At 37.0% G+C, this 142,953-nt stretch overlaps 9 protein-coding genes and 2 long non-coding RNA genes across 20 annotated transcripts; 6 read left to right on the forward strand and 5 right to left on the reverse strand.

Annotated features, from left to right (window-relative positions):
- Positions 1-5,980: 5,980 nt before the first annotated feature.
- LOC149709275 (uncharacterized) lies at positions 5,981-8,669 on the reverse strand. The gene is made up of 9 exons (XM_089863987.1): positions 8,646-8,669; positions 8,493-8,579; positions 8,354-8,430; positions 8,207-8,273; positions 7,970-8,131; positions 7,747-7,915; positions 7,278-7,498; positions 6,780-7,096; positions 5,981-6,242 (listed from the first exon to the last, which is right to left on the reverse strand). Exons 1-9 carry the CDS (start codon positions 8,667-8,669, stop codon positions 5,981-5,983), a joined length of 1,386 nt encoding a protein of 461 aa, XP_089720113.1.
- Positions 8,670-11,389: 2,720 nt separating this feature from the next.
- Positions 11,390-46,498, forward strand: Ptp10D (Protein tyrosine phosphatase 10D). Of its 4 annotated transcripts, none has more exons than XM_089864629.1 (25): positions 11,390-11,577; positions 13,285-13,538; positions 26,613-26,862; positions 30,106-30,387; positions 35,600-35,884; positions 36,274-36,549; positions 36,618-36,718; positions 37,033-37,462; positions 37,530-37,673; positions 37,759-37,884; positions 37,947-38,089; positions 38,320-38,461; positions 38,547-38,825; positions 39,245-39,526; positions 39,588-39,715; positions 39,772-39,864; positions 39,944-40,010; positions 40,211-40,621; positions 41,218-41,395; positions 42,900-43,176; positions 43,724-43,981; positions 44,050-44,198; positions 44,294-44,429; positions 44,790-44,895; positions 45,935-46,498. In XM_089864629.1, the coding sequence occupies exons 2-25, from the start codon at positions 13,470-13,472 to the stop codon at positions 45,964-45,966; spliced, it is 4,644 nt and encodes a 1,547-aa protein (XP_089720755.1). In that variant the 5' UTR covers positions 11,390-11,577; positions 13,285-13,469; the 3' UTR covers positions 45,967-46,498. The 4 variants fall into 4 exon arrangements, with proteins under 4 accessions (XP_089720755.1, XP_089720758.1, XP_089720757.1 ...); XM_089864632.1 differs by having other exon boundaries at positions 42,924-43,176; XM_089864631.1 differs by lacking the exon at positions 45,935-46,498 and adding an exon at positions 45,008-45,463.
- Positions 46,499-49,125: 2,627 nt separating this feature from the next.
- Positions 49,126-70,666, forward strand: Trpm (transient receptor potential cation channel, subfamily M). Its single transcript, XM_089864628.1, has 25 exons — positions 49,126-49,255; positions 49,331-49,416; positions 50,061-50,244; positions 50,449-50,662; positions 50,857-50,984; positions 52,383-52,554; positions 52,640-52,823; positions 53,509-53,632; positions 55,529-55,601; positions 55,668-55,768; positions 55,861-55,995; positions 56,883-56,933; positions 57,112-57,243; positions 57,346-57,596; positions 59,887-60,115; positions 60,179-60,403; positions 61,658-61,795; positions 61,860-62,090; positions 62,916-63,044; positions 63,110-63,358; positions 64,569-64,743; positions 65,067-65,193; positions 65,257-65,447; positions 68,304-68,981; positions 69,746-70,666. The coding sequence occupies exons 1-25, from the start codon at positions 49,220-49,222 to the stop codon at positions 70,351-70,353; spliced, it is 4,851 nt and encodes a 1,616-aa protein (XP_089720754.1). The 5' UTR covers positions 49,126-49,219; the 3' UTR covers positions 70,354-70,666.
- A 448-nt stretch (positions 70,667-71,114) lies between these two features.
- LOC149709278 (uncharacterized) lies at positions 71,115-73,304 on the forward strand. Of its 2 annotated transcripts, XM_089864635.1 has the most exons (5): positions 71,122-71,566; positions 71,871-71,941; positions 72,439-72,540; positions 72,614-72,718; positions 73,188-73,304. In XM_089864635.1, exons 1-5 carry the CDS (start codon positions 71,404-71,406, stop codon positions 73,257-73,259), a joined length of 513 nt encoding a protein of 170 aa, XP_089720761.1. In that variant the 5' UTR covers positions 71,122-71,403; the 3' UTR covers positions 73,260-73,304. The 2 variants fall into 2 exon arrangements, with proteins under 2 accessions (XP_089720760.1, XP_089720761.1); XM_089864634.1 differs by lacking the exon at positions 73,188-73,304 and having other exon boundaries at positions 71,115-71,566; positions 72,614-73,179.
- Positions 73,305-73,677: 373 nt separating this feature from the next.
- On the reverse strand, positions 73,678-77,348 carry LOC149709279 (uncharacterized). Its single transcript, XM_089864633.1, has 6 exons — positions 76,789-77,348; positions 76,357-76,476; positions 75,949-76,069; positions 75,362-75,438; positions 74,743-74,865; positions 73,678-73,897 (listed from the first exon to the last, which is right to left on the reverse strand). Exons 1-6 carry the CDS (start codon positions 76,846-76,848, stop codon positions 73,844-73,846), a joined length of 555 nt encoding a protein of 184 aa, XP_089720759.1. The 5' UTR covers positions 76,849-77,348; the 3' UTR covers positions 73,678-73,843.
- A 5,071-nt stretch (positions 77,349-82,419) lies between these two features.
- LOC149709280 (uncharacterized) lies at positions 82,420-89,621 on the reverse strand. 4 transcript variants are annotated; one of them, XM_089864640.1, is made up of 8 exons: positions 89,395-89,621; positions 85,101-89,292; positions 84,917-85,039; positions 83,825-84,848; positions 83,558-83,743; positions 83,416-83,504; positions 83,130-83,349; positions 82,420-83,056 (listed from the first exon to the last, which is right to left on the reverse strand). In XM_089864640.1, exons 7-8 carry the CDS (start codon positions 83,308-83,310, stop codon positions 82,929-82,931), a joined length of 309 nt encoding a protein of 102 aa, XP_089720766.1. In that variant the 5' UTR covers positions 83,311-83,349; positions 83,416-83,504; positions 83,558-83,743; positions 83,825-84,848; positions 84,917-85,039; positions 85,101-89,292; positions 89,395-89,621; the 3' UTR covers positions 82,420-82,928. The 4 variants fall into 3 exon arrangements, with proteins under 4 accessions (XP_089720765.1, XP_089720766.1, XP_089720768.1 ...); XM_089864639.1 differs by having other exon boundaries at positions 83,558-83,903; positions 84,671-84,848; XM_089864641.1 differs by having other exon boundaries at positions 83,416-83,494; positions 83,558-84,848.
- Positions 89,622-94,844: 5,223 nt separating this feature from the next.
- Positions 94,845-98,184, forward strand: LOC149709281 (uncharacterized). Its single transcript, XM_089864636.1, has 3 exons — positions 94,845-95,391; positions 95,451-95,614; positions 95,699-98,184. The coding sequence occupies exons 1-3, from the start codon at positions 95,163-95,165 to the stop codon at positions 98,033-98,035; spliced, it is 2,730 nt and encodes a 909-aa protein (XP_089720762.1). The 5' UTR covers positions 94,845-95,162; the 3' UTR covers positions 98,036-98,184.
- Positions 98,103-100,129, reverse strand: LOC149709282 (uncharacterized). 2 transcript variants are annotated; one of them, XM_089864638.1, is made up of 4 exons: positions 99,526-100,129; positions 98,978-99,449; positions 98,416-98,907; positions 98,103-98,376 (listed from the first exon to the last, which is right to left on the reverse strand). In XM_089864638.1, the coding sequence occupies exons 1-4, from the start codon at positions 99,813-99,815 to the stop codon at positions 98,176-98,178; spliced, it is 1,455 nt and encodes a 484-aa protein (XP_089720764.1). In that variant the 5' UTR covers positions 99,816-100,129; the 3' UTR covers positions 98,103-98,175. The 2 variants fall into 2 exon arrangements, with proteins under 2 accessions (XP_089720764.1, XP_089720763.1); XM_089864637.1 differs by having other exon boundaries at positions 98,103-98,907.
- Positions 100,130-121,643: 21,514 nt separating this feature from the next.
- Positions 121,644-122,747, forward strand: LOC149709283 (uncharacterized). The gene is made up of 3 exons (XR_016381331.1): positions 121,644-122,203; positions 122,293-122,398; positions 122,674-122,747. It is a non-coding gene; the product is annotated as an uncharacterized LOC149709283 (long non-coding RNA).
- LOC149709284 (uncharacterized) lies at positions 122,435-124,229 on the reverse strand. Of its 2 annotated transcripts, XR_016381333.1 has the most exons (4): positions 123,625-124,229; positions 123,407-123,564; positions 123,212-123,317; positions 122,435-122,747 (listed from the first exon to the last, which is right to left on the reverse strand). It is a non-coding gene; the product is annotated as an uncharacterized LOC149709284 (long non-coding RNA). The 2 variants fall into 2 exon arrangements; XR_016381332.1 differs by lacking the exon at positions 122,435-122,747 and having other exon boundaries at positions 122,990-123,317; positions 123,625-124,228.
- A 10,113-nt stretch (positions 124,230-134,342) lies between these two features.
- On the forward strand, positions 134,343-135,497 carry LOC149709285 (uncharacterized). Its single transcript, XM_089863482.1, has 2 exons — positions 134,343-134,519; positions 134,928-135,497. The coding sequence occupies exon 2, from the start codon at positions 134,940-134,942 to the stop codon at positions 135,429-135,431; it is 492 nt and encodes a 163-aa protein (XP_089719608.1). The 5' UTR covers positions 134,343-134,519; positions 134,928-134,939; the 3' UTR covers positions 135,432-135,497.
- The last annotated feature ends 7,456 nt before the right edge of the window (positions 135,498-142,953 follow it).

Below are 142,953 nucleotides of genomic sequence, written 5' to 3' on the forward strand. Positions count from 1 at the left end.
TTACGAGTATACTCACGGAAACGACACCCACGTTTAGGTTTGTTACGTTTGAAAACCTTTCGTAATAATCATTACAGTTTCATAATTGAAGAACAGAAAAGGGCTGAATTTATAATTGAAAAAGATAACACTTACTTGTATTTAATAAATTGAGTGTCGGATGTTTTAACGTATGGGAAAACATCCTCAGCCATTATACCTATTTGTTAAATCAAGAGCATCAGGAGTTCATAATAACCCCAAATGTCTGATGTTATTATGAACTCCTGAGAGCATTAATATAACACTTGCAAACCTATGAATACCCGGCCTTGGGGCTAACCAGTAAGAATTTGGTTGTACACTGATTGCGTACTTATTGAGTTCAGCGTGAATACAAATTACACTGATTACTTAATTATTGAGTGCCACATGAGTAAAATTTACACGGGTTACGTAGTCATTGATCACAACAAGCATTCAAATTCTTTGATTCCAAATGATTACGTATATAGATTACAAATTATTCCGATGTGTACGAAATGATTACGGTGACAATGATTGTGTTGTGTCGAACCATGAACGTGAAGACACTTGGAGGTTACACATTTGTTTATATGAAGTGATTACACAATGATTATGGATGATTTCGTGATTAGGCGTGATTACAAGAGATAATACGTTTGAATACGAAGGGTTACGGATAAAATCATTAGGGATAACTATCACACTGGCCGCTATATGCTTGCCCGTATGTCGAGCGATAACTGAGAGTAATGGGTAAGGAACTGTACACTACAACCATAAGAAAATATATTTTTTTTTCTCCGTTTATTGTGTCGAGCTAGGACCAAATAAAAGGTCATACAGCTCCGAAAAGTTGGGACGACACATATTTAGAAAATACCGCGAGGGATTTTCTATTTATACTCAATCCAGATTGGTAATGTTAATCTCTATGGAGTCTTAAGGTGCGTTTTCAGTGGCGCGTGTTGAGGGTAAAAATGGAGCGGATGCGAGAAAAAATTAAAAATTCTCGCACCCGCTCCGCGAGCAACCGTTTTCATTAAAATGATAATTTTTTTTGTGGTTGCGAGTGAAAGTCGCGAGCAAGGAAAAAATCGCTACCTGCTCCGATCAGATTCAATTAGATATTCTCGCTAAGCGTTTTTCGTTCTCGCTTAATGTTTGTGATGTCATATTTTTCGAAGCCAATCGGAGCGTCGAAAACTTTGGCTCGTGTTTTAGTGCAGCCCGAGACTTAATAGTCAACGTTTTAAAAGTGAATATAACAAGACGCCCAAGGGCTCGAAATAGTAGCCACATCGTACCCTAATTAACAGGCGTACATAAAATTTAAGTAAATAGCCCCTCGATGCGCTACTTTTAACTGTGCAAAAATGATTACCCGTAATCCTTACTTCAATAAATTTATTTATGTTATAATTGTAATAGTGCGACACAAAGAGAAATATTGAGTGAGTAGCCCCTCGACACGCTACCTTTAACATTGCTAAAATTATTACCCGTAAGACCATTCCAAAAACAACAATTAACGCTAAAATGATTACACACAAGTAACGCTTAATAGAAGAACACAAAGTTTTAGTGATTACCTCCTCGATGATCGAGTTTTCTTTAATAGTGCTAAAATGATTACGTACTTAACGCTCGATTAATACACGTACAGAAAGTTTTAGTTTACAACATAGACTTATGCCGACGGATAATTTTCGCCTCTTATAAATTTCTAACATGAACTTAAGGCCAGAAGCGTTTGAAAGAGAAAGAATTCGGTAAAACACATAATAATTTTAATATCCCGATGCCTTAAGACCCTTCTAAAAATAACATCAGTAAATACTTGCTTTTGCTTTCAAAATTTCCCTCGATTTCTTTGAATGTTGAAATAGGGGAGCGGTTTAAGCTTGAAATCGTATTGACGACGGGTGAGAGGAATTTTAAAGGGAGAGTATATGGCTTAACCTTACTATGATAATTCCCTTCCTTTTAAGTAGACGAATAAAAAATATCACCTTGACCACAATTCTCTCCCTTTCAATGACGAACGAAATATTTTATACTGCCAAAGGCGCTACTGTGACACCCCTACTACTGCTACAGCAACAACAGGGCAGGTCAAACTAAGAGCCTCATCGTAGATATGTGGCTAAAAATGGGTAAAAAATTTTTAATAAACAAAAATTTAAAACGAACTCGAGCTCGGAATAAAAGAGTTTTAGATGAAAAGAAAGAAAAATTGATAGGTAGATTTAGTTAGAGAAAGACATTTACTGAAAAATTAGGCTTAACGATCTCTCTATGCACGTTTATCGCGCACATGAAAACGATTGACAAAAAAGTACCGCTACCGCAAGCAATACCGAGAAAAAGAAAATTTCTTGTCGAGAAAAAAAAATCGCGCGGTCCGCATCTCGCTGAAAAATACCCTCAACACGCGCCTAATTTAATGGACTTCTGACATTACGATTTCGGATTGAGTACAGCACGAGGGTATAGCACCAGGGAACGTAATCGGAAATAGAGCCGTATTCTTATTTTTGAACGTTTTCAGATAGAGTTTCCCATGAAAATGTTTCTAACCCTGCGTTCTTACCTTTTATTATTCCTATTATTATGAAAGAAATTATATTTCGCCTTGAAACTCGGTTCATCGTAGAGTTTCGATACTTTTAGCAACTGGATTTTAAGTAGATTTGTCCGAGAAACTTGCGTAAGCTTAATAAAACCATTGCTTTGAGAGTACAATTTTTTCGAGTCCTTTTTTGAGTTACTGTTTCAGGCAAGTAACTATTGCAATAATAGCGAAATGAGCATTTTGTGTTTTGGTTAGAGCGAAAATTGTGTTGGAGAAACGAAAGGCGAAATATGTGAAAAGGCTTTCTTCAAAACAAGTCACGTAATAAAATTTACGTATTAGCTAGGTGTGGTTGAGGTGGGAAGGGCGTGTTAGTTTCGTATGTGCGAATTTAGTACAGTATTCATGTTTTCTAACTCGCTAACTTAATATTCGAGATGGCCCAACGTTTGGTGTACATTAAGTTCTTACCACATCTAGATAAAAAGGTCTTTTCGCCTATCCAGCCTCCACAGACAATCCACAAACATACACACTCACATATCATAATCGTAAAGCCAGTATGTCTTTCACAACGTAGATAAAAACCTATAACAAATACACATTGAAGGGTCAGGAGATATTTTCAACGACAACTATAAATAAATAGCCGCAACCCATCATTTACACATAGTGCCCTTTCCGTATGAAAATGAATCTCTCATTTTAGCTACCTTGCCCGTATTCCCCATCCTCCTTAGCTAACCCCAAAAACCGGAGTAAGGAGAAAATATTTTAATCCGTTTCGATACGGCCGTCCGTCAAATGAGCCGTAAACTAAAGGGTTGCCGCAATCTAACCGGGTGAATACTTTGATGATGCCGATCTTATTTCTTTCCCAATACTTTGAAGAGCCTAAAGAGGATCTTTTCTTAACTATAGGTCCAGACCAACTTGTTTCACGTCCATCCGAAGTCGGAAAAGTGCTGTTAACTCATAACCATAGCGGTAATGTATTTCCTCTCGCAATTCTTTCACATTACGAGCTCCAACGTGGTAGCGGATCTTGTCTTAATCTCTTTCTATCCACGCTTGTCTTTCGTGTACCCGGGGTTAACTCACAAACACACACACATACAATCCATCAGCGTAATACCTAGGTGTGATTATATAACCACACCTAGCTAATTAAACACAAATGTTGATATAATATCGACTGTAAGTATATTTTGCAATAATATATAAATAGGCCTTGCGTGTTTTCCTAAATGAGAAAGTATTGAATTTCTGAAAATATCTTTCAGTAGAAAATGTATAAATTATATTATATATATATATATATATATAGTTAATTAAGATACGAAGAAAGCTTTCTCTCTCTGAGAGTCGTTGTTAAGGTCCATCCACACAACAGATCTTACGCATGCCTCGCACTTAACTAGGATAGTACAATTATTTCGAGTCCTTTTATTAGTTGCTTTTCACGCAAGTATTTAACGCAATTATATCGAAATGAGCATTGTGCGTTTTGGTCAAGGCGAAAACTGTGTTGTCGGAATTGAATGGCGAAAACTGTGTTGTCGGAATTGAATGGCGAAATATATGAAAAGGGTTTCTTCAAAATAATCCTTAACGTTATAATAATACAGAGTATAAATATAATACGCATTAATACCCAAATAAGCCTTGCGTGTTTTGCTTAATTAGAAAGTATTGAAGTTCTGGAAATAGCTTTCAGTAGAAAATTTATGAACTATATTATGTATATATATAATTAACTAAAATATGAAGAAGGCTGTCTATCTCACTGGGAGTCGTTGTTAAGGTCCATCAACACTGCAGATATTTCGCACGCCTCCCACGCCTTGTCCGATCGCTAAATTGTCACGTTTCGCTCGTATCTCGTTCACGCAGGAAGTTTACTTTCCATTGTAACGAGCGCGAGCGCCATGCCGGTTTGTTTCAACCAATGGGATGTACCGGAACTTCGCGTTTTTTGAGTTGCAGCGTAATTCATCTCCATACACGCCTTTTTTATCGCTACCAGGCCTTTTTGTAAGGGGAGCCTCTTAGAACTTGCCCACTAGGCCGGAGCTAAAACTAGCATTTGCTAAATTTAGCGGGCCAGTCATGAGTCAACTCCAACCCTCGGCTATGGAAGAATCTAGTGCCATCTGTTTAAAGGAACTGTCCGGCCCCCCTCTGTTTTTAGCCCACCCGTTATGAGGAAGATCGTCGTTTGTCCCACTGTCCGAACAGCCCCTTTAAACAAAAGAACAGCCGTGCCTTGCTTGAATTTACAGACAATTACGAAACGCTATAGATATATATTTTATACAGTAAACCGATCCACACTTTTTTTCCATGAAATAAAAAAATGGAAACATCTGGCTTGTCCCCTATCTATCGATTTCCACACACTAACACACAAGAAAGAGGTGAAATGCATTGCTAAAATTAATGTTTATTTAGAAGCATGAAAATATTGATTACATTATTAAATTAAGTTTGTGAAATGATGTTAAATTTGAACACCAGGCTATTTTTATTACTTGGGTAAGCGTGAAATATATTTAAAATAGACCCAACCAACAAATCTTTGGAACTTTTATAGGCTAACGGCTCAGATCTCGCTCTCCGGTTTTGTGGCGAGAAAGAGATAACCTGATTGGCTTGATTTTGCCATGCGCAGAACCTGTTTTACCCCAAATGTCAGACTCTAATCCAATAAGAAAAATAAGAGATATATTTTCGTTGCCCAAAGACAGATCATGATGGTACTACAGTCAACTTTGTTAGTCACGTGATCCTATCCCTTAGATGGAGACGAGACCAAGCCAACTTGTTTATTTGTTTGTTGGGTCTATTGGAACTATCTACAAAAACTAAATTCATAAAAACCAACACACAGGGGTGTGGCTGCCATTACTGCTTCTAGCGGTGCTTCAAGGTGAAGGCATTAAAGGCGCCCTATCTGGACATTGTTGTTACTTTATTCTCCGCCATTTTAAAAAGGGCATGTTCAATCGCAATTTATATTTTGAGTTTTTAAGTTTGAATTTATTTCCTATAAATTTAAACTAGTATTTAGTTCCAGGCTTTATTATGTCGTTTTGGGTCGATTAGCAGCAGTCTTTTAAAATGATTTCCCGAAAAGTAATAAAATAATGCTGTCGGGCAACGCCGAATGCCTTTGCAACTAGCATGAATGACTCCCGGCTTTGTCTATCCGGACATTGTTGTCGTTCTATTCTTCACCATTTTATAAGGGCGTGTTTCAACTGCAGAATTCATTTATTTTGATTTTTTAAATTTTCTTTCACTCCGTTTATATTTAAAGAGATCATTTATGAGAAAACCGTTAAAGAAAATTTGTTAAAACTGGATTTACAATAGCTGGTTCTTTTTAGACTTTTGATGACATTATATGAACATTCTTGATCGTCGTTGTATTTTCGTGACTCCCTTAAACTGGCCAATGATGTACGCTACGAAAATTTCCAAGACGAAAACGGCAATGCAAAACAGATATCCGATAAATAGAATGTGAAAAAAGAAAGAAAGCGAAGTCAGGTTTAGTGAGAAATCTTCCTTTTGAGGTTTTCGCCAAGTTTCGAAATCCACAGATGCGTGAATGAGATGGTACAAGTACGCGAAAGGCTGGGTTTCGAAGAGTACTATCATTCTGAAAATCAAGTGTGCGTTAATATTGGGAAAAGCTTGTAATGTAAAAATGGTAAGTTCTCGGAATAATTGCAATTCAATTTGTTGCGGCGTAATCCAGCTTGTTGGTTAAAGTAACTGTCGCGTAATTGACATAGATATGCTAAACATGTGGCAGGAAATTAGAGTTTTACCAAAATGGCAGCCGTGCAGTAAAGCGTACAAGGTACCAAGGCTTAACAAATCTTAATTAAATAGGTAGTCCCATCATTATCAGCAAGGGCTATTTGTAACAACTGCCCCATTTTTGTTTTTCGTCAAACAGAGAACTACGCCTTTTATGTCACGTGATGCTATACGTGACCTTGAGTTACATCTCAGACTGTAACAGCCTAACAGGTTCTGGCGGGCTAAAAACTGACTCGCTTTCCACTCCTATAATACAGATTCCATGCTCGCTTTAAGAGGCACTTGGTTATATAGCGGTCCGAGTTTCAACTCTCAAAAATTGGTAAACAGAATAAAAAGGGTTTTTTCGTTCGCTGATATGTTGACTTACGATAAACCGTAGCTTTCCTGGAACAATGGGTAACTCTCCTGAAAAGATTTGTTGACGAGGTAAGCAGTGTATTCCTGACCACTGGGTTTCGAAAAATACACTCCGCGACAAAGTTCCTTTATTTGGCATCTTTCTTCAGCATTCTCCGCCAACAATCTGCCGATGCTCCACAAAAAGGTTTGTTTATCGAAAATGAAAGATTTCGTTCCATCGCAAATTTCCATAAAATACTCGAAATCAACATAGTCGAGGATATTTCCGTAACTCGACCCATCCAATTTACTCATCCAGTTTTTTATTTTATCGTCTTCTAAAGCCTAGTACCGAAAAATCAAAGGTTTAAGTTAATTAGACGGAGAAAAATTGATAGAAAATTGAGCGGAAGACCGAAGCATTTCCAAGTTATTTTTTGATATCTCTTTTGTCCACACGGATCAAGATATTATTTGAACTTTGAACTGTAGGAGTCCAACACCTAATAAAGTCTTTAAATTTCACCTTTTTCTTCAAGTAATTGTCACACATTGAACCTTCCAATATTCGGGGTTGAATCGATCTTTCATCAATTAAGTCATAGACGGAATCGATATAAGAATAACTCTCAGCCGTCAGATCTGATTGCATGTACGACGTCATGAAGATGACAATAATGACAGAACCCAAGAGCCAAAACAAACAAATGATGCGATCCAAAACTCGATTCCTAATTAGTGGATAAGCTGCAATGGAGAAATGTAACACTTAATGGTGCTTTTGCCTCATTTTAAAAGCCCTCTTCGATGTGAAAAGAGGGATAGGCAACCTTCAGTATCGAGACATACAAGGGTGTTGACCCATAGCAGTCTCCGTTGACCCTAAACGCCTAGAGCGCAGACACCGATAAGGAAAAATTAAGGCAGGGTTTTACCCCATGTCTTTCCCTCTTAGTTACATCGAAGAGGCTTATTGATGCCATTCAAATACTCACGTTCAGCGAAAAATACGGAAACAGTGTCCCATATATGAATGACAAAACGATAGGTCAGTGACAGTAGACACTGTCGGTTCAGAGTTAACCGTAATTCCCCGTAAATAACAGGACTCATCGTCAAAATGAAAGCCACTGTCAACAGAGCCGCCAATATGAGGTGTTTCACCTAATTATAAACTTGATTATTAAAAATGATTTTTGGGGTGCACTTGCAACTTGCCGTGGAATCCATTTGCAGAAAATCGAGATTGTTCGTGACGTATTTACGAGGTGCACTCGACATGACGATTGTTTCCGTCACTCCAGCCAAACCAGACGATGCCCAAAATGTTTCTTTCTCAAATAGACTTAGTTGCCATGGTATCGCCACGAAATGAAGATGCTGAAGAGAAATCAAATGTAAGGGAATGTTAGTTAGAATCAGACTTATCTGGGCTACGTTTCTTGGCAAACGTACATTATATTTTTGTGGGTCTTTGTATATTTCAAGAACGGTATCTAAATTGATTAAATCCAATTGAAAGCTTCGAGATGTGAAAAATGATGAATTTAATTAATGTCTGACGTTATAAAAGAAATAAGTCGATGATACGTTATAACTTACTGGACATTGTGCATTCTCTCTGAGTACTGCAGTATGCCGTTAATCTCCAATTGCAAAACGTCTACTAAGGTGAGTTCCTGTAATTAATGGGCGCATTCACTAAAATCTATCATTTACTCATCTTTACGAATATACTCACGGAAACAACGCCTATATTTAGGTTTGTTACGTTTGAAAACCTTTCGTGATAATCATTACAGTTTCGTAATTGAAGAACAGAAAAGAGCTGAATTTATTTCAATAAAGATAACACTTACTTGTATTTAATAAATTGAGTGTCGGGTATTTTAACGTATGGGAAGATGTCATCAGCCATGATACCTATTTGTTAAATCAAGGATAACACCTGAGAACCCATGAATACCCAGCCAGTAAGAATTTGACAGTACACCGATTAAGTAATCATTGAGTACTGCATGAATGAAACTATTACTCTGATTACGTAATTATTGAATACAAATTAACATGAATTGAAATTATTACACTGATTAAAAAGTATTTCCATGATTTGAGTGATGAGTACGAAATGATTACGGTATGGTTTCGATGATGAGTACAAACAAGAATTTATTTACTATAAGAATGCCTAAGTAGCGAGATTTTACGCTTCTACTCTTACGCGTAAAATCTCTTCTTAATAGGTGGCATTAGAAACGTTCAATGGAAGAAAATGCTGTTTACATGGCTTAAATGGAGAGTTTCATACTTATAGGGAGCTATATATTATTTACATTTTATACTATAACCTATTTCTGCTTTTGAAAACTCACAAATTTATCTTTCGTTTGAAAGAGAAGCCAAGATTGACATAATTTGATCGCGATTCTGACGGTTGAATGCATTTAATGAGGGCTTTTTAACAAGCAATCCAAGAGCATGGCTGCCAAACACAATGTGCTTACCTCTCATTATTATTATTAATAAAATTATAATTCGCCTTGAATCGCGATTCATCGAGGATTTTTCAAACTGAAAATAAACGGGGATTCTAATCTAATCTAAGCTTGGTCTAGGAAGGGATGTCCACACTAAGTCAACTCGCGACTTATTTACAGGGATTAATAAAACCTTCGCTGGGAGAATACAATTTTTTCCAATCCATTTATGAGATACTTATGGACAGAAATATCTATCGCATTAATATCGAAACGAGCATTGTGTGTTTTGGTCAACGCGAAAATTTTGTTTGTTTTGGTCAACGCGAAAATATTGTGTGTTTGTAAACTATTGGCAACATACTTGAAAAGGCTCTCTTTAAAATTATACACTAACGTTAAAATAATACAGAGAATAAATATCCAGGGCGATGACATCAAATAAGCCTTTCTCGTTTAGCTAAATGAGAAAGTATTGAATTTCTGGATGTAGCCTTCAGTACATAATATCTTAACAATCTTTATTTATTAATTTTTTTTTTTTTTCATTTTATGAAGCATACTAGCCAGCCAGAAGTTAGAACTTAACACCAACGACAAAGACAACAAAAAACTTCCTTGGTCAAACTAATATCAATAATATTGTTAGCCAAATCTACCTTTGGTGGGACTAAAAACTCCAGAATTTAAAAATTCGAAACTACACTGGCGCCATCTCTTACGATAATATTTTTATTTAGTTTTGGCTTCTCAGGACAAATATGCGCCATTTTTGTTCTGGGTTTTTCTACAATCAGTGAAACCCATTTACCCTTGTTGAAACCAAAATTTTTAAAATTAACTTCTCAAAAGTTGAACGTAAACGCATTTTCATAGATGTCACTACCGCTTCCTAGGAAACAAGTGAAAAAAAGCTTCAAAATCAAAAGTTTTCCTAAAAATTCCACAGTTGTTGAAACATAAGGTAAATCAAGGAGAGAAAACTAAAACCTGCTATGCCTGCAGCGATGTATTTTTAATATGCCTCCCCCGTAGAGTGAGAGCTGTACTCCGAGTTAATGTATCTTGGCACTATTGGCAAAGGTTCAAAGAAGCGTCTATCTTTCTTTTATTACTCTCAGGTGAATCTGGCGTATGTTTTCTACCACAGCAGCTACGTGCAACCGAGAGGGTTGCCACTATGAATTCACTTGTGTTATGTATGGATTAACGGTTTTAGTCAGTTTTTTTATCAAGTTTAAATCCATTAAGAAATTTGTTTCGCATATACTTTAACACATTATTTAAAGGACAGCAATTTTTAAATCAATTTAATATTAATAGAAAACATCAAAAATAAACAATTTTTATTTTTATATAGAAAACCACGACACCAAGCATGGACTCAGAAGAAGCCAGCCGATTCGCACTGCCTCTAGCGGTGCTTCTTGGCACCAGAGAGATAACCTAAGATGGTCGCCTTCCCTCCTGCTTCTTTACTTCTCTGCAGGAATTAATGGGATAAACCTATGCTCCTATGGACCATTTAGGAAATTACATACATAGAAACCAATTGGGGTATTCTCCATCTCGCCAAGAAGCACCTCGCTATGGGCAGTGCGGGATGGCAATTTTCCCGCGTAGAGTGAACTCGGGCTCCGTCTGGCGTTGCTTCTTGACACTAGGGAGAATACTCTAATGGCGGCCTAGCCCCTGTATGTTAGTTTCTCTGTACGTAACTAATGGAATTGTTTATTATCAAAAACATTTACTTTAGGCTTAACAGGTCAACTTTTAATAGGGACTTGGCAGTACTACCTCATGCAACCTCAGGCTACCTTCCACTAGTGCTAAAAAACATACCAGGAGGAGGGGCTTATGTAGCTTTCATTCTGTTAAAAAACATACCATAATGGCGCTGGGGGCGGAGTTAAGCCAGAATTGCCAAGTCCCTATTCCGATAGATTTAACGGAAGTTCTGGTTAAAGATTGTGATGTTATTTCATCAATCTAAATCAAGCATTTTATACTAAAACTAATATAAAAATGGTTGTCTAGCAATTTCATTCTCCCTTTAAATTATACCGAAGTCTTATCACGAAAAAGAGTAAATATCCCCTCGATTGGAACGGGAAAAATAGGCGGGACTTAGTAGAGACCGCGGTCTGGCTTCATGCACCGCTCCATGTTCCCCCTCCTCTCGTTTTCAAAGTTTACCTCGACGCGGGAAGGGAAGGTACGCGAGTTTTGTTGTGTCGGAAAACACTCGCGTAGAAGTTGTGTAAATTGTTTATTTCTGCTGAAAGAAACCGTGGATTTCTAGTGATTTTGTGATAATTAATTGTGGAACTGCATTTGACTTCAATAATGGTAATTTGGATTTACTTTATTAAAGTCTACAACTTTTACAAGCTTTTTTGGAAATAAATCAAGCTCTGATTTTGACACGTGAAACCCGCCTGCTTTTATAAGAACAGGTTTTTTGTACGGCCCGAATGTTAAGGTATTTGGTGTGGAAAAGTTTCTTTTGAAATTGTATATTATGGGAGTGTATGGATAATGGGTCACTTTAAAAGAGCTCAGAGAGGGGTCAGTTTTGTGATTCATTCGTAGTTTTCGCAGGATATGGGGTCTTCCATGTGGTCTTCTAAGAAATTTTACCGAGTCTTTGACTTTGAGTATTATAGCAAGTGATTTTCTGGTTTAAATATATTAAGCTTAAGTGTGAAAAAATGTGCTTGACATGAGGTCTATTTTGTGGGCCTTTAAGTTTGAAGTCTTCGAAATGTTAATTTTCTGTTTTAACTATAATAACACTCGTTAAGTATAGTGAGTTTAATGTAGATGCTGGACATAAGCCTTTCAGTCTGGAATTGTTTCAAGTCCTTAATGTTGACCGAAAGATGTTGGCAAATCTTAATTCTTACTCTTAACTCGGGTAAATACATTAAATTAGGCTTAGGAGTAGTAAAAGTGCAAGACACGAGTTCTACAATGAAGGTTTCGTTTTGAAGTTTTTAATTGTTGCCAATAGTTATTTGTGGCTTTAACTCTATTGTATTTAAAATTCACCTAATTATGGAAAAAATAGCGATAATTGTTTTAATCACCTTTATAAAAAGCGTGTCTTGGCATCATTTGCTATATATTCCATTTAAAAAACGTAAAAAATAAATATAAGAATACTTCAAAATTTAAAAAAAGCTTAAAAACGAAACTGGAATTTCCACATATCTGTTATCTTTCACTGCGTAAATTTAAAATTTGAGGAAACATAAAAATAGTTCAAAAGCCTTTTGGAATTAAATTACAGTAACATTTATTTTAACGATGACAGTACAGTTGAGTTTATGACGAGGGGCTAATCACTCTAAAAATTCCCTGTGAGGGATAGTGTGCGGACGAGTGTAGTCAGTCATTTGTGACTCCAATTCAAACGCTATCTACAACAGACTGAAAAGCTTGTAGTTCTGTTTGATTCAGATCATTCAGTTCTAAATATGAGATGTTCTCACAAATTATTAGCTACCCTGACGAACGGTTAAAGTTAAGAAATTTGTCAAGCTCTTTTAGTGCACACTATAGATAGTTTTCACACATGGAGGATTCATACCATTTACACCAGGAAGCCGGGCTATCTGGAGGACAAAAGCAGACGAGTTTTTGTCCTCCAGATAGCCCGGCCTCCTCGTGTAAATGGTATGAATCCTCCATGTGTGAAAACTATCTATTAATACAGATTACACGTTATGCGTAGCATGCAACTCGAACACCCGGTTAGAAGTTAGGTAGGGCTTCAACTATACCAGTCCTCTTGTTTGAAGCCATATCTAGCGTCTTTGTTGACAACATGCTCTTGCAAAAACAAGGTGCTCAAACACCAGACTCATTTTACCCCCAACTTTTGTAAAAGATCTATTAAGCTTAGTATCCACCCCCTCTCTATTGTATGAACTTTGCTCATTTAGAACATTAGAATTGTAATAAATACATCACTATTGCTTGCTTATCAAACAGTAAGGCGAATCTCAACGTCAATTGCTTAAATTAATTGCCTTTGCTTCGAATTTTTTTCAGATAAATCGTTAAAACCTTTGGATTATTAGTTCCACGGTTGTGTTTGTTGAATTGGAGTGTTTGTGAAAATGACTCATTTCGCCCATTCTTGACGATGTTTTAAATGTCTTCCTTTGATCCAAATTTGTCACGGTCACCTTTAATTCGTCACTTGGAATATTTGCTCGGTGACGCGTCGAGTGACCATGGATCTTCGATTCTACACTTTAATTTCGTTTGCTACGGCCTTCGTCTTCTTCGCGCACCTGTTCAAGGTAAGCCACGCTACTTTTTCTTTTAAATTTCTTAAGACTGGTCCATGTACTCGGTTTATGTTGGGTTTTTACCTGGGTTCGATTTAAATATTAGTTCAGAGTAGGAACCCAGTGGAGACTGTGTAGGGGGAGTATATATTTTTTTAATTTTGTATCGTCGTGCCGTTTCCAACAACGATCACGTGACGTGTAACATGTCCAAACGGATTGCGCTCTAGGATGCGCGTGGTAAATGTCGGTAAGTTTTTAAAATGGGTGTTAAAAGTCAGGCATTTTATACAATGTGTGTTAAATGTCAGGAATTTTTTCAAAAGACAGGGAATTTTAAAACGGGGATGAAATTTCAGGGAATTTTTTAAATAGTTGTGAAATGTCTGGGAATTTTTTAAATTGGTGTGAAATGTCAGGGAATTTTTTAAATGGGTGTGAAATGTCAGGGAATTTTTTTAAATGGGTGTGAAATGTCAGGGAATTTTTTTAAATGGGTGTGAAATGTCAGGGCGGAATTATTTTAAATGGGTGTGAAATGTCAGGGCGGCATTATTTTAAATGGGTGTGAAATGTCAGGGCGGAATTATTTTAAATGGGTGTGAAATGTCAGGGCGGAATTATTTTAAATGAGTGTGAAATGTCAGGGCGGAATTATTTTAAATGAGTGTGAAATGTCAGGGCGGCATTATTTTAAATGGGTGTGAAATGTCACGGCACTATTTTAAATGGGTGTGAAATGTCAGGGCGGCATTATTTTAAATGGGTGTGAAATGTCACGGCACTATTTTAAATGGGTGTGAAATGTCAGGGCGGCATTATTTTAAATGGGTGTGAAATGTCAGGGCGGCATTATTTTAAATGGGTGTGAAATGTCAGGGCGGCATTATTTTAAATGGGTGTGAAATGTCATGGCGGCATTATTTTAAATGGGTGTGAAATGTCAGAACGGCATTATTTTAAATGGGTGTGAAATGTCAGGGCACTATTTTAAATGGGTGTGAAATGTCAGGGCACTATTTTAAATGGGTGTGAAATGTCAGGGCAATATTTTGAATGGGTGTGAAATGTCAGGGCACTATTTTAAATGGGTGTGAAATGTCAGGGAATTTTTTAAATGGGTGTGAAATGTCAGGGAATTTTTTAAATGGGTGTGAAATGTCAGGGAATTTTTTAAATGGGTGTGAAATGTCAGGGAATTTTTTAAATGGGTGTGAAATGTCAGGTAAAAAAATGGCTTCTGTAATTTTCTTATAATGTACTAGCATGAACTGGAATATTTATAAGTTCATGAAACTAGTCATTTTAAACCAGTGAAATCACTTTAGAATATGAGGGGAAATCCTGCTAAATTCGATGAATTTTAAATTGAAAAATATGTGGCCATATTTTGGCGTGAAAAACGCTGGCTGGCCCCAAATTGCGACTTTCTAAAAAAGGGGCGAGTTTAAAACAATGCCTTTTGTAATTTTCTCACTTTCTAATCGGAGCGTGAACTCGCTGACTTGGCTGGAATATTATACAGTTAGAATTTTTATAACATAGACCTCGAAATAGTTCCTCGTTTCAAACTGCATGACTTTGCGTGACAGACTTGTCGACTGCGACGCTTTGTTTAGTGTTAGAGCAATTCAACCACGGTTCTCGTCTTCCTCTTCCGATTCTTGTTTCCGTCCGCGTACCGTTAGATTAACCGAGGCTTAACCGCTCTCAAACATCCTTTTCCTTTTTCCGACGGATGTTGTTTTAGAGCGACTTTATCGTAACTTAGCGCTGTTACAACCTTTTGTCTTAACTTAAACTTCTTCGTTATATAGTAAGTAACAACATTGTATCGCACAAAGTGAAATCATAAGCGTATAATCCTGTTTAAGTATCCATCATTAGGTCTCCTGCCCCTTTTCACACCAACCTCTATAATGGAAACATTACTACAAGGGAAAGTGTCATGCTTACTGTTTTAATGTTAATTATATGGTATTAGGACAAATTAAAACCTCGTAATATCTCTTAAAACGCAGCCTAATTAGCAGGCGACACGTCTCGTGACTCGCAAAGGCTTAGCGCATTATCACACGCGAACATACTGTTTAATTCTGTAACTTGGTAGCGTTCCCATTTTCACGCGAAATCCCTATTATACGGTAATTGGAATCATTGTGTCCCCATATCTTCCATGCTAACTTTTGTGGGCGGGGCTTGATTGATCTCCGTTACGCGTCATAATTCTGACGTCTTTCTAACAGTGAATTCATTATTTTCGTCATCTGCTTATATTCCTAGCACATGGGCAATAAAGACACAACCCCATGTGACTGCGACGTAGCAACGCCAATATCAGGAGAGAGATAATGTTCAACCTGCATCGAGATAATTTATTAGATACGGAAAATTTATCATACAAAATTATTAGTTAGGCTCCTCCCTCAAAGCCCGCCTAGATACGCTGAGAAAATGGAAACACAATTATTTCTATTATCTTATCAATTCCTGCTATCATGGAAAAAATCTTCCTTAACCAATTTAACATTACTGCAAGAAATATCATACTTAAGTTTATAACGTTACTTAGCGGAGATAGTCTGAAGATTAAGCCTATAGTATTTCAGTTTTACACTCCTGATGGATTTACTCTTGTGGAAATACGCCCACGGAGTCAGGTTTCATTTCCCACTGTCAGTAACTAGCCCAGCTTAAAGTACCATAGTATTTGAGAACCTTGGTTTGTCCCTAAGAAATGACTTCTTCATTTGAACTTTCAACCTAATTTAGGGGAAAAACTAAGAAGCTGAAAGACGTTTTACACCAGACTGTCTCGAGAAGACAGTTCTTCCTCTAGCAAAACGAAGGAAACCCCGAGTTGAACTATTTATAGCTCGTCGTTTTAAAACTTTCCCCTTCGCAGTAAGCCATTAAGTTGTTCAAGAATAGATAACGGCTTTCCTCTGTTAAAAGAGATCATTTTTGAAGAACTCCAATTTTCTGCTGATGACCGAGAATTCTATCGTTCATTCGAAGGATAGGTTTTTCTTGTTAAAATGTTTGTGTTTAATAGTTAGCAAACTCCAACGCGCAATTAAGAAGAAGACTGAAGATCAGTCATGTTTTTATGATTTTTGTTTTGAACAGAGTTTATGTTTTAGGGCCAGAGCCAAAATAAATGCAAACACTGCATTTCGGGGTTGATTTACTTTTTTGATGAGCTGTGAGTGGCGTAATGGCATTGCTTCGGTACAGGTAGTTGTACCAAAGGTTAATACATAACAGAAACCGAGCTAGTGCTAAAGTGGTTGAAGGCATAAATTGTTAATTCGGCTATTGACTCGAGACATATGGAGCGTTGAATATTTTTTCTTCTTGGTTATGATAGAATTTTCATAAGCAATTTTTCTCCTCGTGTACCGTTGTGACGTAAATATTTTATCATAGTGTTGGGGGACAAGTGAATCACCCTTACTTTCTATGTATATTTGAGATAGTAGTTTGTTTGTATGTCGCTCGTAGAACCCCTTGTACCACCCTTTTTGTAACACCCTGTATCATAAGTTTATAAGATGTGTTTCATAAGTTTCTTATACTTCGTAATGCTAGAGACTAACTGAGAGCTAGTTCGAAAACGACAAGAAAGAATTGTCTAAACTCGGTTTTGCAGTCCATCTTCCTATTTAGTCTGTCATAAGCCTCTGACAGCGCCTCACCAGGCATGGCTTTACCCTGAATCTATGACCTACCTATTCACTTCATGACAAGCTCCAGTTTGTAACCAGTGACAAACTTATGGAACATACCTTATGAACTTATATATGCTGAATAGATTAACGAATTTTCAAAAAAGTCAAATTCGCAATCGAAAAAAAACCTATCTCATCATTTCATTGTCCCTTTGTGGGAAATCAAAGCTGGTATGTTTAAACATTTTTGGCGAAGTGACCCGTGATGGGCGCGTCTAAATTTAGGGGCAATCACCGGAAAGAGGAAATAGGCTGACACTTCCGCGAAGGAGTAAAAGAAGCAAAGCGATGAACCGGTCGTTAAGGCCTACACTACATCAGGGAAAACGGCCCACATACGGCTTCCCATTCAAATGGCATCTGTTAAACTCTTAGGCCTAAAACAATAAGCAACTAATCCCGTTCTAACTTTTTTCTTTCATCGCTAAAATATTAACCCGAGTTCGGCGAACTGTGACGAAAATGCTTAAGAAAAGATCTATACTGTGATGTTTATTTACGTAATGCGAAACTATTAGTATTTAAATACGGGTTTATGGAAGGTGTTTGTTTGTTTGTTTGTTTAGTGAGCAGTGTTATTTAATAACAACAAAGACAATTGGTAGTTACCTGACCAAACAGTGTGCCAGAGTCTGTCGTTGAAATCTACTTTATTTTTCTACGATTTGGTTTTTTCTTTTGTATTAAGTTAGTTTGTGGGCATCTATTAGAATAGTTTTAGTAATTCTTTTTTCAATCTGTACAGTATGGGAGGGGCTATGTCTTGTTTAAGGCGCAATATTGCCCAATTACGTGCGTGAAAGGGTAAATGACCATACGTGAGAAAAGTAGATCCCATCCATAAGAGCGTATGCTCATGTAGTAATTCTTTATTCAATGTGGATGAACAGTATGGGAGGGACTATGTTTTGCTAAAGGCGGCGGCGCAATATTGCCCAATTACGTGCGTGAAAGGGTAAATGACCATGCGCGAGAAAAGTAGATCCCATCCATAGGAGCGTATTCTCATGATTTTGTTTCACGTTTTGTCAAAGCTATTGATTAGATCAGGTATTCGAGCAAAGTATTGAATTTTATTTTCTCTTAATTCTTCGGTCGACCAGTCAGCGCAATACTTTAATATTTCGTTACATTTTTAATATAAATTCAAAATACAAAAATTGCCATTTCGGTTTTTGAGACATAGATCCTGGAATACGGCAGTTTGCGTTTTTGAAAATTATAAAAGATTTTGTAGAGCGACATCTGGTGCTGGTAAATGTTATTCGGTTTTTTCACGGGCTTGCATATGACTAGAATTCATACGCCATTATTCTCCTAATGCGCTTACAAGTGCTGACATACATTTGCGAGTGCAATTCAACTGATATCTGCAACAGACAGAAAAGCTTGTAGTATTCTGTTCGATTCAGGTCCAAACTCGAGATGCTATCTAGAGTCACAAATTACTGGCAGCCCTGAAACGCTGTTAAGTTAACAAACGGGGGGGGGGGGACTATTTCTCTAGCCCCATTTGTGTACACTATTTTTACCACGTTGCAGTAAATATTATTTTCATAGGGTCAATGATTGATTATGAATCACATGATTGTCGCCCTTGCAGTTATTTCAATTAGCCTTTGATGTAGCGAAATCATTGAACTTGGAATATTTTACCATAAGGTGTAATTGAACCATTCCCACTCCTACCTTAAAAATCGTAGGTTTATAATCCAACGAAGCGTCGAATTACCTGCACCGACGCCTACAAATGGATATTAAATAGCTCTAGTTTTATTGAACTTAAAAAATAAAGCTCAATGCTCAGTCGGAAAAGTTAAAAGCTAAGTTATATTTGTAGGCAATTTATCATTGTGTTATTTCAAACCCACCTTCATCTAGTTGCGCTTTTTCCGACTGTTGCTTTGTTATTAATCTTTGCGGATTTGGCGAAAAATCCGGATCTGCCCACGGTCAGATATTTAGTTTCATCATAAATCTATTCATTTTGGTGGCCAAGCCTGGTTTCGTACTGTTCATCCATAAAAATAACTATCAGGGCATTTAAAATTAATGGGTAAGAATTTATTTTAAAGTATGCACTGAAAGAATAGGGCCAAGTTAAAAAACGTTTTTATTCGAAGGAGCGAAGCACATAAATTAACTAGTAGCAGAGGTACCAGAAGTTGCCCGTCAGCCCGTCGGGTCATTTTAATTAGTTTTCGGCTCAACATTTATAAAAATGGCGGCAAATAGAACTCCAAAAGCCATCCATAAAGCCCGGCTATGGGATATAGGAAACCTGTGTACTAAATATTAAAGAAAAAATTTGTCTAAATGCACCGACGCTATTACATAAAGAATGTTAATTTACAATTTTCAATTGTCGCCATTTTTCAAGATGGTGGCGCATTGGAAAAATCTCTCTTAGTGCGTGCATACTACTTAAGCGTAATGTACCAAAATTTCAGCCTTCTAAGTTAAGCGGTTTTTTGCTGGGCGTTGATTACTAGTCGGTCAGTGAGTCGGTCTGCCAATCAGGACGTGGACTGGTAACTATGAAGTCCCATCTAGCGTCTTTGGATCAGGCCCGGCCCGGACTGGATCCGTCTTAATCCTATATCAAGCAGACGATACTTTGGCTCCCGCTTTGAAAATAGCCGATTGTTAAATCGCGCGAATTAAAGAAAAACTCTAGACCAAGGCTTAACGTGTATTTAACTTAAAACGCTAGCACCCGTTGTATTAGCCACAACCAACGTTTCTACTAATTATAAATTCACTTTCGAACACCAAAAAATAAGCATGACACTTTCCTCAAGACATAATTTACGAAAAAATGCTTAAATTATCGAAGTGCGTTGTTAAGGAAGATCGTAATCAATAATTCAAAGTTAATGTCAATTTTACGCTGTTTTATTTGGCAATTAACAAAATCTAAAATAAATATTTCTTTAAATTTTCCTTTACATTTATGAGTAGGAACTTGTTTTTGGAATCGTTCTCGAATTTTCCCCGCATATTTCCTTGATTTAATCGAATCGAGAGCACCACACCCGACTCCCACTTTACTTTTGAAGAAAGTTTACTTTCGAATGACCCTGGTTACGTAGCAGCAGCATACCTGTCTTTATTGGGAGAGAGAAATTTTTTTCAACGCCATACTAGTACCCATTTTCACCGTCGAATTTCTTAGTCTCTAACTCTACCTCTACATAAATCTTGGAGAAAGGTTAGATGGGGTAGAAATACGTGTAACCAGAAGGGGATAAAACTTTAGTTATGTAACATGATTCTTCCCAGGCTCACCCTTTTTGTTTGATCTCCTGTTTATCAAACTTAAAGGAAAGCGCGGCTCCATGATCACCCCTAGCATTCTGGCTAATTTTCTGGACACGAATTTTACCTTGCCAAAGGCAGGAACCAATCAGACCTGATGTACTAGTTCCCATTGGTTCCTGCCTTTGGCTTAAGTAGCCTTTAGCAAGCTTAGCCACTGTGTAGCAGAAAAGCCATCTATAAGGGGCATCAACGGAGCCGCGCTTTCCTTTAAAATGGGCATCACACCGTGGGGTCAATATCTATTACTGTTCGGAACTAAATCTTCAGAAATCAACCCACAAAGCTCGTCTTGACGTGGAACAAAAATCCACAAGCGCATGCGCCTTGGCAAATAATTGAGCGCTAATAGAGTTAAGGATGAGCTACGAACTATTTATCGCGTATGTGGTTCGGTTTTAGTAACCCTGCTCCAAATGTAAAATGATGTTGGGAAGAATCACGTTAACATTACACCGCTTTGTGGCACACTTCTCTCAAAGAGAAGTATTATATACTTCTGATGTGACGTATCCTCTGTAACCCCATCCTTGGAACGGCATTTAAGTCCTCCCAGCATCCTCAGCGTTTTGGTAGGGTCGTACAGACTATCCCTTTTGTGTCTTAATAAAACCAAGCTAATTCACGAGAACTAGCTTCTATTTTTAAATCCCCTGCCAAAATACAAAGGCAGGGGCTTGCGCAAGGTACACTGAGAGACTTTCATTGCCGTGGCTGACCCACTAACTTACTACTCCATCTCACCTCTTTTCTCCAAGCATATTCATACTCCTATCATTTATTTAAGTAATGAGGTTCAATAACGGCCTACTTTAAACTTGCCTGGGTAGTTTAGTTTAGAGAATGAAGGGTTATGAGGTAATTTGCTCGGGTCTGGTGTTGAAATTTCCCTTACTATTGGCAGAGTGGCAGACGTATCTATGTTTGCATTCCATACTTAATTGTTCTTCGTTTTATTTCTAATAGACGCGTTTCAAAAAGGTATCACAGTATCGTCTGCTAGACATGGGGTTAATACGGAACACTGATGGGTATGTGGACAACAAAGACGTTACTAGTCCACCAAAGTCCATTTGTTTGAAGCCGTACCTAGCGTCTTTGTTTGCCACATTCCTTATGTTCTGTCTTAAAGGAGCTGTAAAGCGGGCAGCGGCGGGTGGCTAAAAACTATTTACATACGTCATAGGCACGTGACTGAGGAAAGGCGTGGTTCAAAGAAACTTAATTCATTTTATTTCGAAAATTGCCACTTGGGGGAATTGGCGCTGCAATCTCGTGAAAATCAAGGATTTGATGTCCAGTCCCACTCCAAGTGGACTGTTTGTATTTTGGCATCACGTGGTGCCCATGGCGTATTTCAAATAATTTTTTTACCCACCCGACGATGTTCTTTTAAGTTTTAACACTCCCTTTAAGACAACAATGTGCTCAAACACCAGACTTAATACACGTATTACCCGCGACTTCTGAAAGGGTCTATTATGTAATAAATAACCCACGCTTCGCTTCTCTAGATTTTAAAAGTACTAATAGAAGCATTCCAGGAAACTAAACAAAAACCTTCGCTACACTGACAACTTCCGAGAAAAAGACATGGGCTTTTACTATACTTTTCTTTTTATTGTCTATTAAGTTGGCAAAGGAAAGCGGGTGCTTCCGACGAGCGACAAAAATAATCTGCCTTTAAATTGCGGCTTCACAAATTTTTATTTTGCATAAAATAACTCTGACATTTCTAAGGAACCGGGCCAACAGGAAATCAACAAGAAAAGAATTAAAAACCGACAACGAAAGACACGCCAATATCGAGATGGACTGATACACTAATATTAGATTAAATGAACGCTCTGGTATGCCGCAACGACTTAAACAATGGTGCTATAACATAAGTAATATAGTTTTTAGAAGTATGGCACTTCAAATTGGAGTAATTCTATAGCTAGAATTTGTTTTTTTTTAATCGAAAGAGCGTATAAAATAATTAATATATTAATTGGAACCATGTGTCTATTTACAATATTAAACATGATACAAGAAATTACGTTTTACTAATGAACACTACGCGTTAGGCTTTCCTTCGAAGTAGTGGGAAGTACCCCTATTGGACGCCTAGTGACACCTGACGGATTCGTCCAATAGACCTTTTCGACGTAAAAATGGATATAGGCAACCTTCAGTTTCGGGACGTACAAGGGGGTTGATACATTGGCATCCGTCTCTGCCCACTCTCATGATACAAAAAGACTACAGCGCATGCGCAAAGAAGCGAGATGGAAGGCAAAAGTTTTACCCCCGTGTCTTTCCCTCTTAGTTACAACGAAATGGTCTATAGTGGTGGTCCCCAGTGCTTTGCGGGAAAGCCTAGCGCGTAGTATCCATTACGTAAACTTAATTGCTCATATCGTATTTAATATTTTAGATAAAACATGGTTCTAATTAATATATCTATTATTTTATACGCTTTTTCGATTAAAAAAGGAACAAATTCTGGCACGGTGTATCGCTTTAAAGCAAAGGCTTGCAGGTTTATTTTGGTAGCTGAACAAAGTGCGCCCCTATTGATCAGGGCGGCTCCCTGGTGTGGAGCTAAGCAGTGAAAATGTGACTTTGATACATACGAATAATACAGAAAAATGTAAATGAAATTAAACACACTTGAAATTAAATAGAAAATGAAACGGCATACAAATGAATTTAAATACAAATGCAATTAGAAACAGATGTTGTGGAGGCGCATAACACGGCTTATATGGCGCCTCTAGCAAGTTGGCTAACCTTCTACACACCATTTTTACCTTGCCAAAGGTTGGTTGGAACCAATCGGAACTCGTACTGTTCAATCGACCGTTACGTACTGTTTTTACGATTCGATATCTGGAAAAGCCGGAAACTAAATTATAGTAATTTTATTTAAGTTCGAGATATATTCGATATCTCCTCCCATTAGTAACAGTTATTGACAACTGAACTTCACAGTACTACGAAGGAACGTCATTGACATTATTATTGGAAATATTCGTTACACTCCAGTGAAACGACAATAATAATACCTCCCGCGTATAACACTTGTTTTTGTGTTTGATATTTTTTCACGTAACCCCATTTATTTCGTATTCTGAAGGATTCCGGTATTTTAGTAGAATCGGAAGTAAGTTGAGACTAGAAGTGCTGAACTAACCAAATTCTTCACTTGGCGAAAGTGAATATTCTTGATAACACACTGCTGGCGGTTTTTGAATTTTCTCTCCAAAACGTGAGACGCTCGTGGCGGTAGATGGTCGAACTAGATTCAAGCACCCGCGTCCGTGTTCCGCGCCTTCAGGTTGAGGGGAAGGGGGTAGGAAATGTTTTTGGAACTCGACCAATTTTTTCTCTCTAGTGTGTAGGCGCGATGGAAGCGGCATAAAATCCTCAAATTTTTTCACTAGTACCAGGATCTACTACCAATGCTAGAGCTCTTTACTTCTAGTCTCATCTTACTTCTAATATAATTGGTTTTTTTGTCTTCGTAACTCTATGGGTTCTTACATGGAAGTGATGTAGTAGCTTGCTTCTAAGGATATTTACAAAATAGAACATCAATTTTATAAAATTTCACTTTACGGAAGTTTTATTGTTAAATTTTGTAGCATATTATGAGTAATTTAATTATAAAAGTATTTTAGAAATTTGGATTAACGGATGACAGACAGTTACACGCAATTTTACGAAATAGAACATCAATTTCATTATATTTCAGTTTGCGAAAATTTTATTGCTTATTATGAGTAATTTAATTCTAAAATTATCTTTGAGTTTTGAATTAACGGATGATAGGCAGTTACACGCAAATTTACAAAAAAGAACATCGATTTCATTTTATTTTACTTTTGCGAAAACTTTATGGCTTATTATGAGTAAATTAATTCTAAAATTATCATCGTTGAGTACTGTTTTAACTGATGATTGGCAGTTACATGCAAAAGAGTTGTAATTGTTCTTTTTCTATATTTTCCTATATTTTAAGTCCTTCCTATGTTCTCCTATAATTTCATGATAATTCGTATATTCTTCAATAATTTCCACTAGGTATGGTTTTTATATCTAGCGATACTCAAAATTGAAAACGAAAAAATATAAATATAAAATAATAATTAATAGTTAATTGTCATAACCGCCGTCATTTTTCAAGATGGCGGCGGAATGGAAAAAAATCTACGTAAGAGTACTAAAAGTCCTTGCAAAATTTAAGAATTCTAGGTAAGCGGTTTGGGCTCAACATTGATTATCAGTCAGTCAGAACTTAATAATATGTTATTTATGGTCCAGCTAATATTGTCATATTATCTTACAAATAATTTTCAACATCAAGTAATTTTTATTGATAATTATGGTTTAACGGTCACCAAATAACAATAACTAAATTCTGTAATCATTTTGTACTCGAATAATTCATTTTGACACTAATTCCATGTTTATTACACCCATTGAAGCCGAACCATATATTTAAATAATAATAATAATTATACATATCGAAATTTACTTATTATTTCCTAGCCGTGACATTACTCTAGCTGTCATTAACATACTCACTGTCCATGTCACCTGGGTCACGATTTTAATTTCGAGAGCGTTGACTCGTTCAAAAATTATACACCCAGAAATTATTCCGCATTAACCTATTGTGATAATTGTAGGCGCTAGCAACGTGCCCTACTTATTTCCGGTCCAGATTATGCAACAATAGAGAATTCGGGGTACCGCGAAACCGCGACAGGCAAAATGTCTATGAGCTTTTGGGTGGTTTCGGAAAAAAATTCAATTGTACTGTACTTTCCCTGGCGGCTGGCGTAATGCTAATCGAATCGTTCATCAAATTTAAATTTCAATTGTAGCTCTCCGTTATGTTCAGTCTGTTACCGTTGGGTGTGACTTATATTTTTGACTGTTCGTAATTTTTAACGAACAATGTGATAGATCTTCGACGCTATTGTTAAATATGAAATTGATTTTGGAATTTTTAATACAATATGCCTTGCTATTTATAATATTATGGGGTAATATAGTTGGGTTCGAAAAAAAAACGTGGGTTTTCATTAGGTTTTTTCTGGGTTTTCTTAGATTCTTTCTGGGTTTTATTAGGGTTTTTTCTAGGTTTTTTTCTGGGTTTTATTAGGGTTTTTTCTAGGTTTTTTTCTGGGTTTTATTAGGTTTTTTTCTGGGTTTTATTAGGGTTTTTTCTAGGTTTTTTTCTGGGTTTTATTAGGTTTTTTTCTGGTTTTTTAGGGGTTTTTTCTGGGGTTTTTTTCTGGGGTTTTTTAGGGTTTTTCTGGGGTTTTTCAATGTTTTTTTCTGGGTGTTTTCTAGGTTCTTTTTTAGGTTTTTCTAGGATTTAATTTTCTATCCTGGATTTTAATTAGCATTCAAGAGTCACTGATTAATTAAAAAACCAAAAACGTTTCATAAAAAATAATAAATATTATTGAATAATAATTTTGAATTTGAAACAATAAAAAACTTTAACCATTTTTTAAAACGAAAATATTCTAGCACTTAAATTAAAAATTGAAGATTTTAGTGATGGATTTTATAAAGTGGGTTTTTTATGATATTTAAAAACGCAGTAAAACCAGTGGGGTTTTTTGGAGGATGGTTTTTTTCGAACTCTGTAATATAGTTAGTTCCTATTGTTAAAGAAATCAGAGTTGTGTAATTTATTATTTCCTTGTGACAATAACATAATTAACAAAACTTCAACTCCCCAAACATATCCCATTAATTTTATCTTATATAAATTCTGAAAGTGTACTTGGTAATTAGCCTAAGGCACATTCTTGATTTTAAAAACCGCCTAAGGGAACTGTAGCCAATTAATGACCGTAACATCACGTAAGGCTTTCAGCGCGTTTTCATTGGTGCTCTTCCTATGGTGTCTGTTTGGTTGATTACAACACTAGTTATTTTTATCTTAAATTTACTCTAGCATTTTCATAAATTGCGTTTCGCTACCACACCTACAGCTGTATTTAATTTTAACGAAATACCTTAACTCTTGCAGGTTAGTTCCGGATCCGACATCGAGCTGCATCTTCCAGAGGAATTACTTCGAAGTCCCGATGGCGAATTCCGATTGGACTACACCCCCACTCAAGGACAACCCGCACCCAACTTTACTTTCCGTTCATTCGAAGCGGCTGAAGGCATAATTATATCCGAAGCCCTTGCTGGAACAGAGTACACTTTTCAACTGTACTATTCCAACGATACAAGGCGAAACCTTTTAGCATGGAGAGGTCCTGTTATTACAGGTAAGATTCAAAGGTGGCCAGTATGGTGCTGATTTGAGAGGACCAGTAATAGTGGTTGTTAAGAAAAACATGAGATCACGGTGCGCATTAGCTACAACACCATTGAGCATAGTCAGATATTTGACACATTTTCAGATAAGTCAATTTTTGGTGAATTTAACCAAAAGCTCATGGATTATAACAAATAAGTGTACTTCTTTCCGTGTCTGCCATGTTAAATGAGAAGCAAACGACCCAACTCACAACCCTTACGCGAACCATCCAATCAGAGAAATGCTTTGTTGAGGTCGGACTCGCAGGGTGGGAAATGATTTTTTTAAACTGGACATTACGCAGCCACCCCCCTGGCCTGGAATAAATAAACTGGTCCATGACCATTGACCAGGGCACGTCGTCTGCTAAACTAAAGAAGTGGAGAATTAAAAGTATTTGATTTTATGTCTGGACTTTCGTTACCCTTGAGTTTTCTTAGTGGTCCCGTGGACCACTGAGCACCCCCGTCCAATTTAATTTTTAAACTGGTCATTTGCCCTGTGCCACCGCCTTATTTCCCACGCTGGGTCAGAGGTTTCTAGAAAATAGTACTCTATGGTGTCGATCTAAACATTTATTCTTGGTACTATATCGGCTACTTGATTCTATTAACGCGTGTACCCTGTGCTACGGTCGTGAAGGGGGTCGATGCTATTCTGAGAGGTTAAGGGGGATTCTCATAATACGAGGCACGAGGAAGCTTCAATGAAGGATACTTTTTGTTTTAATCTATGAGCTTTTGATAAAATGAAGAAAATTCGTTTTTGGCACCGAAAACAAATATTAGACAGATGACGTTACATTTCCAGAAACTAAGCAATATCTATCCCTGCTATTTAGTTAAAATATCGCGATAAATGAAATCTTAGTGGGCTATCAAAATAAAAAGCCGACCTTGATTGTAAGTGGGCGAGTTAATAAGCGTAACAATAGAGCTCTATACTAACAATCAGGTATAGACTAACCTTAAATCTTTAACTGGAATTTGCGATGTGTGATTATGGTGTTTAAAGGTTACTATGGCTGGTGATTGACAAATGAGCGAGCTCTTCGATATCCATCTGGAATGCTTCGAAGCTTTTCAAGCTTCGTTGGTAGAGCGCTGCTTCTTGTAAGAATAATCTAATACCAAGTAAAATCCTCCTCTTGTACACCTGTATGTTCTTAAGTATCTCGCTGTTGTACAGAGTTGGGCACTCCTCCTTAGATAGATTTTTTTCCTATCAAACTATCATAGATGGCGAAACTATCAATTCTTCTGGCTATATTTTAGAGTGGAACTCCTTCTTAGATAGATTTTTATCCTCTCAAACCATCATAGATGGCGGAACTATCAACTCTTCTGACTATATTTTAGACTGACATTGCTGGTTAGATAGATATTTTTCCTCTCAAACTATCATAGATAGCGAAACTATCAACTCTTCTGACTATATTTTAGACTGACACTGCTGGTTAGATAGATATTTTTCCTCTCAAACTATCATATTTGGCGAAACTATCAATTCTTCTAGCTATATTTTAGACGGGCATTATTTGTTAGATAGATTTTTTTCCGCTCAACAAATCATAGATGGTGAAACTATCAAATCTTCCTTCAATATGTTAGATTGGCTCTCATTGTTAGATAGATTTTTTGCCTATCAAATCAAATTGAAATCTTTAGGAACGACTAAATTAATCGATCATTTAATCTCCGGACTTTAAATTTGATTGTTTTCGATCAAACTGATTTGGTCTCTACCTAATTTTACTCTGTTTAATCGATTCCTGATATTTCCTGATTTTGTAGAATTTCGAATATTTTCATATATTCATATAATTTCCAAAATCTCATTTCTCAAGTTTGACTTTTAACTGTCTATAGTTAGCTACTATCCAAACTTTTTCAAATTATTCGCCCTCGATTTAATCTAAACCATCTACTATAAACGGTTAACTAATAATAATTAAAGGCAAAAATTGCAATTAATAACTGTGGGTAATAAAAATCAGAAACTCTACACTTTAATTTATCTACTTCTACGTTTGGATGATTTCGTGGAATCGTTCTTCCTCCTCGAGTAGTCGTTCACATCAGTGACAGCACGGAGCTTCTATATACAAGAAGCTCCGTCTTCACAGTTTGAACTGTTGAACCATCGTTTATTTTATTTTTATTTATTTGTTTGAGAGGGTTATAACGACCACCAAATACAGAATCTTCTTATAGAATAAACCTACACTTGCTAACGTTCAAATATATTAAAAACTTCGATATCATTCAAAAAACGACTTATCTTTCCAGAAATTTTCATAACTATCAAAATTGCCTATCAAAGATTAGCTCATAATTCTTTTAAAATGAAATCAGAAAACAGATGTCGCCAAATAAAATCACTCAAAAAATCAATATATTTCTCAAGGAATAATGCCTATCATTTTTTATGATTTCTAAAAGATGGGGTTAGTAGCCAGATCACGTTGAGAATCGATATTTTTCTCTAGACGATTTCAACGACTCAATGAATCATATCAACTTCGAGTGCACTTTTTAAGCTATCAAACTCAATCGATCATTATAATTCAAATTTTTCTCGAAAATAACTATCAAAATTGATACTTTGATTGGGGCAGATTTAGTTTTCTATCGTATCAAGTGGTAAAACTATCAAATGATATGATAGTGCCCATCTATGCTGTTGTATGGCCTATCATACTTCAGGTCTATGACCATGGCTTAAATTCTAAAGAGGTCCAGTAAAATAGTAATTTTTGAGAACATGCGCAGTGAGCTTAGAGGGATACTTTAATTTCATTACTTTGTGACCTTGATATACCAGAATAAAGGCAGATTCTTCTAAAGATACGTATTTCCATGTGCCTAGCTTTAAACAGTGCTGAAATTCAATTTCGAATGACTTTGATGTACTGGAAACTTATCTCCCTTTGCTTGTGACGCACTTTTTGTATCAACAAAGACCCAGTTTTCCAATCTGTTACCCGGTTTATAAGGAATACATACAACTAATTGGAAACGTTACGCCTCCATATTCCCCATACTAATTTCTATGGCGGTTTTGTGATTCTGAACTGGGCGTTGATTATCAGACAGTCAGTCAGGACTTTTACTTATGTAGATATATATTAGGTTATAAGTGCCAAAATTAGTAATTGTTTTACTAAGGTAAAATTACCGATGATAAATATTTGTCTTCCATTTCTTTTCAGAGCCAGATCCGCCTTCAAACTTGTCGATTACAATACATTCGGGAAAGAAAGCTGACATCTATTGGGCGCCACCGTTAACAGGTGGTGTGTCCGGCTTTCGTTTGTCCATCGTCCCTCTCTCGCCGCAAGATGACTCCTCCGTTCGTAATATGCACCTTAAACTGGATTCGACACCCTTCACTGTTAACGACTTGCTTCCTGGCGCCACCTACGAAGTCAACCTTTATTCCGTTTATAAAGATGTCGAGTCTTCCGTATTCATATCTTCCAATTTTACAACGAGTAAGTCAAAATTATTTTGAACTAGTATAATTCTTGGAGGAGACAGGTGAGGTGGAGTAGTAATCTCTATACCTACAAAGTAGCCTCTGTACCCCCATCTATGGAACGGAAAAGAAGTCCTTCCAGCATCCTCGGTGGTGTTTTGGTAGGGTCGTACGATATGAAAACGTTGACAATGCCCTCTGTGTGTTAAAATAGAAGCTAACTCATGAAGACTAGCTTCAGTTTTCAAATTGCGCTACGCTGTAGCACTTATCATTCTTCTAGCATAGGTAGGGGCATGCGCGAGGTACTCTGGGAGACTTTCATTGCTGCACATGACCCACTAACATTGCTACTCCCATCTCATCTCTCTCCTCGAAGTTTCACATTAATAAAACTGGCGCTAACATATGAAGAAAAATAATCTTTAAGCCTAATTTTTGTTATTTTGAAATTCCGTCTGTGCTAAAAATTATGTCACTTGCCTTTTAAGTAGTCAAAGGAATTTGATGTTTTCAAAGAAATATAACACTCAAAATTCTTGGTTCAGTAATAATTAAGTCCAACAATTAATAAATTAATGAAGCAAATACAATCGAAACGTTTTTATCAATCCAAAATGACATTAAGATATAATAACGGTATTTGTATCGTGCATATCCTGAACGAATTCACTGAACCATTTGATAATTTTGTCACTTAACGAAAGATTAGTCTGATTCCGTAACTTCATAAGATATGTTTCCTAAGTCTGACACTAGTTACTGAGAACTAGCTAGTCGCGGTGTTGTAACGTAAATGAAACATGATAGATTATTTTCAATCGACGCCAGGTGAGATGCTATCGAACCGACTTAATATGGAGGTGCAAAACCTTGCAGTCCATTTTTTCGTCGTTTTCGAACTTGTCAAAGTTCAAAAATGCAACTCCAATTACCTTTTTATCCCAAAGGACACCCCAAACTAGTTACGTTTTTTTTACATACTAAAAGTCAGAGCTAACATCCCCAAGTCAACCTTATCATAAAACCCATTTGGTGAGAGCTTCTTCACAACTCTCCGATAAGTCACATTCTTAGAACTTCCCAGATGCTGCTCTAATGGCATAAAAGCCCTGGAGGTCAGAGGTCATGAGAGCATCCACCCTAGTCAGGATAACAAAATAGAAGATTGGAGATTGTGGAGGAACGCAGCTTTTAGCAGCTATACGACAAATTCAGTAGCAGGCCGTTACAAACTAGCTCTCAAAACATAAAATAGACCATTTCGGCGTAACTAAGAGGGAAAGACACTGGGGTAAAACTTTGCCTTCCGTCTTGCTTTTCGGCACCTGCGCTGTACGCGTTTTGTATCATGAGAGTGCTCGGAGACGGCTATGTATGTCCCAATACTGAGGTTTTCCTACATCGAAAAGGTATATTAAGGTGTCACACTTACAGAATATCTCTTATAAACTTATGGTGGTACATAGTTAATCGACAATAACACCTATTCTGAGGTGATTTTTTTTCGCAACATAACTGTACCGAAATCCACTAAAATATTTTCCTGGTTTTCGTAAACTCTACTATTTTTTATGTTGAGTATTTCCTGGTTATTCGCTTGTACATTTGTAACGAGAGTCGCTATTAACGTTCGACCGTATTTTGGAGTTTATTGCCATGTACTTTCCCCGGTGTTACTTCCGCGCAGATGAACCGAATACACCGGTGACACGAATATTATTCATATAGTTCATTAACATTTCTACATTCCATAGTGGTACCCTATGAATATTGAATAATTATTTTTATATTTATGGCTATATTATAAACATCTATAAAATATTCTCAACTTCTCAAGGGAGAATGAAATGACTAGATAAGATTACCATTTTTACCTCTTCGAGTGAAGATGACGTCACGGAGAGGTATTACACTGGACGTGTCTGTGTGTCTGTCACCTCGATCGCAGTAGGAAAATCGGAGCAAACGCGTTCGTAGAAAACAATGTTAGCTTCTACTCCATTATCATCGTTAGGGTTAAGATTTGCGCGGCGATCGGCTAGGGTTACGAGAAACGTCTAGCCTTCCAATGGCAGGGCTTCCACCAAAGGTTAACGCAATTGCGGGATTTCTTATCAAATCGTTAACTGTGAATCAATCGCCTTATATACCCTAAATTTCCAAAAAAAAAATAAAATTTGAAGAGGCATACGCGAGAATTCAAAGGTAAACAATAGCTATATTTGAAATGATTTTCGGAATAACGTTTCTTAAAACGACTTCACTGATATTAAGGTAAATTACTGACGATAAAAATAATTAATATCAATTAAACTTTATTTAATTATTTAAGAAAAATGTCTCGGCTCGGAGAGGTTTATTTTTGGTTTCCCAACTTGTTTAAATTGAGTTAGAGGGGTGAAATAACATTGAAAATAAAATCATTAACAAAACTTAACATTAACAAAAGTTTACGTCCTAAGCCTAAATGTTTCCATAAAAAATGTATTAGAGAACTTTAACCAATTAATGACCGTGACTCACGTGACTCACGTGACGCTTTAGCTATTGCTAATTGGTTGGATTTCTTTGTGGCATTTTCTGTAAAAAATATATATGCTTTGTTCTTAAAAAATGCACATTGGGTTTAGCAGTTAGCACATTAACTTTTGAAACTTAAAGGAAATTTACAACATAGTTTCAAATTGACAGGTTAATTTTGAATATAAATTTTCATATTTTTTTCTATAAATAACTGTTTATTTAATGAAAGTTCTAAGACAATTTATTTATCAAAATTTAAACTCTCATTTAAACAAAAATAAACCTATTTGCTAAAATTTTATTTTCCGAACACTTAAATTTGCATATTTTATATTTATCTCGTTTAGCATAACGGATAAATTTTCCTCATGATGGTGTGTCTATATTGAAATTCTTCATTTACTTAACACGAAAAATAAGGTCAGGTCGATCCACACATAATTTTCGGAATCTCAATATTACGAGTGAAAAAAAATCTATCGCATCTTTAGAAAAGATAATGATTCTTTATTTTTTAACGCAAGAATGATTTGATGAAAATATTTTGGAACATTTCGGTTTCTTTATATAGATATATTAAAGATAAAAATATAAAATATAAAATATGAAAATCTGTAAAATAAATTCGCCCCAGATTTTAAAAAATAATGCTTTCGCACGTACCTACCCGTAATCACCGTCCATTATTATTTAAAGTGAGCGTAGAAAATTAGTTTAAATTTCAAAATACCGACTAGACACTTTTTCCGAATTTCAATTTGAGATTTTTTTAGTTTGGTGAACAATGCTCTCGAAAAAAACCGAAATAGGAAAACTGTGAGTAATCAAAAACTTGCTCCGATTTCCTTAACGGATTGAAATCGGTTAATCGATTAAAGAACTATTTTGAAAATCGGAATACATTAAAAGAACTATATATTCAAGAATCATGTTGAATACAGATTTATTTATTAAGTCAATGCATTAACAAGTTTCGTAACCGATTAAAGCATCCGATAAATTAACAGCGTTTTGTAATCTATTAGTGCTTATCGAGTAATTGTTAATCGGTTAATTTCATTGTGGAAGAATCGAAGTGTACGAGAACCTATTGGATACCTGTTTATTTAAGTGGATTCATTAATTAGTTTCGTAATCGATTAAAGCCTCCGATCAATTAAAAGCGTTTTGTAATCTATTAGTGCTTATCGATCAATTTTTAATCGGTTAATTTCATTGTGGAAGAATCACAGTGTACGGGAACCTATTGGATACCGGTTTATTAATTTTAGTGGATGCATTAACTAGTTTCGTAACCGATTATTTATTCTTAATCGATTGACAGTCTTTCATAATCGATTAATACATTTCGATCAGCTGTTAATCATATTTTTACTGCGGAAGAATCATAATGAACGAGAAACCCCTTCAATATGAGTTTAGTAACTCGGTAACCGATTAATGATTCTTAACTAACATTCGTAATATGCATCTCGATCAGTTGTTGTAACTACAGCAGAAACCAAATTGTACAAATGAGAAGTCCATTGAAGTATTTTTTTTAAACACTAACTGAATGTATCGACTAATATTTTAATCTATTAATTTATCTTGATCTTGGTTACGCACTGAGTAACGTTAAATTTTGAAAGCAAAGCGGACATGCTGAAAGTCAGAAATCGCAATTTAAATACTTTTAGTCAAGGTGTAAAAACATTGAAAACAAATTTAACACCGAGTGCTCTGAAAATCGTTCTTAGTTCAATAACGAGGAATGTGATGAGCTTACTGAATTGAAACGATCGAACTTGGTTTTTTAATAAAAAGTTAACATTCAATAAATTTGGTATTAAATAACTGAACCGTGAATATAAATTAGAAACCTCTTAAGACTAATCGGAACGATAATTATAAAGGACAAAATATGTTAGGTAATTAAAGTTAATGTTAACATTTATATTTCTAATTGAAATTCTGTTATTGCTGTAATATATTTTGTGAAAGTAAGTGTTTTCGATGAAGTTACTTTGAACAAAAGAAAACTTTCATTTACCGTCGTCCCAAACAGACAATAAATTTAATGATCATTGCTGAATTTTGTAGAAAACGCCCGGTGGAACTTTTACTTTTAACAAATAGAATAACTAAGCTATTTGTACTTACTTTTGAAATAAAATAATAGTCGTACGTCAAAGCGGACAATGCTTAAAAGTGCTTCCCTGGGTTTGAGCACAAGTAACGTTTTAACAAAAAGTGTGACTTTCTTTTTGGTTTTAATGTTAAATTTCTAAGGGAAGGTTTGTTCCCACGTTAATAGTTTGCTGGGTATGTTCCGTGAAACTCTAAAACCATATCACTCTTTGGAATTTGTTTATTATCTCTACCTCACTTGGTTTTGGCATAAAACAAGTTGAGTCAGAGGCACATTTGATTGAGTGTCATACTTATTGTTGTTACTTCTGCTGTGAGATATAAAGCTAGTCACGCGTGAATTCATTAAGATTATAGTTATGTTGTTTTTCAACTGTAGTTTTTAATGAAAATATTAATTCTTCATAAGCTGTAGAAATTAATTATTAAATAATTTTTTAACAAGGAAATTTCCGGTCAAGTTTTCAGCACATTTTTATTGATTTTGCTTAAATATTAATTCTTAATTGATCTGTACCAAAAAAAATTCGAAATGCAATTAAAATTTGTTGATTTGAATTTACTCATTTCAGAACCGAACACTCCCGGAAGATTTATCGTTTGGTTTCGTAACGAGACAACGTTGCTTGTATTATGGCAACCGCCTTATCCTTCTGGAATATTTGACCAGTACAAAGTTAGCATAACGCCTCAAGATGCGGTCAAGTCCATCCTATTCGTTGATAAAGATGGGGAACCTCCGGGACCAGCTCAAGCCGCCTTCTACGGATTACTTCCAGGCCGCGCTTACAACATATCCGTCCAAACTGTTAGCCAGAAACAAATTAGCACACCGACAGAAGCTCAATATCGAACTGGTAAGGAACATATTTGGACTGTATATTAACATAATCGCTCGGTTTTTTACGAAAAAGCATGTGAAACAAGCAATATTTCAAATTGAAGTCATCTACAATATTAAAGAAACTATGAACAATCAGATTTTCATACAAAACGCACAACTTAATCCTATCGACGAAGTTGACAACACAGGGCTACGAAATTCTATTGAACCGCTAGTACCACCTGAGAGATTCGTCCAATAAGGTTTCATAGCTCTCTTCGCGGACTGGCCCATCACTCAAAGTCCTATAAGAAAACTTAATTGCCCATGACTTCTTTAATATTGTAGATAGATTCACGGTTCCAATATTACTTAAAAAGTTCTTTCGTTTAACTTTTGTAATAATATTACCTTCTTCATCAGTGCCTTTACCGCCAACAAATGTTACTTTCGATAAGAACACGGTCACCGCAGACTCTTTCGATGTTCGATGGGATCCTCCTAAAATTCCATCAGAGTTCGATAGATATCAGGCTACAATCAACGTCGGCCATAATGTCCGTCAAACTATTGCTCATGATGAGGAGAGAGTAGCCAATTTCGAAATCGATTTGAAACCCGGAAGGACTTACGAAGTTATTGTAAAGACAGTCAGTGGAAATGTTGCCAGCTGGCCTGTTACAACTAATGTCACAACTCGTACGAAAATCTTTATAATTTTGTTTGACCTAAAACAAAGGTTGAAAGGTTCATTTTACCTCCTACAGGTCCTTTACCAATATTAAATTTAACATCAACTTCAACGGTTGCCGGTGAAATATTCCTGCAGTGGGCAGTTGACAATGAAAGTTCGCAAGACTCTTTTAGTGTAAGTATTGTTTGGGTTTGTGTTGAAGGCGTTAAAAATTTAAGGTCGTGATGACTTTCTCAAAGTCATTCCAATGAACCACGAAAGTATAAAGCTCAACATAAAATTACTTAAATGCCAACCTTTATTGCAAAATTTCGTTCTTTTTAATTCCTTCCAATTTCAACAGAAAAAACACCTCAATCCTTTATCGTGTGGCTTGAAAGTAGTAGATCTTGTTTAGAAAGTTTGCCATCACGACCTTGAAACTATATGTTTAATTGAATTTTCTCCCCCAAATTGTCAGTAAAACAAATATATACTAATCAATCAAGGTCAAATACAATGGTCTTGAAGCTTTCAATTCTGATGCTAATACTGAAATAGTAACAGAACCAAATTTCCGCTTATCAAGTCTTCTGTTGGGTCGTAACTATTCCATCAGTGTTTCTGCTATAAGTCAAGGAATTCCAAGTCAACCCGTAACGATATACCAAGCAACACGTCCAGCATCTCCAGTTATTGAACTCGTTGAACCTAATGATAAAGGTTGGAACATTTCCTGGAAATCTGACGTCACAAGCCGACAAGATTCTTTCGCTGTCGTATACACCAGAAATGACACAAAGGAGAAGAATGAAGTGACGACGAAGAACAACTGGCTTGTTCTTGAGGACTTATATCCCGGGGCGGGATATGAAATAAAGGTTTACGCTATCAGTTATGATTTGTGGAGCGATCCTCATTCGTATTTTCAAACTGTCGGTATGTGTGCCATGTTTTCTGAAAAACAGTGAAACCAATTTTATTTTAACATGGGGTTTGTTTACAGCTCCAAAACCACCGGAAAATGTTCAAATTGTTAAAGCGAGCAATTCGACGATGATTTTGACTTGGACTGCCCCAACGGATTCTCTAGTGGATCATTATTTTGTTAGACATAGACCTTCTGGGTCTGTTATATGGAAGGAAGGGGGTAAGTTTAATCAAAATTTCCGAATTAATCGACTATTTGATGAAAATTTGCGAATTAATGAAATACGATTTCAACACACTCATAGGCGTTGTGAATGCTACATCTTATGAAATTAAGGATTTAATGGCGGGAGAACGTTACATCGTTCAAGTTGTATCTGTCAGTGGAAAGGCTGAAAGCGCTCAAATTAAAGAAGTGGAACAAATTATATGTAAGTGTTTGGGGCTTGTGATATAATAAACAATTTTTATTAAAGTTTTTTATACTGGTTAGATCCGAATGCAATAAAACATGTTCGGCATATTTTGGATGCTCAGAATATCACATTTGAATGGCTAGTACCACCTGGTCGAATTGATTACTATATCATTGTGTATAATCCCGTAAGAGATCCTGATGAACAGCAGTCCAAACAGGTTAGTTTTTAAGAAATATCACATTCCCAATCTCTGTTTCAAGTTAGAATTTGGCATTATCTGTTCATTATGCACAAATTAGTCAATAATCGATTAATCGGTTAATTATTAATAAAATTGTCAGTATGTTCTAGTGCAGCCTTTATTTTCTCAATACAAAAACTGTTATCTGAACTCTAACTTAAAATGTGTTACTATGCAGAGTCTTTATCCCTATTTGTTTTTAATAGATACCAGACAATGGAACTCAAGCTGGAAATCCAATTAACGTGATAATTGAAGACCTTAAACCGGGTGAACTTTACTCTTTCCGATTTTACGCTGTTAGTCACGATCTCAGAAGCGAAGGAGTAGGAATTCAAACAAGAACAAGTAAGTTTTACTTTAAAGCAAATGCAGCCAGTAAATGGCCCAGCATTAAAAGAAGAAAGTACATTCATAACATATTTTATTACAGTGCCTGTGATAGATTCTGTGGTGAATATCGTAACCGACGAACGAGAAACCAAAACTCTCGGAATCAAATATACTCCGACACCAACGAGATCCGTGGTTTTCGATAGATATCGCATCCAGTTGAGCGACAATCAAATCCCGGCTCAAGAGAAGTTGTACAATGATACAAATCGTTTAGTTTTATTCGATAATTTGGTTCCTGGAAGATTGTACAATATTAGCATCTGGACTGTTAGCGGGGGAGTCTACAGTGTGCCCATTCACCGACAAGCAAGACTGTGTAAGTGCAATTTTAAGTACTTTCATTGTAAGGGATAAGAAATACGGAGTAACGTGAAGGGATTTACACTTGTTAATCGATTTTGTAGTTAAAGGTGTTTTTATGGATTAATCGCACATGTAGTCGGAGAGGTTTCACACATTAATCGATTAGACAGTTGTATAGATTTGTACGCGTTAGTCAATTACATAATTTTAGGGATTAGTATTTATAGTATTGAGTAGACGTGGGGATTGTTTCAAATTAATCGATTTATGTTGCGTGAGGGACTTTTTTTATGAATTAATCGATTTATGTACAAACTAATATTGCTTGAGGAATTTGTTCATGTTATTTTGTTATGTCATATACTTTCTCATCTAGATCGTTAGTGTAAGTGATGAAAGTCTCACAAATTAATCGATTAATTTAAATTACAGTTCCGGAACCTATAAAAGAAATAACTTCGATGGTAATCAGCGATACCGAGATAACTTTATCTTGGGACATTCCATTTGGCGATAAAGATGGATACGAAGTTCAATATCAAGACCATCATGGCGGTTTAGTTCAGAACGTCACATTCGTTGAAAGAATAGCCTACAAAGGTCTTAGACCACATCACAACTATACTTTTGTCGTCACTGTATTAAGTGGATATGACACCGACACAATTAGACGCAGTTTACCGCTTTCACAAACATTCCAAACCCTAGAATCAGGTAAGATCTCTAAAAAGTTAAGAAAATGCTGAGTGTTTTAAAAATGACTTCCTTCAAACAGTTCCGGGCAAAGTTAATTATTTCACCACTGTTGATTTGAAACCAAATGAGATTACGTTGAAATGGTCACTACCTCACAATGAACAAAATGGAGTTTTGACCGAGTATAAAATAACTTACTATAAAAAGGTAAGTTTCTCCGGATTTGCATAGTTTCAATGTAATAATTTTGTTGCATTTTCAAGGGATTTCAAGCCCAAAGCTCTCAGCTTTTTGAACCACATGAAAAAGAAGGCACTATTAAAAATCTAACGCCTGGAAAAACTTACATTTTCGAAGTAAGTGAATAATAAGAAAGTCAGGAACTTCAATTTTGTTTTCCTAAATACGGCTATTTTTTATTTCCTAAATTTTCAGATACAAGCACATACTAAAGTCGGACCTGGAGGCAAAGCACAATTGGAAGAAACTACGCCAATTTGGGGTAAGTATCTACTTACCTAGTTTGCAGTTTTAAATAGTTTCAAGTAGTACTTAAGCTAAATGTCGGCCCGAATTTTGCCTTGCCACGAGAGCGTAACTAAAAGTAGTCTTTGTTAAGCTTAGCGGGCCTTTGGGAGCATCTAGTAGAATTTCTAGCCAATCACATCGTTTTCTTACGATGTACCATGTTTTATCTTTCAGCTCCACCACCACCTTCTGATAACCTATTCCCAACTGAATCCGCCAGAACAGCACGTACTATTAAAGTCCGCTTTGATAAGAACTACTTCTCCAACAAATACGGTCCTATTATCGCCTATGCTATCGTTGTAACTGAAGATGACACTAAAGATTCCAGTGCACGCGTTCTCCCATCATGGAGAGACGTTCAAGACTTTTCCTCGTGGCCACCCTATCAGGCTACGGAACCGTACTATCCCTTCAACAGGACGTTGGTTGAGTACTTTACCGTGGGCAGTGGGGATTGCAAAGGTATTAAAGGATACTGCAATGGACCTTTGAAAGCCGGATCTGTTTATAAAATTAAAGTCAGGGCATTTACTGCCAGTGACAAATTTAGCGATACAGTCTACTCGTATCCGATTCAAACTGGTAAGGATTTTTTTAACTTAGTAGGTAGATTATGGTAATGGCATAACTTTATAAGATATGTTCCATAAGTTTGTCACTACCCATACTTCGTAATGTTAGAGGCTTAATGAGAGCTAGTTCAAGAACGACGTGAGAATTGACTACACTCGGTTTTGCAGTCCATCCTCCTCTTTAGTCTGTACTAAGCCTTCGACAGTGCCTCACTAGGCGTCGCTTTACGAGAATTTATGACGTTTCACCTACGTCACTTCATGACAAGCTCTCATTAACGAGTGACACACTTATGGAACATATCTTATAAACTTATGGTAATGGTTAACGTGTAGGTGATTTCGGTTAAATACTCCGTTCCATTCATTTGAAAGATTGCCATTCCCACTTTACCGCGAAAAAGAAATTTGAAAACTTTCATACAGCCGGCCTGCTAGATATCTAGTGCCGATACTTGTGCAAACGGTCTATGCGGTTTCGTGCATTGAATGCATTACAACTCTTTTTTATACAAGCATAGCAATTTTAATATCAAAACTACGAAGTCACCAACATGATAATTTTAGTTTCAAATACTATAACACTCCTGGTTTCTCTATCCATAGAAGTGGACAACACTGCTTTAATAGCCGGTATTGTCATCCCGATATCACTTCTTGTTATTGTGGTGATTATCCTGATTGTTCTACGAAAACGCCGTGTTGGACCTTTTACCAAAAAGCAAAGCAATTCTCACAACAAGGATGACGCCTTGTCGATTCCTGAAAGTGAAATGATTACCACGTGAGTCCCATATGTGTTTACATCTCTGTCTTTGCATAAGTTGAGTTCCATAAGTTTAATGTGCGTTAGCGTTAGTAACATAACACTAAGTATGACACTCGATGAAATACGTTAATGAACATGATACTGAAGAAGAAAGTTTGCATTACAACAATGGAAGTGTCATACTTTTTTTGTGATTTTGTATAACCTAAATTACGCATCGAGATTCGCATAGGCTTAACGCACTACTACACGACCTAATTCTCACGAGCTCGCATACTTATGGAACAAAGATCATTGTTGTTGATTATTGCACATATTCATTATTCAAAGAATTTTACTGAAAAATTAATTTGTGTCAATTGCACGTAGCTCGAAGCCATTGGAAGTTTGGTTACAGTGTTGATTGTGTGTTGAGAGTAGTGCATGGTTAAGTTGAGTATATCTAATTTAAAAGTGGCAATAATATATACTTAATTTAATTTTTGAAAGCTATTGAGATGATTTTCCCTTTCCTTTAGGGGTGTTGCTATTTTCAAAACCAAATCAATGCATTACTTGACGCTTTTAAGCAAAAATGTGCTTGTTAGATACACTACTATGGGAATGGGGTAGAGGCAGTAGATTGGATGGTAATAGGGTTGCTCTTCTTTTGCACTATCTCGGCAACAGGATCTTTCGTGTGGTTTTTGACTTAATTGGAATACGATTTGATTAAACTAAATGAGGGAATTTTTCCAAGGTTCCTATTTGAAGTCGCTTCGGTTAATCGTTAAATTGTACATAGTTTCTAAAAACTCAATTTCGAACCATAATTTCTATTAATCGATTCTGAACAAGCGAAAATTTCATTAATCCTTAAATTTTCGAATAGTCCCTTTTTTAAAAATCTCAAATTCGCTCTTTCAGTTTGATTAATCGATTCAGTTCATACGAAACTTCGATTGAACTTAAAGTTTTCGAGTAGTCCCCACTTTCCAAAATGTCAAATTGCACCCATGAGTTCGATTAATCGATCTGGAATTGAATTTATCGTTAAATTTTCTTATACCTAATGCCTATAATCTCTTATTCTATATTATCAGTTCGATTAATCGATTAGAGTACAAGCGAATAATATTAGAGTTTTCGATTAGAAAAATCACGCATAACTGCAAATAAAATTAGCCAGACAAGTGTTTCTATCCTTCAAAATTACAACAGTACTAGTAAAGTAATAAATTATCAAAAACTAACCTAATAATAAACAAACTAATTGCATTTTCATAATAGCATTTATTGATCAGCCTTTGTGTTGTTCAAGCAAATAACTTATCTAACTTACTTTTAACCCATTTTAAAATATATACGCTTTGAGTATCTTGAAAGTATATTTCCAAACCTCTCAAAGTGCTTTTTAACACATTTCTGGTTATGATTAAAGCACACACCATATTACTAAAGGAAATCTTAATAAGCATAAAATTTAACATTACTAAGCACTACTGTCACTATGGTCCATGAACTGCTATACCGTGTTTAGTGTGTTTTATTACCCCGTTTCTAGTCGCCCGATTAAGCTGAAGGATTTTGCGGAACACTACCGCATCATGTCGGCTGATTCGGATTTCCGTTTCTCGGAGGAATTTGAATTGTTGAAGCACGTTGGCAGGGACAAACCTTGTACCGCTGCTGATCTTCCTCCAAACAGACCAAAGAATAGATTCACCAACATTTTACCTTACGATCATTCAAGAATAAAACTTTCGCCTACTGACGATGAAGAAGGATCTGATTATATTAATGCTAATTACATTCCCGTAAGTTATAATTTCAATTAGAAAATATAGCGACAGGTTATAGCAGTTGCAGGATATTACGGGTAACATTGGTAATATTTCTCTCATCGTCTCCATGGTGTAAGGTACTTAGAGAAGTTGGCGGGTCATTCACTAAGCTCGCGACATCAGGGTTTTGTTGATTCTTCTAAAGCGACACCTACTGTGGTGCAGCTCTCATTGGCTTAAGATCGGCTAAATGAGTGTGACTGCGAAACAGAGTGTAGTCAATTCTAGTGTCGTTATCAAAGTAGCTTTCAGTAATGCAAAGTATTGGTAGCGTTACACTTATTGAATATATCTTTTAAACTAATGGTGTCATCGCGTTACAATGAAAGTTCCCTTTTATCACCTCTTAAGTTCCTCGTGGTATCTAAAAGGAACCTGAGATCACTGTATAACGGTTCAATCCCACTTTGGTCTTAAATGGGTCCATGGTATATTCACAGATTTTCTATGATAGCTAGGAACCAATTTACCGAAGTATCTACAAAATTTAATTTTGTGCTACATTGAACACTTATTGCAGGGTTTTAACTCACCTCGCGAGTTCATAGTAACTCAAGGACCTCTGCATAGCACGAGGGATGACTTCTGGAGAATGTGTTGGGAACAGAATTGCCGTGCAATCATTATGCTCACGAGATGCGTTGAAAAAGGTCGTGAAAAATGTGATCACTATTGGCCTTTTGATACTCAACCAGTGTATTACGGTGATATTCAAGTAACAATATTAAATGAATCTCAATATCCCGATTGGACAATATCTGAATTCAAAGTCTGCAGAGTAAGTAATGCGTAATACAGTACCATGTGACCTTAATAAGTAATTATTAATTTGATATGATTTTCCAGGGTGATCAGTCAAGGATAGTCAGACACTTCCATTTTACTACTTGGCCGGATTTTGGTGTTCCTGACCCACCTCAAACACTCGTTAAATTTGTTCGAGCTTATAGGGAGAGAATTAGACCTGATCATTTACCAGTAATAGTTCATTGCAGGTATGTTCGCAATTACGAGAAAACTTAGGAGACAAATTGACCGCTGTTATGAAACAAAGAATAAGAGTAAACTTACTAACAAATTTCTTCTTCAGTGCGGGAGTTGGAAGATCGGGAACATTCATTGCTTTAGATAGAATCCTACAAAACCTGCAGAATTACGATTATGTGGACATTTTTGGAATTGTCTATGAAATGAGGAGAGAAAGGGTCTGGATGGTCCAAAATGAAGTAAGATATTTTTATTTCTATTTAAATTAATCGATTATGTTTCGATTAAATACTCGAAAATGTGGCTAATAAGTTTGTTAAATCGAAAATATTTTGAGAACGGGAAAACACAGCCCATGGTCGATGATGTCATAACAGTGTTGCCCTTATATCCATAACAAAATCATTTGAATTTAAATTAATCAATAGTCTAGTTTAAAAATCTGTTATGTTTCGATTAAATATTCGAAAACATGACGAATAAGTTAAGTCTTCCATCAAAAATTTAACTAATTATGAAACTGAAAGCTAGCATTCCTTTAACTTTATCACCTTTTGAAAATAGTGTTAATGATTGTGTTTTTTCTTTTCACTTTATAGCAACAATACATTTCAATTCATCAATGTTTACTGTGTGTTCTCGAAGGAAAAGAGGATGTGATTGATATGTCCAGAACGGAAGTTCATGACAATCAAGGATTTGAAGGTAAGAAGTGTTCAATTCGCGCCTTTTAGAAAATTCAGATTATTATATCATCTTTGGTGTTTTTTGAATTCATCATTACCTTTTTAAGTTCTAACTTGCTTAAAATTTTCAGAAAAGAAATCATGAAATTTCTTAGTAACAAACTGATCTAAGCTATCAATTCTTCGAATTGGGTTTCATTTTAATATGGAACCATATGAGAAATGCTTTCAATTCTCTTCATACAAATACTGGTTGCCATATTGGGTAAAAATAACAATTCTTTCGGTGTGGTTTCTGTTATACCATGCATGCCTTACCATATACGCTTGCAAGAATCAACAGAATGCAATTTTCTGTTCAAATTTTGAAGTTGCTTAGGCGACAGCAGAAAGATTAGTGATAGACACCATTATAATAGTGCATGTGCATTTAGGGTATACCTTTACGCTGTTCTTTTGAAGTTTCTTAACTAATCTTGGCGTGGGGCACATCGTTATTTTGCGATTTACGCAAATGATGGTTGCTTTCGAAGTTGGGTATAAGTGCAGTTTAACAATGAAATTTGTTTATCGGGCAAATGTTTGGTTGGTGAAAATATTATCAAAACCTTTTGAATTAAGTTCTTTAGCCTATGTCTTCATTTAGTCTTAAAGATTGAAGGTTTGTTGAATCTTAGGTTCGGGTTAGGTTCAGGCTAGTTTGGGTTAGGTTTATACAGTACTGTTTGAAAGAATATTTTTCATTAAAAATGTCCGACATAGGCTTTAAGTGGCTTCTATTTTGTGGGTGCTAAGCACGAATATCAACTATCAGTTCAGTTTTCGTTCTAAACCACGCTTATGTTTAACTTTATCATAAATAACACTTCCAATATGTGTGTCAACATGCACCCGTAATGCGGTACTCGAACTTCACTAACCCGCGAAATCGTAAAAGCCTGCGGTTTTTACATTACTACTACAGGATTTTTCTTTGTTCCAAAGTTGCACTTTATGTTAACAGAACTTGTGTCGGAAATTTCTTGACACAACTTTGATGAATATTATTACCCTTACAGATGACGAAGGAATTGCCGAGTCTGGCATGTAATGCGGCATCGGGTAAACTGTTAAAACTCAATCCGGGCATTGAACAAATTTACGAAGGAAAAAGTGAAATTAATTACAAAATCAGCCTACCTTAAACATTGTTAACAAGAACGTACAAAACAATACAAAACCAAACCAGAACACATTATTTTTAAGTAATACGAATTTGAACATTACGACAGTTGTTACTTCCTCAGAAACAATCAAATCATTACAACGACATGAATTTTTATAACATTTTTACTCACATTGAGTCCGTAATTGGTCGAAATAAGTGATACAAACTGGACGTTTTATAGGCGTGGACACTGTACCTTATACAGTATGCAAATTATTGAATTGGACGCAATATTTGACTTAAAATACTCTTTAATCATAGATTAATAATTGGTTTTACAATGATTTTATTTTCTTTTATTATCAAAATACTTGTAATCGAAGCCGTCCCATTTTTTCTCCCTTTTTATATTATTTGTCGATGTATGAAATACAATCCGTGCCAATTAATAAACATTTAACTTTTATAGAAATAATGTTGCTTATTTTTGCCTACATCAATTGATAAACTAACTTTATGCTGAGAAACCCCAAAAGCCATATCGAATCAGTTTAATAAGTATCATTGAAACAAGCTGAAATGCGCGTTATTCAGTAATGAAGGTTTTTCTATATTTCCGTTCGCCATTTTTCAAGATGGCTGCAGAGTAGAAATCGTGCCCACCACTTAAAAGAATAGTCCCTGCGAAATTTCAGCTACGTAGGTAAAGTAATTTGTCGTATACATCAGTTGTGTGGTTCCAAAAAAGGGTGCTAAAACCGAAATGCAGTGGGTTCTATGGGCCGAAAATGTTCTACGACATTTTGCCACAAGGTACATCGTTTGGAAGTTGTGGATGACGTGCTGATTTAATTTAAGTAAGAAACTTGCACAATGCTAATTTATTTAAGAGGCCGTCAGTATAACACTTCAATCATAGCTTGCAAAAGGTGGGCCTTGTGGCAACATGTCAAACTACATTTTCAACTCAAAATCGCCCATACTTCGGTCTTAGCATAGTTTTTGGAACACCTTGCATACTTCATAAAATGAACTATTGGATCATCTCGTTGAAATTTTAACCAAAAAGGGCCCGGATTTTAGATTACAGCCGTCAACAGGCCTTATCTTAGAAGAAGATCGACTGTTATTGGAAAAATATAGTGATCGGAATGAATGCTAGTAGTCGTTCTTTCGCAATAGATATTGAAATATAATTTTACTTTTCATTTCAAACGTAGTTGTAATTGTACGTTTCTAACAGATGTGTCTTGGTAATAGTATGAATATTCAATTTGGTATAACAAAAACGTTGTCATTTTCTCAAATATGCTGTTCATATCAGGCCGCAAAAAAGTAAGTGGTGTCTCAAGCAATTTCTCTTAGATTGTGCACTTTTCTCATAGAGGGTATCAAACTACGCAACTTTATTTGTTGTGTAAATAAATGGTTGCTATTTAACTTGATTTAAATTGCTAATTACTATCGATACCTCATTTTATTAATCATGAAAATAATCAGTTCTTAACATTATTCGAAATTGGTTTTATTGTGACCCCAAGCTTCGCAAGGTTACTGAAGTTCACGTCTTGGAATAGTCTATGCTTTGGCTCTTCAATCCCGTATTTTTTTATGAAAATACCATAGGAGCAAAGGCCAGTCAGGACATTGTTATTACTTTTGGGCTGCCATTTTAAAAGATGGCGGCAAATCAAAGCCCTAAAGTAAAGCATAAGGCATGTCTATAGGAATAGAGAAGCAGATAGTGTACTAAATATTAGTGAAATCGATTGAATATCACGAATGTTATTGCATAAAGGTTTATCATTACATTTTTCTGCCCACATTTTTTAAGATGGCTGCGGAATGGGAAAATCTTCCCTTTTGCTTACACGTGGTGCATACCTATTGTTTAAATTTTCAACGAACTAGATCAAGCGGTGTGTTCTGAGCGTTGATTATCAGTCACTCAGGACTTGTACTTTAATATAGAAACCAATTGCCAATACATTGAATCTGGCAACTTTGTCTAAAAAGGTTATTTTTCCGTTTCTTACATATCCTATAAACTCGATTTGTTTGATTAATTTATTATTCTGGAGATTAAAGTTACTGAAAATAGGCAATCGCATATTTTTCAATTCATATAACCAAAAGTAATATCTATGTATTCCTGGTATTATATCTGAATAAACCAAAAACGAATATAAACTTGAGAACGTTTGGCGATAAAATTAAGCTACGTTGACGTAATGTCATTTTGTTTTTGAAGTTCAAATATTCTGAACTCTTATGGGGTCTTGAATTAACTGATAAAAATTATCTTTGCAATGCAGGATACGATTCAAAACTTTTCCTCTTGAGTTTCCGTGAAACTTTCGTTTAAGAGCCTACAAATGTTTCAACCACAAACGCAACTATTTCGCAAATTATATCGTACACTCTTCCTTCTAAATAAGGGTGGTATATATTCTCAGAGTTTCAAATTTCCCGCCTAGTTAAAACAGTTGTATTGAACTGGAGGTGTTGCAATTGCGTTCAAAATTAACACATCTCCTTGGTTTTTCTGCGACACTCATAGATGTCGCTTATTTTAATCGATTAATCGTTATTTTTTCAATATGAAGTTATGGGAGGCTGGCGGATTTGGGCCATTAAGGTGTCGTCTGCTAGCGAGACGTATTCGGTTCGGTGAATACCGCGTGTTTTCCCCGCGATTTTGCGAATGCGTGTAATTTTATCTGGATTATCATCAAAATGTAAAATTAATCTCTGATTTAATTGAACCTCACGGAAAAATGTCTAAAAAGGTAACGTGTAGTTTAGTTGTTGTTTTATGCCTGGGCTAGAGAACTCCCGTATATTTTTTCTTATAAACGTGTACAATAAAAGAAGATATGCATATAAACAATTGTCATCTACCACCTATGGTACCTAGGGTTTTGTTTACTGGAAAAGATAGTTTTCATGGTCATAATTTATATTGTACCGGTAGAAATAAATCGAAAAACAACTATATTATATGATCCAAAGCATTCTCTGACATGCCACTAAGTTAAAACAGATGTTTTTGAAAATATGCTATAAGCACTGCTACGCTGCGAGCTGCGTAGTCTACCTTGTTGAGAACGCATACATTCGTGAGTGTAGTGTAGTGTAGGCAGTTTGGGGTTGTAAATAATTGGGTTTTTCCATATATTATGCGCTTTTGGTAATAATGCGTCAAAAAAGGGCAAATTCTTTTATGATTCGGGTATTGTTCTGTTTTGATTTGACTCAAATTGAATAATTCCACTGAAAGTTAAAAATGATTCTCTACTCTTTTCAGTCGATCCGATCAAAATGCTGGATCGAAAAGACTTTTCAGAAGCGAGAATGCATCAAATTTATGCCGTCCCCCAAAGATCCCTCAAGGTATTGCGTATTTTTGAATATTTAAAATAGAATTTTAGCTTATTTACATATTTTTAATTTGTTATTTACACGTTTAATTTGTTATTTACATATTTTTAATTTGTTATTTACATATTTTTAATTTGTTATTTACACGTTTTTAATTTGTTATTTACATATTTTTAATTTGTTATTTACATATTTTTAATTTGTTATTTACATATTTTTAATTTGTTATTTACATATTTTTAATTTGTTATTTACATATTTTTAATTTGTTATTTACATATTTTTAATTTGTTATTTACATATTTTTAATTTGTTATTTACATATTTTTAATTTGTTATTTACATATTTTTAATTTGTTATTTACATATTTTTAATTTGTTATTTACATATTTTTAATTTGTTATTTACATATTTTTAATTTGTTATTTACATATTTTTAATTTGTTATTTACATATTTTTAATTTGTTATTTACATATTTTTAATTTGTTATTTACACGTTTAATTTGTTATTTACACGTTTAATTTGTTATTTACACGTTTAATTTGTTATTTACACGTTTTTAATTTGTTATTTACACGTTTTTAATTCGTTATTTACACGTTTTTAATTTGTTATTTACACGTTTTTTTTTATTTTTTTGGTTAATTTTTAGTTGCAGTTGCGGGAAGACAATGGCTGAACACGATGAAAAACTCCATAGCAGGGTGCCTCAAGAATATTTTAATAAAGTTGCGAATGATGAGCATTGGTCAGCTTTAAGGCACACATTGGCCACTTCTACGGACGCTTACGGGACGATTGAGTTTCAAGGCAGTTCTCATCCGTTAAAAGCTAAGGTAAAGAGATAAACTCGCGACTTGAAAGAGTTTTGTAACCAAGGCTTAGTTAAATTCTTTGTAAACAATTTTTTGCAAAACGTTATTTAATTTTAGTTTTAAACTCTGAACATGTGTTCTTGAGTTCTTTTTACTTTAATTCCAATATTGTTTAATTAATAATTAATTAATATTAATTAATTAATTAATTATCATTTTGTTTAGTATGTAAGAATGGGTTTTGACACTAGACCCGAAGTGGTTTTGCAACTGATCACGAAAGAATGGAATTTGGAATTGCCGAAATTGCTAATATCCGTCCATGGAGGCAAAGCAAATTTTGAACTTCAAGCGAAACTTAAATCGATTCTTCAAAAAGGCTTAGTTAAGGCAGCTAAAACTACGGGCGCTTGGATTATAACTGGAGGCACCAATACGGGTAAAATTATTTGGTTTCACAATCCCTTTAATATTAATATTAAAATTAATTTTATTTTAATTTAAGTAATTAAAAATTAAATTAATTTTGCTGTGTTAATTTACATAAATTTTTGTTCTCAGTTATAATTTTATGATTTATTTTTCGTTCGTTATTTCGCTTTGCATGAATTCTTAATTTGCTTCAATTTCAAGGGGTAATGAAGCATGTTGGGGAAGCTATACAAAATGAGCGTTCTCCACGTTTAAGAGAAAGAGTTGTTACAATGGGCGTCGCATCTTGGGGAATTATAGAAAACCGAAAGGAGCTTATAGGCCATAATGTTAGTTAACGTTTTTCTCAATTTTAATTTTGTTGCTTCTTTTGTATATATATCTTTAATATCTCATTGTTAAAATATTGGTCCAATCATTGCTCCCATAATTAAATCAACCTTATTTCCGATTCGTGTGCCAAGGCTTATTGTTAACACGCGATTTGATGCGTCGTCTGCTTTACAGAGGAAAAGGTTCAATATTTTCGATTCTGATACAGACGACCTATCATTTTGACCGAGATTTGTCTGTTAAAAATCTCGCATTAAGCCTTGCCACACGCATAGCTATTAAGGTGTATTAAGCCACAAAATAAAACTGACAGTTCTACGTGAGAGATATTTTGGTGAGACTACGCTGTAACTAAAGGTAAAGGGGCTGTAAAGTGGCATTGGCGAGTGGGTAAAAATTATCTCAAGTACATCATAAGCTCGTGACTGAGGAAAGGCGTAGTCCAAAGAAACTTCATTACTTTTAATTTGAAAAGTACTACTTAGAGCTATGTCTCCTGTCCTACTTCATGTGGAGATGACGTATTTCAAATAATTTTTACCCACCCGCCGATACATTCTTTGGAATCCCTTAAAGCAAGTCTCGGCCACTAGCTGCTCCTATAGTCGAGGGGTGGAGTTAACTGGCCTGGCCTGCTAAGCTTAGCAAAGTCGAGTTTTAGCTCCTCCCTCATGGACGAGTTCATATTGGTTCCTGCCCATGTCAAGATTAAATGGATGTGTAGAAGATTAGCTACCATGTTAGTGGCACCACAGGAGCCGACATTTGCTTTAAGGGCGACTTCAAAACAGTGTCGCCATCTGGCTGAAAATGTCTGTAGCTTGCGACTGGCTTTTGAGCGTAGGGCCGGAAATAAGCACATAACAGTGGACATTGTCCAGTAAAATTTCAAAATGTCCCATGATATTTTTAAAAAACTAAGGGGGTCACTGCACATTTTGACTAATAAATGTTTCCGAAGATTTGATTGCTTGACTATGAAGATGCGACACTATTTTTGCACACTTCAGTGGACAATGTCCTTTAAATTTTCATGTCACATATGTCCTATAAGAGTTTTTTCTCATTTCCGGCCCTGGTACCGAGTGCTACTTTATAGAGTGCTGTCAGTTGTGACGTTAGATCCAAGGTTAAACGTCACGAGTCTGCCTTTAGCAATGGGCGGCCATGACAGTTACCGTTTTTTCTTTATGGGAAAACAGCATGGGTGACGTCACACCCGCGCTTCTGACAGTTATAATAGGACTTTTATAAATCAAAAAATTTCTTAGACTGCAAGCACAAAAGATGTTTTTTCAAAACATTGTATGTCCTGGCTTTATTCAATTTGGGGAGCAATGATATGTTTAACATTAACATTTTAAACTTGAAAACCTACTAACTATATTTCGCAGACTGTTGTACCCTATTGCAGTATTTCTTCGCCTAAAAGTCGCTTTAGCGTTCTAAATAGCCATCATTCGTACTTCATTTTGGCCGATAATGGAACTGTCGGACGATACGGAGCTGAGATTGTTCTTAGAAAAAAGCTCGAACGATACATTAGCAAACAACAGATATACAAAAGTTAGTCATTAGATAAGACTTCTAACTTGTTCTAACCTGAACAAAGGCAAAGGGTTATCGTTTTTATAAGACGCAAATTCTTTAGGACATGATGGAAGTTCATGCGGAGTTCCTGTAGTTTGCGTTGTAGTTGAAGGCGGAGTCAATACAATTCGAACTGTGTTAGAATACGTCACTGATACGCCTCCAGTCCCGGTTGTTATTTGTGATGGTAGTGGGAGAAGCGCGGATTTAATCGCGTTTGCGCATAAATATCTTTACGAGGATGAGTAAGTACTGAAAGGGGTGCAATCTCTTGGCTTTGAGGGACATGCAACAGCTAAGGTCTTTGGCGGTCGGCATGTACAGAGGCGTCACGTGGTGGGGCCAGAAGTCGCGTAATTCATGTTTAATTGCTTCGATGTTGCAGGTCCCTTTAAAAGGAAGAATGAAATGTCGTACAACCTTTTTTTTAATCGATTAATATTGATTAAAGAACACCAAAAACATTAATAAAGTTTACCTAAAGGTTTCGGTTAATTTTATATGACTTCTCGAAGTTTCAATTCCAGGACTGTTTTTTATAATAAAACAAATTGGTCATTTGGTCAATCGCATTAAATTGTTATATAGGTTGTGGGCAAAGGGGTAAAAATCTCCCCTACTAAGCGTCAGACCCTCACTTAGCCAATCAGGAGCCTTCCCTCACTAGCCTTTCACTCTGTGAACTTTGCCGCCATTTTGGTTCAAAGGGGAGGAGCCATCTTAAGCCACACCTCTCTGGCAGCTCCCTATAGAACAGTCTTAGGCTTAGAATTAAACTTTCGAAGCTTTGGATGATTATTTGATATTAATAGAATGGTTTTTGCAATTAAGTTTTATGAATGATTTTGATGTAATTTTATCAATATTAATCGATTAAAAAATGGTTGTCCAAGCATTTTTTTATTGAATATTTCGTATTATCTTTCTTAGTTCCTCTTTACTAGATGTTCAACGGAGCTTACTTAAAACCATTGAACAAACGTTTAGCTTAGCTCCCGAGCAGTCGGAACAAGTATACATTGAACTACTTCAGTGCATTCGTAGGCGCAATTTGGTAAAAAAACAAACAAATAAACAAACACTTGTTTAAGAAAGCATTAAGGGTTCTAATAAGCGCGATGCATGCTCTAACAGACTGACCCGCTAATGTACAACACATTATGTAGAGGCTTGTCAAGAACTATAGTTTATACAGCTAGGGCTGCCACGGATTTCTCAGAACAAAGTTCCCTGACTTTTCCAGGTTTTCCCCGACCTTTTTCTGAGATTTTCCCTGACCTTTTTCTGAGATTTTCCCTGACCTTTTTCTGAGATTTTCCCTGACCTTTTTCTGAGATTTTTCCCTGACCTTTTTCTGAGATTTTCCCTGACCTTTTTCTGAGATTTTCCCTGACCTTTTTCTGAGATTTTCCCTGACCTTTTTCTGAGATTTTCCCTGATCTTTTTCTGAGAATTTCCCTGACCTTTTTCTGAGATTTTCCCTGACCTTTTTCTGAGAATTTCCCCGACCTTTTTCTGAGAATTTCCCTGACCTTTTTCTGAGAATTTCCCCGACCTTTTTCTGAGAATTTCCCCGACCTTTTTCTGAGAATTTCCCTGACCTTTTTCTGAGAATTTCCCCGACCTTTTTCTGAGAATTTCCCTGACCTTTTTCTGAGAATTTCCCCGACCTTTTTCTGAGAATTTCCCTGACCTTTTTCTGAGAATTTCCCTGACCTTTTTCTGAGAATTTCCCTGACCTTTTTCTGAGAATTTCCCTGACCTTTTTCTGAGATTTTCCCTGACTTTGCTGAAACTTTCAAAATTCCCTGACCTTTTCGGCCCATTTTTAAATTCTCCGACTTTTCCAGGTTTTCCCTGACCCGTGGCAACTCTGTTTATAGTAGTATTTCCTGTAGTAGTGATTGGGCAATGCCATGTGACTATAAGCATTGAACGACTCGTTGTGTAAATTCAACGAAATTCCCAATGCACCGATAACGGTACTAAATTCACCCATGCACAGTTTATTATTACAAAGCGATTAAAATTAACTTATTTGAACCCTTCATGCTCAATTAAAATTTAAGGGTATGTAAAAAGGTATCAAGGGGGTGAAAATTATTTGAAATACGTCATAGGCACGTGACCGATTAAAGACGTGGCTCAAAGAAACTTAGTTTGTTTAATTTCAAAAACTATCACTTCGAGCATATGGTGCTGCAATCTCGCGAAAAACAAGGACTAGGTGTCCAGTCTCATTCCATTGTAGCAAAAGTGGATGAGAGGAAAAGTATGAAAATGGCCAAAAGTCGCGAGTCATCAGAGTTTTGCCGTAATTGACCGTTTTATTGGCGTAGCTATACTGGGCCTGTTCACTCCCTTAAAATAGGTCTTGTGTTAATTCGCGGTTACGCGGTTACCGTCGTCTGCTATTGTGCATGCTAGAACTTCCTCGATTTGTGTTTGTAGTCAGGACAGAGTAGCTGGTAATGTTTTAAAAAGTATTTGAAGGTATAATATGGATTTAAGTAAGGTTATCGAAGCAATAGAAGAGCACACACATCTAGATACGTTTAAAACAAATCTCGGTAATTTAGCTATAGCGCGAGCAGCTTGAGTCGTGATGCGCGTGATCGAGTGGGCTATGGTTATACCAAGGAGCATAAATGTCTGAACTATTTTCAGTCGCGAGTTTGCAAGTCCATCAGTCACTAGTAAACTAAATAGTTATTGGCGAAACTTTGATGTCCGCGTTTTTTAACACAGGTTCTATGGCCATTGTCATACTTTCCCTCTCATCCACATTTGATTGTAGTCACTATATCTCGGCGTCACGTGGTACCTGTGACGTATTTTCAAATTATTTTTACCCAGGGCATTCGCCGATACCTTCTTTACAATCCCCTTAACAAAAACTCATTCCATTTGTATTACAAATACAAAAACAATTTTACGTAACCATCAACAGATTACGGTATTTCGAATGGGTGAAGAAGGATGCGAAGAATTAGATCAAGCTATTCTTACAGCTTTAATAAATGGTACGGTATAATTTTGAAAGGAAATTCAACCACGTCATCTTAATTACTTAATCTTTTTCTTGTTAGGTCATCATTTAGCCAAACCGGATCAATTAGCTTTGGCATTAACGTGGAACCGTGTTGATATAGCGAGAAGCGAAGTTTTTGTTTATGGAATTGATTGGCCTGTAGGTCGTTGAACTATTTTTATATATATTTGTTTTTAATCTAATTTGGCCTATTACTGGTTAATTTAATTGGTTAATTAATACTTAATTAGCGCGGGTCTTTGGAACAAGCAATGATGGACGCCTTAATGTTAGACCGAGTCGATTTTGTAAAACTTTTATTAGAGAATGGAGTCAGCATGCATAAATTCCTTACTATTTCCCGACTGGAAGACTTGTATAATACGGTAGGTTCATTTTTATATACTGTATGTTTTGAGTCGAAAATGTTCTATGGGGGATTTCGAGTGGGAAATGGTCTGTGGGCTATTTCGAGTGGGAAATGTTCTATAGGCGATTTTGAGTGGGAAATGTTCTATGAGTGATTTTGTGTGGGGAAGTTTCTATGAGCAACTTTGTGTGGGAAATGTTCTGTGGGCGATTTTGTGTGGGAAATGTTCTATAGGCGAATTTGAGTGGGAAATGTTCTATAGGCGATTTTGAGTGGGAAATGTTCTATAGGCGATTTTGAGTGGAAAATGTTATATAGGAGATTTTGAGTCGAAAATGTTATATGGGCCTTTTTGCGTGGGAAATGTTCTATAGGTAGGCGATTTTGAGTGGTAAATGTTCTATGGGCGATTTTGTGTGGGAAATGTTCTATAGGCGATTTTGAGTGGGAAATGTTTTATGGGCGATTTTGAGTGGAAAATGTTTTATGGGCGATTTTGAGTGGGAAATGTTCTATGGGTGAATTTGAGTGGGAAATGTTCTATGGGTGAATTTGAGTGGGAAATGGGGTGAATTTGAGTGCGAAATGGGGTGAATTTGAGTGGGAAATGTTCTATGGGTGAATTTGAGTGGGAAATGTTCTATGGGTGAATTTGAGTGGGAAATGTTCTATGGGTGAATTTGAGTGGGAAATGTTTTATGAGTGATTTTGAGTCGAAAATGGTCTATGAGTGATTTTGAGTCGAAAATGTTATATGGGCTTTTTTGTGTCGAAAATGTTATATAGGCGATTTTTAGTCGAAAATATCATAGAAAACACCCATAGAAGCTACCATACTTCAGTCCTATAATTACCTGTACAATTTTGCCTTAATATTTTTAATTACCATTAATAAAATTTCAGAAATATGGGCCGACTAATACCTTGCAATATATAGTACGAGATGTTAAAAAGGTAATTCACTATAGTTTTATTAAATCCTTTAATTCGGAGATATGATCCTATAAAAACCCTATAATTTAGGACTTTTTGTCCCATAATTCCTATAATTATTTTTTCAAATTTATGGAAGTCCATTTATCTTTCATTTAAGGCGACAGATTAATTACTAAATTACTTAATTATGAAATAGCACATTCCGCGAGGATACAAATATCAGCTGTACGATATTGGCCTGGTAATTGAAAAATTAATGGGTGGCGCTTATCGGTCATCTTATTGTCGACGCAAATTTCGTCATTTGTATCATAGCATGATGAAAAGGGTATAATATAAAATAATTTTTAATTAATTAACGTTTAAATTTTCCATTAATTAGCGCAACTAACTTGGATTAAATTGCATTATTTTAATAATTAAAATTCAGAATCCTAAAAGCCTTCGACATAATGGAGTCCCCGGTCGAGATGAAATATCCTTTAATTTCCCGTTTAGTGAACTTTTAATTTGGGCTGTTTTGATGAAACGTCAAAAGATGGCGCTTTTCATGTGGCAACACGGAGAGGAGGCCATCGTTAAAGCTCTTATTGCTTGCAAATTATTCAAAGCCATGGCCCGGGAAGCCGCCGAAGATGATTTAGAGATGGAGATATTTTCAGAGATGTTGGAAAATGCTGCGTAAGAGTTATTTTTACGTGTTTAAAGGGATAGAATCGGATTTATCTGAGTTGGTCACACTAACATTGGTTTTCTATAAATTAACCACCCCTAAAAACATGGGGGTCAGTAGAAATCGCGAGAAACATTTATTAATTAAAATAAACGTGAATAAAAATTAAAATTTTGAACGCCAGATTTAAAATCGGCCACCATTTTCAACCCATTACCTACGTAGGTAAAGTTCGGCCTCTGATTGGTTGCTAGTAGTTGGAATGAAAACTGTCGTTTAAGGAGTAAAAAGTAGTAGGAACGAGAATCTAGGTCAGCTTGCCTGGTGAATCGTCGTCTGCTTATATGCTCTAGGCAAATTAGATTTGGGTGGGCCTTAGTTAAAGATGACAGCAGTCACGTGATGAAGGCACGTGATGTTTTTGTATTATATTATATTTTATATATCATGTACAGTGTAAATGTGTATCGTATATTGAATTTCAACTTTTTGTAAATTACATTTATCTTTTGGAGCTGAATGGCATTCATGGCCTTAGCTCGATAAATAAACGATAAACGGAGCAAAAAAAAAGTTTGAACAAGAGGCTAAGAGTACTGCTGTCCATGGACAGCTTAGAAGGGATATAGCATACAGACGTATATTAATTTTATAGATTCATGGGTATCATAATTAATTACATTGTAATGATGCCACTCCAGGTTTTGTCGGTCTTATTTCACACTTATTGCCCATTTTCATTTTCATGAAATAGTTAAGTTCTTTGGACCAATAGAAGTTATGATTTTTTTTAAGACTTGCGCATTGTACCTCTAATACAGGTGGATAACCTGGAAAACGTGGATAAGCCAGGGATATGGAAAATAGGGGAAAAAGTCAGGGATTTAAAATGTTTTCCTAAAAAGTCAGGGATATTCAGGGATTTCGTTTGGTATGTCAAACCTAGGGATGCAACGATGCATCGGCCAAGAATCGGCTTCGGCCAGAATCGGCCACTTGGCCGAATAATCGTATCGGCCGATTTTTCTAAGGTAATCGGCCGATTTTTTTCGGCCGACTCTTTTTGGTTAGATCTGATCTTTTGAGCTAGTATAAAGGAACTAAAAAGTTTGCAATTTAACAAATAACGTAAACGTGTCTGTGCGCCGAGGTAGGTGCGCAGAAGAGCCATGGTGCCCGGCCGGCCGTTATGGTTTCCCCCTTCTATCTTTGACTCTCCTTTCCATTTGTGCTCACTGCTACTTCCCACCCGTTCCACAAACAATGTCGCTCTATCACAGTCTGCATTTTATTATTGTCAGCAGAAGTGAGATGAGACTAGAAGTACTGAGCTAACCAAATTCTTCACTCGGCGAAAGTGAATATGCGCGATTGAAGCGGCATAAAATCCTCAAATTTGTTCACTTGTGCCAGGATCTATAACCAATGCTAGAGCCCTTCACTTCTAGTCTCATCTCACTTCTGTTGTCAGCTATCCCTCTAATGTGTTTGGTGTCATTATCTCTAGCGTGTATTCCTGCGGTCCCTTGTTTACTTAAAGTAATAATACTTGAAGTCTTGAATGCTACTTCTTGTTTTTAAAAGGATGAGAAAGGAAAGGGTTTTTTTAGGAAATTAAACTTAAAACACGCTTAAAATTCTTTTTCCTATCCGCAATGCAAAGAAAGAACTAATCAAAAACAAGTTGTAGCAGAAAGAATGGACAAAATGTGTGTTGAACTAAATGAACTAGTATCTCGGAAACCAAACCAGATAGATTATTGTCCTTAGACATTTTTGACAAGTAGCATTCCTATACTAATGCCTAAAACGTATAACCTTGAGGCTTCGGCCGATTAATCGGCCGAAGCCGATTTTTTAGAGACCGATGCATCGAATCGGCCGATTCCGAAAAATTACGAATCGTTGCATCCCTAGTCAAACCATGCTTCGAGCAATGCTAAATATGAGCCAGGTGTAATTATGAAGTGGACTCTGATAAATACCTTAAAATGGTCAGGGATATTGCGAAAATTTGGTCAGGGATAACCTGAAAAACTCAGGGATTTTCAATGTAAAAATTTCGTACGAACCCTCACCCTGTAATAGGGTTTCAATTCTCGGAAAAATGGCGGGCGTCGTACACATTGGAGAATACATTTTTTCCGAGTATTCCTCCCCCATTTCCTTGCATCCCACCGGACCTGAGCCGTTGCACAGTTAGCGCGCCGATTCATCTCCGCTTACTCATATTCCCCCATCATCCTTGCACATCACTGCCCTCTACCATACCATCTGATCCTTTCGTATTATGTTTAGGGTATTTGAGAGAATCGCGTTGGAATTGATCGATTACTGTTACCGGCAAGATGATGACATGACGCTTATGCTTTTAACCCACGAATTGCAAAACTGGAGCAAGCAGACGTGCCTCAGTTTGGCCGTCATCGCCAAGCATAATAACTTCTTAGCGCATCCCGCCGCGCAAGTCTTAGTCGCGGATCTGTGGCTTGGTGGATTAAGAATAAGAAAAACGTCAAATCTGAAGGTATACTAATATTATAATTTATAATAAAAGTTAATTAAAATTAAGTTAACGTTTTGTGAATAGATTATTTTAGGTCTGCTTTTCCCACCAATGATTATGACGCTTCGTTTCAAAACGAAAGAAGAGTTGCAATTGATGCCTCAAACGGAGGAAGAACATCGTTTAGATTTAGAAGATGACGGAGATAATGATTCAATAAAGAGTGTTTCCAGTGTTGCCAGTCAGTTCAAATGCGAAAAACTCAAAGAGGATCCTTCCCCCAATGCTTCGCCCACTAACCAGTCTCTTGTAAGTAATTTTCTACCATTATCTTTGTATTCTAGGCCTATGATTTGTATTTGCTCGAGTGACCCTTTAAAGCCAAGTCTCGGCTATGGTTTAGTTTAAGCAAATGTCAATAGATGGTCGCGTGATCAAGGGCGTATGTTAGTTTTATCTCCACCCCTAGATGTTAACGAGTTATGATTGGTTCCTGCCTTTGGCAAGGTAAAATTGGTGTGGAGAAGATTAGCCAGCATGTCAGGGGCGCCACCGGAATTGGTATAGAGTGCTGTCAGAAGCGCCCTTGTGACGTCACCCATGCTGTTTTCTCATAAAGAAAAAACGGTAACTATCATGGCCGCCCATTGCTAAAGGCAGACTCGTGACGTTTAACCTTGGATCTGACGTCACAACTGACAGCGCTCTATAGCAATCTCGCGAATAAAAGGAGTAATTGTACAGTCCCACTCCATCTTATCTTGGTGTCACGTGGTGCCTATGACGTATTTCAAATACAGTCCCACTCCATCTTATCTTGGTGTCACGTGGTGTCTATGACGTATTTCAAATACAGTCCCACTCCATCTTATCTTGGTGTCACGTGGTGCCTATGACGTATTTCAAATACAGTCCCTTTGTAGGCAAGTAGCTAGTGTTCAGTTTCAATTACCGTAACAAAGGTTACTTTCCTTTAAAGTGATGTTCATTGTGTTAAATAGGGACGAGGCCTTTGTCATGTTAATGTTCCATCAAATAGTCTTGAATTCTCGTGTCGTCACACCCTCCTATCTCTTACCTCGATTTTGGTGACCTTATGGGAAGTAGTCAGATCAGGCCATACAATTTAGACGGAAAGCCGTATCACATTTGAGTCACGTGATAATGGGATTGCCTAATAACTGCTAAAGGAAATAATAACACTACTACTTAGGCATCGGCGGGTGGGTAAAAATTATTTGAAATACGTCACAGACGTCACGTGATGCCAAGATACAAAGACTCCTCATGGAGTGGAACTGGACATCTAGTCCTTGTTTTTTACGAGATTGCAGCGCCAATTCCATGAAGTGGTGGTTTTCGAAATAAAACGAACTAAGCTTCTTTGAACCACGCCTCTCCTTGGTCACGTGCCTCTAACGTATTTCAAATAATTTTTACCCACCCGCCGATGCCTCTTTACAGTCCCTTTAAAATATAGTTCTTGACACGCCCCTACATAACACATTATACATCCCTATAAGCTGATAATATTGGACTAATAACTAATCCTTATTTTAACAGAATAGAAAGTTAAGTAATTTGGAAAATGGTGATACTGATGGCGATTCAGTGAGAAGCATTTCTGCCGCTGTTAATCAGTTAAAGTTCGAGCATTTGAAAGACGATCATTTTTCAAATTCCTCACCGACCAATACTTTGGTACTTAATTTAATAATTAATTTTCCATGTTTGTAATTATGAGTACAATAGCTGATATTCCCAGCAGAGACGTTATCAAAAACATTTCAATAAACCCGATTTGAGTCGCAGTGGTAGCCGTGCTACCATGGACAATACTGGTAGTAGTAGTAGAATGGTTCATACTGAACATATTTTCAACGATGTGACTGATTTTCATGACTATTCCATTCTGCAAACTCACAGTCCACTTAAATTGGGAATTAAAATTTACGAGTTTTACGCGGCTCCTATTACCAAGTTTTGGTTGCATAGTGTAAGTGTATATTCATGTTTTTACTTTTGCGCGTTGTAGGGGAGGAAAAAGTATTGTGTCTACCTCTTCCGGCTGGCTGGCTTGCCTCGTGTGACACTCGGTCTATATTTTGAAATAGAAATTAATTCGATATTCGAAACGTATCTTTTTATTCGAATTGCTTACGTTTTCACAGATATTTAGTTCTTAAAAGAGTTTTACGAACTTTTTTTCGGACGTCTTTTGCAACCAAAGGCATATGATATTTGTTGCTAATTTTTGCAATCATACATTATTTCCGGCTAATTTGACAAGAAAAATTTACTTCAAATTCGCAATTCTAAATGTACAATATTTCCTGCTAATTTGGGAAGAAATATTTCATTGCTAATTTGCAATACTCTACGTACAACATTCTTTGCTAATTTGCAATACTGCAATACTTCACGTACAATATGTTTTTGCTAATTTGCAATACTTCACGTACAATGTTTTTGCTAATTTGCAATACTTCACGTACAATATGTTTTTGCTAATTTGCAATACTTCACGTACAATATGTTTTTGCTAATTTGCAATACTTCACGTACAATATGTTTTTGCTTATTTGCAATACTCCACGTACAATATTTCTTTGCTAATTTGCCGTAGTTCACGCACAGTATTTGTGCGAGTTTGCAATGCATCGTGTGCAATATTTCTTTGCTAATTTTCAATCGTTCGTGTACGATATTTCTATGCTAATTTCCTATCGTTCGCGTACGATATTCCTACAACTAGCCATTGTTCAAGTACAATATTTGAAGCTATTATACAATTTTGAAGTATGTTCCAATTAACTTTCAGTTGGCGTACTTAGTATTTTTATGTACATTCACTTACACGTGTCTGGTTAAAATGAGCAACGAACTTTCTTGGGCCGAAATATACACAATCGCTTATAGTGGTACTTTTGGAATAGAAAAGTTTAGAGAGGTAAAAATACACATAAAAATCAAATAGTTCTTGAAATTCAATATGCTCGAATCTACGCTCGACAGGTGATATTTTCGGAACCCAAGAAAATAACTCAAAAATTAGTGGTTTGGACCGAAAAAAAGTGGAATCCGGTAGATGTCGCTGTGATAATATTCTTCTTTATTGGCGTATTTTTACGTCTTGAAGAAGAAACGCGACCGGATGGGAGGATATTTTACGTTCTTTCTATTATGTACTGGTATCTCCGAGTACTTGATATTTTGAGTGTTAATAAATATCTGGGTCCGTTCGTTTCCATGATTTGGAAAATGGTAATTAGTAACTTACAGAGCCGTCGAAAGAGTTTGCGGGCCCTGGGTAAAATGACTAAATCGCGGGCCTCCATTAAGACAGCCCTACAGGTGACCCGGGCCCCCTGCAGGTACGTGTCCCGGGTAAAATGACGAAATCGAGGGCCCCCATTAATACAGCCCTACAGGTGACCCAGGCCCCCTGGAAGCTACGGCTCCCGGGTAAAATGACGAAATCGAGGGCCCCCAATAATACAGCCCTACAGGTGACCCAGGCCCCCTGGAAGCTACGGCTCCCGGGTAAAATGGCGAAATCGAGGGCCCCATTAATACAGCCCTACAGGTGACCCGGGCCCCCTAGAACGTGTGAGTCCCGGGTAAAATGACGAAATCGAGGGCCTCCATTAAGACAGCCCTACAGGTGACCCGAGCCCCCTGGAAGGTACGGGTCCCGGGTAAAATGACGAAATCGAGGGCACCCATTAATACAGCCCTACGGGTGACCCGGGCCCGCTGGAAGGTACGGGTCCCGGTTAAAAGACGAAATCGCGGGCCCCCATCAAGACAGTCCTACAAGTGACACGGGCCCCCTAGAAGGTACGGGTCCCGGGTAAAATGACGAAATCCTGGGCCCCCATCAATACAGACCTACAGGTGACCCGGGCCCCCTGGAAGGTACGGGTCCCGGGTAAAATGACGAAATCGTGGGCCCCCATCAATACAGACCTACAGGTGACCCGGGCCTCCTAGAAGGTACGGGTCCCGGGTAAAATGACGAAATCGCGGGCTCCATCAAGACTGCCCTACAGGTGACCCGGGTCCCCTGGAAGGTACGGGTCCTGGGTGAAATGACGAAATCGAGGGCCCCCATTAATACAAACCTACAGGTGACCCGGGTCCCCTAGAAGGTACGCGTTCCAGGTAAAATGACTAAATCGCGGGCCCTCATCAAGACTGCGCTAGAGGTGACCCGGGTCCCCTGGAAGGTACGGGTCCCGGGTAAAATGACTAAATCGCGGTCCCTTATCAAGACTGCCCTACAGGTGACCCGGGTCCCGGGTAAAATGACGAAATCGCGGGCTCCCATCAAGACAGCCCTAGAGGTGACCCGGGTCCCCTTGAAGGAACAAGCCGCTGGAAAACTGACCTAATTGCCGCCCTCTCTCGACGGCCCTGGTAACTTATATTAATTTTCAATATTCATTCTAAATAACCGGTATTTAATTACTAGGTTATAAATATGATCTACTTCGTAGTATTCTTAGTAATAGTTTTAATGAGTTACGGTGTCGCTCGTCAAGCAATTTTCTTTCCTAACGAAGAACCATCTTGGAGATTGGTTCGACATATATTTTTTATGCCATATTGGATGATTTACGGAGAAGTATTCGCTGATACCATTGAACGTAAGCATTGTTTACCGTAATTACTCCAGGGTTCGTACGGAACCTGGATAACCTGGAAAACCTGGATAAGTCGGGGATATGGAAAATAGGGGAATAAGTCAGGGATTTATAAAAAATTCTTTAAAAGTCAGGGATATGTCAGGGATTTCGAGCAATGCTAAATATGGGTCCAGGTGTGATTATGAAGTGGGCTCTGGTAAATATCTTAAAATGGTCAGGGATAACCTGGAAAAGTCAGGGATTTTGAATGTAAAAATTTTGTACGAACCCTGTACTCAGAGTTTGCAAATACCAAAATTAATTACACTGTATTGTATTGATAGCCGATTGCGGGGAAGGAGAGGATGTAGAGCAATGTGAAACGGGAATGTGGTTGAATCCAGCAATAATGGCAATTTATTTGTTAATTGCTAATATTCTTTTGATTAATTTATTAATTGCAGTATTTAAGTAAGATGATTGTTGAATATGCTTATAGAGTTTACTATTTACTGAATACGTTGACTATTTCAGTAATATTTTCCAAGAAGTGAGTGCAATATCGCAACAATTATGGAAAGCTCAACGATACAGAGTTGTCATCGAATACGAACAGAAAACTGTTCTTCCACCTCCATTTATCGTCATCTCTCATTTAGTTTTGTTATGGAAGTTTTTCCTGCAGAAATGGGAGAGAAAATCTGTCATCTACGATCATGGCTTGAGTAAGTTTTATTTATGCTTTCTGATACATGAATTTATCATTGACTAGTTTCAGGGTAATGCATTAAAGACAGGGCATGACCCCTCCTCGCATATTAATTTAGATTGTTTGTAAAGAAGGCATCGGCGGATGGGTATTTATTATTTGAAATACGTCACAGGCACATGACTGTGGAAAGGCGTGGTTCAAAGAAACTTATTTTGATAACTAATACTTCGGGGAATTGGCACTGAAGTTTCCATGAAAAACAAACATTAGGTGTCTAGTCCCACTCCATGTGGAGTCTTTGTATCTTGGCGTCACATGGTGCCTGTAACGTATTTCAAATAATTTTTATCTCCCCCCCCCCGGCGATGCCTTCTTTACAATTTCTTTAACAATGTTTTTGAGCTATTTCAGATAGGCCTAGTGTGACGTCATTCAAGCTATTGAGATAAAATGCTACCAAACATGCCCATGACCTTTTGTCTAGCTGTAGACTAGCTATTTCAGATAGGCCTAGTGTGACGTCATCCAAGCTATTAAGAGAAAACGCTACCAAACATGCCAATGACCTTTTGTCTAGCTGTAGACTAGCTATTTCAGATAGGCCTAGTGTGACGTCATTCAAGCTATTAAGACAAAACGCTACCAAACATGCCAATGACCTTTTTTCCAGCTGTAGACTAGTTATTTCAGATAGGCCTAATGTGACGTCATTCAAGCTATTAAGACAAAACGCTACCAAACTGCCAATGACCTTTTGTCTAGCTGTAGACTAGCTATTTCAGATAGGCCTAGTGTGACGTCATTCAAGCTATTAAGACAAAACGCTACCAAACATGCCAATGACCTTTTGTCTAGCTGTAGACTAGCTATTTCAGATAGGCCTAGTGTGACGTCATTCAAGCTATTAAGAGAAAACGCTACCAAACATGCCAATGACCTTTTGTCTAGCTGTAGACTAGTTATTTCAGATAGGCCTAATGTGACGTCATTCAAGCTATTAAGACAAAACGCTACCAAACTGCCAATGACCTTTTGTCTAGCTGTAGACTAGCTATTTCAGATAGGCCTAGTGTGACGTCATTCAAGCTATTAAGACAAAACGCTACCAAACATGCCAATGACCTTTTGTCTAGCTGTAGACTAGCTATTTCAGATAGGCCTAGTGTGACGTCATCCAAGCTATTAAGACAAAACGCTACCAAGCATGCCAATGACCTTTTGTCTAGCTGTAGACTAGCTATTTCAGATAGGCCTAGTGTGACGTCATCCAAGCTATTAAGACAAAACGCTACCAAGCATGCCAATGACCTTTTGTCTAGCTGTAGACTAGCTATTTCAGATAGGCCTAGTGTGACGTCATTCAAGCTATTGAGATAAAACGCTACCAAACATGCCAATGACCTTTTGTCTAGCTGTAGACTAGCTATTTCAGATAGGCCTAGTGTGACGTCATTCAAGCTATTAAGACAAAACGCTACCAAGCATGCCAATGACCTTTTGTCTAGCTGTAGACTAGCTATTTCAGATAGGCCTAGTGTGACGTCATTCAAGCTATTGAGATAAAACGCTACCAAACATGCCAATGACCTTTTGTCTAGCTGTAGACTAGCTATTTCAGATAGGCCTAGTGTGACGTCATCCAAGCTATTAAGACAAAACGCTACCAAGCATGCCAATGACCTTTTGTCTAGCTGTAGACTAGCTATTTCAGATAGGCCTAGTGTGACGTCATCCAAGCTATTAAGACAAAACGCTACCAAGCATGCCAATGACCTTTTGTCTAGCTGTAGACTAGCTATTTCAGATAGGCCTAGTGTGACGTCATTCAAGCTATTGAGATAAAACGCTACCAAACATGCCAATGACCTTTTGTCTAGCTGTAGACTAGCTATTTCAGATAGGCCTAGTGTGACGTCATTCAAGCTATTAAGACAAAACGCTACCAAGCATGCCAATGACCTTTTGTCTAGCTGTAGACTAGCTATTTCAGATAGGCCTAGTGTGACGTCATTCAAGCTATTGAGATAAAACGCTACCAAACATGCCAATGACCTTTTGTCTAGCTGTAGACTAGCTATTTCAGATAGGCCTAGTGTGACGTCATCCAAGCTATTAAGACAAAACGCTACCAAGCATGCCAATGACCTTTTGTCTAGCTGTAGACTAGCTATTTCAGATAGGCCTAGTGTGACGTCATCCAAGCTATTAAGACAAAACGCTACCAAGCATGCCAATGACCTTTTGTCTAGCTGTAGACTAGCTATTTCAGATAGGCCTAGTGTGACGTCATTCAAGCTATTGAGATAAAACGCTACCAAACATGCCAATGACCTTTTGTCTAGCTGTAGACTAGCTATTTCAGATAGGCCTAGTGTGACGTCATTCAAGCTATTGAGATAAAACGCTACCAAACATGCCAATGACCTTTTGTCTAGTTGTAGACTAGCTATTTCAGATAGGCCTAGTGTGACGTCATCCAAGCTATTAAGACAAAATGCTACCAAACATGCCAATGACCTTTTGTCTAGCTGTAGACTAGCTATTTCAGATAGGCCTAGTGTGACGTCTTTCAAGCTATTGAGATAAAACGCTACCAAACATGCCAATGACCTTTTGTCTAGCTGTAGACTAGCTGTTTCAGATAGGCCTAGTGTGACGTCATCCAAGCTATTAAGAGAAAACGCTACCAAACATGCCAATGACCTTTTGTCTAGCTGTAGACTAGCTATTTCAGATAGGCCTAATGTGACGTCATTCAAGGTATTTGCCCATAAACCAATTATGCCTAACCGGTGACGTCACAACTATATTTCGTATTATTTTAATGTATTTTCGAAATATTAGTAATTATAATTCTTATTTCTATAAGAACTCTTTTTGAACGATGACGATGTCGAGCGAATAAACGATTTTGAAGAGGAATGTGTTGAGGGATATTTAAACGAAACTGAATTAAAATCGCAAGAGTCTCAAGAGAGGCAACTAAGAGAGACGGTTGTTCGTGTAGAAAACATTGCCATGAAAGTCGATGACATCACCCAACAACAAAAGAAACTGGCCAAGACCTTAGATTCATTTAAACTTCAAACGAAAGCATTTGATGAACAACTTCAAGCAGCGATGGAAAACATGAATCTGTTGCAGAACTGCTTTCTAAATGATTCTAACGTGGAAGCCATTTCGGAAACGTACATAGATGACCCCAGGAACGATACACCATCACCGTCACCACCACCACCTTGTCCGCGGACGGAAACGGAAATGGGTGACGTGTCCGATGACGAAACATCTGTGAAAGATCTTTATAAATCAGCAGAAAGTATTCAAAATGAACGAGATGCTTCGAACACTGCCTTGGAAGCTGCGGAAGACGATTTACATACGGAATTACCTAACTTGCAAGCGAGGAGCTCGTTCCGTAGAAGTGTACGTAAACTTCGAGGTGAATTCACGCGTAGGCAGAGTTCGCTACCATCGAAAGACGAAGCTGCCGCTGCGGCACCTGATGTGGCTTTCCCCCGGTTGAATAAAGCTGCAAAGATTCGAGGTAAGAGCTTAGATGTTAAGTTACTGGAATTTTTAAAACCGGTGATTTACCTGGTAAATTGCCGATTAAAATTTACCGTTCTGTTGGTAATTTTATGTAACGGGAAATCGAGTTAAAACTTCTTAAAAAGTTAGAGAATTGATCTTAATGGTCGGTAAATCACCATAATAAAATTACGGAATGAAAAACGTAGTAAAATTACGCTATGAATAACATAGTAAAATTACGCTATGAATAACATAGTAAAATTACGCTATGAATAACATAGTAAAATTACGCTATGAATAACATAGTAAAATTACGCTATGAATAACATAGTAAAATTACGCTATGAATAACATTGTAAAATTACGCTATGAATAAAATAGTAAAATTACGCTAGGAATAACATAGTAAAATTACGCTAGGAATAACATAGTAAAATTACGCTAGGAATAATAGTAAAATTACGCTATGAATAACAGTGGAATTACAATATGAAAAACATAGTGGAATTACAATATGAAAAACATAGTGGAATTACAATATGAAAAACATAGTGGAATTACAATATGAAAAACATAGTCGTAATTACAATATGAAAAACATAGTCGTAATTTTTTGACGATATTTGATAAGTTACCCGTAATTTGACGGTATTTGTTAAATTACCGGTAATTTGAAGGGATTTGATGAATTATCGGTTTTTTTACGGTGGTATTTGGTAAATTACTGGTGCTTTACTGTAGTATTTACGAATTACCGACACTGTCACACATCCCTAGGTAAGAGTATGTCCGAAGTTGAGAACGTATCAGCGCTTCCAACATTCATTCCAAGGCAACGATCTAAAGTTGAAAGGAGCAGTTCTAATATCAGTTCGGGACGACACGCAAACGTTAACGTGCCAATTTGCGTTATTCCACCATCGCCACGTTACTGTCGTCGAACTAGTTTCAACGAATATACGAGTATCACTGATGATCTAGAGGAAAACGTGGTCATCAGAAGTCCAGCTGGTTCATTAAGGAATCCAGTTTCACGAACTAATAGCTTCGAGCACGAGCGGGCCTTGGCTATGGAAACGGAAATACTACACGGTGCGGAGGAAGCCGATTATCACTTAATGGAACCGTTGATTCAACGACGTTTACGAAGGGAATCGGAATTCAATCAAAGCTTAGAGGAGCTTGGAAGTATTCATACGGCATCTGATAGCGAAAACGAGAACGAGACCGTTTTGGAACCGGTTACATTTGGTGTTAACTCCGATAGTTCTTCGAAGAGTTCGTTGCCTTTGAGCGTACACGCTGAAAATGAAAGCAATGTCGAAGAAGCCAGAGCACGTTCGCCGCATTTATTGCATCCTAATTGGAGTGAAACCAAGTTTTAATTTAATTAAAGGGATATTAGTTTAATGGCGAATATATGAGGAGTTTGAACGAAGGAAGTATATATCGAACAAAACCTACACTTAGTTTAGTTAATACTTAATTTTTTATATATAATTGATCATCGAAATTATTCTGTTAGTCTTAATCACTTGTTAAACTAATCCAATTTTAATTATGATATTTAATTATTTTAATTATTTTTATTGATGTTTTATCACATATTTGATGTTTCATATACATATATTCTATTATGTATTTAGATTATATTAATTTTATATTAAAAATAAACTAATGGCAAGAAGTTAACACTCATTTGGTTACTTTTTTCTTTTGCATGTTTTAATCGTATTTCACATATTTAAAGCAAATGTCGGCACTTTGGGTGCCCCTATCGTGCTGGCTTATCTTCTACAGGCCAGTTTTACCGTTGCCAAAGACAGGAACCAATCGGATTTCGTTAACTTCGAGGGGCGGAGTTAAAACTAGCCTTTCCTAAGCTTAGAGGGCTATGCCTTGACTATGGGAACATCAATTGGCATTTGTTTAAACGAAACCAAATCCAAGACTTGCTTTAATGCCGTTTTTCTAAGGTCAGTATTAAAACACTTTTTTTATTATAAGTTTAAGATGTTTTGCATCTCTTCCGTTCTATTCTAATCAATTCAGGTTAAAAAATGTTTTTTTTTTTAAATTAACTAAGCCTATTCTTTACTAAATTGTAGTTTTTTATTGGTAAATTCATGTATGAACTAAGTAGAAATAATCTACGCGAAATTTTAGTTTTATATTCATAAATTCAGGTATGAACTATGTTGAAACGGAATCCTTTCTCTTCAACCATTTAGTCAGTACCTTTGTAAAATAAGAGTAGTTGGATTTGAAAGTGGGATTTGAGAGTAAAGGTATCGTAAAACTCTACTTGTACACAACTGCATTGTTAACCTATGATAAAACTCCCCCTTCAACCATTTAGTTAGTACCTTTGTTTTGAATAATATAAGAGTACCTCGATTTGAAAGGCTCTCCATAATTTTCATTCAAATACTAAAATGCCTAAATACCAGGTTTTACGCTTTTTGATTAAGGTTTTATGGTTTACGATCTTCCTAGGGTTAGCCTATTCAACCGATGACCGGGCCGTGTATACTATGGGAAATGGATTAAAAGCCGATGTTGCTCAGTTTGGGAAGCGAATTACTTTTATCTCCTGTCGTAAGTGCTCGATACATTTTTATAGTGATGATCAGAATCCTGTGAATGCTATGGCACTTTAACCGATGTACAGGTTCGATCTTAATTTACTGTCCGTTTATTTCCCGATTAATCGGTTAGAGGTTTATTTTAGGGATATGTCGGGTAAAAAAAATCGATCGATAACGGATTCGTTGGGTTAAATAATCGATTAATATCAGTATTGGCATCGGTTAATTTTCCAATGTTACGTCAATCAAACTTTTTATTTTTTAACTGTGTACCTTCAACTAATTAATGTGTTGTTTATAATTTTAACTACTAGAGGGTGCCTTGCACCAAAATCGCTCTGTAAACACCACTTTCATCGCGTGCCAAAGAGAGGCGGCACCTGAAGTAAGGACGTTTTTAGTTATTTAAGCTAATTATTGTGTCATAATTAATCTAAATTTGCAACTGAGAGTGTACTTATTTAAAAGAAACCAAAATTTGAGCCGAAATATTTGTATATAAACTTTTTGCGTTGAGCAGTAAATCTCTTCATTTTGTGTAATGAATGAGTCTAAAACGTGGTATTCATTCCCGCTTCTTATAAATAAATGAATTCTCGGTTCACCTGCGTGTTAAAGCAAATATCGGCTCTTGTGGCGCCCCCTATCATGCTGGCAAACTAAGTTTACCTTGACAATGGTAGGAACCAATCAGAACTCGTCTACGAGGGCGGAATTAAAACTAGCTTTTATCAAGCATAGCGGATCCACCCCTCGACTATGGGTGCATCTAGTGTCATTTGGGTGAACTAACCACAGTCGAAACTGGCTTTAAACGCACGAAAAGCGCTACTTTTAAACTATGGCGTTAGCTAATTATTACCTTCAATGTTTCCAAAATAGTTTGAAAACATCTTCAAAAAGTGTGACGCAAAAAATAATGTTAAAGAGGAAAGTGATATTTTTCACATTTGGAATTATCTTTGCAAGAGCCTAGAAGAACTGGTAAATATCCGGTGAAACAATTGCTTAAAATTAGATATTTTTGGGAGAAATTCTACAGTTTTACTAATTTTAGGCCGTGAATGACTTACACGTGTGCATCACTAATGCACTTGCGGACACATCCAAGGAACCCAAAGACGCTGGAAGAACTCTAGATTATATTATGGCAAAAACCATTGTAAGTAATACTACGAAATGCAAATTAAAATATCGAAGATTACTGTCCTATAGAGGTCTCTCAGTTGTGACGTCAGTGCCTTGGTAAATCGTCACAGTCTTAGCTTTGTTAGTGGGCGGCTATGTTTGGTACCGCTTTGGTTCTATGGGTAAACAGCATGGGTGACATCACACTAAGGCTTCTGAGATAGCTCTGTTCCCTTTACGTGCTCGATCGCGATTTGCTCTATCACGACATAGAATGGGATATGCAGATAGAGCCAAAATCGTCTGACTCAGTACGATGCGCCTGAAAACTGCGCACAAGCTCATCTGCGCCCACGACTGGAGATTTTTGGGCGACAGTAGTTATACCCGAAACTTCCCACGCTTAATCTTCCTTCAGTCTTTTTCCCATCTTAGTTTGCATATGATGGGCTTCAATTATGTAACCCGTAAATTAAAATATTAATTCTATTTTCAACGTGTAGGTTTGCTATGTTAACGCAACTGGTGGTCAAACACCAAACTTGTTTCCTGAAGATAAACCGATTGCTCCTTAAAATAAGCCAATAATTAATGAAGTAAAAATAAAAACTTTTCAAACAAGACAATATTATACGTTTCAAGTTAATTGTTATTTCACTTGGCCAGAAATAATGTCTAAATATGGTTCCGATTGCAAATATTCATTATTTTGCACGCTCTTTCAGAAACATTCTAGCATAGACCTTACTATCCCTTTAATCAGGGATAGATTTAATTTTAGAAGTAGGAATGGAGAACAGAGTAATCTGGGGGCGCGTCAAAGCCCCGGATCCCCTTCCCAGGGAAGGGGGGTATGAAAGAAGAGGCGGGTCATAGCGACAGATGTAAAAATAATTACGTAGTTTTCGCCGTGCCCGTCAGCAACGACATCAAAACGTAGATTAGGTGAGCCAATATGATAATTTAAACTTTTCGTTACGTGTTGAAGGGAGGGGCTTTATACTGGGCTATGAGTCGGACTGAAGTAAATACTAACCGTTCTCCATTCCTACTTCTAAAATTAAATCTATCCCTGTTTTGACATTATTATAGGATATTAAAAAATACGTGTTTATTAATTTTAAACAACATTTTATTATTAGCATAAAATCTATAAAGTTTAACAATACTGCTTCTCATCTTCTGTTAAGCAAACTCCGTGATAACAAGTTCCCTGTGTGGGCAACAAAATTATCTCATAAATTATATACGAAAGTTCAAAAAATATATACTTCGAAATCTAAGAATAAAAATGAAGTTGATCGGTAGAAAATAATGTAAGCAATTGCCAATTTGATCAGCCTAATAAGTGCATCCAATGCTTACGATTTTTCTAAAAATAGGCAAGTCAAAGCAAGGTCTTGTATATGTTTTTATGCCTTTAATGTTTGCGGTATAGACAATTTCAGGGAGAGACTGCTATCAAAGGTGATTTCCCTTGCACCAAAAGGCACCGCCAGACGGAGCCCGAGTTTACTACACTCGCACTGCCTCTAGTGGTGCTTCTTGGCGCGAGGGGAAATACCCCAAGAAGGCGGCCCAGCCCCTGTGGTGTTTGCTTCTCTGTATGAACTCAAGAATTGTCTACACGCTCGCGTTTGAAAGGAGATTCTCTAACTCGAATAGATGTTAGCAAGTTTGCACTAACTCGGATGTAATTGAAATATTTTATTTGTAACCCGATTGGAATTTACTAATCTGTCGCTAACTCAGCTAAAAATAAATATCGGTTTTCTTTAAGTTGGGTATTATATTTAAAAAAAATCTAGGCACAAATCTAGTTTTCAAATTCCAATAACCCTAAACGTATGGTAAATATCTGAAAATTATATCAAATTTTCTTTGTTATATTAATATTGAAAATATTTCGAAAATTGAATATAAAATAATCAATTTTGCTTTGGTTACATGTGATATCTAGAGTTAGTTCAATTAGCTATGATTCAGCGTGCAATATGGTAACTGAAGCAACAAGGCTACGTTTGATTAAAAAAGGTTAGTAAAATAAACTTTTCTTACCCCAACTGGTTTGATGTCCTCGCCTGCAGGAATGTCGTTATTTCGTTCACATTCTTTGCCATTTTCCCTAAAATGAGGCTCACCGATGATGCAGGTGAAGCTGCAAGTACCTTCGCAAAATAACTAAGTAAAAAAAGTAAATAAATCTACTTGTACCGCATTTTATGGCTTTGAATTAGGAATGAACCGGTACCGATACCATATCGGTATCGGCACCGATACTCGAGGTTTCCCGATAGTATCGGATCGGTTAGTTCCATACCGATACTAAACCGATACTCGTTTAAAATGCGTTATATAGCGCTACATGACATTTTTAGGTCTTTTAGTAACGTAATGATGGTGATAATATCTCATTTCTATGAATTTCAATCGTGACGAGTTCTCATTTATATAAAAAGTACCTGAAATCAGTTTATTTAACAACTAATAAGCGAAAATCTTTCTTAGTACGCGCCTACTACTCTAGGGATGAACCGATACCATATCGGTATCGGTTGAAGTATCGGGTTTTGGATCATAGTGAGTAAATATCGGTATCGGTTCATGTTTGTACCGGTATCGATCGGTATCGGGTTAAGCCTGGTATCGGCCATCTCTACTCTGAATATAAATTTACGTTATATGGTTTAGCTTTTGGATCCAAACCGGCGCATACAGTTACGGGATCGACCTCAGTATTATTTCCGCCGTCGCCTAGAAAAAAGTTTTTTATGATAATTTATTATATATTTGGCAATATTAATACCATCGGTCATTAGCGATACTTTTTATCCTTATCTTAAGGCCTTTTCAGACGATTCAAATTTTTGTCTCCACTAAATAACTAAATTAGTGTTGTGTAAACAAGTTGGTTGGTGTGAATTGAAATTTGACAAACTGAATATACGAAAGAGTTTGCGGTGATTTTGACTCAACTAGATGAGTCAACAAAAATTGGTCAGTGATTAATTTATCATTCGGTGTATCAATAAGTTCAACTTCTATTCAAACGTCCCAACAAGTTTACTCAGCTCAAGTAAGACATCTAAACGAGTCAAAAAGTTCTATCGTCTGAAAGGGCCTTAATTATAGCTTAGCTGTGTCATTTAATACATATTTTGTTTTATTTAAAATTGGGTTTTTAAAAGCGGAACCAGATGCTTATATTATTATTGTCATCAAAATTGCCTAAGAAGCGTCCCCTAGTATTAATAATTTATTTACCATCACTTTGTCTTGAACTAATGACGGTTTTAATGATTTCTCTTTGACTGTTTGTCGAGTTTCCGGATCTTGATTCCACAGCATTTCCACCGTTTCCGCATCGCCCATTCAAACAAACCCCCTGTAATGAGCTCAGATCAAATGTGGAAAATGCCAAACAGAACAAAACTGAGCTAAGAGAAGGGTATGACATTTCCATACGTAGTACTGCCGTTACTCTATAATGGTTCCCCATGGCTTTGGTTTTCGATTTGCCGCTATCTTTTTAAATGGTGGCCAAAAATCTAACAAACATTTCCGGACTGGCAACATCGGGTGCCTTTGCTACTAGTACTAGCATATTAAAAAGTATTTTCTCCCAACGTCAAATAAAGTGGTTAAGCCTAAATAATAAGATACAAAACTTACGTAAGAAGTAGGGAACCTGGAGGTCTTTCCGCTGTACATATGACAAACTTTGTTATCATTGACGTTGTAGAAATAGTTTCCAATGGCACAAACAAACAGACAACCACCAGCACATTCAACCTTTGTGAGAAATTAATATTTGTAGAATTAGTTTTCCTGCTAATTGGATAAAGTGGTTTTTTTTTCACAAGTAGCTATTAAAAATATTGAAAGACGGCGGCAATATACCCTTTTCAAATGAGGGCAACAGTATCGTCTGTTTGATACAGATTTAAAACGGAACAAGCGATATGTGGATACAAAGGCAACAGATAGGGCTTCAACGTTAACAGTCCTAAGTAATTTTTTGTTTGAAGCCATACCTAGCGTCTTTGTATTTAGTATTGATACTTTGCAGAGTTCTTCAGAATTATGGATAAAAACTATACTTACTGGTAAAGGATAACTATTACTGTTCGCTTTTTGACACACTTCTTGGTCACAACCTCCCATGCCTCCCTGACTAGCCACTTCTGCAAAATCATTGAATCAACAGTTTTTTTGTTAATATTGCGTAACCGCACTAAGACCCGACTAAATGCCTATAATAAACGGACATAAACCTGACAACCTACCTGTAAAAAAATCCCTAAAATATTATAATTATTGCATATCTTGAAGATATTGCGATGAAAAGTCTACCTACAAACTTAAAACCAAGTTAACTTACCCTGAGCCAAGCATGTTAAAACCGCAGCTACGTAACATAAAATAACATCTTTAACATTCATCTTTTCAAGGGTATCAGGAGCGATTTAACATAACGTTAGACGGATAATTTGCCTTTTATAGCGTCTTATCCATTATATTGTCATAATTGTAATTTATTGATTTAAACATTGTGCGTCGTTTGAAAAACGCCATTTATCAGCTATTAAAACAGGTGTTGATAATGAAAAACCACCGATTTGCGTAAATACGATAGCCTATATCAATTACATAATGGAATACATTTTTTTAAACATTAATTTCATTGATCGTCTAATAATTCAAATTTAAGACAAATAACCTTGACCAATATGGCTAAGTAGCGGAACTGAAAATGATCATTGCGGCTAATTCAATTAAATTTTGATTATTTAGTAACGATACAACTGGTACTAGTATATAAATTAAAATATTAAATGAAGAGCTAAACCTTTCTTGGGTTCAATATCATTTATAACTGCTGGAAAGGATAATTAATAATTGTCAAATTTGCACTAGCTCTTAATAAACAAACCCTAGACACTACCCCTGTAAGATTATTTCCCTGTTAAGCAAGCGACGCTCGTTTTGTGCTAGTATTTTGTTTACCTTGAAGGAAAGATGCGGGATGGAGTCAAAAATCTCCATACCTCTAATTTTGCTTCTGTACCCCTATCTACATCACGAAAGGCATTCTAAGCGTTTCGGTAGGGTCGTTAGAGGTTCGCCAGAGTCAGTCAACCAGCCACAACCCTACCTATCCGCACGCGAATCGCCCATCATAACTCCATCTCATCTCTTTTCTCAATTGATCTGTATCATTGCTAAGTTAAAAAGTTAATTCCCTTTTCAAGAAAATTATAGGCTTCGGAAATGAAATTTTCTCTTACTATTCTATTAAGTTTTACTGTAATTAGCTTAAATACTTTATTTAGTTTTTAAAGCGACATTATTACGCCATTAAGAAAACAGCAGTCACAACAGTCTACAAAAAGGCATTCAACACACACTACTCTCACGACAAAGTGAAAGTGCCTGCAGTAGTACAATAGTTCCTACTGTGCAACATGATTTTTTCGTGTCGCCATGTTTTAAGTGTTTCAATCATTTCTTTCACTGTGCGTCCTATTGAAAAACGTGATAGATGCTAGTTACTTTCAACGACTCTAAAGATACTACATTTTTGATCACTTTGCAACATACACAAATTATTTAATTTTATCGAAATGTATTCAAGAAAAAGCATTCGTAAGGATAATTGACTAAAGACCACACGCCATATACCCGGCCTAGTTTCAAAAGTCGGGGGTAAAATATTGGCTGGTATTTGATCACCTTGTTTTCCGGTAGGTGGACAACAAAGACAAACATTATAGACTTTGATGGACTGGTAATGGCGAAGCAATATAAAACGTGTTTGAAACCACACTTCGGATGTTCCGTTTTAACCCTTTATCGAGAAGACAATACTACGCCCCCCCCCTTTCCAGGGTCTATAATAGAATGAAATGAGTGTTTTAAAATTTCGTGTCTAGTTCCACGTGCAACATTACTAGTAAAGAATCAGTCAGGGAGATCGAAATAAAAATTGCATATATACTTTGAAAATTTAATCACTCATCGCGCAACTTTCGTAACTTTTCTGTAGCCAAAAATCAAAATATCTCGACTTTTATCATTTTTAAATGCAAAGTTCGTAAAATATAATCTGCTGATGACAGGGAATACACTTATCATCTTCTTAAGCGTATGATTTTAAAAATGTTTAAACACGCTAAAAATCTCAATTTTTCCGAGTTTTATATTTTTTTCTGCAAGTAGCGTAAAATAAAACTGCTGATGATTAAAGTGTATTTATCTTATACTTGAACGGATGGTTTTATAAGAGTATAAATACACGACCAAACTGTTGCGTCTTCATCATTTCTTCTGTGTTCAAGAAGAAGGTAAGATATATTTCCACTACTTTTCCTGGTTTCAAAACCATACTGAAAACCAAATACCGAATGAACAGTGGTCGCTGAAGTTCGATTTCCCGCGTTATCTGGGTAAAATGAGAATCAACAAGATGGCCCCGGCCAGATTAGAGCCCCATAATTTGTAATGATCCAGCTAAAGAGAGCATTTTTATTGTATAGCATTCGACTATCTTTGGAATAAGTATGCGTTAAATGACTCCATATTATTTAAAAAAAACTCAAATCGAACGTATCCTTAATAATCGAAGCAGCAATTTTTAGTGAGTAGCCAATGGACGCATTACCTTTAAAGTTACCCTTTTAAAATCACCAGAGTTTTTTTAGTGAAAAGCCCCTCGATCCAGACGAAACCCTTAATCCAAATCCGTTTTAAATTACCAATAAATTCCAATACCTTTAAAGAGTATCAATGAAAATGGACATTGAACGAACTCATATTTTGATCAGTGAATAGTCCCTCGACGCGCTGCCTTTAACAGTGCTAACCTCTAAGTAACCATTAATCCCAACCACTTTTAAAATCAAAAATGAGTATTTTAGTAAGTAGTCTCTCGACGCGCCACCATTGACGGTGCTAAGACGCTTACACGTAACTCCTAATTAACCCTTAATCCCTATGAAAGCTTAAGAATGTGATTTTCATAAACGATCTTTTATTGGAGAGGAGTTATTTTTTTTAATAACATGAAACTAAACAAAAATTTAGAAACTAAAAAAAATCCTTAACATACGACGACGCAAATTTTTATGAATAATATCAGAAGTGGTATGATGCTAGAAGTATTGAGCTAACCAAATTCTTCACTCGGCATTAGTGAAAAGACTTGATAAAACACAAACGGTTGGCCCTCTAGTGGCGGTTTCAGAATTTTCCCTCCAAAACGTGAGACGCTCGCGGTGGTAGACGGCCGAACTAGATTCAAGGAGCCGCAACCGTGTTCGGCCGCTTTAGGTTGAGGGGAAGGGGGTAGGAAATGTTTTTGGAACTCGACCAATTTTTTTTTCAATAGTGTAGGCGCGATGGAAGCGGCATAAAATCCTCAAATTTGTTCACTAGTGCCAGGATCTATTACCAATGCTAGAGCCCTTCACTTCTAGTCTCATACCACTTCTGATAATATTAATTAGTGAATAGCCTCTCGAGGCGCTACCTTAAACGGTCCTAAAACGAATACTCGAAACTCTCAAGCAACCTTTAATCCCTTAATAGAAGAACAGATAGTTTTAGTGATAATCCCCACGCTGAGTTACATTTAACAGTGCTAAAATAATCACTCTAGGTATGTTCATTAACATGTGCATAGTCTATTATGGTCCATATGGTGGGGTGGCGTAGCGGTTAGCGCTTTCGCCTCGTAGCAAGAGGATCCCGGGTTCGATACCGAACTGGCACCGGGTGAAAATCTGGGAACAAATCCTTCTGCGTAGAGTTCTCTCCCCCGGTTTCTCCTTTCCATCAAAACTTGCAGAGGTTAACGGTAATAGTTAGTATAGGGCGCTGTAGGTTAGCTGTGGCATAGGGGCTAGCCATCACCCCTCTATACATTGTAAAGGGACCCACCTGTAAACAAGCCACAGGCTTAGCGTGGAAATATATTCATAGGCAAAGCTTAGATTATTATTAGTATTATTATTCGCAATGCACTGTTATAGACAAATCAAAATCCCCTCTATTTGAAAATCACCAATTCCTTATTTCACTCTCCCTTTAAAAAGACGAACAATACTTCTTTGACACCTACATCTACATCTTCTTCAATCAAGTCAAAACAATACCCTCATCGTTGGATATACATGAAACCATGTGGCTAAAAATAAAATATATTATCTTCAGTTCGCGCAGAACTGCATCAGAAGTATTTTTTTAACATATTGTCAGAGCGGGACTCCAACATTATCGTGGTTGGCCATTCTTAGTTCTACGCTCCATTTAGGATTTCTAATTTTAGCATTAACAAAGTGTAACGACCTATAATTTTGCATTTTCAATTACTAGAATCTTATCAAGATGAAGTGTGTTCTTGCTGTAGCGGTGATCTTGGCGATAGGAGTACTGCTTCCACATGAAGTGAGGAGCGATTGTTGCCGAACAGATAAGAATGGCCGATGCTCAGACAACTCGGTAGGGACACCTTGCTGCGGAAAAGGAAAATGTAATATTTTCTGCTGCAATTGCGACGATGGATGCCGAGAACCCAAAAGCGGTCTTTTACAGAGCACATGTGGCCCGAGTGGTCGAAGCGGGATCATGGCGTTCATTCACAATTTCTTGTTTGGAAAGAATCAAGCTAATGTAGAGCAACAGGAAAGTGACGAGGAGTACTTGAATCAGTTGATGTCGAAATACGACGAGTCCGGAGACGATATGCTCAGCGTGCAAGAGACTCGGCAATTTTGGGATGACAAAGGCGCACCCGAGAATGTCAACTTTCAATCCGAATTTAGAAAATTAGACAAGGATGGAAATGGAAAATTGTCCAAATCTGAAATCAATCCTTGAATATTTGTAGCATTTTCAAAACAATGTCCTATTGCTGACTAATAAAAATGCAATTCTAATACAATATCAATAGAGAAATTTTCACTCCTCAAATATTTATGTCAAAATAATGATAATAGGAAGATTAGATTAGTTTGCTGCAAGCTTCCGACGAATACGATCAATATAAAATGCCAAATGGAAATTCGTAATTGGGCGTAACTGAGTATATGGAATTTGCAGCGCTCCTTGGGGAAATTTACCTCAGGAAATCAAGTGGTCTGTAGGATTTAGACAATTTCACTTTGATTTATGTTACCAGTCCTGCAAATAAGACCTTTGTTCGAAGTCAGATATTAAAACCACATACTGGATGTTCCATCTTAAGGTGAATAAGGTTGTCTCTTTACACCCGACTTTTGAAAATAGTTTTACTCTAAACAGCAACGCTTTCCTTTACCGAAATGTATTATAGATTTTTAATCGGTCTGTCGCGACTTTTGCGGCTCGTATTTCCATTTCCATTTACTTAAGCCATAGTCGACATAATAAACTAAAAGAAGTTAATTCTGGGTGAAATTCAAGAATTAGCATAGGCCTAAAGAGTTAGAGAAAGATTTAGAAACCACTGGAAATAATCAACAAAATAAACAGGATGAGTTTCCTTACACATGATGGTCTTTGTTTTAGAACCACGAATGCAACTGTTCTGAAAAATGCAAAACCGGGGTGTATTATTATCGTCAAAAAATTAGCATCGAATGAGAATATTGTGACGAAGATTAACATCGAGGGCACCAAACCGCAGCTGGAATAGGGTCAAAAAAATTTTGAATACTAGAAAATAAAGCGAATACCGTCAAAATTTGTACGAATGAGTATAGTATCGAAAGTATATTTAATCACATAACATTTATCCCAATAAACCTTCGAAGTAATAATTAACAAAACTTCAAATGAAAAATTAGATGTGTCCATCTAGAAGTTGTGTTTCACGGATAACGCCTCAAATTAAGTGCCTCAAACTTTATTTACTTTCCCAAATAATTGACTTCTTTTTCCGAAATATGTTTACCTTCATTACTAACTAAAAAATTCGCCAATTCTTCCAAAATATTTTTAAATTCATCTAGTTCCCAAATTAGGATTACCCCTTTTAGTTCGCCACCTTTTACAAAATGCCGCCTTTTCCAAAATATTGTTCTTGATATTTTATTACTTCCTCTATTTTGCTGATTTTTCGATTTTGTTTCTTGCAATTATTTCTTACCCAAGTATTTTGGACCTTTTACAAATTACTTTTCAAAACTCGGAATATTTTTCAGTTGTCTTTTAAATTCCATAGCTATATTCCCGTAGCCAGTCATACATTTTTAAAACCCTCAGCATTAATTTTTCAAGATTGGGCGCAGAACGCGTAAGGTCTCAATAGCGGCAAGTGCGTGAATTTCGAAATTTTCAAAATACCATTTCAGCAACATGAGGGGGGTTTGGTTTTTTGCGAACTCCCCGTGGTCTAAATAGTTAGAGTGAAGTGTTGGTTGGGCTAGTTAGATAAAGTAAAATCCAATCCTATTATTAATTGTTACCTTTAATCTTCATATCCTCTATTTTCAAATCCAACCGACTTGATATGATATACAGAAACCTCAACTTGCTTCTAACTAAAACCGTCATCGCGAAGAAAAGTACCACTTGCTTAAACAATTCATCCTGTCGTGGGGTATGACGCTTTTTCAGGTCTACGCCCACGATCGACGCGAGCGCCATCTAGCATGGCAGATGGTTAATAAACCTCGTTGAATGGCTCTATAAAATTAACTTTTGTAACTATAGCTTAATAATTTTTAGTAAAAAAGGTGGCTGGTTGAATACCTTATTCACATTTGTCCCTTCCCGTTTATGAAAGCACAGAAAATCCTTGTTTTAACAAATTTACCCAACCCTCGCAATCCTAGAAACGTCTGGAAGATCAAATTAATAATTGCATATATACTTTAAAAATTAAATCACTCACCGCACAAATTTCGTAACTTTTCTGTAGCCAAAAATCAAAATATCTCGACTTTTATCAGTTATAAACGCAAAATTCGTAAAAATAATCAAATCAGCTGACGACAGGGCATACACTTGCCATCTTCTTGGACGTATGTGTACAAACACGATAAAAATCTCAATTTTTGCGAGTTTTATAATTATTTTACTGCAAGAAGCGTATAATTAAATTATATTTATCTTATTCTTGCATGGATGGTTTTATAAGAGTATAAATACACGACCAAACTGTTGCGTCTTCATCATTTCTTCTGTGTTCAAGAAGAAGGTAAGATATATTTCCACTATTTTCCCCGGTTTTAACCATTCTGAAAAGCAAATACCGACTGAACAATAATCGCCGAAGTCCGATTTCCCGCTTTATCTATGCAGAATGAGATTAAAAATGTTATGTTATGTTTCCAGTTCGCCTTGAACTGCATTGTTTGTTAGCGCATAGTCTCTCAACATTTTGTCAGAGCGGGACTACATTATCGTAGCATTTTCAAAACTATGTACTATTTTTTGAGGAATAAAAATGCTAATTGTTATTAATTACATTCAATTCTAATACATAATCATAAGTCTAACTTGTTCAATTATAAATTAATTCAATATATATTACATTATATGACACCATTATGAAAATGGAATTTTTTTGGGGACTGTATTTCTGGGGATTGCAGCGGTATTCGGGACCATTAAGCGTAGTAAACTAGAATCTACTGGCTCACTGATTCCAATAGCATCATGCACTGTAAATTCTAAACTTAAAGCCGAATGAGGGGAGAAATTTTCCCTAGCCCCCATCAGTCCAAAAACATTTTTACTAAAAATTCCTTACTAAAACCGTCTTTCGACGCTAGGGGGGGAGTCACTGGTCCCAAGGAGTACTTTAAATGTAGAGAGAATGAGAAAAAAGGGTGGAAAACATACTAAGTAGTCGAGGATGGGTAGGGAATTTGCTACGTTCAACTTTCTTCTTACATAAATCCGTTCCGTTTTTGGCGATACTAATAGGAATACAGATCCCAAGCAACGAATAATAGAGAAATTTCTTTCTCATACAAGGCCATGTCATAACCCTATCTCTTACCATAGTGATATCCCCCTTCCGGGGAAGGGCAAATATTATTCTTTCTTACAAAGTTGACCCCAACGTTGGGGATACACAGTTCACTTCCCCTCCAACCGACATTACTCTATATTCAAAAAGGAGATTCAATATTCGATTCGTAATTGATTTGGTTTGAAAATTCAATTTTCGCATAGACCTAGTAAAATGGTACGGGAAAGTAATTCGACACGTTGCATTGGTACTTTAAAAATTTGCATAAATTACGGTAACGTTGAAGCCATATCTAACGTCTTTGTAACCACATATCGGATGTTCCGCCTTAACATTATTTAGCCAACAGCGTTGATTTAGCAGACGATAATCCGGCCCAACCCCTTTGAAAAGAGTCTATAACCAAACAGAAAGATTGAATTAAAATTAAACTTTCGAATAAGACTTTCTATCATACCTAATCTTACGTGTTTCTTAGCTAATAAAGAATCTGTCAGGAAAATAAAAATAATTACTCATATATACTTTAGAATTCTAATCACTCATCTCCCAAATTTCGTATTTTTTCTGTAGATAATAATCAAAATATCTCGAGATTTAACTACATCTATATAAATCAAAGTCCTGACTGACTGACTGATAATCAACGCCCAGCCCAAACCACCTGCCCTAGAAAGCTGAAACAGGAATGTTACTCATAAGTAGTAAAGATTTTTCCTACCCGCCGCCATCTTAATAAATGGCGCCCAGAAATGTAAAAAATCTTCTCTGGGCAACAAAGCCCGCGCGTTTATATTTTGTACACTGGTTTCCTTTAACCTATAGACGGGCTGAATGGTCTTTGGGGTTCGATTTCTTGCCATATTTTTAAATGGCGGCCAGAAATTTAAAACCCTTCTTTATGGAATAAGGTCCCGACGGGCTGACGGGCAACGCCGAGTGCCTTCGCTCCTGGGATGCTACAAAAATATTAGTCATCAGCAAAATATACCCATTTTTAGCCATATCGTAGTATACGATAGGCTCTTAGTTTGACCCGAGCCGTAGTAACAGTAGTAACAGTAGTAACAGTAGTGGCCGGAGTTTTCGCTATCGTTATCGTCAGATTTTAGCTTAAAATGAACTTTATATTACCACAACCCACCCATAGGGGTAACTGGGCTCGGTTAGAAATTTAATTTTAATTAAAATTTTTTTGAGATCGCAGCCGGGATTCGAACCCGGGTCGCTCACGTAGTAGACGGAAATTCTACCACTGAGCTATAGAGACTTGATAGAAACACCGAGTTTTTTATTATTTATTTTTATCTCTAAAATGTCAGGGTGATGTGGGGTACCTCTTAATCTGTGGGGTCGGAAACTTTTGAATTTTTATCTGTGGGGTCGGATACTTATGAATTTGTATGTTTGGGGTTTTTATATTTATTTCCTTTTTACCTCTCCGAGTGACGTATGTCACGGAGAGGTTCTAATTTCGACGTGTCTGTGTGTCTGTCTGTCTGTGTGTGTGTCTGTCTGTCCGTTGTTACACCCACGTGACCGCGTTCGCAGTTTGCAAATCGGAGCAAACGTGTATTCAATTTCCAGACCGCATTTACAGTCCCGGAAATTGTATTCAACTTACAGGCTATTACTCCATTGCCTGTCTAACAACTCTGTTCATTTGTCCACCCCACATGGACACCAGTCTGAACTTACTGGCTTCTAAACACCACCATCTTCTAGTCTTTCGCCCATTTCACATGGACACCAGCCTGTACTTACTGGCTTCTAAACACCACCACCTTCTCGTCTTTGTTTTTGTCCATCCCACATGGACACCAGTCTGTACTTACTGGCTTCTAAACACCACCACCTTCTCGTCTTTGTCCATTCCACATGGACACCAGTCCGTACTTACTGGCTTCTAAACACCACCACCTTCTTGTCTTCGTTTTTGTCCATCCCACATGGACACCAGTCTGTACACCTGGCTTCTAACACCACCATCTTCCGGTCTTTGTTTTTGTCCATCCCACATGGACACCAGTCTGTACACCTGGCTTCTAACACCACCATCATCCTTAAGGTTAAGACATACGCGGCGATCGGCTAGGGTTACGAGAAACGTCTAGCCTTCCAATGGAGGGGTCTTCCTCCAAGGTTCACGCAATTGCGATGTTCTTATCTACAACTGCGATTCGAATCCTTTATATACTACCTATTTAAGTAAGGCGAAGCAACCGGCGTATGCTTCATTTCAAACGCCAATATTAGTCAAATTTCTCAAGATTGTTTAATTATTCTTTTTTAAAACGATGTAACGCTCAATAAGGCGAACAACTAGCGAAGAAAATATTAAATATTAATTATATTTATTTTAATATTTAAGATAATCTCTTTTCTCAATTCAAAATTAATACGGAAAGAGTTTAAAAGCAGTCTATTTTTTTTGTCTGTGTGTGTCTGTCCGTTGTCACACTAGTGCGCCGCGTTAGCAGTTCGCTTTGTTTTGATGTGTTAAGAAATCCTACAGAACCTTAATATTCACTTTTTCCATAATATAAAGTGAATATGTGGAAATCTTTTTCGTAATTACGATGCATTTAGTACTTTTGTAGCTTTAAAGCTCTGTTTCATTTTGATATTCCAAGGATGTTTTTTAATATTATTATTTGAAATGGCTGTTTATATATTACTTAAGCTATACTACATCTGTATATAGAATAATCCTTGGTTTAGTTATATCAAGACGAAAGCTAAGGCCTGGATTCTGTCGGGTAAATCAAGTTTGATCCGCAATAGGTTAGTGAGACAAAGAGTAAATAATTGAGACCTGAGGTGGATTAAACTTTGGGTTTTGATTATCTTGTCTGTAATGAAGGGACATTAACGGTTCAGAGTGAGTCGAAAGTTAAATACACGTTTAAATAATCAGATTTAGATTTTATAATAGAAGAAAGCATTATGGTAGCAATTAGATCAGTGAAAGGGATAATCGTTATCGGGTTAGTGGTATGCATCAGAGAATAAAATTTAACATAGAACTTATATATTCTTTGTAAGTAATGATTTGAAACCTAGGATTAGCGGATGATTATATATTTTGACAATGTAGAGATAACTATTCAATCAGTGTTGCCAATGTGTGGGAAATTTCGCACATCGTGGTAAATTTTGGTATGGTTTTAGGCTCTGTGGGAAAAAGGTAATTTTTTCCAAAAATCGGTCAAATGTGGGAATTTTCTTGTATTAGTGTTAATAGTGCAGAATATGCAGTTAAGGTTAGTGCATTTTCGAAAATTTTGCTCGGTTAAATAATTGCAAGTAACATTTTGAAATAAATTCGGTGATTTTAAATTTGGCGCTGGAAAAAAGTAGCATATTTAGATAATTTTAAAGCTTTATAGCGTTTTGGCGCATTTGTACATATTGTCAAAGCCATGCGGAGTGATATTCCATATAAAACCTAGTAGGAAAAAATAGTACAGATAAATATGACTGTAACTTTTCTTCCGTATTTTAGCTGGGGGTGGGGCTAAAAAGGGGGTGTGGGAAATGTGGGAAATTTTTCAAATGTAAGTGGGAAAATCCACTTTCTAACATTGGCAACACTGTATTCAATGACTTAAGCCTCGTTACACAAAACAAAGCGAAAAAATGTTGCTCTAGTATTTCGATATTGAGTCCTATACTAGTCTTTTCCCCGACTCGGAGAGGTAATATTTTGGTTTTCCCAACTTGTTATTTATGTGCTAATTAAATAGATAACGATTTTCCCCGTTTCATGTGTTTCGTTCTCGTTCGGTAGCTATCGTCATCTATGTTATGTTTGACTGGAACGTTTTGGCGGTTAATTCAAATGTGGGTTTAGATAGAGCTAACATAGTGTTAAATGAGCGTTATGCGTTTGATCATTTTAGCATTGCTAAAGGTAATTCGAGGGGATAATCACTAAAATGCGTAATCACTATAACTAAACTTTCTCTTTCAAAAGTTTCTGGGCATAAGTCCTTGTTTGAAATTTATAAGATGCGATAAGTGTGCATCGGCATAAGTCTATGTTGTAAACTCATCGAGGGGATTATCACTAAAAACTATCTGTTCTTCGATTCGCCGGAATATTAGAATTACAGCATAAGTAAATTTATACGGTTATAATTTAATCACTGTTTAGACTTTAGAGTAGGGAATCGAGGGGCTATTCACTCTGATTTTATGCACGGTAAATCATTTAAGCATTGAAAAAGATAGCGCTATTCACTCATTAGGGTAAGGTATAGAGGGGTTATCCACTCATTAGGGTAGGGTATAGAGGGGCTATTCACTCGTACGATATGGCTACTATTACGAGCCCTTGGGCCGTCTTGTTTATATCACTTTGATGGAAGTTCATATTACACGCCGCGGGTAACAGCTAGTCATTTATAAACGCAAAGTTGGTAAAATATGATTAAAAAGTGTAGAAACAAGCTAAAATTTTTGTAAGTGTTATAATTTCTGTCTTTAAAAAAGTGTAAAATTAAAATGCTGACGATATAAGTGATTTTATCTTACTCTTGGACGGAGAGTATAAATACTCGAAAAAGTCAAGTTGCGTCTTCATCATCTCCTCTGTATTCAAGAGAAAGGTAAGAAATATTTCCACTGTTTTGGCGGTTTTAACCATACTGAAAACCAAATTCCGAATGAACAATTGATGCTTTACGTTTTACCGCTTTTCAAAAATATAAGAGCTTCAAGGCAAAATGAGGATGAAAAATATATATTACCCTTCAGTACGCCTTGAACGAGCTTCAATTTTGTATCTTCTAACACTAGATTCCTAAGAAGATGAAGTGTGTTCTTGCTGTAGCGTTGATCTTGGCGATAGGAGTACTGCTTCCACATGAGGTGACGAGCGTCTGCTGCGCAGCAAATAATCCTTATCACCAATGCGAAGATGGCACATCAGCGACACCATGCTGCGGATATGGACCATGTAATATTTTCTGCTGTAATTGCGACGGAGGTTGCCGACATGCCAAACGCAGTCTTTTACAAAGCACATGTGGCCCGAGTGGTCGAAGCGGGATCATGGCGTACATTCACAACTTCTTATTTGGAAAGAATCAAGCTAGTGTAGAGCAAGAGGAAAATGACACAGCGTACTTGAATCAGTTGATGTCGAAATACGACAAGTCCGGAGACGATATGCTCAGCGTGGAAGAGACTCGACAATTTTGGGATGACAAAGGCGCACCCGAGAATGTCAACTTTGAATCCGAATTTAGAAAACTAGATAGGGATGGAAATGGAAAGTTGTCCAAATGGGAAATCAACCCTTAAATATTTGTAGCATTTTCAGAACAATACACCATTGTTGACTAACAAAAAATGTTAATTGTTACTGATTACTTTCAATTTTAATCCATCATCATAACGGAACCCTAACTAATTCACTCATCAATTAATTGACCAACTCATGCATTATAGGACAACATTATGAAAATAGATTTAGTTTGATACGGCATCTATTTAGATTGCAGCGCTTTTCGAGGCTATTTTGCAAAGTAAACTACTATCTAGTGTTTCCTTGAGACCAATAGCGTACATTGCGAGTTCTGACCTTAAAACTGAGAGAGAGGAGATATTTTCCTTACCCTCCATCAGCACAAAACTTTAGCCACACGTCCCATTAAATTATCGTGAACGTCCTGGTGTAGCCTATATGTACAATATAATAATCACAAAAAGTTGTGTGTCTAATCTTTCAGATTGGTCAGACCACTTTCAAACTAATCATTAGATTTTTTTCCTAATTTTATTGGTGCGGTTAATTTTAAAACATCGCAAAAATTGTTTCCTTGGTATAACAAAGCAACCAGGCACAGATATACTTTTGATGCTTTGATTAATAGTTATCTTAATCCATCTTCATAAAAATTGACTTGATTCAATATACAGAAAGCTCAATTTGTTTCCTACTAAAACCGTCATTCCGATGAATTAACGCGCCCAATGAAATTCGCACAAGCCGAATGATCTACCAATCATTAGTTTATTGATAGCTAATCTATCGGAAAACTAAAGGGGGACTGGTCCTAGAGACCAGATTACTGAAAAATTCCGTTCTACAACTACAATAGTTTTTACCGTTTGCCATTGGCTGCTAGCAATCTGCCACTATGAAGCAATATCAAAGGAGACATAGATGTATGTAATGCAATGTTAAAGGAACTTTTTTTTCTCTCTCCAAGAAAATTACTCCATAGAAAATGCCATTGAAACAATGAATCGCTTAAAGGCCTGTCCAGACTGACACATTTTGCGAGTTCGCATCTTCGCTTTGCTTGTTTGCAAGATCGCGCTACTGTGCACATTGGGTTTTCGCTACTTTACGTCCTCACCTCGCGAAGATACAAATTTCGTGCGACTAGGCCAAGAATTTCGCGCCTTCGCGAGAAAAGCACCAATGGAAGCCAGGGCGATTAGTTTCGTTTTTCCCTTTGGACAACGTCGATGGAGAAGGGCAGATGGCGCAATGATTGCTCAAACTTTATTGACTCTCAGAATGGGGAAAGCAAATTTTTTTGCGAGTAGCAGAACAGAAGTGCAAATGTTTTTCGTGATCTGTTGTGAAGATGCGAATAGACGAAGGCGCGAACACGCGAACGCGAGTTCAATGTGGACAAAGCTTTAAGACGAATGTTTATCTGCAAAAACTCAGTAATCTAATTATCGACTACTACTCGTTTTTTTCTAAAGATATACTCGTATTAGAGTTTTTTGGAAAACGAGTAATATTCGAATAGGATTATCAAAATTCGATTCGTCTTTGATTCAGTTTTAAAAAAAACTAATCGCACAAGCCTTGTAAAAATGGTACAAGAAAATAATTCGACACGTTGCATTTGTACTTTCAAAATTCTATCTCCAAATGAGGTAATTTGCATAAATTACGGTAACCTTGAAGCGTCTTAATCTTATATCCAACAGACGATGCTACGCCCCCAGCTTTGAAAATGATCTATATACAATCAAATAGATAGATTCCCTTAAAATTTCGTTTCGAATAACATTTTATATCGTATCTAATCCCACGTGCAAGATTACTAATAAAGAAATAGTCAAGGAGATCAATATAAAAATGCATATATAGAGTATAACTTAGGTTGAGAGGGGGCGTGAACAGTGTATCCCCACCGTTGGGGATAGAGAATACCATTTGCCCTCGGAAAGGGGATATATCTAAGGTAAGAGATAGATGGTTATGACGTTGCCATATGAGGGAAAGAAGGCTCATCTTGCAAATTTGAAATTTGGCAACTTTTACGCGGCGAAGAATCAAAATTTCTCGAGTTTAATCACTACACCACTTTGACATTACCAGAAGTCCATTAAATTAGCCTAGGAAGTAACTAAAAGCGGGGTTTGGGACTCCCCTCTCTTGTGTAACAATACTGAAGAAGGGCGACACATTCGCCACCTCGCGATAATTTTTCTCAGATCTCCGGTTTAGGTGCGACTCGTACGCCAAAATTTGCCCTATCGAGAGAGAAAAAACTATTGGCCGAAAACGCCCCCTTCCACAGTAAAACCGAGCCCGCTTAAAAATAGGAGAAGGGATGGGGGTGTGAATTTTGGAACAGTCAAGGTCATTCAGTTTTTTATGACTCTTCATAAACCTGTAGAAAAAAAACTATTTAAAGGGAGGGTGAAGTAGAAAATCAAGTGGTTTTTTTATCGATTCCTCTACTATTTACAAGACCAGTCTGCATAGTCAAACATTCAGGAAATACTAGCTCCGAATGATTTTAAAATTCAAATTAGGTTCAGATTTAAAAGATTATTTTAAATAAGGACGTCCGACCAATCGCGTAACCCCCTGCCTTTTTATAATTAGTAGAAGAATCGATTAAAAAACCACTTGATTTTCTACTTCACCCTCCCTTTAACAACCGTGGCCGTTCCTTTTTTAATTTTTTATAAAGCAAACAATCTACCCTTTAGAGATCCAGCGTTCATGTGCTGAAGAAGTCACGCCCCGCTCACGTCAAGAAAGACTTATCTAGAGAGGAGCTCGAGATTTCTAACTGTGTTAGGAAAGGGGGAAAAATTTAACCCCCTATCCGTGGAATTAGAATGAGTTTTTATCCCAGCAGAGACGTACGCTATACCAGCCATTGTAATTGTTCACTTCCTAGGCTAATTTAATGGACTTCTGACATTACCTAGGGCGCCACAGTGGGCTACTGCGAGTGCGAACTAGTACTTATTAAGATGGGCAGGGAAAAAAACCGCGTGGGGTTGCGCTTTTGCTAGTAGGGGTAACAAAGAGCAGTTTCCAATCTTTCCCCTTGCGGCGCTTCGAGCGCGGGGCATCGGGCATGCGCACAACAGAATTTCGAAGTGGTGTCTTAAAAGAACAAAATTCGTAAAATATAATCTGCTGATGACGGGGGATACATTTATCATCTTCCCTGGACGCATGATTTAAAAAAGTGTACAAACAAGCTTAAAACTGCAATTTTTGCAAGTTTCATAATTTTTTATCGCAAAAAGCGTAAAATTAAACTGCTGATGATACAAGTGTATTTATCTTATTTTTGGACGGATGGTTTTGTAAGAGCATAAATATAAGGAAAAATTTTTGCGTCTTTATCATCTCTTCTGCATTCAAGAAGAAAGTAATAAATATAACCTCTCTTTTTTCACGTTTTTAACCATGCTTTAAAGCGGAGCCTCCGAGAAGATCGAGGCCCGTGCCTATGGTGAAGCGAGAATATTTTTTTAACTAATTTATTTCGCCGTGTTTTCTCGCTTGGTGGCGCTTCAGTACCGTAAAATAAAAATAAGTTCAGCCTCATGACCCCCGTAGACTGCTAAAATATTAGGACAAGACATAGACGTAGAGCGGTGAAGCCGAGGTCGCGGGTAGTAAAAAAATGGTTTAGAAAATTTCCGAAGACATTTATTAAACAATCATGCCAAAGAAGTGTTGGATAAAAAAGTTAAGGTTAAAAAAATTGAAGGTTATGAAGGGATAAAAAAATTCTCTTATGGTATATTAAAACTGTGAATTAGTTAGAAGTTTTTTTTTTACTAAAAAAAAACCACAATGTTAAAATCTCATTTTGTTGTCCATACAATCGAACCAATAGATTCCATAAAAAGAGAATATCGCCTGAAACAATTAGGTTAATTTTAGGGTGAAACCATTCTCTTTCATAAAATTTTTATAATTGGCCCCTAAAATATCAACGATAATTTATGGAAGACCCCTGTGGCAACGGTAATAAAGCGCCACCTAGTACACATATAGGGTAAAAACATATCCTCTATGAAACCGGATATATCCCCACATAAAAATCGACGCGCATGGGCCTAGATCATCTCGGAGACTCCGTTTAAAACGAATTCCGAATTAACAATGGTCACTGAAGTTTGATTTCCCGCTTTAACAAAACATGATCTGCATCTAGGCAAAATGAGATTGGAAATTATATATTCATAAGATATTTTCCATATGTTTGTCACTGGTTACTGAGAGCTTGTCTTGAAGAGACGTAGGTCAAATATTCCAGGACAATATTTCGCGAGAAAAGCACCAATGGAAGCCAGGGCGATTAGTTTCGTTTTTCCCTTTGGACAACGTCGATGGAGAAGGGCAGATGGCGCAATGATTGCTCAAACTTTATTGACTCTCAGAATGGGGAAAGCAAATTTTTTTGCGAGTAGCAGAACAGAAGTGCAAATGTTTTTCGTGATCTGTTGTGAAGATGCGAATAGACGAAGGCGCGAACACGCGAACGCGAGTTCAATGTGGACAAAGCTTTAAGACGAATGTTTATCTGCAAAAACTCAGTAATCTAATTATCGACTACTACTCGTTTTTTTCTAAAGATATACTCGTATTAGAGTTTTTTGGAAAACGAGTAATATTCGAATAGGATTATCAAAATTCGATTCGTCTTTGATTCAGTTTTAAAAAAAACTAATCGCACAAGCCTTGTAAAAATGGTACAAGAAAATAATTCGACACGTTGCATTTGTACTTTCAAAATTCTATCTCCAAATGAGGTAATTTGCATAAATTACGGTAACCTTGAAGCGTCTTAATCTTATATCCAACAGACGATGCTACGCCCCCAGCTTTGAAAATGATCTATATACAATCAAATAGATAGATTCCCTTAAAATTTCGTTTCGAATAACATCAGAAATTTATAACTACACGAAGTGAGGGACTCTATCGCTTAGAATAGGGACCATCTCTGCTGGAAAGATTTTACGTAAAGGGGGATTAAAACTTCCATTCCCCTTTCCGAGTTTATTTTTCCCGCTTTCTTCGCTCTTAAAAGCTTCAAAAAGTGGGAGGTTCTCCTTGGTGGCTGATTGGAGCGTTTTTAAATATGTCAGCCAATAGCCATAAGGATGAACACGTGACTAAAAAATCGTCTGCTACTCTAGCCTCTTCTTTAACCTAGGGTTAGTCGTGGACTCGTCGGTTCTAATTACATTATTCAGCCTTGTTTAAAATTGGTTAATCAACTTAATCATGGAAGGACTCGGAGTATCAATTTTAAATAAAGTCTCGGTAGGCATACAGTGCAATACAAATGCTAAAATTATCAGAGATAGAGGTTCTCAAACAATAAGAGAAAGAAACCCCATAGCTAAACGAGCTAACAAAAACACCCAGACTATGGCTGAAAAAATTAAACCTGGCCTTATTATTAAAAACAAATCTAAAGATGCTTCCGTTCTGTGTAGACCATCATCAAGTGGTAAGGTAAAAATCTAGTTTTAAAATAAACACATGTTTATGTCTAGTTACGAAATTCAGATTTCACCTCACAAACCCCAAATCTGAGCATAAATAATTCAACTCAGACCAACGACTTGGTAACAAATTCGATAGAAAAGGGTATATTTGCCAATATGGGTATCAGAGCAACTTTTCTGCAAGATATTGTGGACCAATGTCACACCCTTGATCTGAACTTGAAGGTAAATCTATTTGGATTTAATCATAAATTCCCTGTTTAATTCAATTTATTACATTTATAATATAAATTTACTTAATATTTTTAGTGTTTCCTTAATACTCGCCGAGAAAGAACCATTTCAATATCAAATGGGCTAAATGTGGGACTTCTGCCAGAAGATATAGATCCGATTCAGTTGATTATTACTGAAACAGGGAAATGCACCATAATCATCCCTTTTCGACCTGTTGAAACGAAGCAGTTCTTAAATATTGAAAATGAAACTATTAACACGGTTGATGTGGAGGCTGCACTAAACCTTGTGAAAGGCTACAAACTTAAATTTTGCCCTGGCATAAAGTGTAATGCTGATATAGCTTCTGGACCAAACTATAAAATATTTTTGGAACCATTTCCTAGAGTCCAGTCAACCCAGTGCGAAGTTTTTTACACTTCTAACAATAAATCTAAAGTTGGGCAGTGCACACACTGTTTTAAGAGTTCCAAAGTTCTGTCCAACAAGAAAAAACGTAAACTAGAAGAGGATCCAATTAGAAAAACCAAGAGAACCAAAGTTGAAAGCAAATACCCTATAAGTAAATTAACTCCAAAAAGCCTTAAATCAAGATTAGAGAGTATTAAAAAAAGCCGAAGATTTTTGAATAAGAGGGTTGCAAAGCTTGAGGCTCAGCTTGAACATAAAGATATGTTGCTAAACTCTGAACAATCTGATGAAATTGACTCCATTCTTAACGTTTTAAATTCGGATTTTAAAAATGATGTCCAAAAGGCTATCGAATCGGGAGAAAATTCTGAATTATTAAAATTGGCATGGCAACGAGATAGTGAAAAGAAACAAAATGATGACAAAAAAGCTTTCTTTAAGGATCAAAGGAACTGCGAAGAAAGCCACAATGGAAATCGTTGGAGTCCAATAACTATTAGAATAGCTCTAGCGGTATTTTCTAGAAGCCCAGCAGCCTACAAGGCATTGAAGACTTTCAAAATTTTCAAATTACCGAGCGCTAGCACTTTGAAAAAAAGGTCTCAAGTTTATGATAACACGCCTGGCGTTAATCATAAATACCTCTGCGAACAACAACAGAAGTACGAAGATTTTAAGCGCTTGAAAGAAGTTAAGGGTTTACCAATTCCAAAAGCCGATGGAGTGCTAATCTTCGATGAAGTGAAGGTTATTGAAAAATTAATTTGGAATTCCAAAAATCATCAATTTATCGGCTTTGCTATGGAAGAAAAAGAATTTCCCCTTTTAAATGATATTTCCAAGGATATGTCTGAACCAAAACCAACCCAATACGTTCTTCAGTTTCTCTGGCGTGATCTAACATCTAACTTTGATTTAATTGGTCCATATTTCACCTTTGGTTCTCCTGTTAAGCACGATAAACTGCTACCCTGTATTCTTGAAACTTTACGTTCTTTAAACGCTTACAATTTTGGAACGTCAATTCTAATGTGCGATGGTGCGAGCTCCAACCTGGCTGTTATTAAAAAGACCATGGATGGCGCAAAAAAGGCTTTTTCTTACACGATTGAAGACGCTGAAAATAATTACGAAGTTAATCCTAGTTTTGATAACCCTTTCTGGCCAGGGCGAAAACTATATTGGATGATCTGTCCTTCTCATGAATTAAAAAGTCTCATTAATTCTCTGCACTCTTCTCACTGTTTAAGAACTAAAAACTTCCAAAGGAACGGAGTCAAATTTGGTTGGCAGAATTTAAAAGATATGTATGAAAGGGAAGTAGCTCGACAAAAAAACGGTCTTTTGCGGTATGTCCCAAAAATGCATACAAGTTACATAATAAGAGATGCCTGGACGAAATTGAACGTCAAACCAGCCAAAATAATGCAGCAGCCACAGGTTCTATCAGAACTATACGCGCATTCCCATAACCCCAACGAATTTCTACCTGATCGCGAGAGTTCATACGAATGCTACCTCTACTTAAGAGCCTGCAGCCAGTTATTTGAGAATGGGTTTTTATCTAAAGACCGAATTTTCTCAATGGCTGATAAAGAATTGATGTCAATTAAAGAAGGCTATACATACTTTGCTGATTGGCTCACTGAAATTTTAAAAAAAGACCCAGAAATAAATTTACAAACTCCTAAACAAGATGCCTTTCTTGCTTGGCAAACCTGGGACTTACTGCGAATTACAGTCTTTGGCTTCCTTAAGTTTTCAGAAGACTTTCTTAACAGATATCCAGACAATTTTATATCACCATCGCGAATAAATGGAAGTGCCGTCGAGTCGCTCTTTTCGCAACTTAAATATGCTAGTGGTAGTAAGCTCACGGGTATAAATTACAGCTCTACGCAAAAAGCAGTAAGAATAGTAAAAAACATTCACAGTGGGAATTTTTCCAATACCGAGTATCGGGATGACAACCTGGGCCTGGAAGACATTAAACTATAAAACTGCATTAACATTTTCACATTAAATACAATTAGGATAATTGATTTAAAAATAATCATTGCCCATTGCCACATTTGAGTAAAACTTTAATAAGAACTGTCATTTCTTAATTTTTGTAAGCATTAAATAATTAAATATTTTTAAAACAATTTTTTCGATTTTAAATGTATCACAGATATTTTCTTTGGACTATTTTGATCACAAGTTAAACCAGAAGTTTTAAGCAAAACGCGTTCTTGTACCTCATATAAATGACTAGGTTGACTTTTGTTACATTTTGGTTTAGTTTTCGATATTGATGGGTTGCCAGTTTGGTTTTCAGCCTTCTTATTCACAGCTACCTTTGGGGTTTTCTTTTCAGTCTTCTTATTTACCGCAACCTTTGGGTTTTTCTTTCCAGCCTTCTTATCTACAGCAACTTTCGGGGTTTTCTTTTCAGCCTTCTTTGAAACTTCTGTTTTATTAATTTTTGGAGCTTTCCTTTGATTTAACTTTGGGGTTTTCGTGGTACATTCTTGATTATCTAATTTTTCGGGTGATTTTCTTTTCCCTTTACCAATTTTAACTTTTTCCTCTTTTTTTGCCCCTTTGGTTTCTTTAGAGTCTTTTTTGACAGTTTTAGTTTTGGCATAAAGCTTCTTCAGTTGACTATATAAATTGTCTCGGAGATTGTGGCCCCCTTTGCTAATACTTCCACTGCAAACACTGATGAATTCCTGAATTCTTGCATGCGTCAATTTTCTCAGCCAGATCTTATAAAAGAAGGTTAAACTCTCTCGGTCAAATTGCGTCAACAAGTCAGGAATGCACTCTACTCCTTCCCAGAATAATCTTTCAATTTTTTGGTTTTCTTTAACTTCAGATACACACACCTTTTATAAAAATAAAAATAAAATTAACTAGCTGCTTGTAATCAATAGCCTAAGTATTTAGTTAATCTACCTTGATCATGTCTTTCCCGTGTTCACTTAAAGCGTCAGAGTTTGCAAATAAACGAACTGTGTTATTTACTTCCTTTACAAAATCTCTCAAACTCTCTTTGGGAAAAAACATTCCACCTCTATCTTGTTGTTTCAATTCGATTGGTAGTTGCTGTTCTTTCTCTTCATCGTCTAGTGAAATTTTGAAACACAGTCTATAGACATTCTGATATAGAATTTTAGTTTTCATATTGTAGTGATCTGAACTCCTTAATCGTTTAGACACCCTCCACATCTCCCCCAAAGTTCCTCCGCCAAGTCTCAAAATTCCACATAAACTTTCTTGCAAGAAGTTTGAAGGTCTAACTTTAATTTCTTCATTCTTTTCAAAAACTTTTGTCTCTTCTTTGGTATATTTATCATCATCACAGCTCTCCAAATCGACGGTTTCATTATCACAGTTTTCAACAATATTTTTATCACAACGGGAAAATCTAATAGGATAATTTAATAAGATTTGATACCTTTCCATGCACTACAATAAAGAAAAGATCTTAAAACAATAAATACCTGTATACACTACACAAGTAAAAGTTGAATAACTCTTGCACATCTTTACTGTTCATTTCATCAAATTCAAAATTAAATTCTTCCCTTAATGTATTTGCTATTTTTAGGAACTGAAGTACTTCTGCTTTATCATTGGCATAAGTATAAATATTTCGAAGAAAATACTCAAAACTCTGAGACTCAATAATTTTGTTATGAATTGACATTCGCTTGTCACTTAAAGCTATATGAAGCTCTTTTTTTGATTCTTCTTTAATGTGCTCAATAAGATCTTTCACATTTATATCCATTTCGAATGAAATTTCTTCAAAACTTGGGCTAGGAACTCATTACCAAATAACAAATATCAACAACAACATGCTTTCTAGGCCTTCGCGAAGTTCGTGTGATTGAAGAAGCAGACGACGGGACGAAATAGGTCACGCCCTCGAATAGTTTTAGTTCTGATCGTCAGGTAGCGACACTAAAATTTGTTCCCTCTTTCGCGTTTAGCCGCCACTAGGTGGAGAGAAGTCACCTAGAATGGGGGAGCTTTCTACGTGAGAGGTACTATGCCAAGCGCATAGTCCTTCACTTCCTATAGTGATAAATTTCTGATAACATTTTATATCGTATCTAATCCCACGTGCAAGATTACTAATAAAGAAATAGTCAAGGAGATCAATATAAAAATGCATATATAGAGTATAACTTAGGTTGAGAGGGGGCGTGAACAGTGTATCCCCACCGTTGGGGATAGAGAATACCATTTGCCCTCGGAAAGGGGATATATCTAAGGTAAGAGATAGATGGTTATGACGTTGCCATATGAGGGAAAGAAGGCTCATCTTGCAAATTTGAAATTTGGCAACTTTTACGCGGCGAAGAATCAAAATTTCTCGAGTTTTATCACTACACCACTTTGACATTACCAGAAGTCCATTAAATTAGCCTAGGAAGTAACTAAAAGCGGGGTTTGGGACTCCCCTCTCTTGTGTAGCAATACTGAAGAAGGGCGACACATTCGCCACCTCGCGATAATTTTTCTCAGATCTCCGGTTTAGGTGCGACTCGTACGCCAAAATTTGCCCTATCGAGAGAGAAAAAACTATTGGCCGAAAACGCCCCCTTCCACAGTAAAACCGAGCCCGCTTAAAAATAGGAGAAGGGATGGGGGTGTGAATTTTGGAACAGTCAAGGTCATTCAGTTTTTTATGACTCTTCATAAACCTGTAGAAAAAAAACTATTTAAAGGGAGGGTGAAGTAGAAAATCAAGTGGTTTTTTTATCGATTCCTCTACTATTTACAAGACCAGTCTGCATAGTCAAACATTCAGGAAATACTAGCTCCGAATGATTTTAAAATTCAAATTAGGTTCAGATTTAAAAGATTATTTTAAATAAGGACGTCCGACCAATCGCGTAACCCCCTGCCTTTTTATAATTAGTAGAAGAATCGATTAAAAAACCACTTGATTTTCTACTTCACCCTCCCTTTAACAACCGTGGCCGTTCCTTTTTTTAATTTTTTATAAAGCAAACAATCTACCCTTTAGAGATCCAGCGTTCATGTGCTGAAGAAGTCACGCCCCGCTCACGTCAAGAAAGACTTATCTAGAGAGGAGCTCGAGATTTCTAACTGTGTTAGGAAAGGGGGAAAAATTTAACCCCCTATCCGTGGAATTAGAATGAGTTTTTATCCCAGCAGAGACGTACGCTATACCAGCCATTGTAATTGTTCACTTCCTAGGCTAATTTAATGGACTTCTGACATTACCTAGGGCGCCACAGTGGGCTACTGCGAGTGCGAACTAGTACTTATTAAGATGGGCAGGGAAAAAAACCGCGTGGGGTTGCGCTTTTGCTAGTAGGGGTAACAAAGAGCAGTTTCCAATCTTTCCCCTTGCGGCGCTTCGAGCGCGGGGCATCGGGCATGCGCACAACAGAATTTCGAAGTGGTGTCTTAAAAGAACAAAATTCGTAAAATATAATCTGCTGATGACGGGGGATACATTTATCATCTTCCCTGGACGCATGATTTAAAAAAGTGTACAAACAAGCTTAAAACTGCAATTTTTGCAAGTTTCATAATTTTTTATCGCAAAAAGCGTAAAATTAAACTGCTGATGATACAAGTGTATTTATCTTATTTTTGGACGGATGGTTTTGTAAGAGCATAAATATAAGGAAAAATTTTTGCGTCTTTATCATCTCTTCTGCATTCAAGAAGAAAGTAATAAATATAACCTCTCTTTTTTCACGTTTTTAACCATGCTTTAAAGCGGAGCCTCCGAGAAGATCGAGGCCCGTGCCTATGGTGAAGCGAGAATATTTTTTTAACTAATTTATTTCGCCGTGTTTTCTCGCTTGGTGGCGCTTCAGTACCGTAAAATAAAAATAAGTTCAGCCTCATGACCCCCGTAGACTGCTAAAATATTAGGACAAGACATAGACGTAGAGCGGTGAAGCCGAGGTCGCGGGTAGTAAAAAAATGGTTTAGAAAATTTCCGAAGACATTTATTAAACAATCATGCCAAAGAAGTGTTGGATAAAAAAGTTAAGGTTAAAAAAATTGAAGGTTATGAAGGGATAAAAAAATTCTCTTATGGTATATTAAAACTGTGAATTAGTTAGAAGTTTTTTTTTACTAAAAAAAAACCACAATGTTAAAATCTCATTTTGTTGTCCATACAATCGAACCAATAGATTCCATAAAAAGAGAATATCGCCTGAAACAATTAGGTTAATTTTAGGGTGAAACCATTCTCTTTCATAAAACTTTTATAATTGGCCCCTAAAATATCAACGATAATTTATGGAAGACCCCTGTGGCAACGGTAATAAAGCGCCACCTAGTACACATATAGGGTAAAAACATATCCTCTATGAAACCGGATATATCCCCACATAAAAATCGACGCGCATGGGCCTAGATCATCTCGGAGACTCCGTTTAAAACGAATTCCGAATTAACAATGGTCACTGAAGTTTGATTTCCCGCTTTAACAAAACATGATCTGCATCTAGGCAAAATGAGATTGGAAATTATATATTCATAAGATATTTTCCATATGTTTGTCACTGGTTACTGAGAGCTTGTCTTGAAGAGACGTAGGTCAAATATTCCAGTAAAGCGACTCGTGGTGAGACGCTGTCAAAGGCGGCTTAGTACAGACTTATTTAGGAAAATGGTCTGCAAAGCCGAGTGTAGTCAATTCTCGAGTCGTTCTCGAACTAGCTCTCAGTAAGTCTCTAGCATAATTTACTAAGCATTGGTAGTGTCATACTTATGAAATATATATCTTATAAACTTTTGATAAAATCTTCAGTTCGCCTAGTACCGCACTGCATGGTTTTATCGATTTACGATTTGTAATTTCAATATTAACAATGTCGTACCAGCTTTAATTTTGTATCTTCTATTACTAGAATCGTAAGAATAAGATTCTTAGTTCTACGCTCCATTTAGGATTTCTAATTTTAGCATTAATAAAGTGTGACGACCCATAATTTTGCATTTTCTATTACTAGAATCATATCAAGATGAAGTGTGTTCTTGCTGTAGCGGTGATCTTGGCGATAGGAGTACTGCTTCCTCATGAAGTGACGAGCGAATGTTGCCCAGCAGATGGGTTTCGAATGTGCGGAGACGGCACGATAGGGACACCTTGCTGCGGATATGGAATGTGCAAAGTCTAGAAACCAGGGAATGAACCCTTCCGCGTAGTTTGAATTAATCTACTTTACACGTCAAAAATGTATCTAATTTAAACAAAAACGTTTATTCTAAATAGAGGTTATAAATAGTAATTAAAAACGTAACTGTTACCTAATAAAAATGATTGCGAGAGCCGGGATAAAAAACTGGTTTGTCAGCAGGGTTTAGTGATCGTGTGATTTAATCTATCAATTATTTTACCACTAATTTAAACAAACAATATGATCTACGCAGTGGTTACAGTTGACCGCTTTCACCAGATATAATCACTGTAGCGTTTATCGTTGGTAATCTGGCCATTGTTTATTGTTTTCTTAGGTAACGTTAGAATGAGCGCAAAATAATTAATAATTCAATTGTTACCTAGTACAAATGATTGGAAGGACCTGAATTAAAAATATTGGTTGATTTGGTGACAGGGTTTAGTGATAGTGTGATTGAATCTATCATTTATTTTACCAGTAAAGAACGTATCTTCGTAGCGGTAACCGTTGCCTGACGGCACCAGTCGAGAAACCTGGGAACGAACCCTTGTGCGTAGTTTGCTTTGATCTACTTTAAACAACAACAAGTTGGGAAAACCAAAATATTACCTCTCCGAGTCAAGAGGTCTACTACTACAAACTTATTTACCTAGATATGGAATTATTTCTCTTTTTTGAAGTAAAAATTTACGAAATATTGAAGCAGTATTCCAAGCATAGCGAATAATACAGTAAAGCAGACGACATTTTACATCCAATAAGGATAAATCTTGGACACATGGAAATCAGTCAATGGGGAAAAGAACAGGGAATGAAGTGTACGCTTCAGCTGTTTACCGTATAATCTGATAGCTACATTCACAACTGGTCTGCAGTGTAAACACTATCGTCTCGTCTCACCTACACAATATTCTTAGTTTGCCAACATGAATGTTAACGTTAAATAACACCAAAGCTAAATTATAGCTAGACGCACTAATAGTCAATGCGCACCATAAAGAGAATAAAAAGTCTGTAGCTACTACCCGTTTACCATTAGCCCTTTTACTATTCTAATTGCCACCATGATCTTTTCTTCTATTATAAAATCTTAACCTGATTATTTAATAGTGTATTTAACTTTCGGCTCACTCTGAACCGTTGATGTCTCTTCATTTCAGACACGAAAATCAAAGCCCAAAGTTTACTTCACCTCAGGCCTCAATTATTTACTCTTTGTTTCACTAAGACTATTGCGGATGATACTTAATATACCCGCCGGAGTCTAGGTCTTAGTTTTCTTCATGAAATCACTAAACCAATGATTATTCTATATTCAGATGTAGTATAGCTTAAGTAATATATAAACAGCCATTTCAAATAACAATTCTAAAACAAATCTTTGGAATATCAAAATGAAACAGAGCTTTAAAGCTACAAAAGTACTAAATGCATCATAATTACGAAAAATACTTCCACATATTCACTTTATATTATGGAAAAAGGGAATATTAAGGTTCTGTATGATTTCTTAACACATCAACACAAGGCTAACTGCTAACGCGACGCACTAGTGTAACAATGGACGGACACACACAGACAAAAACATAGACTGCTTTTTAACTCTTTCCGTATTAATTTTGAGTTGAGAAACAAGATTATCTTTAATATTTAAATAAATATAATTATTTTTAATTATTTTAATCTTCAATAATTAACATTAATAATAGTTAAATCGTTTAAAATAAAGTTATACCTATTATCATCTCAAACTTTGCTAATATTGACGTTTAAAGTGAAGGGTACCCCTCTTCCCGCTTTCTTCAAATTTTGGGGTATATATACGATTCGTTTCCATTATAATAGTAAGGAAAAACCGCAAATGCGAAAACCTTTGGTAGCGATCCTACCTTAGGGAGGCTAGACGTTTCTCGTAACCCTAGCTGATCGCCGCGTATATCCTAAAACCAAACGATGATAATGGAGTAGAAGCCAATGATACAGATTGGTGTCTATGTGGAATAGACGGAAGACCAGTGGATGGTGGTGTTAGAAGCCAGAATGTACAGACTGGTGTCCAAGTGGGATGGACAAAGATCAAAAGATGGTGGTGATTAGAAGCCAGTAAGTACAGACTGGTGTCCGTGTGGGATGGACAAAGACCAGAAGATGGTGGTGTGAGAACTCAAGTAGAGGAGCCATTTCCGTGACTGTGAAAGCAGTTCGGCAATGGCGAACACGTTTGCTCCGATTTGGAAACTGCGAACGCGGTCATGTGGGGTCTGACAGACAGACAGACAGACACACAGACACACAGACACGGCCGGTGTAATACCTCTCCGTGACGTCATCGTCACTCGGAGAGGTAAAAATTGATTTAATTTAAACAAATTACCTAATTAGCGGCTATCGTTGGCCAATGGCACCAGGTGAAACACCTTAAAACGAACGCAACACCGCCAATTGGTCTCTAGTCTACAATAGTACTGTACAATCAGCCTGTCTTGAACTTTTGACCGAGGCTTAGTAAAATCAGTGAATTTAAAAATTATCGGCTAAATCTTAACTTTAAATTCTTTTGTATTAAATTATAATGAAGTTTAACTTACGAGAATAAAATAAAATTGGGACTAATTAACCCCTTCTTTTAGATGAAAAGTGAAAAAATTAGCCTTAAGCTCAGTGTGGGAAATAAGGATTTTTTAAAAACTGGACCTGTGGCCAGTAGAGCCTAGGTATTTTAATTAAAAAACTGGCCACGGTGCCACCTACCACTTTTAGCCTAAAAATCAGGCTTTCGTAATTTAGGGCCAAATTATCTATTCTGGACAATATTTGCTAGGGCGTAGGCTTAGTAGGTTAGTTTTTATAGTTATGGGTATTTAAATTAAGAACTATAAGTCTTTATTGAGTAATGCTAAATTAAAAAATTCGGCCCGTAGGGAGGGAGTTGACACGCCATTGCTATCTTCCCATAGACTCTAATACAATCAAAGGCAGCAGACTGCCTTTCCCTAGAGACCAGACCCAAACAAGACTACCGAGAGATTATCTTCCCTTTAGCCATGCTTTAGCTAACTGCAAAAATCACTTCATCTACAGATTCTACACTGTGTAAAGCGTAGACAGACATACGAAACCCACCCATAATCCCACTCCCACATACACAATTCAGGCCAAGCAAGCAAACAGCATAGAAGCAAAGACGAGACAATCTTAGGGATTAACATAGTATTTATTTAATGATCCAAAATCTTGAGGGGGAAAACTTTGAATTAAGTAAGTGGCCACCAGGGCCAGTAGATGTTGTTGTTTGACGCAAGAACGACTCTGGGTTTAACTGGTTATAAACTCTTTATTAATTTAAGTAAAACATTTGTATTAATATCCGGGAACAATACACTGAACTGATATCTGAGAACAGATAACTGGGAACTGATTAACTGTGAACTGACTTTGAGAACTGACAAACGTTATCGGAATGTTATCCGGTTATATAGTTAAGGCATCGCGATAAAAAATAAAGATTACAAGAATGACCGCGATGCATAAAAAACACAAGTATAGAAAATATAATCTGGATATAGATAAAAAACAACCGGTATTATCTCTAATTTACAACAGTCCCTCTTAATATCGGTGGTTTCAATCTTCTATCCAGGGGGTGGTCATCTAATTATTTCCAGTCCAAGGGCTTTGACGCAGAAGAGGTGCTTCGGACGGAACAGGCTCTTGGTACAGATGTCAGCTGGCATTTCCTCTGTTGGTAGATACCGCAAGGCTATATGTCCCTGGTCGTAGGTGTCTCGAATGAAGTGGTGCCGGATATCAATGTGCTTCGTTCTGGCATGGAAAACAGGATTCTGAACGAGTTTCTGGGCACCCTGGTTGTCGTTGTACAGCTCGATCGCCGGGACTGATACTCCAAGTTCGTTGAGAAGTCCTTTGAGATATATGGCTTCTTTGGTTGCGTCGGACATCGCCATATATTCTGCTTCTGTACTGGATAAGGCAACAGTTCGCTGTTTCCGGGCTTCCCAGGATACTGCAGCGCCGGCTAGTTTGAAGACATATCCAGTATATGACTTCCTATCTTTCGGACAGCCTCCATAGTCTGCATCAACGAAACCCTGGATTGGCAATCCGGTCTTCCGATAAAGCAACCCATGATGAAGAGTTCCCTTCAGGTATCTCAGAACTCTTTTCCCGGCAATCCAATGAGTTTCGTCATAACTTGTATTGAACTGGCTCAATGCGCTGACTGAATACCCCATATCCGGTCGTGATGACACTACCAGGTACATGAGAGAGCCGACCAGAGATTGATACGGAATACGACTGATGTCTTCTGCTACTGGGTGTTCTGGGTTTTGCAACTTGTTGTTGGCATCCATTGGAGTCGCAATTGCTTTGGAGTCTTGCATGTTGAAACGTTTCAGGACCGTTTCTGCATATTTCGCTTGGGAAATCCGGATGGTATTTTGTTTTAGATCTTGGTGAAATTCCATTCCGAGACAGTGATGGATTGGCCCCAGGTCCTTCATATCGAATTTTCTCCCAAGTTCAATCTTTACTTCAGTCATCCAATCCGGGTTGTTGCTTGCAAGGATCAGATCGTCGACATAGACTCCAATGATCATAATATCTTCCGCGACTCTTAAAACGTATAAGCAGGGGTCGCTCTTCAATGGTGTCATTCCAATTTCCGAAAGTCTTTGATGTAACTTCTTGTACCATTGGCGGCCCGATTGTTTTAAGCCGTAGAGGGATTTCTTGATACGACAGACTTTATGTCCCTCTTCTTCCAGGTCGCTGGTCCATTTCTTTGCTCTGGCAATGATTGACTTGTCGAACCGGGTTGACTTGACGATTTCTTCGAGGGATTCTGTTAATCCTTCCGGGACGACCATATATATTTCCTCCTCGAGTTCGCCATTAAGATAGGCCGTGACGACATCCATTTGGTGGACTTCCAAACCGATTTCCACAGCAAGGGCCATAAGCAGTCTTATTGAGCTGGATCTAATGACGGGTGCGAACGTCTCTTGGTAGTCGATCCCTGGTCTCTGGGCAAAACCTTTCGCTTCGAGCCTGGCTTTCCTTTTCTCTACTTCTCCGCTGGGTAAGTATTTCGTTCGGAAGACGAGACGATTTCCAAGGACCTTTTGGTTTTCCGGACAATCAACGATGTCCCAGGTTTCGCACTTGATAAGCGAAACGAACTCTTCCGTTACTGCTTTCCTCCAGTCGTTTGCGTACGGAGAAGCCAGGGCTTGCTTCATGGACAAAGGTTCTGACAAGATGGCTAGGTTTGCTGACTCATCAGACAGGGTTTCTTGCTCGTCAGTAGCCTCTTCAGTAGACTCTTCTGAGACGCTCGGAATCATGTTGAACGATTTTTTCGGTCGTCCGGGTACTCCAGTTCTTATTTTCTTCGGTCTTCCGGGACCTTTCTTCAGAACGAGGGTTCCTGACGGTTCTTCAAAGACGTCGTCGTTTTCCTGGGAATTAGATTCTTCCGGGATTTCATCTTTGAACTCCTTTTTGACTTCTTTGAGTTCTTCTCCGCCTGACGGTTTTGCAGCGTGTGTAGTTGCCGGGACTTCGATTTCGCCTTTAGCTTTGCCTCCGTATTTCAGGTTTACTTCTGGAGTGACGAAATCATCATATCCGCCTTGTTTATTGAATTCTCCCAGGAACTTGACATTGCGACTTCGGTAGATTTGCTTCTCGGACGGAACCCAGAGTCGATAGGCCTTCGAGACTTCAGAATAGCCGATGAAAACGCATTCTTTGCTCCTGGCTGCTAACTTCCCCTTCCTTTTATTTTCGTCCAACAGCAAAGCTTTGTCGCCGAAAATCTTCAAATGTTGCAGGGATGGCTTCTTTCCGGTCCATCTGGTAAATGGTACTTCTCCATTTATGCTCCGGGAAGGACAACGGTTTCGAATGTAGTTAGCCGTGGCCATCGCTTCTGCCCAGAATGATGGTGGAAGTTGCGCTTGTATCATCATACATCGGGCCATATCTAGGAGTGTTCTGTTCTTTCTTTCGGCAATGCCATTCTGTTCCGGGGTGTATGGTACGGTGAGCCGTCTTTTTATCCCAGAGTCTTTCAGGAATCTGTCGAATTCATTGTTGCAGTATTCGGTTCCGTTGTCGGACTGCAAGGTCTTGATTTTTCTCCCGGTTTCCACTTCAGCTCGTTGCTTGAATTCTTTAAAGGCTTTCAACACTTCGCTCTTGTGTTTTAAAAAGCTGACTTCACTCCACCGGGAATAATCATCAGTGAAAACGACGATGTACTTGGCTCCACTCATCGACGTTACTCTCATCGGGCCGCATACGTCAGAGTGTACTATTTCCAGGACATGCGAGGTTCGGCTATCTTCGGTTTTCGGGAACGGCTCTTTCGATTGCTTTCCTTTGATACAGATTTGGCAGATTCCCAGGCTCCCATCTTTTTCAACGTTGAGTCCCGTAGCCAAATTCTTCCGGGCCATTTCCTTTAAACTTCTCTCGTTCAAGTGACCGAGTAGGAAATGCCAGTTCTCCAGGTTGCTTCTAGGCTTTATTTCCGCTTGCACTGCATGGACCGTTTCTTCAGCCTTTCTCAGGAAATAAAGGTCTCCAACTCTGTCAGCAACTGCAATCACTTCCCCGGTTGCCGTTTTAATCCAGGCTTGCGACTTCTTGAATGTGACCTCACGTCCTTTGTCTGTCATCTTGGCAATGGATAGGAGATTTGTTCTTAAATCCGGGACATGAAGGGCTCGTTCCAGGCGAAGAATTCGATTGTCGCTGCCATTCGTTGCGGGTACTTTTACTTCGCCAACACCTCGTATCTTCGTTGACTCTGCAGTGGCCAGGTTTAAAGATTTCGTGGTCTCTTCGTAATCATTGAAGCAGTCTCTGCTGGAAGTCATATGCGAGGTGGCTCCGCTGTCCAGGCACCAGGAATCGTGATAAGCCTTCAGGTGCAATGCGAATTCTTCCTCGGCCAAATTTTCTGCCAGTACATGATGGGCGTTTTCTTTCTTTCTGGTTCTTATGCCTGAACCATGGTTTCTGTCGGGGCAATCGGCTACCTTGTGGCCGGGTTTCCTGCATCCATGACACTTGTACTTGAAGGTCGTGCTTCCTCGTCCACGTGAACCTCTTCCTCTACCCCTACTGCCCATCATCGCATTCTGCACGGGTTCGTCTTCTTTAGATTGCTTGGCGTCCGATTCCTCCAGGATCTTTATTTTTAAGGCTTCCGGATCAGGTAACGTATCCCTGGACTCTATTGCGCACCGGAAGTTCTCGTACGATTCTGGTAGACTGTATAACAACATAATGGCCAGGAGGTCGTTGTTTACAGCTACTCCCATGTCAGCCAACTTGTCTACTGCGTCGAAGAATTCTCGGACGTGATCCCGGACATCTTCTCCCTCCTTCATTTTCTTGAGGGTCAGTTTCTTCAGCAGCGTGGCTTTCCGGGCAGGTCCACTGGACTGGTAGATGGATTCGAGCTTCTGCCATACTTCCCGTGAGGTCGTGCAATTCTTTACTTGCTTCAACTCCGACGGACTGATCGACAAGATTAGGTCCGCTCTTGCCTTCCGATCATTACTGTCCCAGGTAGCGACCGCCTGGGTGTTGCCTTCCGTTCCCCGTACCGGAGTTGGCCTCGTTGAAGTTCCATCTACGTACTCCCAGAGGTCGTTCTTTTGAAGCAGGGCTTCCACTTGCATTTTCCAGGTATCATAATTATCTTTAGTTAACGTCTCGATTCGTCCCAGGTGATTTCCGGCCATTCTACGTCTGACTCCGCACCTTAAAGGATAATCTTCCCGGCGTTGAACTTCTTATGACTTCTAAACCTTTGCGCAATGGAAGCGTGCTGGGCCCATAACCTGTTGTTGTTTGACGCAAGAACGACTCTGGGTTTAACTGGTTATAAACTCTTTATTAATTTAAGTAAAACATTTGTATTAATATCCGGGAACAATACACTGAACTGATATCTGAGAACAGATAACTGGGAACTGATTAACTGTGAACTGACTTTGAGAACTGACAAACGTTATCGGAATGTTATCCGGTTATATAGTTAAGGCATCGCGATAAAAAATAAAGATTACAAGAATGACCGCGATGCATAAAAAACACAAGTATAGAAAATATAATCTGGATATAGATAAAAAACAACCGGTATTATCTCTAATTTACAACAGTAGACCCCAAAGCGTTTAATTTTTAAACTGGCTATTGGCCTGTGAAAGTGCCTTATTTCCCACACTGCTTAAGCTCGCCCATAAACAGAGCGGACGACGCATTTAGTAAACAAAAAACTTCGCTCTATTAGGCTTAAAACAGCGTAAGTCCAACAGTACGTTTCTCTATGATTTTAGCTAGGATTATACCACGTAAGTCCACCAGAATAAAAGGTCGTAAGTTTAAGTATGTGCTTAAAAGTACAAAAAGTAATACTTCATATTAATTGTTTTCAATAAAACTTCGAAAGGCACCAGTTTAATGTTCAACCTTTCATTTAAAACCATTTTCAGACCTATCGAATAAATAGTCTTCAAAAAATGGTCGAGACCATTTGGCTATCACAGCAAACATTTCCCATGTTATTCCTATGGGAAAATTTCCCTTTTTTTGCCAAAATGTCTTAATTTTTTTATGGAAATGAAAACCACCCTTAGCAACTTTATTTTCTATAAAAAAACTAATGGAGGGATCTCTTTGAAATTTTAACCACATATTAAGGGTCCGAATTTTAGTTCAGTGGAATTTTTTCAAAGCAATAACCATGATAGGAAAAAGTTACATCCAATCAAAAAACCACCCTTATACATTAAACGCAGTATGAAGTCTTATCTAAGAGAGCAATTTAGTGCTCTAACCGGCAGCTGTGGCGTGTTTCTAATGTACGTAAAATATTCATTTGGCCCTACTTACCTAATTTGGAAATACATTTTGTACACAGTACAAATGCAAGTTGTCGAATTATTTTTCCGAAGTAGTCTCTTTTTGGCACCTGCGCTGTAGTCTCTTTTTATCAACCCCCTTGTATGTCCCGATACTGAGAGTTGCCTTCCCCCTTCATTTAAATGAATATTCGTAGCACCTTGCGCAAGATAAAAAATTGAAAATCATGGTTTTTAAAATCAATGAAGAAAATTAAATTAGCTGGTTCAATTAATTTGATTTTGTTGTTACTAAAATTATTTTTCCGAAAATGGTTTAAAGGACTTGTCTGTGAGATTTATTAATGATTCGGAACGTTAGACGGTGCTCATGTCGGGGGGCGTAGGCTGCAATACCCCACGATCGAATGAATTGTGACACGTGGCTAAAAGAATGGGTTATGCCCCTCAGCCTGAACAATATAAATCATTGTAACCATGCCGCACACGCTTGCAGTTTATTTATCCAACAATTTTTTTCATTCCCTCTCCACTTAATTAACCCCATAGGATCAGTGACCCCCCTTAGCATCAGAAATGGTAAACTTCATTTTAGACTGGCCTCCCCTTAGTTTTCCTATAGAATTACAATTGACAAACTGATTCATTATATGAATGAGTTGTGGTTTCCAAAAAGTCAGACATACGAATTTTACGCGAAAATAATGTTGCATTTGCACTTTAAAAATTTATTTAAAAATTAGTTAATTTCAAAAATTACGGCGTGTATAAAAACTTAACGATTTTTATCTACTTTAGAAACAGATAATAGCTGCCGGTTAGAGCACTAACTCCTTCTCGATTAACTTTTGAATTCGTCGATAAATCTTTTGCTTGGTATAACTAATTTTGATAAGTTTTGCGAAACTAATTTAAAAATGCACATTTTGTCGAAGAAGCAGAAATGTAGAACACATTTTCTGGCCACACGCAATCTAATCGTAAAATATATAGCACACAAGCAAACAACGAGGGGCTAGTCACTCCGCCCGCTTTTACGGATTACGCGTAAGTATCAATTCTTACTCCCGTTATCACTTCAGTACAGTTAACGAAACAACATCAACATCGATTAAACAGAGCGATTTTCCTCTGTTAGATAACATTCGAAACTTAACTATTCGAAACGTAAGGCTTTCTGCATGATTTGAAAACACGACGTGGAAACGAGAGCTGAGACGTAAACCACTTTCAGCTTTTAAAAATATACGTAGCTGGCAAAATTAATGAAGAATCCCTTGTTAATAACAGCAATCATTCGAGTTCGATAATTTTTAGCGGCTTTAAGCGTAAAATACAATCTGCTGATGTCAGTTCGTACATTTACAATTTGACGGATGTTTTTGAAAGGGTATAAATACTCGACCTAGCTGTTGCGTTTTTTATCATCTCTTCTGTATCCAAGAAGGTAAGAAAGATTTCCGCTATTTTTCCGGTTTTAACCTTACTGTAAACAAAATAACGAATGAAGAATGGGCGCTTTACGATCTACCGCTTTTTATAAATATAACAGCTTCTAGGCAAAATGAGGATGAAAAATATATATTACCCTTCAGTACGCATAGAAAGAACTTCAATTTTGTATCTTCTAACACTAGATTCTTAAGAAGATGAAGTGTGTTCTTGTTGTAGCGTTGATCTTGGCGATAGGAGTACTGCTTCCAAATGAGGTGACGAGCGACTGCTGCAACGCAGATATAAATGGCCGATGCGGAGACGGCACAAAGGGGACACCTTGCTGCGGATATAGAACATGTAATATTTTCTGCTGCAAATGCGGAGGAGGATGCCGTCATTCCAAAGGCAGTGTTTCACAAAGCACATGTGGCCCGAGTGGTCGAAGCGGGATTATGGAGTACATTCACTATTTCTTATTTGGAAACAATCAAGCTATATTAGAGCAAGAGGAAAGAGACGAGGCGTACTTGAATCAGTTGATGTCGAAATACGACAAGTCCGGGGACGATATGCTCAGTGTGCAAGAGACTCGACAATTATGGGCCGATAAAGGCGCACCCGAGAATGTCAACCTTGAATCCGAATTTAGAAAATTAGATACGGATGGAAATGGAAAACTGTCCAAATCTGAAATCAATCCTTAAATATTTGTAGCATTTTCAAAACAATATCATATTATTGACAAATAAAAATTAAATTCTAATACAACATCAATAGAGAAACTTTACCCAACTGTAAGCTCTTCAAATATTTATGACAAAATGATGAAAATAGGAAGATTAGATTAGTTTTCTGCACGCTTTCGATGAACACGATGAATACAAAATGCTCAAAAGGAACTGCATATTTGGGCATTACTGTGCTCATGCGATTTGCAGCTCTTTTTGAGGTTCTTTAGAGCAGTAAATCAAGTGGTCTCTAATATTTACCCAATTTTTCATTTGAATTAGGCGACTTCTGTCTTGAAGGTATTAATAGGCCTCTCAACCTTCCACAAAACCGGGGCTCTAAGTTCCAAATAAGTTATGCATAAAAACTGAAAGCGAATCCTAGACATATAAAGCTGGCTCAGATTTGCTTTCTTCTCCTTGCAAATTCAATATACACATTCTCTTACGTGCATCAACCCTTTTCAAAAAGGGGAGGTGCGGCGGTATCGTCCGCTTGGAATGGGGTTGAGACAGCACATCCGGTATGTGGTACGGATCAGAATTACCACTCCACCAAAGTTCTTATCGATTGAAGCCACATCTAACGTCTTTGTTTTTCATCTATCACATGTTCCCTCTGATGAAAAAGATGGTGCTCAAGCACCAGACTCTTCTATACCCCCGACATTTGGGAAAGATTTATTACTCGAAATAGCAACGCTATCGTTTACCGAAATGTTTTATAGATTTTAAATCAGTCTCTCGCGGTTTTTGTGGCTCGTAGTCCATTGCGATATACTTAGGACTTAGTCGACAGATATTTTGCTCAAAAGACGATAAATTCTCTTATTTTACAAAATATAGTATAGGAAAATATATTTGGAAAAATTCAAGAATTGGCATAAAAAGGAGGAACATTTAAAGACCGCACGAAATAATTAACAAAATACACAGGAATACAAGTAGGAATGGAGAAAAGAGTAATTTGGGCGCGCGTCAAAGTCCCGGACCCCTTCCATGGGACGGAAGGGTATGAAAGAAGAGGCGGGTCATAGCGACAGAGGTAAAAAGGAATTACCTGATGAGAGCTTCTGGGCAAAATGAGACCGGAAATTTTATATAATATCATAAGTTCATAAGATAATGGTCCATAAAATTTGCCGCTGATTACTGAGTGCTTTGTCATGAGGTGACATAGGTGGAGCGTCATAGATTCTCGAAAACCGACGCCTGGTGAAGCGCTATCAAAGGCTTAGAACAGACTAAATAGGAAGATGGACTGCTAATATGTGTGAAGTTAGTTCTCGCGTCGTTCTTGAACTAGACTTCAGTGAGTCTCTACTATTACGAAACATAGGTATTTTCATACTTATGGAACATATCTTATAAACTTATGATAATATCTTCAGTTCGTCTAGAACTGCACTACACGGTTTTATCGATTTATGATTTATAATTTCCGCATTAACAATGTGATACGAACTTTAACTTTGTAACTTGTAATACTAGAATTTTATCAAGATGAAGTGTGTTCTTGCTGTAGCAGTGATCTTGGCGATAGGAGTACTGTTTCCACATGAAGTGACAAGCCTCTGTTTTTGTTCAGTTACAGCAGGAGTTCATAATAACCCCCCTTCGGGGGGGGAAGTATGAAACTGGCCATAGAGCTAATGGTAAAAATCGCGAACAACAAGATTCTGTCGTTGCGCATAGAAAGGATTAGCCTGTTTATGGACATACAACCTTACAGTATATCGTAGTGGTATCTATGCTCCTTGGTTTTCGTTCCAAAACTTCCGTTGGCTGGGATCTCCGTCGAAAAGAAAAATGGCGATATGGTGGACGTAGAAACACGTTGCAATTCTTATATTAAAGATACTGCGAATAAATTTTTCCAAACCGTCTTAATTTAACCACGGAATTCTCATTCACACATATCACAACGAAACATCATTGACGATCGTTTAAATGTTTTGTAGAAAACTAGAAACCCCGACTAAAAGCCAACTTCTTAGCCAAGGCTTAGTTTACACCGTTCCGACAGAAGCAGAAGTGAGCCATTTTCGCTCCCAAAATCACAAAATAAAAATAGTGCTAAACCGGAAGTGTGTAAGTTAATGCGCGTGGGCGCTAAAAATGGGGTAACTATTTCTTTGGGAGTTAAGCGGTGTATGAATCCGTTGAGCTTTACGGCGAAACTTTGTTGTTACGGGCTTTTTAACCAGTTTCGTACTTCGGGTTATTATGAACTCCTGATAGTATTTATTTAATGATCCAAAATCTTGAGGGGGAAAACTTTGAATTAATTAAGTGGCCACCAGGGCCAGTAGACCCCAAAGCGTTTAATTTTTAAACTGGCTATTGGCCTGTGAAACTGCCTTATTTCCCACACTGCTTAAGCTCGCCCATAATGTTTTGCCAAAATGTCTTAATTTTTTTATGGAAATGAAAACCACCCTTAGTAACTTTATTTTCTATAAAAAAAACTAATGGAGGGATCTCTTTGAAATTTTAACCACATATTAAGGGTCCGAATTTTAGTTCCAACAATTTTTTTCATTCCCTCTCCACTTAATTAACCCCATAGGATCAGTGACCCCCCCTTAGCATCAGAAATGGTAAACTTCATTTTAGACTGGCCTCCCCTTAGTTTTCCTATAGAATTACAATTGACAAACTGATTCATTATATGAATGAGTTGTGGTTTCCAAAAAGTCAGACATACGAATTTTACGCGAAAATAATGTTGCATTTGCACTTTAAAAATTTATTTAAAAATTAGTTAATTTCAAAAATTACGGCGTGTATAAAAACTTAACGATTTTTATCTACTTTAGAAACAGATAATAGCTGCCGGTTAGAGCACTAACTCCTTCTCGATTAACTTTTGAATTCGTCGATAAATCTTTTGCTTGGTATAACTAATTTTGATAAGTTTTGCGAAACTAATTTAAAAATGCACATTTTGTCGAAGAAGCAGAAATGTAGAACACATTTTCTGGCCACACGCAATCTAATCGTAAAATATATAGCACACAAGCAAACAACGAGGGGCTAGTCACTCCGCCCGCTTTTACGGATTACGCGTAAGTATCAATTCTTACTCCCGTTATCACTTCAGTACAGTTAACGAAACAACATCAACATCGATTAAACAGAGTGATTTTCCTCTGTTAGATAACATTCGAAACTTAACTATTCGAAACGTAAGGCTTTCTGCATGATTTGAAAACACCACGTGGAAACGAGAGCTGAGACGTAAACCACTTTCAGCTTTTAAAAATATACGTAGCTGGCAAAATTAATGAAGAATCCCTTGTTAATAACAGCAATCATTCGAGTTCGATAATTTTTAGCGGCTTTAAGCGTAAAATACAATCTGCTGATGTCAGTTCGTACATATATAATTTGACGGATGTTTTTGAAAGGGTATAAATACTCGACCAAGCTGTTGCGTTTTTTATCATCTCTTCTGTATCCAAGAAGAAGGTAAGAAACATTTCCGCTATTTTTTTCCGGTTTTAACCATACTGAAAACCAAATAACGAATGAAGAATGGGCGCTTTACGATCTACCGCTTTTTAAAAATATAAGAGCTTCTAGGCAAAATGAGGATGAAAAATATACGCATAGAACGAGCTTCAATTTTGTATCTTCTAACACTAGATTCCTCCGAAGATGAAGTGTGTTCTTGTTGTAGCGTTGATCTTGGCGATAGGAGTACTGCTTCCAAATGAGGTGACGAGCGATTGCTGTTCAGCAGATGGAAATGGCCGATGCAGAGACGGCACAAAGGGGACACCTTGCTGCGGATATAAACCATGTAATATATTCTGCTGCAATTGCGGACGATGCCGAAGGCCCAATGGCAGTCCTTTATCAAGCACATGTGGCCCAAGTGGTCGAAGCGGGATTATGGAGTACATTCACTATTTCTTATTTGGAAAGAATCAAGCTGTATTAGAGCAAGAGGAAAGAGACGAGGCGTACTTGAATCAGTTGATGTCGAAATACGACAAGTCCGGAGACGATCTGCTCAGCGTGGAAGAGACTCGACAATTTTGGGCTGACAAAGGCGCACCCGAGAATGTCAACTTTGAATCCGAATTTAGTAAACTAGATACGGATGGAAATGGAAAATTGTCCAAATCTGAAATCAATCCTTAAATATTTGTAGCATTTTCAAAACAATATACTACTGCTGAGTAATAAAAATACTAATTTTTAATTTTTTTACGTTCAATTCTAATACATCATCGTTAGGGAAGCCTAACTTGTTCACTGATCAATTAATTGAAATACCCTTATAAAATTTACATTATGAAAATATAATTTGAAATAGATTAGTTGAAAACTGAATTTATGGGTTGTTCTGCAGTGCTTTTCGAAGCCAGTGCGCGCAGGTGTTAATAGTGTACGTCGCAGTCATCTCTCGAAATAACCTGATACCAGTAACCTTGACCTGATACCTCGCTACATCTAACAAAAACGTCGCCCTCCCACAAAATGAAAAATCTATAGACGTTGAATGCTCAGTTTTAACTTGAGAGATTGCTTAAATAATGGATCATTCCATTAAACATTACTATCCTATCAATTTTAAAAAAATCCCATGGTTTTTTTTTCTTCTTTTTTTTTTTGAAAAGAAAAAATCAGCTTTGAATATTTTGTGTTTCTTTTCCTTTAATAAGCCGTTTGTAACTAATAGACTTTTTTATACCGCCTCTCTTTGCCTTCGCACTTCCATATAACTAGAATCTAATAGACTGGGCATTAAAATAAGCAAGAGAAAATGTTTAATTTGTACTTTAAAAATACATTTCGATAATTATATTACTCAACGCGCGAATTTCGTAACTTTTCCAAAGCTAAGAACGACAATATCTCGAGTTTCATAATTGCCTCTCCGAGTGACGATGACGTCACGGAGAGATATTACAATTTGGAACTGAACAGGGTCATGTGTTCGTGACCGTGTTAGCAGTTTGCAAATACTAGCAAGTTTATTCACAATTTCTCGAAAAATTTAATTATTTATCTAAATGTATTTAAATAAATAAATTAAGGAGTCTTCGGAAACTTTAACGATGCTTTGCCTACTTTTGAAATACAAACACGCCATAGCTGCCCGTTAGAGCACTTACTCCTTCTTCATTAACTCTTGACTTCCTTGGTAAAGCTTTCGCTTGGTATAACTAATTTGGATATTTTTTACGAAAGTAAATGAAAATTTTACATCTTGTTGAAGAGGCAGAAATGGAGAAAACATGTTATGGCCACAAGCAGAAGTGACATGAGACTAGAAGTGAAGGGCTCTAGCATTGATAGTAGATCCTGGCACTAGTGAACAAATTTGAGGATTTTATGCCCCTTCCCACGCGCTAAAACTAGAGAAAAAAATTAGTCGAGTTCCAAAAACATTTCCTATCCCCTTCCCCTCAACCTAAAGCGGCCGAACACGGCCGCGGCTCCTTGAATCTAGTTCGGCCGTCTACCACCGCGAGCGTCTCACGTTTTGGAGGGAAAATTCAGAAACCGCTACTAGAGGGCCAACCGTTCTTGTGTTATCAAGAATATTCACTTTCGCCGAGTGAAGAATTTGGTTAGCTCAGTACTTCTGGTCTCATCTCACTTCTGCCACAAGCAATCTAATCGAAAAATATATAGCACACAAGAAAACAACGAGGGGCTAGTCACTCCACTGTTACGGATTACACGTAATCAATTAGCACCAACGCCCGTAAACACTTTAGTACAGTTAAAGGTAAAAAACCCCACGCCGATTTTCCCCTCTTACAAAACATTTACACCTTTATAAAACGGCACGCAACGAAATAATTCTTCAAAGATTTCAAAACACCACGTCAAAACGAGAGCTGCTACGAAAAACACTTTCAACTTTTTAAAATACATACGCATCTTGAAAAACTAATAAAGACTCCCTTTGTAATAACAAGAATCATTCGAGTTTGATCATTTTTAGCGACTGAAAACGTAATTCATAATCTGCTGATGTCAGTTCGTACATTTATAATTTGACGGATGTTATTGAAAGAGTATAAATTCTCGACCAAGCTCTCGCGTGCTAATCATCACTACTGTATAAAAGAAGGTAAGAAATATTTATCCCCGTTTTTGCCATACAGAAAACCAAATACCGAAGGAAAATGGACACCAAAGTTCGATTTCCGTCTTTATCAAAATATGAGAGCTTCTAGGCAAATATGAAATTAAAATATATATATGCCAAGAACTGCATTTAACGGCTTTTAGTAAACGTAGAATTCTTCAACATTTTGTCAGAGCGGGACAACAAAATTATCTTCGTTGGCCCCCTCTTTGTTCTAAGCTAATGTTCGATTTATGATTTCTAATCTCAACAATACAATGTGATAAGAGCTTTACTTTTATATCTCCTTTAACTAGAATATTTTCAAGATGAAGTGTGTTCTTGCTGTAGCGGTGATCATGGCGATAGGAGTACTGCTTCCACATGAAGTGAAGAGCGACTGTTGCCCAACAGATATGAGTTACCGATGCGGAGACGGCACAATGGGGACACCTTGCTGCGGATATGGACCATGTAATATTTTCTGCTGCAATTGCGGTGGAGGATGCCGTCATTCCAAACGCAGTCTTTTACTAAGCACGTGTGGCCCGAGTGGTCGAATCGGGATTATGGAGTACATTCACAATTTCTTATTTGGAAAGAATCAAGCTAGTGTAGAGCAAGAGGAAAATGACGCGGCGTACTTGAATCAGTTGATGTCGAAACACGAAAAGTCCGGAGACGATATGCTCAGCATGCAAGAGATTCGACAATATTGGGCTGACAAAGGTGCACCCGACAATGTCGATTTTGAATCTGAATTTAGGAAAGTAGATACGGATGGAAATGGAAAATTGTCCAAATGGGAAATCAATCCTTGAATATTACTTTCATTTCTCCGATAATAATAATGTATTTTTGACTAATAAAAATGCCATTTGTTATTCATTACTTTCAATTCTATTATATCATCATTAATGAAGCATTCAAGCATACTAGTTCACTCATCAATTAATTGAATAACACATACGTTATATGACCGCATTATGAAAACAGGATTTAGATAAGTTTAGTTTTGTACTGCTTTTGTGGGGTTTGCAGCACGTTTCCAGGCTATCTAGTGTTGCTCTGGTACAAAACTGATACCTCACTGCATCTTACAAAAGCGTTACCCACCCGCAAAATAAAATTTCTATAGACGTTGAACGCTCAGTTTTAACTTGAAAGTTTGCTTAAAAGTTGAATCATTGTAACAAAACTTACTACCGCAAGGTAGGCCTATTTTTTTCGATAATGAAAAAACGACTTTTAATTTTTCGTGTTTCCATCTATATCTATACAGGGTGTTTCTGAAAAGTCCATCACAAATTAAGGGGCGTGTTTATGGGACCAAACTGAGCGGAAAGTACCAAAGAACATGGGGTGTACAACATTTTGTTACGGAGATATGGCCTTCCAAACATTCGCCCCTAAAACAAGGAAATATCCAAAAATGAGGAGTAACACTTAAGACCGACTAACCAGCTTGTTTAAAATTACTAGACAATTTCAATAGCCTTTAATCGAACAATTGATTTCTACCTTTACTAATCAGAAGCGTATAAATGAGTAGAAGTATGCCTACGGTGGTAATGTAAAATTAATCCCAAGTGACATGATGTTTCAAGATCTTCCCAGCACCAAGTAAAATGGTTCTGATTGAAGGGACTTTTATTAGCACAGCGTAAACAACGTTATTTTCAGGAATTAGTCCAAATGTCCACGGGCGGCATTACAAAAACGAGGCAGTCTTTCGAATGATACTTGGACATGTTGGAAGATCCCTGGCTTGTTCCTGTTATCTCAAACCGTAAAAAGCTACGCAAATCTTCATCATCACGGACAACACTCTTGTACGTTAGGTATGACCTTGAGAAAACCTAAAAGGACATCTCGAATGTATTTGAAAAACCCATCTCCAATTAAGGGGCGTGTTGTTTGTTTCCAACAGAGTAAACTCGCCCAGAGAACAATTACAATGCAGAGCCACGTTTCGGCGTTAATGGCCCACAAAGGTGGTCCCAAAAACAAGAACAAACTTTAATTTGTTTCGTTCAGTAAGTGTTTCATGTGTCATAGATAAAACGCCATGATTAATGCACGAAGAAAATGAATTTATTGACAAGTTTTAACATTTAATTGCAACTAGTTACAAAAATTGTTCAAAGTGTTCACCACCCGCGTTAAGGCACACATTAGCACGTCTTACAAATGATTCCCTTACACGTTGAAAAATGCCTGGAGTTTCGCGAATTGTTTGACAGCCGTGAATTATTCGTCGACGTAGCTCTTCAACATCGGGCACTTCAGTCTGATAAACTAAGTCTTTCAGGTGGCCCCAAAGAAAGAAATCACAAGGGTTCAGATCGGGTGATCGAGCAGGCCACTCCACAGGTCCACCTCGACCTAACCACCGCAAAGGGAAGGTCGCGTTAAGATGCTGAAATGTGGTGGTGCACCATCGTGCATGAACCACATTCTGTTTACCAAACCTAAGGGTACGTCTTCGAGTAGTTCCGGTAAATCGTCCCGTAAGAACTGCAAGTAAGCCACACCGTTTAACCTGGGCTCTAGGAAATATGGCCCAATTAAATTGTCACCCACAATACCACACCACACGTTTAATTGGTGACAATTTAATTGGGCCATATTTCCTAGAGCCCAGGTTAAACGGTGTGGCTTACTTGTAGTTCTTACGGGACGATTTACCAGAACTACTCGAAGACGTACCCTTAGGTTTAATAAACAGAATGTGGTTCATGCACGATGGTGCACCACCACATTTCAGCATCGCGGTCCGAAAACTTGTCAATAACATTTTCTTTGTGCATTAATCATGGCGTTTTATCTATGACACATGAAACACTTACTGAACGAAACAAATTAAAGTTTGTTCTTGTTTTTGGGACCACCTTTGTGGGCCATTAACGCCGAAACGTGGCTCTGCATTGTAATTGTTCTCTGGGCGAGTTTACTCTGTTGGAAACAAACAACACGCCCCTTAATTGGAGATGGGTTTTTCAAATACATTCGAGATGTCCTTTTAGGTTTTCTCAAGGTCATACCTAACGTACAAGAGTGTTGTCCGTGATGATGAAGATTTGCGTAGCTTTTTACGGTTTGAGATAACAGGAACAAGCCAGGGATCTTCCAACATGTCCAAGTATCATTCGAAAGACTGCCTCGTTTTTGTAATGCCGCCCGTGGACATTTGGACTAATTCCTGAAAATAACGTTGTTTACGCTGTGCTAATAAAAGTCCCTTCAATCAGAACCATTTTACTTGGTGCTGGGAAGATCTTGAAACATCATGTCACTTGGGATTAATTTTACATTACCACCGTAGGCATACTTCTACTCATTTATACGCTTCTGATTAGTAAAGGTAGAAATCAATTGTTCGATTAAAGGCTATTGAAATTGTCTAGTAATTTTAAACAAGCTGGTTAGTCGGTCTTAAGTGTTACTCCTCATTTTTGGATATTTCCTTGTTTTAGGGGCGAATGTTTGGAAGGCCATATCTCCGTAACAAAATGTTGTACACCCCATGTTCTTTGGTACTTTCCGCTCAGTTTGGTCCCATAAACACGCCCCTTAATTTGTGATGGACTTTTCAGAAACACCCTGTATAAATCAAAGTCCTGACTGACTGACTGATAATCAACGCCCAGCCCAAACCGCTTGCCCTAGAAGGCTGAAAATTTGCAGGAACGTTACCCATGAGTAGTAGGCGCGTACTAAGGAAGATTTTTCCAATCCGCAACCATCTTAAAAAATGGCGACCAGAAATGTAAAAAATCTTCTTTATGCAACAGAGTCCGCGCGTTTCAAACGATTTAGCAAATATTTAGTACACTGGTTTCTTTTGACCTATAGGCGGGTTGAATGGTCTTTCGGGTTCGATTTGTTGCCATCTTTTCAAATGGCGGCCAAAAACTTAAAACCCTTCTTTATAGAATAATGTCCGTTTGAAAAATAATAAAAAAATGTCCCGACGGGCTGACGGGCAACGTCGAGTGCCCTCGCTCCTAGGGTGCTACAAAAATATCAGTCATCAGTGAAATCTACCCATTCTTTATATCATTTTGATGGAAGTTCTTATTACACGCGAGCGACGCCGCGGGTAACAGCTAGTTCCTTATAGAGTGGGTTTCTTTACTTTCAAGCCTCCGTATGTCTAGGTTCAATAAGCTGGGCTTTGAAAAAGGAAAAGTAAAATAATTCGACACGTTGCATTTGTACTTTTAAAAATACATTTTGATAAATATTTTAATGATCGAGCAAATTTCGTAAAAAAAACCAAAATAACTCCGAGTGATGATGACGTCTCGGAGACGTATTACACTGTATGGTTACACTGTTATATCTCTATGTCCATGTTTGACCCTGACGATGTCCGTGTTTCCGTGACCCTGCTCGCAGTTTGCAAATCATTGAAACTATATTCCCAATTTCAGGAATAATTTAACTATCTGAATATATTTAGATTGTGGAGTTTTTGAAATATTTTACTTTAGAAACACGCCTTAGTCGTTGGTTAGAGCACTTACTCCTTCTCCATTAACTATTCATTTCGTCGATAAATATTTTGCTCGCCATAACTAATTTGGACAAATTTTGCAAAATTAAATTTAAGACTTACATTTAGCCGAAAAAGCAAAAAGGGAGAAAACATTTTATGACTACACGCAATCTAATCGTAAAATATACATGTAGCACACAAGAAAACGAGGGGCTAGTCACTCCGCAAATACGGATTACGCGTACAAAATCAACACCGATTACACTGGGTGATTTACCACTCTTAGAAATCCTAACCTTTGTCAAACTCTATACACAACGTAAGGCTTTCTTCATGATTTCAAAACACTACGTGAAAACGAGAGTTGAGACGAACACCACTTTCAGCTTTTAAAAATATACGTGTCTTTCAAAACTAATAAAGAATCCCTTGTTAATAACAACAATCATTAGGGTTTGATAATTTTTAGCGACTGAAGCGTAAAATATTATCTGCTGATGTCAGTTGGTACATTTATATTTAGACGGATGTTTTAGAAAGGGTATAAATACTCGACCAAGCTGTTGCGTGTTTATAATCTCTTCTGTATTCAAGAATAAGGTAAGAAATATTTTTCCCGGTTTTTATCACACTGAAAACCAAATACCAAATGAAAAATGGGCTCCAAAGTTTGATTTCTGGTTTTATCAAAATATGAGAGCTTCTATTCAAATATGAATGAAATTAAAATATTTTTTAATTCTTTAGTTTGCCTAGAACTGTATTTAACGGTTTTTAGTAAAAGTAGAATCCCTCAACATTTTGTCAGAGCGGGACACTAGCATTATCGTGCTTGGTCCTTCTTAGTTCTACGATCGGTTTTAACGATGAATGATTTCTAATTGCAGCATTTGCTATGTGTTACGAGCTTTAATTTTGCATCTTCTATTACTAGAATCTTAACAAGATGAAGTGTGTTCTCGCTGTAGCGGTCATCTTGGCAATAGGAGTACTGCTTCCACATGAAGTGACGAGCGACTGTTGTAGTTCAAATTTGGGCATTTGCGCAGACGGCACGATTGGGACACCTTGCTGTGGATACGGACCATGCAATATTTTCTGCTGCAATTGCGACGGAGGATGCCGTACTGCCAAACGCGGTCTTTTACAAAGCACATGTGGCCAGAGTGGTCGAAGCGGGATCATGGCGTACATTCACAATTTATTATTTGGAAAGAATCCGGCTAATGTAGAGCAAGATGAAAACGACGTGGCGTACTTGAATCAGTTGATGTCGAAATACGACCAGTCCGGAGACGATATGCTCAGCGTGGAAGAGACTCGACAATTTTGGGAGGACAAAGGCGCACCCGAGAATGTCAACTTTGAATCCGAATTTAGAAAACTGGATACTGATCAGAATGGAAAATTGTCCAAATGGGAAATCAATCCATAAATAATTGTAGCATTTCTAAAACAGCCTGTATAATACCATTTTGACTAATAAAAAAGCTAATGGTATTTTTTTTTTACTTTCAATTCCAAAAAATGTTAAGTAGTAGTAAATGTACTAATAAACACTAAATTAAAGACAGTTAGGCATAGTTATTGCAACTTTTTTTTATCTTGTTCGTCGGATGGATGGGGATGCCAAAAAAAAATGGATCTCGTTACAGTCACGTGTTATTTATTTAAATTATTAAATTCCCATATTAGACAATTTTTAAAAATCAAGGCGTCTTAAATAACGTTGGTCTTGCTATAGTCTGTCAAACGAAAGAAGAGCCCTGAGAAATTTTTGCAAATTGGTGTCGCCACCATCGACCCCATAGTACTTTATCAACTTGTTTTGTTTTGTCAATAGTCGTCTGTAATATAGTCTGCTATAAACAGATAGGCTTAATCGCAATAGAACCAATACATTTTGCAATATATATTTAATATGTTTATGTTTCATGGTTTTTTACGATCATCGAGTATTAAAGAATATAAAACAAAATTAACGACAAGACACCAGTTTTATCTTTGTTGAACTAGCATTGCAATATATTTATAGCAGACTATATTACAGACGACTATTGACAAAACAAAACAAGTTGATAAAGTACTATGGGGTCGATGGTGGCGACACCAATTTGGACAAATTTCTCAGGGCTCTTCTTTCGTTTGACAGACTATAGTTTGATAATTTTTAGCGAGTGAAAGCATCTGCTGATGTCTAGTCGCACTTTTATCTTATGATTTATTGGATGACCTGGAATGGGTATAACAAACCAGTGTTATTATATCTTCTACATACAACCGCAGCGGGTAAGAAATAATTTAAACTTGCTTTTTCATTTTTCGCTCTTACCAAGTGTAGCTTTTCCCATAAAGAAAGTTTTCCCTTATGAAGATGGAACATATTTGAGAAAGTGGCTTGTTTCTTTGTATGTCTGTTCTATGCATGGTTTTTATCACCTATTTGGAATCGTGTAGGCGTAGCCATTTTCTCAACATATCTATGCTGGTTTTGTGGGAAGAGTTAGACTAATCATCATGTATGGCGAATTTGACCAGTTCTCGCTGCCTGCTTCCAGCAAATGAAGTCGCGGTTATGAGTTCAGAATTATGACGCGTGACTAATACTAAGGCCTCCTCAAGTCCGGCTCACAAAACCAGCATAGAAACTGTCATGGCAGATAAGGTGGCATAATTATTTCTATTAGTTTTATCAGAAGTACATAATACTTCTCTTCGAGTGAGAAGTGTACCACAAAGCGGGGTAATTCTTCCCAACATCGAAAAATTTGGAGAAAGGTTACTAAACCGAATCACATACACGATAAATAGTTCCTTTATCATTTCTCTATTAGCACTTAACTATTTGTCAAGGCACACGCGCTTGTGCATTTTTGTCACACGTCAAGACAATCAAGGTTTGTGGGTTGAAATCTGAGATTTAGTACTAAACAACTATAGAATTTACCCCACGGTGCTAGTCTCATCTAAAGTTTGATGAGCGGGAAAGCAAACGAAAAGGGTCAGCCTGGGAAGAATGACGTAACATAACTAAAGTATTAAGTGTCATCCTTCTTCTATTATCACTTTCTGGTTTTATGTATTCCTGTAACGCTAAGTGGAGGTTTTAGAAGTGGTTTTGTTGGGTTTGTCAAGGTTAGGTCAGAGAACCCCCTAGCCAGCCATTAAGCCTACTACGATCCTCCTATTCCAGACCCCGTGACAATTTAACTTTATGAATAACCCCCAAATTAAGTATGGTTTTATTTAATTTGAAAGTTGAAAAAACATGTTTTTCTAAAATAAAACATCTTGCAGATATTTCATAATGTCATAAAGGAAGGCCCAAATATCATTTAATGTTGAGTGTTTCTTTCAGGTTTCTAGACCCGGAAAACACCAGGGAAACGTCCCCTTTACGATTGCAATATCCATGGAATCGCGTGCACTAGCTAACTAAATAACTGGTTACCATCACAAAACTATGTTGGTTATTACATAACCACTAGGATTTAAAAATCAATTTAGATATCGCCCAAAATTCACTTCTTTTTAAAAGTCTCTATCTCAGGGTTTGATAATTTTTAGCGACTTAAGCGTAAAATATAATCTGCTCTTGAAATTTTGAAAATTTTTCGTAGTATACTTTGACGGATGATTTTGAAAGAGCATAAATACTCGATCAAACTGTTACGGGATTATCATCTCTTCTATTCAAGAAGGTAAGAAACATTTCTCCTATTTTCCCCAGTTTTAACCGTACTGAAGAAAACTAAATAATAATAATAAAGTTTATTGACGGGTAAAAAAGAAAGCCAGAGGCTTATTGTGGCCCGACTCAGGTACAAACAAATTGGAAAAGAAGTAATAATAATAATAATAATAAATTAGAGCGGAGCAAATGGGTTAAACAAATGAAATAAAAAAAAAACCAAATTAAATTTAAAAACAAAACAAAAACCAGAAAAAAAACAGAACAAAATAAAACAAGAAAACAAAACACAAAAAAAGCAGTGACGCGACTCAATGGACGAATTTGTCCAACCGAGCCTTGAACGCATGGACGGACGAGTCCCTCTTCACCTCACTAGGAAGACCATTCCACGAGTTAATAACCCGTTGCGTGAAAAAGACACGCCGAGGCAGGGACGTACAGCGGAACTTGGAAAGAGTGGGCGCCCTCCTCCCAGTCCAGCGAACGGTAAAAAAACCGAATGACCAATGGGAGCTGATGTTCAATTCCCCGTTTTATCAAAATATGAGAGTTTCTAGCCAACATGAGACTCAAAAATGAAATACAATATGTTGAATTTGCCGAGAATTGCAATACACGGCTTATATTTAACATAAGAGTGCCTCAACATTTTGTCAGGGCGGGACTCTAACATTATCGTGGTTTGGTCTTCCTTAGTTTCACGCTCGGTTTTAACTATCTATGATTTCTGATTTCAACATAGAAAACGTGACATTTTATTTTACTAGAATCTTAACAAGATGAAGTGTGTCTTTGTAGTGGCGATCGTCTTGGCGATAGGCGTACTGCTTCCACATGAAGTGACGAGCGTATGTTGCCCATATAACATGCAATACGCATGCGACGACGCCACGCCAGGGACACCTTGCTGCGGATATGGACCGTGTAATATTTTCTGCTGCAATTGCGACGGAGGATGCCGTCGTTTCAGACGCGGCCACGGCAGCCAATTACAAAGCACATGTGGCCCGAGTGGTCGAAGTGGGATCATGGAGTACATTTACAATTTCTTATTCGGAAAGAATCCGGCTAAGGTAGAGCAAGAGGAAAGAGACGCCGCGTACTTGAATCAGTTGATGTCGAAATACGACAAGTCCGGAGACGATATGCTCAGCGTGGAAGAGACTCGACAATATTGGGCTGACAAAGGCGCACCCGAGAATGTCAACTTTGAATCCCAATTTAGAAAATTAGATACGGATGGAAATGGAAAGTTGTCCAAATCTGAAATCAATCCTTAAATATTTGTAGCATTTTAAAAACCATGTACTGTTTTGACTAATAAAAAGGTTAACTATGATTAATTACTTTCATTTATAATAAAAGCGTTGCCACAATCTTAGAGTGATTTTTAGTAGATAAATTAAAATTATAAAAGGTTTGAGTTGTTCAATTGAAATTCTTTGACTAATTATACATGTAGGAGTCGATTTCGTTTTATCATTTCAATGTTATTTAGAACATTTTTTCATCATTTCAATGTCTTTTCCGCTATTAGTCTATTACGTCGAACAAACGTAGCTGATTTTCTTTTACTTAAACATATTATATACTTTTACTCGCTATAGTTCCTCTAGTTCATTCTCGCCTGATATTATCAGGGTTTCTATTTGATTTGCATCGCTTTTGCTATTCTAATTTAGTTGTTTGCTTTGCAATAAATAATTAAAAATTAATTCTACTTTCGCGTGAAAGAAGCCGCTAAACTTACATAATAACGATATTTTTACTGGAAGTTTAGTTTGGCAAGGTAGCGATTTGTTTACTAGACATGAGCTCTGATCTCAAAATCTTTGTCTAATCATTTTATTCTGATTAATTTGACAAAGCTCTAATCGTAATAGCCATTTCCCTTTCGCTACCCAATCGAATCAGGTAATTAACTGAACACCAATCTTACACGAATGTAATTAACTGGCACCGCTCTACTTTGAAAATTTGTTTTTGCCTTGCGGCGTTTATCTTCGCTTTTGGGTCTGTAAGCATCGGGACTCAAATTTCCAATCACTCAGCAGGTTGTTCTTGTTTTTAAAAATTATATTAAGACAGAATGAAAAATTTACTAGCTGTTAAAAGTCTATCTCTAGTTTGATAATTTTTAGCAACTAAAAGCGTAAAAAATAATCTGCCCTTCAAATTTTGAACATAAATCTTTTTTTTCGACAGATGATTTTGGTAGGTTATAAATACTCGACCAAGCATTAACACGTTTATCATATCTTTTAAATTCAAGAAGGTAAGAAACAATTTCCACATTTTTCAACGGTTTTATTCATACTGAAGAAATTGAAAACACTAATGAACAAAACATTTATCAAAACAAGATAGCTTCTACACAAAATGAGGTCCAAAAAAATGTTTAGTTTGCCTAGAAATACATTGCACGGCATTAAGTTAGCGTAAAATGCCTCAACCTTTTGTGAGAGTGGGACTCCAACATTATCATGGTTGACCCTTATTAGTACCACGCTCTGTTTTAACGATTTACGAATTTTAATTTCAGCATGAACAAAGTGATAAGAAGTGAAATTTTGCAACTTCAATTTCTAGAATCTTAACAAGATGAAGTGTGTTCTTGCTGTAGCGGTGATCTTGGTGATAGGAGTACTGCTTCCACATGAAGTGACAAGCGCCTGTTGCAAAGGAGATTTTTATTTCAAATGCGGAGACGGCACGACGGCGACACCTTGCTGTGGATATGGAAAATGTAATGTTTTCTGCTGCGCTTGCGATGGAGGATGCCGTCATTCCAAGCGCAGTCTTTTACAAAGCACATGTAGCCCGAGTGGTCGAAGTGGGATCATGGCGTACATTAACAATTTCTTATTTGGAAAGAATCAAGCTGATTTAGAGCAAGAGGAAAATGACACGGCGTACTTGAATCAGTTGATGTCGAAATACGACAAGTCCGGAGACGATATGCTCAGCGTGCAAGAGACTCGACAATTTTGGGAGGACAAAGGCGCACTCGAGAATGTCAACTTTGAAATCGAATTTAGAAAATTAGACAAGGATGGAAATGGAAAATTGTCCAAATGGGAAATCAATCCTTAAATATTTGTAGCATTTTCAAAACAATGTACATTACTATTTTTAACAAAAATCGTAATTATTATTAAAATAAAAGCGTTCCCGCAGCCTTAGATCTATGAGGATTTGTTTTAGGAGATAAACTAAAATTGTAAAATAATAATCTAAGCTTTTTGTCTATGAAGGGATATCCACACTAAGCCTGTGGCTTATTTACAGGTGGGTCCCTTTACAATGCATAGAGGGGTGGTGGCTAGCCCCTATGCCACAGCTAACCTACAGCGCCCTATACTAACTATTACCGTTAACCTCGGCAAGTTTTGATGGAAAGGAGAAACCGGGTTAGACCGCGGAGGAAAACTCCTTTAACAAGCGGGGAGAGAACTTGCAAACTCTACGCAGAAGGATTTGTTCCCAGATTTTCACCCGGTGCCACAGTCCGGGATCCTCTTGCTGCGAGGCGAAAGCGCTAGCCACTACGCCCCCCACTGTGTTTGAGTTGTTCAATTAAAATTCTAATTGTACATGTAGGACGCGTTTCCGCGGGATCATTTCAACCTTTTTTTTGGAACATTCCCGGTAGAATTTTTTCCTTTATAATTTCTGATTTATTTTGCAAGTTTTCCCAAAATTATAACGGACAAACATAGCCGATTTTTTTACTTTAACATATTGGACACTTATCCCGGTAGTTACTTTGGTACGTTTCCATCTGATAATATCAGTGTTTTCTTTCGTTTTGCTTTGCTTTGGTTAATAAATAATAATAAGAAATACGCGAACAAAGTCGCGGGTAACAGTTGGTCTCACATAAAACGATATTTTTACTTCAAGATCAGATCGGCAGGTTCAAAGAGGCAGCGATTTCTTTACTAGCCATTAGAGCCGATCTCAAAATCGATGTCTAATCAATTCATTTTGACTAATTAGCAAAAGTTCTAATCTTAAAAGCCTTAACCATTTGCTCCCCAACCTATTCGTGTAACTCTAATCTTACATGATTGTAATTAATTGACACCGTTCTTTGAAAATTTGCTTTTGGTTTGCGGCGTTTTTCTTTGCTTTCGAACCTCGAATCATACGGATTCTAATTTCCCTTCACTCAGCGATAATAATTGAAAGGGAATCAAATTGCTGGTTGTTCTTGTACTTTAAAAATTAAGCTTAGATATCGCGAAAAATTCATTAGCTGTTAAAAGTCTCCATCTCCCGATTTTATAATATTTAGCAACTAAGAGTAAAATATTTTGACTAATGATTTTGAAAGGGTATAAATACTCGAGCAAGCTTTTACATGTTCATCATATCTTTTATATTCAAGAAACATGTAAGAAACGTTTCACTCTTTTTCTCCGATATTATCCGCACTAAAGAAAACCAAATACGAATTAAAAATGGCTGCCGAATTTTCATTTCCCGCTTTATCATAATATGAGAGCTTCTAGACAAAATGAGTACCAAAAATCTTCAGTTAGCCTAGAATACATTGCATGGTATTTAGAGTCCCTCAAAATTTTGTCAGAGCGGGGCTCAAACATATCATGGTTGGCCATTCTTAGATCTACGTTCGGTTTTAAAGATTTGTGATTTCAAATTTCAGCATTAACAATGTAATAAGAGCTTCAATTTTGTATCTTTAACTACTAGAATCCCTGGAAGATGAAGTGTGTTATTGCTGTGGCGGTGATCTTGGCGATAGGAGTACTGCTTCCACATGAAGTGACTAGCGTGTGTTGCCAATCAAATATTGTTCTAATATGCAGAGACGGCACAGAGGGGACACCTTGCTGCGGAATTGGAAGGTGTAATATTTTCTGCTGCAATTGCGACGGAGGATGCCGTACTGAAAAACGCAGTCTTTTACAAAGCACATGTGGCCCAAGCGGTCGAAGCGGGATCATGGCGTACATTCACAACTTCTTGTTTGGAAAGAATCAAGCTAAATTAGAGCAAGAGGAAAGTGACACAGCGTACTTGAATCAGTTGATGTCGAAATACGACAAGTCCGGAGACGATATGCTCAGCGTGCAAGAGACTCGAAAATTTTGGGCGGACAAAGGCGCACCCAAGAATGTTAACTTTGAATCCGAATTTAGTAAACTAGATACGGATGGAAATGGAAAATTGTCCAAATCTGAAATCAATCCTTAATTATATGTAGCATTTTCAAAACAATGTACTATTTTTGACTGATAAAAATGTTAATTTTTGCTAACTACTTGTTTGTTTTAGAAGATAAATTAAAATTCTCTGGCTAATTATACAAGTTGCATGCGTTTCCGTGGGATCATTTCAACCTTTTTTAAAACATTCCTTGTTGATTACTTTCCTTTATAATTTCTGTTTTATTTTTAAAGTTTTTTCCAAAATTACTTCGGACAAGCAGCTAGTCTTACATAATGACGATATTTTTACTGCAAGTTCAGATCGGCTGGTTCAAAGAGGTAGCTAGCCTAATCAATTCATTCTGATTAATTTGCAAAAGTTCTAATCTTAAAAACCTTTTCACTTAGCTCCCCAATCTATTCAGACAACTTTTCAATAAACTAAACACTATCTCACATGATTGTAATTAATTGGCACCGCTCTTTGAAAATTGGTTTTTGCTCTGCGGCGTCTTTCTTCGCTTTCGAAGCTCTAAGCATCCGGACTCTAATTTCAATCACGCAGCGATAAAAATTGAAAGGGAATCATATTGAGAGTTGTTCTTGTACTTTAAAAATCAAACTTAGATATCGCGAAAAACTCACTAGCTGTTAAAAGTCTCTATCTCATGATTTGATATTTTTTAGCTACTAAGAGCGTGAAATGTTTTAACTGATGATTTTGAAAGGGTATAAATACTCGACCAAGCTGTTACAAATTTATCATCTCTTTTATATTCAAGAAACGTGTAAGTAATATTTTCACAATTTTTTTCAGGTGTTATCCGCACTGAAGAAAACCAAAAACCGAATGAACAAGCGGCGCCGAAGTGATATTTCCCGCTTTATCAAAATATGAGCTTCTAGATAAAATGAGGACCCAAAAAATATTGAGTTCGCCTAGAAATACATTGCACGGCATTAAGTTAGCGTAGAGTCCATAACTCTACTTTATCAAAACAAGATAGCTTCTACACAAAATGAGGCCCAAAAAAATCTTTAGTTTGCCTTGAAATACATTGCACGACATTTAGTTAGCGTAGAATGCCTCAACCATTTGTCATCGTTGACCCCTCTTTGTTCTACGCTAATGTTTAACGATTTATAATTTCTAATTTCAGCATTAACAGCTTTACATTTGTATCTTCTTTTACTAGAATCTTATCAAGATGAAGTGTGTTCTTGCTGTAGCGGTGATCTTGGCGATAGGAGTACTGCTTCCACATGAAGTGAGGAGCGACTGTTGCCCAGCAAATTTGCTGGGTCGATGCGGAGACCGCACAAAGGGGACACCTTGCTGCGGATATGGAAAGTGTAATATTTTCTGCTGCAATTGCGACGGAGGATGCCGTCTTGCGAAACACAGTCTTTTACAAAGCACATGTGGCCCGAGTGGTCGAAGCGGGATCTTGGAGTACATTCGCAATTTCTTATTCGGAAAGAATCAAGCTAAATTAGAGCAAGAGGAAAATGACACGGCGTACTTGAATCAGTTGATGTCGAAATACGACAAGTCCGGAGACGATCTGCTCAGCGTGCAAGAGACTCGACAATTTTGGGAGGACAAAGGCGCACTCGAGAATGTCAACTTTGAATCCGAATTTAGAAAACTAGATACGGATGGAAATGGAAAATTGTCCAAATGGGAAATCAATCCTTAAATATTTGTAGCATTTTAAAAACTATGTCCTAGTTTTGAGGAATAAAATAATAAAAAAAATTAAAATTATTTGGCTAATTATATATACAGTATTTCCGTTGGATCATTTCAACGCTTTTTTGACTATTCTTTGTTGACTTTTTGCCTATATCATTTTAATGTTTTTTGGAAAATACATTTCATGAAATTCGAAGATCTAACTTTGAGAGCAAAGGTCGAGTAAAATAACGTTGGTAAATAGTATTTTGGAAGAGAAGAATTTATTTTAAAAAAAATGTTTTATAATAGCGTCTTTAAAACTGAAAATACTAATATCTGTTGCTTCAGCAAATCGATTTTCATATGTTTCAAAATAAACTTATAAAAAGCCGCAACAAACAATATTATGCATTTTTCACTACAGAAGGATTTAAAGGGGCTGACCAAACACCTCTCCTTTGTTACCCACCCGCTATGCTAAGCTCTATGATGAAAATCGTCGTTTGTCCCACGGCCCAAACAGCCCCTGTAAGATTTTCATAAGTTCGGTAATACGCTCTTCGATTTCGCACTCCTCCCTTGTCACCGAGGAAGTTGTTGGATTAAATTACCATATCGTGCAAAATTTACTAAAAGCCTCAATCTTTCTAGCTTGATAACTTTCAGCGACAGAAAGCGTAAACTATAATCTGCTGATGGCAGTTAGTACATTTATCATACTCTTTTTGAACGACTGGTTTGACTAAGCTATTACGTGTTTAACATCCGTTCTTCATTCAACAAACGGGTAAATAATTATTTGGAAGTCATATTTTTTTCAATGAAGAAATCTGAATATCAGTAGAAGTAGCCTTTACGTTAGAAAACGAGTATTGTTATATCCAGTAAAACCTAGGTGTCATATGGGCTTTAAAGCAAATGGCCCATCACCATTTCGACCCGACTCAATCTCACCTCTTTTATCCCTACCCCTAACATGCTGGCTAATCTTCTACAGAACCCACTGCCAATGCAGGAACCAATCAGAACTAGTCCACGAGGCCGGAGCTAAAACTAGTCTTAGCTAAGCTTAGCGTGCTCTCTACTCATCTAGTGTCTTTTTTTTTAAACTAAACCGTAGCAGAGACTTGTCTAAAATCAATGTCAACTCCTGTGACGCCCAAACACACTGCCAAACCTTCTGCACACTAATTTTTCCTTGCCAAAGGCAGGAACTAATCAGAACTCGTCCAGACGGGCGAAGCTACAACTAGTTTTTTCCAAACTCAGCGGCCCTCCAACCCTCGACTATGGGAGCATCTAGTGGCATATGTTTAAACTAAACCATATCCGAGAATCACTTGAAAATTAATTTGGCTTTAGAACACGAGTAATTTCCCTATACCGTTCAGTAGTAAAAACCTTTGCTGGGAGAATTTAGTATTAAATATATATCTATTATGCGTTATAACTTCGGCAAAAGCCAAGTACGGTTCTAACTGCGTATCATCTATTCGTAGAATCGCAACAAAATGAATAGTTTTCTCGCTGTGGCGGTACTCCTGGCGATAGCAGCGACGCTTCCGAGTAAAGTGGAAAGCGAATGCTGCGGACCGGTTGATCTCATGGACCACTGCGGTGATGGAACATTCTCGACACCTTGTTGCGGAGTTGGATGGTGTAATCTTTTCTGCTGCGATTGTGTAGGAGGATGCCGGCACAAAAATCGCCCTCCTTCGCAAACCACGTGTGGTTCAAATGGGCGTAGCGTCATCACGGAGTTTATTCGCAGTTCCATATATGGAAAGGATCAACCTAACGTAGAGGCGAAGAAATCAACGTACTTGAAGCGGTTGATGACAAAATACGACAAGTCTGGAGATGATATGCTCAATCTAGAAGAAACTCGAAAATGGTGGACTGACAAAGGAAATTCCTCGAATGTAAATTTGGAATACGAATTTAGAAAATTGGATAAGGATGGAAATGGAAAACTGTCCAAATGGGAAATTGATCCTTAAATATTTGACGCTTTTTCAACATATTAAAGAGGCTGTTAAACAATTGCATGTCATATTAAATAAAAAAAATCTGAATTTCCTAACTTAGTAAATTAGTTTAAATGTAAATCAAAAATTGTATAACAAAACTGTCAATTTTCATGGAAGAAAAATGAACCTTCTATAAAATGTTTAAAATGAAAGAAAATAATATAATATATAAATAGCACCAAAGTGGTTGAAACAATTATAAACGTTGAAGCCAGGTTGTCGATGGGGACTTTTCGGAAAACAACGTGGTGCATGCATGTTAAAACCCATGTACCCCAAAACTTTCCATGTTTTCCATCGAGTCTACTGACAATACAACCTGGGCTTCTTTAGAAATTTTTGTGAAGAGGAGCAAACACTTACTATTCTCTGATAAGCAAGACAGGGTAAATTTTGAATCGTCAAATAAAGGTAAATAAAACCAAAAGACATTTTCCTTTCAAACAAAACTTAGGATAACTTAATTTTTTTTAATAAAAATAACATATCTAACTAAGCTCAGCTACCCCTATTGGTGGGTTGAGGTACTATCGAGTGCCTTTTAAGCTAAAATATAACGATAACGAAGGCGACTACTACTACTACTACTACTACTACTACTACTACTACTACTACGGCTCGGGTCAAACTAAGAGCCTCATCGTATACTACGATGTGGCTAAAAACGGTTTAGGACCCAAATAAAACGAAACTAAACGAAACGAAACGGTATCGTTTTTCATCCAGTGATATATTGAATTTAAAATAAGATATCCCAAAGAACCATAGAAATTGGCCCAAGCAAAAGTCCATTTTTCTACAAAAGTAACCTTAGATCTTTCAAGTATGATGTCATTTTATACACAAAACGCAAAAAAAAATTCCTGATATTAGAAAAGCGGAGGCCTTACGATTTTCAAGAAATATCTCTGTTTATATCAGAAGCAAATAATAGGCTAGTAATGGCACTTCATATTCCACAATCTTAAATTAAAGTCACTTCCCAGATTGGCTAACGAGCTTCTGTCGTTGATGTGACGTTTGATGTCGTGAGGGGGCGTACGAAGAACAAAACAAGTTGGGAAAACCAAAATATTACCTCTCCGAGACAAGAGGTCTACTACTACAAACTTATTTACCTAGATATAGAATTATCGTCTCGTCTCACCTCAACAATATTCTTAGTTTGCCAACATGAATGTTAACGTTAAATAACACCAAAGCTAAATTATAGCTAGAGGCACTAATAGTCAATGCGCACCATTAAGAGATTAAAAAGTCTGTAGCTACTACCCGTTTATCATTAGCCCTTTTACTATTCTAATTGCCACCATGATCTTTTCTTCTATTATAAAATCTTAACCTGATTATTTAAGAGTGTATTTAACTTTCGGCTCACTCTGAACCGTTAATGTCTCTTCATTATAGACAAGAAAATCAAAGCCCAAAGTTTACTTCACCTCAGGCCTCAATTATTCACTCTATTTCAGAAAATATTTGATATACCCGACGGAGTCTAGGCCTTAGTTTTCTTCATGAAATCACTAAACCAAGGATTACTCTATATACAGATGTAGTAAAGCTTAAGTAATATTTAAACAGCCATTTCAAATAACAATATTAAAAAACATCTTTGGAATATCAAAATGAAACAGAGCTTTAAAGCTACAGAAGTACTAAATGCATCACAATTACGAAAAATACTTCCACATATTCACTTTATATTATGGAAAAAGGGAATATTAAGGTTCAGTATGATTTCTTAACACATCAACACAAGGATAACTGCTAACGCGACGCACTAGTGTAACAATGGACGGACACACACAGACAAAAACATAGACTTCTACTTTACTCTTTCCGTATTAATTCTGAGTTGAGAAACAGGATTATCTCGAATACTAAAACAAGGAAGGATTATAAAATATGAAACATGGAGTGGAAGCTGTATCCGTATTACTCAGTTTTTTATTAACTAGCGTTATCATTACTTGTCCGATATTAGCTTTGCAAAAGAGTTCCCGGAGTAACGTCTTTTTTACTCGCTCTATATTGACTATGAAATGCGTATAGTGTTTCGACTTCATACGCAATCTTCATTACTCGTCCTATATAAACTTTGACTAGAAATGTTTGATTGATAGAGGTTTTTCTTAAACAATTTCTTAAATTTATTTGATATTAAATATTATCTTCGTCAGATATTTGCTTTAGTTATACTTACATCGTTTTAAGAAGAACGCAGTCCGGAAACTAACAATACGTTTGCTCCGATTTCCCAACTGCGAACGCGGTGACAGACACACACACCCACACACACACACACACAGACACACACGTTGAGTGTAATGCCTCTCCGTGACATACGTCACTCGGAGAGGTAATAATAGTTCAGAGGATAGGCGTAGTCTGATTTCTTTAAATGAATATATAACAAAATATCTTTCTTTGCAGTTTCATAAAATTTTGCGACTGAAAGCGTTAAATATAATCTGCTAACTAATAAGCAGAAAAATGTTATAAGGTATTAATTACACTCATCTCATTCTTTGACGGATGATTTAAAAAGGGTAAAAAATATACACGATCGAGCTGTTTGGTGTTTATAATCAGTTTCATACTCTGCAAAAGTGGTAAGATATTACTTCGTTTTCGAATCTTGTCAGCTTACAGTAATTTCGTCCTAAGAAATGGCTTTTCACTTAAAATAATGACACTATAATATACCGTATAATATGACTATAAGAAAAGTATTTCAATGATTAAAAATATTTTTGTAAAATTTATTATAAAGATATTTGTCCCTCAACCATTTCGTAAATTTTTGCAGGATTTTAATTCTGTATCTTTTATTTAAAATATTAAATTATAGAATAAGATGAAGTGTATCCTTGCTGTAGTGATAACCCTGGCAATAGGAATATCGCTTCCAAATGAAGTGGAAAGCGAGTGCTGCAAACCAGAAGGGAGAGGTATCCCATTTTGCCCAGCGGACCAAAGTCTCGCAAACCCTTGTTGCGCAAATGGTCCATGTAATGGTATGTGTTGCGATTGCATCGGGGGATGCCGAGGTTACAAACGAAATACTTTACAAAGCTCGTGTAGTTCAAATGGTCGAAGTGGAATCGTGGAATTTGTTCACAGTTCCATTTATGGAAAGAAACATCCTAAGGTAGAACAAAACGAAATAGACACGGAGTACTTGAATCAGTTGATGTCGAAATACGACCAGTCCGGAGACGATATGCTCAGCGTGGAAGAGACTCGACAATTTTGGGCGGACAAAGGCGTACCCGCAAATGTTGATATTGAATCCGAATTTAAAAAATTAGATAAGGATGGAAATGGAAAATTGTCCAAATCCGAAATCAATCCATAAATAGTTGCTGCATTACAACCAAATATGTATCTTTGCGATTACAGAATAAAATAGCTAACATCCTTATTTTTGGTGTGATAACATTTTATCCACTATGTAGGAATTTGATTAAAAATTTTTGTAAGAAATGCTGTGGTTTTCAATCTTCTAGGAGCTTTATTTCTAACGCAAAGGAAGTTGTTTTTTTAAAAAATTATCAGACTGAAATTAGTCAAGTAACCAGACTAACCCAATAAGTAAAATCGCTATGCCTTTAGTCTGTTCAGGTTAATTAGCTAAGAGTAAAAGATTTCTTAGGGAAACACCATACTTATGCATAATAGGTTTATGCTTTTGTATCACTATAAGTCACATTGTACTTTTCAAATGTATAGAACTGTAGTCCCATCAATAATTCGTTAAAAATATAAAATTCCTTCTTAAAAATCTTCCAACATAACAAATATTATTTGACCAAAACAAGTTTATGCATAAATATATATACCTGGCCTGCACTTAAAGTCTTTGTTAAAGAACCCAGAATCAAATTGGTGATAGCTTCTTTACAAAAACAACAATAAAAGAAAGTGCCATTATTTTGCCTTCAAAATGACATTTCCATTCGTGACGTAGTAGGAACCTCCCCTCAATATTAACGACAACAATGTCAGTAACAATGTAAGTAAAAAATCGATTCTCTTTGTCTGAGAAAAGGACGTACTTATTAATATCACAAATAACTTACTAAAGGTAAGTATGATCAGGATTTAATTTATTTAAAAAAACCAGCAATTCACGACCTCTTGTATGAGATAGAAGGAGGTTGGAAAACCGAATTGAGTGGTACGGAGAGGGGAGGAGCTACAAGGACGTGACGTCAATATTGGTAGTATAAATTGTATGGCCTGATCTGACGATTTTAGTTATGGCCGCCTAAACAAAGGACGGTGTTTCGTCACGAGAAATTTCGTGGAAGCAGACGCTGTACGCAAGAGCAACTTCAAAACATAACGCGTTGAGATATATAAAAGCTCTTCAATGGTTTATGAGTGAAACTGCAAGTCTACAACTTTAATTTAAAAACTGGTATGACAAGCAAAATTAGGTTTAGCATTTCTTGCTTGTCTTTCAATGAAGATTTTGTACGTTAGACTCTAAAATACAATGCAAATTAACGACCAAAAATGAGCGCAATATGCGTCATACTTTTCGTTCCTAATTACTCGCGTTCTTAATAGAATAAGTGCTCTACATTTCGATTGTTGTCTCAGTTCTTTACCTTTTGCCAAACAGTTCTCGTTTCCGAAACGCATAATGTCGGGTCTATTTTACCTTAGGAATTTGAGCATTTACTTGGCCGCTTTAATATCTTTTATTAACCTAGTACTTCAAATAACTCTAACAGTTATAATTATATCACACAAGCCCGCGTTTCAGCTACTAGTGCTACGCGTCTTTTTCACTATTTATTCCTGTAGCGCCTTCAACTTGTTCCTTATTACCGCAATACAATGCAGATCACCCGTTAATCCGAATAGAGTTATCCCCTTCAAAATATCGAAGGTTAAGCCCAACGTCATTCAAATTGTAATTCTCACATTGGTGTATACTTGCGCGAGTGTCGTTCTGTTTCCTACAATTTTGAGTTTCGATTACAACGAGTTCTTAAGGAAAACTTTGATTGTGAAGCCTAGCGATGAAACAAGAAGGTTTTTGAATATCCTAGATAAAACAATGTTACCAACAATTTATTTCACGGCAAATTGCGTTTTTGTGTATGAAATGATTTTCCTAAATCAGTTCAATGATTACGTATCGGAATTGCAATCTTTGATCTCGCTTATCAACGACCTTAATCGTGGAATACCCATAATTCCATTCAAACTAAAATATCGATTTTTATCGTGTGTAAGAAGTTTTCGAGGTAATTATTACGATATACTGCATTTTATTCAAATTTGTTCATTAGTTTTACTTGAAAAAAATGCATGCAATTTGCAAATGCTGCTGATACAGCATGTCTAATAAGCCTCTTCGATTTAAAAACGGGGGTAGGCAACCCTCAGTATTGGGACACATAAGGGGGTTGATCTATAGTTCCCTCTGCGCATTCTCCGGACACAGACCCCTAGTGCACAGGCGCCGAAAAGCGAGATGGAAGGCAAAGTTTTACCCCC

Source organism: Phalangium opilio, unplaced genomic scaffold (assembly GCF_054372755.1).
Source record: "Phalangium opilio isolate 3A_F unplaced genomic scaffold, DU_Popi_V2 ptg000013l_1, whole genome shotgun sequence".
Classification (NCBI taxonomy): domain Eukaryota; kingdom Metazoa; phylum Arthropoda; class Arachnida; order Opiliones; family Phalangiidae; genus Phalangium; species Phalangium opilio.

Excerpts from the sequence above, each read along its gene's own strand:
- Ptp10D (XM_089864629.1), top strand. The coding sequence starts at position 13,470 with ATGGATCTTCGATTCTACACTTTAATTTCGTTTGCTACGGCCTTCGTC. Across the intron at positions 13,539-26,612 it reads TCTTCGCGCACCTGTTCAAG|GTTAGTTCCGGATCCGACAT; the intron begins GTAAGCCACGCT and ends TAACTCTTGCAG. Across the intron at positions 44,199-44,293 it reads CCAGTAATAGTTCATTGCAG|TGCGGGAGTTGGAAGATCGG; the intron begins GTATGTTCGCAA and ends TTTCTTCTTCAG.
- LOC149709280 (XM_089864639.1), bottom strand. The coding sequence starts at position 83,310 with ATGGCGCTCGCGTCGATCGTGGGCGTAGACCTGAAAAAGCGTCATACC. Across the intron at positions 83,057-83,129 it reads AGAGGATATGAAGATTAAAG|ACCACGGGGAGTTCGCAAAA; the intron begins GTAACAATTAAT and ends CTAACTATTTAG.
- Trpm (XM_089864628.1), top strand. The coding sequence starts at position 49,220 with ATGCGTCAAAAAAGGGCAAATTCTTTTATGATTCGG. Across the intron at positions 55,602-55,667 it reads TCTTACAGCTTTAATAAATG|GTCATCATTTAGCCAAACCG; the intron begins GTACGGTATAAT and ends TTTTCTTGTTAG. Across the intron at positions 65,194-65,256 it reads TTATTAATTGCAGTATTTAA|TAATATTTTCCAAGAAGTGA; the intron begins GTAAGATGATTG and ends TGACTATTTCAG.
- LOC149709279 (XM_089864633.1), bottom strand. The coding sequence starts at position 76,848 with ATGGGAGGTTGTGACCAAGAAGTGTGTCAAAAAGCGAACAGTAATAGT. Across the intron at positions 76,477-76,788 it reads GTAATAGTTATCCTTTACCA|GTTGAATGTGCTGGTGGTTG; the intron begins GTAAGTATAGTT and ends TTTCTCACAAAG. Across the intron at positions 76,070-76,356 it reads CCAGGTTCCCTACTTCTTAC|GGGGTTTGTTTGAATGGGCG; the intron begins GTAAGTTTTGTA and ends AGCTCATTACAG.
- LOC149709278 (XM_089864634.1), top strand. The coding sequence starts at position 71,404 with ATGCCTAAATACCAGGTTTTACGCTTTTTGATTAAGGTTTTATGGTTT. Across the intron at positions 71,567-71,870 it reads AATTACTTTTATCTCCTGTC|AGGGTGCCTTGCACCAAAAT; the intron begins GTAAGTGCTCGA and ends TTTAACTACTAG. Across the intron at positions 71,942-72,438 it reads AAAGAGAGGCGGCACCTGAA|TTTGAAAACATCTTCAAAAA; the intron begins GTAAGGACGTTT and ends TTTCCAAAATAG.
- LOC149709281 (XM_089864636.1), top strand. The coding sequence starts at position 95,163 with ATGGAAGGACTCGGAGTATCAATTTTAAATAAAGTCTCGGTAGGCATA. Across the intron at positions 95,392-95,450 it reads GTGTAGACCATCATCAAGTG|ATTTCACCTCACAAACCCCA; the intron begins GTAAGGTAAAAA and ends TACGAAATTCAG. Across the intron at positions 95,615-95,698 it reads CCCTTGATCTGAACTTGAAG|TGTTTCCTTAATACTCGCCG; the intron begins GTAAATCTATTT and ends TAATATTTTTAG.
- LOC149709282 (XM_089864637.1), bottom strand. The coding sequence starts at position 99,815 with ATGGATATAAATGTGAAAGATCTTATTGAGCACATTAAAGAAGAATCA. Across the intron at positions 99,450-99,525 it reads TACTTGTGTAGTGTATACAG|ATTTTCCCGTTGTGATAAAA; the intron begins GTATTTATTGTT and ends TTATCCTATTAG. Across the intron at positions 98,908-98,977 it reads ACGGGAAAGACATGATCAAG|GTGTGTGTATCTGAAGTTAA; the intron begins GTAGATTAACTA and ends TTTTTATAAAAG.
- LOC149709275 (XM_089863987.1), bottom strand. The coding sequence starts at position 8,669 with ATGGCTGATGACATCTTCCCATAC. Across the intron at positions 8,132-8,206 it reads AAGACCCACAAAAATATAAT|CATCTTCATTTCGTGGCGAT; the intron begins GTACGTTTGCCA and ends ATTTCTCTTCAG. Across the intron at positions 6,243-6,779 it reads CAGGAAAGCTACGGTTTATC|AATGATAGTACTCTTCGAAA; the intron begins GTAAGTCAACAT and ends CTTGATTTTCAG.
- LOC149709285 (XM_089863482.1), top strand. The coding sequence starts at position 134,940 with ATGAAGTGTGTTCTTGCTGTAGCGGTGATCTTGGCGATAGGAGTACTG.